Source organism: Microchirus variegatus (genome assembly GCF_963457635.1).
Source record: "Microchirus variegatus genome assembly, chromosome: 19".
In the NCBI taxonomy this organism is placed as follows: domain Eukaryota; kingdom Metazoa; phylum Chordata; class Actinopteri; order Pleuronectiformes; family Soleidae; genus Microchirus; species Microchirus variegatus.
The window spans coordinates 6596178-6738126 of NC_139820.1; the positions used below are offsets into that span (position 1 = coordinate 6596178).

Here is a 141949-nt window from a genome sequence, read left to right on the forward strand (position 1 = left end):
AAATTCAGCTGAGGCAGCGCTCGAACATCAAACAACGTCCTCAGAAGACAAGTGTGACAAAGACAAAGAGGACGCTGTGCCACCTAAAGGCGAGACGAAGGCAAAATCACTGAGCCTCCAACAGTACAGACAGCTTCGCCAGAAGAGGCAGCCCCTGGTGGAGGAAAAAGGGAACAACGCAACCAAGTGGCCCTCTGTACCCGAGCCCCCCACGGAGTTGACCCCCATCCTCTGTTTCGTGGGACAAAAGACAGCACAGCAATATCTGGACTCATCTAGCACTCATCAACAACAACATAAACCCGGAAACAAGACTCTTTCCCATCATGCCCCTCTGTCACTAAGGCCAAAACCATCAGCTCCTCTGAACTGCAGCACATTAAAGCGCCCAAGACCTGAATCCAAATCCCTCCCAACTGACAGTCCACTGCCAGACGCCACAGCTCACCCACAGGTGAAGATCCCCAAAGTCATCAAAAGTCCTGTAAAGAAACCGTCGTTGGTCAGTAGCGATCCTCCCAACCCTGTCCTCGTCCCCCTGCCGGTTTGTCAAACAGCATCACCCGTCACTGCCCTCATATCACCAGAGTCTGAAAGCTCCACACCCTCACAAAAACCCCAACAGGAATCCCCAGCATGTTCTCTTCAAAAACTGCTGCCGCCCTCAGAGCCAAAGCCTCAGCTGCTGCTAGCAAAGCAACACAGCCCCAACCTCCTGCAGGACAGTCCAAGCAAAATAGTCTCAGGTGTATCGTCTAAATGTCCTCCTGCCATGACACAAACACAAACCCAGCTGCAACCAAAGACTCCTCACTCACCAATTGCAGTCACAGTGAAGCAAATAAGGTGTTCCTCCTCCTCGCCAACTTCACCCACTGATGGTCCCATTCAGATGAAGAGGGCGGCGTCTTCTCCTGAGGAAACACAGGCCACTCTTCAGGTTGACTGTCCAGCACAGAGTGCAATATCTGACTCAGGTAAATCTGTTATGAGCCAGTTCACAGAATCATAGCAAACGATAAACCAATCATTAATCTAAGGGCCCACACTGGGAATTAGCTGACCTGACGGGATTTGAACCCCAGCCCAGTGTGGACTATACCACTGAGCTATACCAGCTGCTTATTTCTAAACCAGAGAAAAAGCAGTCTGTTGCCTTAGTCTGACTAAGACAAACTTGCTGAGTCGGAGTGTACATGCTCCGTCTCCGTCTCCATAGGTGGCGATGTATCGCTCTATAAGCTAGTGCGTATTGAATCAGCTTCCTGTACCTTTACATCACAGCAAAAGAAACTGCAAACGATGCACTCTGTAGCACTACGTCGTCTCCTACTACTTCCTGGTCAAAGATTGGTTATTGCAGTCCGACTAAGCACGTACATCCAGGAGTAATCGGACTATGAGTCGCATTATCCGGGTATGCTAGTCCAACTAAGACTAGCTCGAGCTTAGTCGGACTAATGTGTTTACATGACATTACGGGAACTGAATTATTGTCTTAGTCTTTTATAATGCATGTAAACGCACTAGAGCTGCACACATGATAGCGGCCACCAGTCACTGTCATTAATGATAATAGCTAATGATAACAATTGTCGTACTACAGTTAAAAAGACGCAGTGCTCTATCGGTACCTCTTGTCCGATCAAATGTTCACTAAATTGTTGCTGTTCTTTCACTACAGGGATTGTAGCTGCTGATCTGACCAGCCTGCTGGAGCAGTTTGAGGAAACGCAAGGTTAGCGATCACACCACTGGTTAATTGTTTGTTTAAATGTTGACATCTGGTTGTTGTATAATCGCTCCTTCTTCTTCCTGCTTCAGCTAAAGAGGAGAGAGTTTGTGAGAATGCGACTCCAGCTTCACACCGACATACAGACGGACACATGCAGCTGCAAGGAAATCCGTCTGTGGCTTCAAAAACGACCTCCGCAACCTCCTCAGTGGAGTCACTCGAACTAGAATCACTCAGGAATCCGCCACAACTCAAGCCACCGGAGCATGTGGACGTCCCCGAGCCCCTCGGCACTGAAATCATCCTCAGCACTCCCGCCAAACGCAAGACTTCCACATCCAAAGCCATTCAGATCATCGACCCACGACCTCTACCATCCAGGAAAACTCACATTAGCACTTCAGATCCTCCTCCTCCTCACGTGTATTTATCTATATGCGCTGATCACGATTACTGTGGCTCTGTGGATCAGTCGCTGACAGGTGCTGCACAGCGCAGCAGAACTAAGCCTTCTCCACTCAAGGATGTTTCTAAGATTACTCATGAATTTCAGGTAAATTCTCTGGTCTCAGGTACTGCTTCTGCTGCTGCTGAGTGGAAAACACAGACCTCAACTGGACACACAACGTGTGCATCACAACATCACTCTGAGCAACCCACGGCCAGATCAAAGACATTCACAGAAGAAGCTCTGCACTTTTCAGACTGTGCTGCTGCTGCTGCTGCTACAGGAGATAAAAGTGACGATAAGGCAGCTCTGTACACTCTTCCTACCCCTCCACCCAGCCCTCCTAACAGAGGGAGGGAGAGGACGACATATCAGAGAAGATCCCCTCGTTCTGACTCCAGCTCCAGCTCACATTGCTCCTCCTGCTCCTCCTCCTCATCGTCGTCTTCCTCCAGCACGTCTCGCTCTCCAAAAAGACGGAGGTAACCGTCTCCCATCCACCATTCGTACATCACACTGCTCTCCGATTGTCTTCCGTGACTCACTTCCACATTGTCAACATGCAGGCTCCATCACAGGCGCTCAGAGAGCAGCTCCTGTTCCTCGTCGCCCTGTCGCTCCATCTCCCGCTCACCGCCTCGACGATACAGGCTGGCCAGCTCCAGGTCGACATACAGCAGGTCCAGATCCAGGTCTTGGTCGCAGTCCAGGTCCCCATCCAGATCCCGATCACCGTCCCCGCAGGTTTGCCTCAGGCAGTGGAAAGATGTTTACAGGTTTGAAAAATATACACGTTCTACATTTTTGTACTGAAACTATATCAATATACCAATGAATGATCACATAAATAACCACAAATCATGATTATTTCAAACAATTTTTGAATATACCTTAAAATACAATGAATTATCTTATATTTTATATATCTTTACTCATGCTGGGTCTTTAACCGGGGAATTCCACTGAATGCATGTGTTTTTGCCAGATGACGAGTAGGACAGGAAGTAGGACATTAAAACATTAAAAGTGTTTGGTTTTTCAGGATAAAAGCCCCCATTTTGTCATAATAGTTTCAATTATTTTGTCTTTGTAATTGTTTGGGCCCATAGTATTGATAGAAAATAATTATGACTTCTATTTTGACTGTGACCTAAAAAAAATGTTGTGTTTACAAATGAACGTAAATGTATAATTTAAATGAGAGCAATAAAACATGAGACCTTATACTTTAAAATCATAATTGAACACAAAATGAAAAATGCTTAAATAACTAAGATTTTTTTTTTATAAGACTAGTCTGAGGCCCACCTGCAATACCTCCAGGATCCACTAGATGGCTGCAGCCCACACTTTAGGAAACACTGGTTTAGAGAAGTGATTAATGAACGGTTATTTATCTGATTAAACTAGATTTAAGTAAACACTGTGCACATGATGAACAGTGGTATCATATTTTGTCATTACAAAACTGTGGCCACTGGAGGGCGCCATTGGGTAAACCTTTTTCTCCTTTAATTTTTTTTTTTCCTACTATATTATTAAAATGTATTATTAATCAACCGTTTTATCCACATTTATTAGTACTTGCATACATTTGATCTATGCTGTAATAAACCAGTATTAACTCTGTTTTTCCCTCATCACAGCAGCAAAGAGTCCAGGAGGCTCAGGAGAGAACACGAGATGAGGATTCAAAAACTTAAAGCCATAGTGAGTAAAAGGATTGCATTGCAAGATTGTCTTAAAGACAAAAAGTAATGAGCTGCGAGTGACTCTAAAAAAAACAATCCCCTGAAACAGGACGAGCGCAGGGTGGTGTACGTGGGTCGCATCGGCAGGTCGATGACACACGACGAACTGAGAGAACGCTTCTCTCAGTTTGGAGAGGTGGAGTGTGTGTCGCTTCACTTCAGAGACAGAGGGTACGCAGAAGCGATTCAAAACTGTGCTTTTGTTTTCTTTGTGGCGACTTTGTTATATTGAATATTGTGCACCTCCTTGTTCCCACAGCGACCACTACGGCTTTGTCACGTTCTACAACATGGACGATGCCTTCGCTGCCATCGATAATGGCTACAAATTGAGGAAGCCCGATGAGCTGCCGTTTGACCTTTGCTTTGGCGGCAGGCGACAGTTCTGCAACTCCAACTACGCAGATCTCGGTGAGACTCCAAAAGACTTGCTACAGATGCATTGGATTTATAAGCATATCCAGTAGGGGTGGGAATCTTTTTTTGGGCTATGGTTTGATTCAAAACTATTTGATTCATAATGATTTCCAAGTTTTAAACATTTATCCATGCTTGCATGGAATTGTTGTGACTGTTGAACGTCGCTAAAGGAGCTAACAGTGGTAAACGGTGCCTGGACTGTCAGTCGGAACAGGGTTAAGAACTGAATGAGCACCTTTACTAAATAGCTGTCAGTGTAAATCCACGTCAGCTAAAACACACTTATAGTACCATTACTTTGAAAAGCCTCAGAGACAGTGCCAACACAACCTCAATGTTTTAATAACGGGAATGTCCACTGTACATAAACGTCTCTCTCTCTCTTGTCCTCAGACGCTTCCAGAGACGCTGAATCGTCTGCTGCCATGAACAGGTTTAAGGACGTGGACTTTGATTCGTTGTTGAAACAAGCCCAGAGAGGATTAAACACGTAGCACAACCGCGAAGCGGATGAGCGAGGATGAAACGATGAACTTCAGAGGGTTTTTTTTGTCGCTCGTGCTTATGTAGCAAATGTTTGTACGTCAATGTTGTTGTTCTTTTTTCATGTTTTGATTCTTAATATGCATGCAGTTTTCATGTCTGCAGTAAATATAAACTTACGTAGCACTCTTTATTTGAACTCATGGTATTAATGGAACCAGTTGATTATTATTATTATATGATGTTTTTTTTTTACATTCCATAACAGTAGTAAAGAATTACGTTATTTTAAAAAGAAAATAAAGACTGTTGTGTTTACCGATTTAACTGTTTACTCAATACATCACTTGTTTAATGTGGTTACAGTGAGCCACAGGTGAACATGTGCGTTATTGTTGTGGAATTAAACTGTCGCAACATTAAACCACTTTGTTCTGCAGCCAAAAGTCTTAATGTTACTCTCTCATATTATCATTTAATATAATAACAAATAATTTAATATTATTTGTTCTAAAGACAGCAGATCAAACTCTTTGTAGCCAGGTGTTATTGGTCCTTAGCAAACGCTGTAGTTTAATGAAGGTGAAACGCAAACATCAGAGCTGTGACAAGGAAGTTACACCCTGGAAATTTACAACCTATGCCTTTTCTCTGCGACTAATTGCATACTGGAAATTTTACTTTATGATATTTAAAGAAATTTCAAGTAAAACATCCCATATTCACACTTTTTAAATTGGAAGAATTATAATAAAAACTTCCTAATCACTACTTTATCCGGTAATAAAAGTGCCAATAAACTTCACACTCTTTCTTGTGTTCAATAACGTGCATCAATTACATGCGCACACCCTTTCAAAATAAACTTCCGGTTAAACGGGAAGTGGCGGCAAACACTAAAATACACGACAAATTACAATTGCCAACGTTACACAGGCCAACAAGTTTTTTACATTTAGAAACATCACATTTCACCCAAAAGCGTACTTTATAAAGTCACATTATATAAAATATGAGCATAAGCATGAGTGTGTTTCAGTAACTCACCAAAAGAATGTATTTTGACGCAGTTGAAGAGAAAATAATCTTCTTTCACGCCAGAGACACTGTTCTTTCTTTCAAAGTGTCTGTCTTCTGTCATGACTCAGGACTTCCGTCACGCCACAGACCTGACAAGACACTCTCAGGAGCACCAGGTGCTTTTCTCCGAGGATTCATAAACTTCACATTCGCGTGAACACGTGGGTACCGCCGCGGCGCAGGGCTGTTAAGACGCGACTGATGTACGCATGCGCAAGAAATAAAACCAAGCGAAACAAAACAAGAGCTCCGTCAGAGACTGATGTGACTGTTCTGTTACAAACAGAAGCCACTGGAGCTGCTGCTGCTACTGCTGCTGCTGCTGCTGCTGCTGCTGCTGTGTGACCAGAGTCAGGCTGAGTGGAAGAAGACATTACACTGTACTATATTAGAAACACCATGTCGACACCGAGCAGGACCAAGACCCGGACTGGGAGTGAGCCAGGGAGTGGGAGTGGGAAAGCCCGGTTCATCTCTGGAGTGGTGGAAGGTGAGCAGACTGACTCCCTGATCCCAGACTCAGGTGTCAGTGTGTCACTGTGAATGAGCATCTCCTTTATTGTCATGTTTTCACTTCTCATAAACTCGACCTTTGCTTGCACCAGGATTTTATGGGCGACCATGGACTATGGAGCAAAGAACAGAGCTCTTCAAAAGGTACTGTATGGGTACTTGACTTTGCCATGTGAACTATTTGATTAAGGCTGACTGGATGTGTTCAGCAGGTAATACAAGTTAATAATGTTGACAATCACTGGGTACACAGGGAGGGCACAGAATAAAGTGTTGACACCTGCTGAGGTCCTCTGCTGCTGCTGTCATCCACCTGCATCACCTGTTGTTTGCTAAGAAATCAGCCACCAGAGGAAGCTGACGTACCACTGGTGGTGCACGTACCACGGTTTGAGAAGCGTGGCCCTAGATGGTATCATATCGGCTAAAAATCACTTGAATGAACTGTGTTCGTCTTGAACACGTCTGAACATGTCGAAATGCATTGGTTTGCCGACATGTTACTGACACTTGGTGTACCTAATAAAGTGGCTGCTCCTGTCACTTGTTAGATGTTGGATCTATGGGACAACATAGAGTAGAACAAACCTTTATTCGTTCTTTATCCACTGCGTACGTTCTTGATATTTGGAGACTGGAGCTGACATTAGGTGAAGGGGGCGGGGCACATCCTGGCTCAGGCTGCCATTCCATCACAGGGAAAACATTCAGACAGTCACACACACACACACACACACACACACACACATACATATATATCATGTATTAAACATCTACTTAGGATTGGTACTTATATGCAGTGTTTCTCTAACTGTCTGGATTAACAGGGAGCAGAAGTGGGGACTGAACTCGTACCTTTACGCCCCCAAAGATGACTACAAGCACAGGATGTACTGGAGAGACCTGTACTCTGCTGAGGAGGCTGGTGAGTTTTTCTACACACATATATATATATATATATATATATATACATACATACATATGTACCTACACATACATATATATGTACATACATATATATATATATATATATATATACATTTACATACATATATATATACATACATACATGCATACATGTACATATATATATATATACATACATACATGTACATATATATATATATACATACACACATACATGTACATATATATATATATACATACATACATACATGTACATATATATAAATATACATACATACATACATGTACATATATATATATACATACATACATACATGTACATATATATATACATACATACATACATGTACATATATATAAACATGCATACATAAATGTACATATATATATATACATGCATATATACATACATACACACGTGTATATATATACATGCATACATACATACACATACATATATGTATACATATATAAAAACATCTCATTTGCTGTTTTCAATCTAGTCAAATCATCTGTATATCTAGAGAAAAAAACAAACAAGTTAAAGGCACCGCAACATAAAAGATATAAGACATAAAATCACTACAATAGAAGTAAAACAATAAAATAGTGACATAATAAAGTAGTAAAGTGGTTAAAAACTACATCGAAGTGTCCAGGTTGTCTTTTCAGTCAGGGTCGAGGATCGCAACGAATGATTATTTTCTCAGGTAACACTGTAGGTAGTTGTGTTTGTCACAGAATGCCAGAAAATGAACAGGACAAAACGAAACTCAAGCAAAATGAAAAAGTGAAGCCGGTTCATCGGCTTTCAGGAAGGTCAGGGATGGAGCTGCATGTTGTGGTTAAAAACAATATTAGGATGAATGAATGGACAGGAGTCTCTGCTTAGAGACTAGATTTAATTACACAAGTCTGTTATCACTGCTGTTACACACTGAAGGGCATTGATGATGATTTAAAGTCTGACCTGCTTTAAACTACCATGTCTCTGGTGTCAGGTGTCTCTTTAGTGCACGTCCATCGCTGGACTTTGCACCGTCAGCGATTCTGAGAACAAAACATCTGGCTTTAATTTATTGTGCTGCTGTTATTTCATTAGACTCATCATCAGGCGTGAAGCTAAAGCGTCCTCCAGAGAAACAGTTTACTACTCATCAGTGCAAACTTTTAATTCACCTCCTCATCAGCATCTTGTGTTGTTTTTTTTTTTCTGTTGTTTTTCCCCCCAGAACAACTCGTGGCCTTGATTTCAGCAGCGAAACGGCACAACGTCGACTTCATCTACGCCCTCTCCCCTGGCCTGGATATGACTTTTTCCAGCCCTAAAGAGGTCGCCGCCCTGAAGAGGAAATTAGAACAGGTAGGACTTTGTGTGCAGGGATAAAGAAGGGTGGAGCTCAAGAGATCTTTCCATCTCGGTCGTGTTTAGTTTTATGGCTCTCTGCAGCTTTGTTTTCACACGACTGTACACTACTTTATAAGAAGTACGGAGTCCTGGAGGTGACATAAGTGTTTTGGTGTTTTGACACCAACACATATATACATATATGTCATTTTTGTTGCGCGCCCGGCACACTACGGCGACCATAAACCTAGCTTAGCCGGTTAAAGATGAGATTATACTCGCCGTAGTGTGATATATTACCGTAATTACACGACGGTTTGTGCCATCGGTTTCTGCCAGAGGTGGAATAAGTACTAAAATATTGTACTCAAGTAAAAGTACCAATACTTTGATGAAATATTACTCAAGTAGAAGTTAAAAGTAGTTCATTTGAGATGTACTTTAAGTAAAAGTTAGTTAGTTACTTTGCGTGGTGGGGTGTGAGGGTATAGAAATATGACAAGGGGTCAGAAATCCAAAACTATTTTGGAGCTCACGCGCCCGGCGCGACACAGGATTTTACATCAATTTTGTGCCGGTGCTAATCACATCATCATTCGTCTGGTTCTGGTGTATATTTTCCCCCTGTAGGTCTTCATTGTACAGTATTTTTACTCGGTAAAGGATAGGATTTATAAAGTAACTAGTAAGTACAATACTTGAGTCAATACGTACTCAAGTAAAATACAAAATCGTTACTTACCGCCGCCGTTTCCTGCAAGCTGAGAAGTTGCACGTCAGAGCCAACACGTGGTTATTACGGTAATGTCACTCATGTTGTCGCAGGAAGCCGGTGAATAACTAACAGCCAGATATTGGCGGTTATTGTGGAAAAAATTGGCACAATCACTTACTTACAGTGTATTTTCTGCCCCTTTTATTGTTAAAATAAGCAACAACAAAAAAAGTCCAGACGGACATTTTGAGGTGTTAAAGGGTTAAAGCGTTAAAGCGGACTACAACGCAGGGCATTGTGGGTAAACGCAACCAAAACTTTCGCACATGTAGAACGATAGCTCGATTTGAATCAATAGATGAGAGCGTTTTCTTACTTTGGGGGACAGGTGAGGGAGTTTGGCTGCAGATCCTTCTCTCTGCTCTTTGACGACATCAAGTCAGAGATGTGTCCGGCTGATAAACAGGTGTTCAGCTCCTTCGCCCACGCTCAGGTGGCCGTCACCAACGAGGTGTACCAGCACCTGGGAGAACCTGACGTCTTCCTTTTCTGTCCCACAGGTGAGACTATCTGTCTTTCCCCCCCCCCCTTTTTTTTTTATTAATCTCATGTTGAAATTCCATTATTCTGTTTTAAATCTCTTAGATTACTGTGCTAAATTATGCACTCCCAACGTGCCTCAGTCGTCTTACCTGCTGACTGTGGGAGAGAAGCTGCTGCCTGTTATCGACATACTGTGGACAGGTGAAGTCAAAACCCAACACGTGCAATTACTTTTATCATTTATTTCCTTATTCTCACCTTCTTTTGATGATTCAGGTCCTAAAGTGGTGTCCAACAAAATCTCCGTCGAGTCCATAGAAGAGGTTTCCTCTGTCCTGAGAAGGGCGCCAGTCATTTGGGACAATATCCACGCAAACGATTACGACCCTCAGCGACTTTTCCTCGGACCCTACAAGGTCAGTACGAGCACGAGTTCCATCACTGAGGATCTGCGACAACAAATAAGAATCATGTGTCTCATTCGTCTTTTGTGACACAGGATCGACCCACCGAGCTGATTCCCAAACTGAGAGGAGTGCTCACCAACCCCAACTGTGAGTTTCACCCCAACTTTGTGGCCATCCACACTTTGGCGACATGGTGCAAGGCTGCGACACGTGGAGGAGCGAGGGACGTGGAAATGGGTGAGTGACGAGTCGGATCATGTGTTAAATGGAGTCCAGGTACTTTAAGATGAAGTCCTGTAGGTGTATGCTACCGTTCAAAAGTTTGGGGTCACTTAGAAATGTCCTTATTTTTGAAGGAAAATCACCTTTTTTCAATGAATATAACATTAAATGAATCAGAAATACACTCTACACATTGTTAATGTGGTAAACGACTATTCTAGCTGCAAATGTCTGGTTTTTAATGGAATATGTACATAGGTGTATAGAGGCCCATTTCCAGTGTTCTAATGGTACATTGTGTCTTCTAATCGCGTTTGAAGGCTATTGGATGATTAGAAAACCCTTGAAAACCCTTGTGCGATTATGTTAGCACACTTGAAATCTTATTATTTTGAATAAAAATCATTATTTCTAATCTTGCCAATGTCTCGACTATATTTTCTATAAATTTTTTTACTCTTTTGATGAATAAAAGTGTGACTTTTAATGGAAAACACCAAAAAATTGTATAGGTGACCCCAAACTTTTGAACGGTAGTGTATGTTTAAGTGTCTTAACAAATCCTGACCTTCATCACCAGGCGAAGAAGACGACGACCCGTGCTACAGCCCTCAGAAAGCTCTGACCCTGGCCCTCAGCGAGTGGCTGCAGGAGTTCCTGAGCACGGATCAACCTGGAGGTAGAATCTCACGAGAGAACACTTCTCGCTCAAAGTTGCACTTTTAAGTGTGTTGTTTCAAAGCAAAGTGTGTTGGACTCGTCGTCAGATGAGGAGCCCATGCAGACAGACATGGGAGAAAGCTGCTATGTTCCCGGGCCTGGTGAGAAACCGCTGTTCACAGCTGAGCCTCTGACCCTGGACGACCTGAAGCTGCTGTCGGACCTCTTCTACCTGCCTTACGAGCACGGGGCCACAGCCAGGACCATGCTGCAGGAGCTGGACTGGCTCAAGAACAACGGCAGCTGCTGCTGCGCCACCGCTGCAGAAACAGACAAGGTGATGTCGTGCAGCTGCTGGAAATAATAATAATAATACACGCGTTGTGTTCCGTCGAATGACGTGAGGTTTGTTTTCCAGGCGGCAGAGTGGCGCTCGAGAGCGCAGCAGTTTCACGACCTGTGTGAATCGGTGACGAGGATGTTCGACCGTCTGTCAAACGCGCCGAGCCGCGGCGTCCTCTACGACCTCTACAACTACATCGGCGACATCAAGATGAGTGTGGGTATGGCTCGTGCCTATGTCAAAACACTGGGTGAGGACATTTAAAATCCTTTTAATCTGATTACATGCATGTCAGAGAACTGCTCCTCACCAAATCTGACCTAAATTCTGGATAACTTTTAGTCATTTAGAACTATTATTGTTATTCTAGTGACTAATATGCAAAATAGTAGAGTTAAAGGCATACTTCATACATACATCAACTTTTTCTATAAGAAAACTGACGTCTGTGCCACTTTGTAACCCATTTTCTCCCCACACCAAAGTCAATTTTTCTGACTTTTCTAATTGTTTTTTTCCGATTTACTCAAATTACACACATTTACCAACAAGGCAGTAGCAGTATACGAGCAGCTCCTGTGTCCACGCAACTAAAAAAACACTGGTTTTCTCGATGGACTTTGGTGCTTGAGAGCAAGCGAGTTTACAAAGAACCACAGTTTTCAGCTAAAAGGGTTCTGTTCTGGCTTAGATTTATGAGGAGAACCTTTTTGTTAAGTCAGATTTAATGAAACAGGTCATCTCTCTAGCTAACCAAAGTCTGTCTGTTGTCGAAACTGGTCACTGACCAGCGTGATCACACTCTACTGTAGCCTCAAATGTCACGATGTCTTTGTTCCCCACAGGAGAGCAGGGTCAACCCTCTGCCCACCTCATGAACGATGACCCTGAACCCTGGAGAACGAGGGGAGGACTCTCAGGGGAGTTCCAGGTAATGAGTGATGGTTAAAACTGCCCATTTTATAATCAATAATTACAGGTTTGAGTGCGACTGATAACCAAAAAAGCACCCGAGAGAGTTTCCGACCATGAAAAAGGCAGTTTAATGGGACATACACTTCTTTTTCCTTCTATTCCACCTCTGAGCTGCTACTGTACACGACATTTTGTGTCAGAGAATTGACCACACGCAGAGTTATTACCTTGTCCGGTGTCTGCAGAAGTGAAGTGAGAATAGTGGTCAGTGATGAATTATCGATATAAGAATATACTGAACGTTTACTTTTGTGCTAACAGAGAATGGTGCCCGGACATGGAATCGGGGACTTATTCAGATATCCACCCATGACGTCGGTGTACTGCATACGGCCGCACTGCCCCGAGGATAAGGTAAAGATGGCAGGTCCTGAGGCGCCATGGTGCGTTTTGGTTTAAGTGCAGTCCTGTTCCCTTTCATAGACGGCGGTGCAGAGGATTTTCACGGAGATGCGGAGAGCAGGAGAGGGCCAAGTCCCTCAGGTGACTCAGTCTGCGCTTATGTGCGACAGGTCAGAAATAAGCACTTACTTCTAATTCTTATGATTCTTGCCTTCACACCACGTTAACGTCCCGCGTGGTGCACCGCAGTCTGTCAGCAGGTGACCTGTGCCCTTCCCCGGACTGTGCTCTTGTCCTGGAGGACGAGATTGGGGTGTGTGGTTACGCGCTGGCTCTCATTGATGCCCAACCAGCTGCAGCAAAGATTCAGGTGATTTAAAGCAAAGATTCCTTTTTTACCAAAACATTACATGCAATATTCTTTCACTGTATGTGAACTCTCACCTCTAGAGGGCAACAAGTGACTCTGTGTTCGAGGACTTCCCCTCCTTGATTACTATTCAAGTGCTTCCCCGGGTCAGCGATCCTTCTCCAGCCAAGCGCCTGATTGGTCAGCTGTTGTCCTGCGTCAGGAGCAGCGGTGAGACCTCGTAGAACTGTCCTGTAACAGCTAGAATTGACAATAGCTGGGTTTTAATGGGCTGAATATTCTATTCAACTTAATCCAACTCGGCCTTCGTTTCTCCTCACAGGTTCCAGAGGAGCGTTCTGCGAGTTGAGGGAGAACGATCGTCGCATGATCCAATTTTACACTCACCTGGGCTCCTTCAAACTCGTCAAAGTGGCCGGTTCGCCTCGGGAAGTCCTCGCCATGGCAACGAGCCTGTGAAACGCATTATCTCGCGCAAACGCTTCCCTGCCGAGGTCGAAAACACGCCGCGCATGGATGAATAATTCTTTATGATTTAAGGTGGAAAACTGGATTTTTATTTGATTTATATGCATATAATGTTAACACAGTGGAAATCTCACATGGGTAATAACTGTTAACAGACTATTAAAACCTAATCTTATTTTCCTTTTCTTCATTTATTACCATTGACTTTATATTTATATGAAAACCTATATGACACTTACCCCAGCTAGCATCTGGACGTAGCTTTCATCGCTTTTATCTGGTCCAGACAAAATGGACGTGAGTCTAAAGTGGGTCCACGTGACGCGAATATCCTTATGAACACACATTTTCTATCTGGGGCATGCACACAAAAACACAACATTTGATTTATATTGGATGGTCACGCTTAAATTGAAAATTTAACGTTTTAACTGCTATATTTCTATAGCAGTGAGTCTCAGGTTTTTTTGATATAAGCAGTGCACTCAAAGACATTTTAAAGTTCCAATTTTAATCTTTTTTTTTTTTTTTTTTACAAAGAGGTTACAAAAGGAATATATTAAGTTTATCTTACCATGGAATCGCTGGTGTCTTGAAAAGCTGACGACGTTCAGTCGATTCGCATAATGTGCGTTAAGGGTGACCCAGTAATAGACAGATATACAGTACACTTAATAGAACAAACTTCAGTGTGTCTAAAATAAATCAAAAACATCTTCCAGTAAGATCAATATTTCAAGTCATTGATGGACATTCATTTGTGTTGCCCTGAGTGTGTGTATGTGTGAGCAGCAGAGTGACTGCAGTGAAGGACGTCCTTAACTTTGGAGCCAGGACATTTAGACTTTCGCTGCACCCGTGGATGTCTTAAAAACGAGGTGTGGTCAGGCACGTTGCGTTACTGTTTTTAGGCAGCAGTAAGCCACTGCACCGTTCACCAACAAGAACCTGGTCTTAAGTCAACATTGCAGTATTTTCCTGCTTATTTAAATGGCGCTATTAGATGTGCTTATATAGGAGGGGTCACGATGCAAGTGCTTCCTCATCAACTATATGCAAGCTGAACGTGGGTGCATTTCCTGATCCTGTACAGTCTAATGGGCTTGTTAAAGTAATAACAAACAGGGGAGGTACAGGGTCTAAACCATCATTTAAAACAGGGTCCAAGATAGTTAAAAAAAAAAAATCCCTCACAGGTCTGCAGTTGTCTTCTGAATGTGCAGCTTTTTCCCTGCTCTTGCACTTGTCCATCATCATGTAATATAATCATAAAATATATAACTTTGTTATAAAGGTATTATTGCACAGTAAAATAAATCAGATAAGAAATTTCATACATAAAACTATAGGCACCACCAGTGTTGCATATAACTCCTTTGAGACACCTTCAGTCCTTCTGTTGTTGTTTTTTTAAATAAACTCAAGCCCCTCATATTTCACATCCCCAATCTTCGTCTCAGGCATCAGCACCTGGCCGTCGAGTGTAAACGCGATGATGTACGTGGCGATCCTGCCTGCGTCCTCCTCTGACTTTAAGGCCAGAACGATCTGGTCGTCCGTGTCCGGCACAAATTTGAAAGAGGAAAACCCGTGTGTGGGGTGGAGCGGTCCGACCTGCCGCATGGATATGAAGCTGAAGTCGGCGGGGCACGTCAGGAGGAGGTTGGTGGCGCGCCGCTCGTCGGCGGTCTCTTCGTATCGCTCGTGACTGGCTCGGCGAGGCAGGAAGAACCAGCGCTGGAGACGTTCACTCCACGCAGCTGATTCGTGTATAAGGTAGCCTGTGACAGTGAGAGGGAGCAGGGTGAGTAAGGGCTAAGAGTGAGACTCTTGGGTGTTGCAAAATTTTATCCCTCACCAAACATGGATCAGAAGAGTGATGTAATCTAATGAGTCTATTCTTCCACGAGCTGGGTAAAGCGATAAGCGCCATGTACATTATCTAAAATGGTGCATCTTTTGGAAGAACTAAAGACACACTTTTCTTAGTCGCAAAGTTAAATCTGCGATCAACATATTATGAAATTATCTGGATAGTTAATTAATTGGTTAACTAATCTCTATATGATGGGCTGTAGAGAGGAAGCGAAATCAAACTGAAAAAAAGAAAATCATGTGTGCACACCTGGAGGTTTGATCCCTGCTGCATTCCTCAGGGCATTGTAGTGCGGTACCCAGTTCTCGTGCTCCACGTCCCCATGGTAGCCAACCACTTTCACCCACTCCGGGTTGTTGTTGACGACTTCCCCTGAGGTCGTGGTCCACTCCTTCCCCAGGCCGCCAACGTATAGCTGCTCCTCCTTCACCGCCAACCACTCTGCCTTGAACCCTGCACACACAGATGAGTCAAAAAAAAAGCATGTTCATTGTCCCAGAAATAACACTCAAAAAGTCTAAGCCACACTCTTAAACATGGATAAACACACATAAAACTGTAGCTGGCATTAATGCAAGGAGATTGACTATAGCATGGTAATGGTAATTTAAGAAAAAATAAATAAAAATAGGGAGAGCTAATTATGAGAGAGGTCTCAGGGAAAATACCTTATATACCTCATATTTAACTGTTGTGGCTTTCTCAAAAAAGGGGTTTATAGAATTTATAACACATATTCTCGAAGAGGAACAAAACCCCCCCACCTGAGTTAGACAGTTCAATGCCAGTAAAGAGCAAAAAGCCAGTACGTTCAGTTTTGTTTTCAGCAAAAGTGCAAAACATTGGTTGTTTTTGAGCTGCTTTAATTCGTGTGTTGCTGTTTAAGTTGAAGTTGAGTTTGGGGTCACTTAGAAATGCCGGGAAAAGCACTTTTTTTTTTTCAATGAATATAAATGAATCAGAAATACACTCTATACATTGTTAATGTGGTAAATGTATAGGTGTATAGAGGCCCATTTGCAGCAACCATCTCTCCAGTGTTCTAATGGTACATTGTGTTTGCTAATAGCGTTAGAAGGCTATTGGATGATTAGAAAACCCTTGAAAACCCTTGTGCAATGATGTTAGCACAGCTGAAAACAGTTTAGCTGGTTCTTTGACGAAAGCAAAGTTTATTATTTGGAATAAAACAATGTCTTGTCAATGTCTTGATTGTATTTTCTATTCATTTTGCAACTCTTTTGATGAATAAAAGTGTGACTTTTAATGGAAAACACAAAAAAATTGTATAGGTGACCCCACACCTTTGAACAGTAGTGTAAGTTCAGAATCAGATTAATTCACCAAGTACGTAGACAAGTACTTCACAGCACAGTCTTAACATCTCTTCCTATCACCTTTAGAACCATCGACTGAAAACTAACCTTTGGAGACAGACCCATCACCGTCTGTTAATATAACCCAGGGGATGGCCCGGTTGCCCTCGATCCTGTACACCACTCCTGTCCGGTCGTCGACGCTGTACAGGTGACCGTTGAATGCCACAAGCTCTGATAGCTCCATACCTGCAAAAATAATTAATATATTTAAAAATAAATAAATAAATAAGCCACACATAGATTAAAACAAAGTATATATCCTTGTAAGTACTATATACCTCGTCCTTTCTCAGCCAGGTGACTCTCCAGGGTGATGGTCTCAGCATCCCAGTGCACTTGCAGTCTGTCAGCGCTCTGCGAGACAGTCAGGTAACCTGTTTTCATGTAGCTGAACCACGTCTGATCTCTAGAGCTGCGCGATGCTGTGTCCAGGTCTGCAATCACGCCTATACGGTAGCGGACGCCGTTCGTTGTTCTCTGTGGTGGACTTAGTGGGTAAGTGTCATTGTAAGACTTTTTCCTTTTCTCGCGTTGGACGACATTATGTACAGTTTGTTTGTTAGAGTCCCTGAGGACGTCGTCGTCCTCTCCCTCACCATACAGGTCCAAGCTGTGAGCACCGCTGCGGAAGTAACCTCTCGCAGGAGTGTGGTGCAGGTATAATACGAACACCAGAGCCAGCAGGGACACCACGGCAATGGCCCGCCATTTTGGGTAAAAGCGCGAGTCTGAGGTGGAAACGTGTGTCATGGACGCCAACGCCAGGGGGAGGCCTCGGGCGGTAACACCGAGGGAGGTCATGGAGGCGTCGTCTTCATTCTCATCATCGGACGTCGACTGGGGCTGATGGTTATCACGACCTTGGATGGAGAAAAGCACAGTTGACGACGTTGTTTAACACTTCCAACTGACAAACGCAATGTTGATTCAATAAAACTAAGAACGTTTTTACAGGTCAATTGTTTTATTCATTTCAAAGATGAGACGATGAAATCCAATTCCAATCCAATTTTATTTATAAAACACTATATTGAACGAGCTGGAGGTGAGTAATCATTGCTTGATATGCTCCCATATAAAGGGCATCGCAGTAATGTAGGCGAGTGGAAATAAAAGCATGAATGATCACGTGATAAAATAGATCTGACTGATTACTAAATTAATCTATTTTAAACTATAAACTATTTTGATAATTGATTTGAAGCTTTTTTCATTATTAAAACAATATTTCTGATTGTTTTAGCTTCTTAAATGTGAATATTTTCTTATTTGCTCCACATAACAAATCATTAAAACTGAATCATTTTGGTTTGTGGACAAAATAAGACATTGGAGAACATTGTTATTTCCAGGTTTGACAAACACTGATCAATGTTTAAAAAAACAACAACAACATTTTATGACATTTTATGGAGCAAGGGATTCGTCGAGCAGCTGTAAAAACTACTTTTAGTTACTGCACTGGTCTGACTTGTCTATCAAATTTGAGGTTACGGTCGAGTTTGACTCCCAGGTTTTGTGGTCTTCTTCTCATTAAAACTAAGCAAGTTTATTGCCATCCATGATTTTTATTTCATTGAGACAATCCAGAAGTGTTTGGACTGAAAATGTGGTGTTTTTCACTGAAAAAGGCAGTGTCCCTGAGCGCTTATAAATATTTGCAGGGATCTATCGTCATACTGCCACTAGGCTCCAATTATTTATTTGTTTACTCTTTAGATCTGTGCCTGACTTCCTACAGGCAACAAACGTTACCTGCGGGGCGCCTCCGCCAGTTTGCTTCCAGTGCAAACTCTGATCTCAGATCAAAAAAGGCTTTTTGTTCTCTTTGTTTTCTGCAAACAAAGGAGCTTTGTTTTGTTGTTCGGGCCGAACTTCTTAATATGCAAGCTGTGTAGGAACCCGAACCCTAACCAAAAATGGAATAATTTTAGTTGGTGGACCAAAAAAAAGGACAATTGAGGAAATCATCGACCACAAAAGTACTTGATTAATCCAGAAAATAGTCGACGGATGAATAGATCTGTGTGTAAACTGAAACTGTATATCGTCAAGTTTGAAGGGAGGGAACAATTTATGTGAACCTTTCCTAATCTCAACGTAAACCCGGTGATTACAATATGTCACACGAGTTCCAAGCATGGGGTTTATTCAAAACACTTGAGTTTTCAGGTGTTCGAGCAGGGCACACATTCACATGCACCGTCTGCTGAAATGTGACACGTGTGCTTGTTTTGAGAGAACACCGAACACCAAGGTAACCATCAACCATTCTGACACCAAGGTCAACCTACTGGAACTGACAGGGTTAATATCTACCTGTACTTGAGTGCAGCGGCTTCCAGTTCAATCTTTTTTTTTTACAGAACTGACCAATATTATCAGTTTTAAAATGTAATGAATTTCTTTTATATAATTGTAAAACTAAAGACAACATGTAGCATTGGGCTAGGTAAGAGTGCAATAACGGAGGCTGGACTTTCAGGACATCATTTCTAGGAGACTAGTTTTTCATGACATTGCCAGTAGTAAGTTGCTTTATCAATGTATTTATATCATCTTTGATCAAAATAAAGTTGGTAGTTGCTGAAAAAGTGGAAACACAAGTTGGTTTTGATTTTCTACGATGATTACAGTGCAGTACGGCTGTTTTTGGTTTGGTGAGGGCGACACTGGGGGTCTGGTTTGGCATTTTACTTCCCCAGTTGTTCATTTCGACTAATTCTCTCTTTTTCAACAGGCAGACAAGCGTGTTACAACACTTTCTGTAGCTCAGTTTCTACGCAACACAACTTCATGGATGAAGTGCAGGTCATTGTTGACTGATTTTCTAATTAGCTTTTCTCGTCGACATATCTACAAGAGGAAAGAAAATCCCAATGGCATGGACATGTGTATCCATTATTGTACATATTATGGTTATTACATAAAAGAAGCACATCCTTTGTCCTCGCTTTCACCTCTATTCATAAATCAGTTTGAAATCTAGTAACCCCCGTCGCTCTCTTACATAATAATGAGCTGAATTGTGCCACATGCAAATCTTAGCATACACAGCGTCTGCAGGACAAAAAGAGCTGTTTGAGAACAATCCAACTTTACCACTATAAGCAGTTTGGCAGGTGGAATAACGCCTGAAAACTATTGGTCAAATATTTGGGTGGAATCACGCTCTGAGGGTATTAGGCCTCTGGTTATTCACAAAAACCTGTAGTCCTATAAATTCTGAAAGTCCAGCATGGTTTATACTAGGGAATATTAAAAAATATGCAGCAACTATTTAGCCCAATACAAGTTTTGATATCAGACAATGTCAACAACAATCCAAATAAATGTCTAATTAGAATGTCTTTATAATGCAAACACTGAAAAAGGTTATGTTTTCGGTCTTTTATCTGTCTTTGAGCAGCATAACTCAAAATGTAAAGGGAGGATTAAGTTGGGTTAACTGCTAATCTTTTGAGATGGGGAGTGTACTGACATAGTGGGAAAGGAGTGGCCTTGGCAGATATCTGAGATCTTTTTGTGCTTTTCCTTACTTTATAATGGTTTTGAGGGAAAAAACAAATAGTGCGCAGTGACTATTGCAGGACAAAAGGCCCGAGAACCTTTTTGTGTCATTTATAAAGCACTTACAAAGGATTGCTGTAGGCCGAGACATTACAACTGTCTCTGTTTGTGTCACAGCTTTTACAGCGAATGGGCTCTTGAACCGTGATGGTTAACGGCAAATAACAAATTAGTGGTTGAGCTGAAGCAATACTTAAGGTGGGTCTAATTTGGCAGCACACTCACTGTTTGCAATTTCAACGATCAATCGGCCGTTTAGCAACTCAAAATAGATGTCACAACAGAATCAAAAAGCAAACAGCCTCTGCAATTGAGCGAAACAGCAAACACAAGTCACTTTGTACTGTAGAAAGGCGAAACTATTAACTATGTGACTATACTAATGCAATGATTAATCTATAAAGCGATAACTTTCAGCTGCTTAAAATGTGCTTTGCTCCAGATAAAAAATGATCACTAGTTGCGGCTCTAATAACAACACAAGTAAATGCAAAAGTATTACATTACCCCTTTCACCAACACACACACAATCATAATGCCCTTATTGTCACTATTGTATGCATTGCCTCCATAACATGTCTGTGCAGCACAAAGCCAAACACAGCTGCTGCTGTATGAACAGTTGAATTATTCACCCTTTCTTCGCCTCCTCTCCGCTGGATAAGCTGCCACCATCTCGCCGGTCTCCTTTGCACGCAGCTCATTAAGGAACTTCCCGTCCCTCGAGCTACAAGCCCTCTGTCCCACATAAATAAATGATTCTATCTCGCTCAGTCCCCTCCTTCTCTCTGGTCCAGCCTTCAGTCGCAAACATGAGCCAGTCAGGACAGCCGGACAAACAGGTAGTCGACTAACTGACACACCTTCAGGCTTGAGCAACGACACTACGGCGTCTTTAAAAATGCCACCGAGTGTGTGAGAGTCGAGTGAACAAACCAAACAAGCTGAGCGACCCTCTTCTCCTCCCACTAGACTCAATCTACATCTCACCTGCATCTCTCACTCTCCCACATGAATACCTAATCTACTGTACATCTCTCGCGAAAGTCCCTCCCTTGAATATCTCTTAGCTCAAGTTTCTCTTTATTATTCTAGAGAGCCTACAAAGAACCAGACTTAGAGGAACTTGATGTTTTGGGGGTGTTGTTAGATTAATGAATTAAATGGAAAGATCGCTAATAACTAAGTAAAATGATGCCAGAAATCATTAAATGGTGGACTGTAGTCCAGATCTGGACCTTATTAATAACACGTTTGGACAAAATCTGGATTTCAGCTTTTCTCGGCTTTACGGCACTAAGGGTTTTAGACTAATGTATTGTAAAAAACATCACTGACGAAACTCAGCCATTCACGGCAGTTGGACTGTGAGTGAGACAAGAGAAAAGAAAACGAGAAAAGTACAGAAAAGAAAAAAGAACAACTAGTAAGTACATATGGCAGGTTCTGACATGCCAAACATTTTAATCTCCACAGACTCTTGAACAGATTTTCCCTTTGTTGTTTATAGGGCTGCAACTAACATAATATGCATCATTAATGGCTCTGTCAGTTGCAATCTGGATTGATCAAATTAAATTCGCCAAATAAACTCCTCAAAAAGTTTGGACACGTTATTTCAGTTAATTATCCCCCCAATAATACCACTTTGCATTGTATTTGATAGAGATGGGACAATGCACGTTTTGTGTCCGATGCCAATATCTAAAACTTGAGTATCTACCGATACCGATCTATACCATTATATTAATTGTTTTATACCATTTATGAAGCGGTGAACAACACATTTGTGCTCAGTCATTCCGAAGACATAGTTCTCCAACTGTGTAACAAATAAACACAAACATGACTCAGCTAAAATGCTGTTGTCGATTTGTATTTACATTTTTACGGTCTGTGCAAAGTGAAGCATGCGTTATATAGGATTGTTATGGATTCTACATTTAATTTATTTTATTTTTTTTGACAGCTGTCCGACATCCGACCCAGTGATTTTGACCGGTATCGGACCGATACTAATAGCCATTTTAGTCGTATTTACAATAACGTACATTCACAGGTGGATGATGACGCACCTGATTGGCACATAATTGACAGCAGGAGCGAGTGGAACAAATTGCATCTTTTCCTGGGTTTTTTTTTATGACACAACACTTATGACCTTTTTGCATCTTGCACCTGGCAAATACGCCATATTACCAAAAGAACAAAAACAAATAAACTAATAATAAACTAAACTAAAACTAAACTAAAACTAAGCATTTACAAAAATATAAATTAGCATAACCGCTCTTAAAACTAATTTAGACTAAGTCGTTTTAAAACCAAGAAGTGAAAACCAAATAAAAACTAATGAAAAACTAAAAACGATTCGAACCTCGGTGAGCCCCCACAGGCAGCCAGTCAGCCACAGCCACGCAGGCAGAGGCGAGCCATGGAAGCCCCGGCAACACTTGTAAACTTTAGCCGGCTTCCTGCTACTCAAACATGTCAACAATAGAAGCCTGGACACGCCGTGCTATAATGGGAGCATTTAAACGCTGACGCACTTTTGAATGAAACAGCTGTCACAACTGCGTCACAACAGTTTAATACAAGTTATAAAAGAGTGAAGGAAAATGACGTTGGCTGTGTGGCTAACAGAGGCTAGCGCGACTCTGCTTGCTAGCATCAAGCGTTGACGTAGTGATGCGAACTTTCACAGCTAACGGCTAATAACAGCCTCGAAAGTGAAGCACGTCGATTTCTCGGCGTGACTCCGTGGCTGGTGGAGGTTTTTGTGCTCACCTGGTCCAGCAGAGGCTCAGCGTGTACCGTCTGCTCGGTGTTCCCCAGCTTCTCGGCGGTTGTAACGCTTCTGCTGCTCAGAGATGCTGCTGTCGCACTCTGGAACACGGCACAGTGGGGGGGGTGATGATGTGGTGACAGACACGGAACGTGTGTGTGTGTGTGTGTGTGCTGACTTGAAAGCAGCAAACTCACAAAGTAGTATGATTCGATATTATCGACTACCACGTTTTTTAGCTGAATTAAACAATGTTGTGTACGACAGAACACACCAAATACAAGGCTAGTTTATGCAAAACAAGTTCATCAAGCTCATCTAAAGCACACTCACACAAATAAGAGTCAACAAAGACGTCTCAAATATTTATTGTGATTATATAACTGCTTCACTTCATCTAATTCATCCATATATTACTTTTACAATTGTTTCGCTCACAAACAGACAGAACAACATGACAAACAACTTAATAATGACAGATAAATCAGGGAAACTGTTGTTTCGGTCAATTCATCCTACTTTTCCTGAGTCAAAAAAGGAACAAAACGCCTTTGGGCAGATGTCTTTCAGTACAGAATGTGATGTCTTAGCTCAAATTGTGTGTCCGTACAGGAACAAATAACAATCACGACTTTATATCTCAAAATTAAAGTGACCTGTGGTGAAGAAGTGCATTGTTTGGACTCAACAATGAGTCAAGATGAGAGCAGTATTCTGTTTCACTATCAGTATTCTGAAACTATATCACGATTTAAAAAAAAGTGCAGCTATATCAGCATTACAGATTGTAACCGTTTGTAACAGGTTGTAACCTACAGTACAGATTGTTGTTGTGAGCAGGTTTATCACTGGAATAATGTGCTACTGTAACACCATCCACTTTCAGGCACACAATGTTTTTTACACGTGAATGTGGTTGGAACATATTACTTAGGACAAGAGAACAGTGAACACAGATCAAATTAAATGACGACACGGCAAACTAGGTGTTCAACGCAATCCGTGCCATAATGTGCGCGTTGACTTGAGGTGAGACGACGAAGCAGACTCCTCAGCTCTTCCCCATCATCTTCAAGAGAAGCTAGAAAAAATTCAAATATTCATTTCAGAGAGAAATAGCTTGAGGCAAATTCACACATTCACACTGTTTAAAGGTGCATTATGTAATAAATCTAAAGCAACTGGCCGTAAAATCCTCCTAATATGTCACAGAGACTCAGGAATAATGTTCATATAACAAACTGAACTCACCAACAACAACAGTACAGCCAATATATTCGCATTAAAAAAATATTTTGCAGACTGCAAATCATGTTTATGTTTTGAAATCATATTTTGCCGTGTGGCGCCACCTACCGCCATCTAACAATCATTGCAGTCAGTAGAGTCTCAGCTGCCGAGCAACCACGGGTTGCCAGTTACATCTGAGCTACAATGGCGGAGAAAACGATTCGGTATTTTGAATTTGAGTGTAGTAACCGTTTTTGGCCACATTCTTACATATGGCGCCTTTAACATTTAAACTAGTGCTGGGCATGTTAACACATTAACGGCAGTTAACTGCATTAATGGCATCAACGTTAACGCAGGTTAACGCATGGCGCATTTCCATGACGACTGACTGGAAAAAGACGCACGGGACGTCATGTTTGCATGACTCCCGATTGTTAAAATGAGTCTCTAAAGTAGCGCTAAACTTTAAAAACAGAGGCACACATACGCAGTGCACAGGTACACTGCTTATTTGTAGTGCTGCTCTTTTCGTTTAATGAACAGACCGCTCCAGTTCGACTGTATGCGCGCTAACAGCGCTAAAAGGAGCTAACAGAGCTAACTGGTAAATATATAATATATCAATATATCTAGAACCTTTGTTATATAGAGATTATCAAAACATTCTATCACACTCTATATTGTTATTGAATTAATGCCACCCAATTAATGCCATTTTGAGTGCATGTGTACCTTTGTTAGGTGATAATCTTCGTCAACCAGCTGCTCGATGATGTTGAAGTGGTCCGTGTTCGGCACGTCCTCCATCGTCACGTTCAGTCCAGACGCCTCTAAAGCCTTGAAAGACAGAGATTTGTTGGCAAAAAGCTGAGGAAACCACACATATAAACACATTATATAATAGATTATCTATCTATAAAGGAAGTTGCATCTGTCTGTCTGTGACAGGCGTATCTCGCTGACTGTTTGTCGGATTGCCCTAAGACATTGGATGTGGGTTGAGCATGGCAGTGGCTCATCAGCGGCAGCTGCGCTGTCTGGGGCAGGGAGGTGGGAGTGAGCAAGCACATATTCATTTTGCATTAGCATGCTACTACTTTGCGGCTAACTTGGCGAACCTGTTTCCAAAGGTAAGCTAGCGAGGCTACGATTAGCATTAGCGTAACTTAATACAAACAGTGCGCGACCTCATTAGGCACAACACAAATGTTTTCATTTTCGATTAGCATTAGCGTAGCTAGATGTTGTGACTGTCAGACACGGCAAAACATTTGCGTTGTGCCTAATGAGGTTGCACAGTGTTTGTATTATGTTAGCCTTTACGTTCCTTATCATGCATTACCATAACTGAAAAATCTATAGGAATACATACTTCCTACGGGCACTGCACTAGTAATTATATAAACAAAATGTATGTTCTAAAAATAACATATCCAAATGAATAGTGAACATATTAATATCAGTGGTTCTCCGTTTGCAGCACTGACTTTGTAGTACTCTTGCGACTGCTTGCGAAACTCTGGCGAGTCGTTCTCGGCGACGGCGACAACAATGTGGCAGCCGGACGAGGAGAGCTTGAGCTGAGGGACCAGCGTGATAGGGCTGTTCCTGATCGCCACCTCTCTGCAAAAACATGGGACAAGGGGTGAGACACCTGAAAACATTCGCATTTCAGAAGCTGAAATTCGAAACACGACTTTAAAATGGCACTTAATTACATACTCGGTCATCTTCAGAGACTCGTTGACATACGTGGACAGGAGCGGCAGCAGGTCATATATGCCACTGACCAGGAAAGCCCCTGGAAGATAATATTGTTGAACAAAAAGCAGCATTTTCACACATGAATACATGAAACTATGCAGTATTTGTCTGAGGCCCAGTCTTTATGTAGTATTATTGCCTTCCCATTTGAGGCTGGTTTGAACAGATTATCTAGATTACAAAATCCACCTGCAGTTAGTGCAACGTCAGGTCCTGCACCTACACATGGCATCTGGTAATTATGAGCATCGTTTTCCTCCGACCCTCCTCACCTTTGATCTGTGGAGTGATGCTGTACTGCGACCAGTCAGTGGAGAGGACCATTGCAGTCAGGTGAGCCCCGGCAGAGTGTCCACACAGGTACAGACCACTGAGGGAGCGAGAGCAGGGAGAATTGATCAAACACAAACTGAGATGCAGTGGATTTAGGACGGATACGGTGATATTTTAACTCTCTGTGAATGAGAGAGAGAAAATGTCATTATAATACAATGTATAAAGATGACTCAAACTGGGTGATGATACGGTAGGAAACAAGAAAAGGCACCTGATGTGAGAATACTGCTGAACAACAGACACAACGCTCCTGCGTACTTGAGACACCATCAAGTCCATGTTACCTAAAAAAAGGCAGTGTAAGGTCACAGACAGCCTGGCAAACTGTCCCGACACGATCCGTCTTTGTCAGAAACAGACAGACTAGACTGTACCTTTGGGGGCGGTGTCGTAGCCGACAGCAACCACCACCACGCCTTTATCCACGAGCGGAACGGCCATGAATCCCGACTCCTCCTTGCTGTTTGTGCACAAAACATCCGCTTGGATTGAAAGAGCTCTGTGTGCACCATGTATGATAGAGTTCAGAGGCGTCTGAGTGTGTGTAGAGCAGTGTGCTATACCTGAGATGCTGCCAGTATCCACCGTGTATGTAAATCACAAGTGGGACATCTGAAACAGAGGAAACACAGGGTGTAAATGGTCATTGCTTGAAACCAGCTTCTGAATACTTAAAGCGTGACACTGAGGCGACACACATGTCCGTCCGTACCCAAAGAGTCGGTCCTGGGTATGTAGACGTCCAGTTTCTCTCCATCTCCTTCCCCGTATGGCACGTTGAGTAAAGTTTGAGCCAGAGCACGGGCTCGCTCCGTACCTGAGCAACACACGGTGGCAAAGAATGACATTATCTATAATAATATATATGTACTGTAAATACATACGTATATATAATTATATATATATATATATGTACTGTATATTCATACATATATATGAATATATACATATATATGTATGTACTGTATATACATACATATGTATGTATGCTCCGTACCTGTGCAACACACGGTGGCAAAGAATGACATTATCTATAATTAAATATATATTTAAATATATACATATATATGAATCTATACATATATATGTATGTACTGTATAAACATACATATATGAATATGTATGTATGTATATATATATATATATATATAAAACTGTAAATACATATACATATATATGTATATTTAAATATATATACACACATATGTATACATACGTATATATATATACACACACATAAATTTACATATGTATCCATATACATATGTATATATATATATACACACATAAATTCACATATGTATCCATATACATACATATATGTATATATATATAAACATACATACATACATATATACAGTAACAATGTACTGTTTGTCTGCTAACCCTTAAAAATAACCTTTAGAGAACGTTCTTTTAAGGTCCCCATAACGTTCCCCTAACGTAACTTTGTCACAGCCGCCATACAACCTTTAGAGAACGTTCTTTAAAGGTTCCCCAGAATGTTCCCCTCACGTTAACTTGTAACAACCGTCATACATTAACATGACAGCATTCATCATGCAGAACTAATATTATGTGAAACTGTGCACATTAGCAGAGATAAACACACATTTTGACACGTACACCTGCGGTGCTCCTCCACCGCCGCCGGGGCAGCAGCGTGTTTGCTTCCTGGGTGCAGAACTACCGTCTAACGTACACACATACCGACCTTCTTTGAGCGCCTTATAGTGGGCGTCGAGGACGTCGTCTGCGGACATCCTGTGCGACCACAGACTCGGCGACAGCTGCCGCTCCAGCTCCTGTCAGAAGCGGAGAGAGACTTCAGTGAGCCGGGCGGCCATGAAAGCCCACAACACCAGTGTGTGTGTGCGTGTGTGTGTGTGTGTAAATCACGGTCAACAGCGCCCTCTCCTGGTCTTGTTGGGTAAGGCTGCCTGCCATTGTTTTTACAGCAACACCACAACAGAGTATTAGGGCCACACTGAGAAAAAAAAATAATCTTCAAGATTCAAGACTTCAAGAATAAAGTCTTAATATAAGAGAATAAAATCGTAAATGTACAACTTTATTCTTGTACATTTACGACATTATTCTTGAAATCTGCGAGATTAAAGTTGGAATTGTATGACTTTATTCTTGTAAATTTACAATATTAAAGTTGTAAATGTACGACTTTATTCTTGTAAATTTACAACTTTCTTCTTGAAGTCTGCAAGATTAAAGTTGTAAATTTACAACTTTAATTTCGTAAATTTACAAGAATAAAGTCATAAATTACCAACTGTATTCTAATAAATTTCCAACTTTATTCTCGTAAATTTACAACTTTATTTTTGTAAATTTACAACTTTCTTCTTGAAGTCTGCTAGATTAAAGTTGTACATTTTACAACTTAGTAAGACTATACTGACTAACCAGGGAGAAACTAGTCAAAATAATGCAGTTTGAATGGAAGACTATGAATGATCAGACGAAGTAATACATGCATACACTCACATCTTTATCCATTTCAGTCCAGTGCATTGTTGTTGTTTTGGTTTTTTGCATTTGAAGTGACTGGATCCAGCTGAAGTTCACAAACAGATATAACCAACTCATTCTAACCAGCTCACTTAAGCTCAGCTCTGGTGCAGCTGAAGGACTGGCCTTTGGACTTTATGACCAACCCCGACGTTTAAACTGTAAACCAATCAGAATCAAACAGAGCAAAGACACAGAGGTTGCCACAGAAACCTGCACCTTTGTCTTGTTTTTTAACTTCAAAACACTTGGCAGGTGGTGATTGGTGGATTTGTTCAAGGCTGTTTGTTGTATGGAGTTTACTGTGTGATAAGTACACATATGAAGCTTAAGCAAGGACCTGCTTATTGTCAGATAGTAAGGAGGGAGCGAGACGCAAAGGACAAAAAACGTTTCCTGCAATATATAGGTTAGTTTATCCATTCTTTATCTACCGGAGCCCCGAAAGCATTGGTCCTCAAAGTGCGGCCCGGGGGCCAATGGCGGCCCACAGAAACATTTCTGGTGGCCCGCAATGAAAAACAGTTGATAGTTTAAATCCAGGAGCTACTAAGCTTGTTAAATGTTTATTGGACATTACTGGATACAGACCAATCAGTGTAAACTGTAGAACTGCAATCTGGTCATTGAAATTATTACAAATGGGATTTATTTCTGTTTTTTTTCCCTTTTTTTTTTCCTTTGGCGGCCCTCAGTCAAACGTTGGGTTCCTAAATTGGCCCTAAGGTATCAAAACTTTGAGAACCCCTGCCCTAAAGGGACATGAAGAAAAAAAACAAAAAACATTTGCGTTATCTCGCAGTTTTGCCTCCCACAAAATGCTGTTTCTGCCACGGTCTGCACTCCGCTCCTTCTTCTCTCTCTCCACACATCCATACCCACAATTTTATAATTCTTTCAATACCATAAATAAATCAGTATCTATACAATATATAATATATGTATTATCTATATATATATATATATATATATAATTGTAGTACTTGTGGGGCTGTTACAGTGTTAGGAGATTTGACAGCCATAACTCTTTAGGGCTGCGGTGAGGAGGCATTTCGTGTGCGGCAAAACTTTGCGAGATAACGCAATATTTGCGAGATAATGCAAACATTTATTTTTTCCCTCCATGTCCCTTTAGAGTCTCCGTATTTATCAACGTATAAGTGGATTCCCATGAAAACAACACACAGGGGAAAAAAACATGTCTGTGGGGATGAGGGAACTTTTAGTCAGATAACAAATACTCTTATGTAAAACAGAATCTTGTCTTTCATTTACTTTTCTCTGTTTCAAAACAAACATAACATTAATTCATTATATTCCGAAGTTGCATTGTGCTGTTGTTTTTTTGCAGTATGTGTTACATGCTGTATATTTTTTAACTTTATTCAAATATTCAAACAATATCTCTTTGTCCAAGCTTTTAAAGCAATGGTAAAAAACCCTGTTGTTGTTTTATGTGCTACATAAATACACTTGACAGAAAAATCCCCAAATAAATAAATAGCATAAAAGAAAAAATAATGATTATAACACAAACTACTTCCTCTTCTTCGATTTTAAGGATCTAATATGAAATATGTCACATATAAATATCAGATAAATTAATCAGTTTGATGTTTTAAAAAGCTGAACCCCAAACCTTCATTTAAAACATGCTTTTCCTTCAGTCCAGTGTTGTTTTACTATGAAAAAAAAAAAGGAACTCGTTACCGGAAACCCCATATCTTCTGCAAACTTGCACACGCAGTGCGCATGCCCAGAACGGTACTTGAGAGGTCCCGCCCCCTCCATAGACCTCTGTCTGGTCCCTTCCTGCGTCTAACCCAATCAAAGGCAGCACTACTACGTCACAACTGTTTACTCCACGATCATTGGTCCAAACCATTTCCGGTATAAAAAGAGCCGCCGAGCGCACACAGCGCGCGCCACATTCGACTTCGAGAGCCACGACTGCTTCAGAGTGGACATATTTATATAATATATAACACTATTTTACTCTTTTAACCTCTTTTTTAAAACACTTTATAATAAATATGGACTGCGTAGATTTCCCTAGAGTTCTTCCAAACTCACCGAGGAAAGCGCGAGGACAAATTCAGGTTCGTATCTCATTATTAACGTGTTTACTGATATCATTCAATTCCAAATAACTTTATTTATTTAATTTGAGGTAAAGCTGAGGGTTGTTGTTTAGCTGTGGGCGTTTATTTCATTAGTGTCTGACTGAGCTCATGAGGTGTCCGTGTTTGTTTTCGTCCTGCAGGTCATCTTTGGACCCATGTTTTCAGGAAAAAGGTGAGTTTTTTTTTAGTATCTAAGCTCTTTTACTGTAAGGATTGACTGTTCGTTTTAAATTGAATCCACTGTGTAAAGTGGTGTAGGAACAAAAACAATGAGCGCACACACTGCACCATCCCGCCAAATCTCCTCCTGCACTGTTTACACCCCCCCCAGTATGACATATATATGCGTTTAGTACATGTTATAAACAGCTGATATATATCCAATCTTAGTCACATCAATGATATCATAACAGTTTATTTACAAAAATCACATCACAAAGTGCTTAAATCTCCTCTATCTATCTAGTCATATACATATATATTCAAAACGTAGAATATATATGTATGTACTGTATATACATATGTGTGTATATACACATATGTATATGTATATATACGTGTGATATATGTACGTATATATACATATATATGTATATATACATATTGTCCATCCAGGTTTTGTGTGTTTTGTGGGGACAAAATATATATGTATATGTGTATATATATGTGTGTACATATATGTATATATTGTGTCCCCACAAAACACACAAAACCTACCCATAAATAAAAAAAATGTGTTGGTATTTTATGGTAAACAAATAATCTTCATTTTAAAGCTTCATTAAATATTCATAAATTGATATTTTCAAAGATTTATGTATTGTATATGTATATGTATACCTGTAAAATATGGCAAAAATGGCCCTCGGTTACATTTCGTCTATTGTTGCAATCGCTTTAAGAGGGGATACAAATCAAATTATCTAAAAACATATTTTAAGTTATGAAAAGCCTCATTTGTTCGTTAAAATATTTTACTCTTAAATGTGCATCAGTGTGTCCACAGCTGGGACTGCGAATAGAGCAAATGTGTGTATTCTTATTTGTTTTTACTACCCACTGAATATCATTTTGAGTACACAAACCAACAGTACTTCATTTTATGCATGTTATTTTAACTGCATGCACATAAATATCAGTAAAAATGCTGGGAAACAAATAATTTTGTTGATTTATTGGGTCAAAATATAAACAACCTTATTATTATTATTATTATTATTATTATTATTATCTGTTGTTGTTGCCTGTATTTTCTGCATGCTCATCAACACACTGGTTTCACTGACCTCGACTTGAATTGTTTGTTTGTGTTGCAGCACTGAGCTGATGAGGAGAGTGCGCCGTTTCCAGATCGCCCAGTACAACTGCCTGGTGATTAAATATGCCAAGGACACGCGCTACTCTGATAAGGGCATGGCTACACACGACAAGTACGTGCTGTTTTTTTAGAGATGCTCAACGACGCCAAAGCCTGACGGATACACTGTGAAACAAATTTTATTAAAGGCACGTGTTAATTGTTGTTCTTATATCCTGTCTTGTCTTTTTTAGAAACACAATGGACGCTGTACCTGCAAACTGTCTGGCAGATGTGAGGTCTCTGGCGCTACAAGTCTGCGTCATCGGAGTTGATGAAGGACAGTTTGTAAGTTAAAATAACATTTAAAAAGTACAATATATTTTCTTTTTTAATATAAACTTTTAACTAGAGCTGAAACGATTCATCAGTTTGAAGCTTTTTTTCATGATTAAAACAAGATTTCAGATTTTTTTTTAGCTTCTTAAATGTGCTCCACATAACAAATAAATCATTAAAAGTGAATAATTTTGGTTTGTGGACAAAACAAGACATTGAAGAACATCGTCATTTCCAGGTTTTTTAACATTTTCTGACACTTTATGGACCAAGCGATTCATCGAGATTAATCGATCATGTAAAGAATTGTTAGTTGCAGTTCTACGTTTAACCTCCAGGGGGACCATGTGGTGTTTGAATGTCTGCTGTTAATTTACAGGAACTCTTACCTTAACTTTTCTGATCCAGGATTTTCATTAGACGGAGATACAGTAAGATCTTGCCCACTAAATCTGTGCTTCTCCTTTTGTTCCCTCAGTTTCCAGACACGGTGGAGTTTTGTGAGGAGATGGCCAATCTGGGAAAGACGGTCATTGTCGCTGCCTTGGATGGAACTTTCCAGAGAAAAGTAGGTGTCAGTTTGAATATATTAGTAGTATTTTGTGTGTGTGTATATATGTATGTATGTACATACGTACGCATCAACGCATAAAACGACGAAAAAAATGCATTCTGTAAAGCCTGAAGATGTGGCCTATAAACACACACCCATAGGATGTCCATATAAGGAGTTGTGCATTATTCCCACAACAAGGAGCACATTTCAGGCCTGTGCATCAGCATTTAAACAGATAATGTGCTCATTATTCCACACTATAGTGCGTCCATTCTCTTCTTGTAATGCAATAACACCTGATTGATTTTTTTTTTTGTTCATTCCTACAGCCATTTGGAAACATCCTGAATCTCGTGCCTCTCGCCGAGAGCGTAGTGAAGCTCCACGCTGTCTGCATGCAGTGTTACAAAGAAGCTGCCTACACTAAGAGGATAGGAGCAGAGACAGAGGTGAGGGCACAAGCATGCGTTAACAAGTAACAAACTGAAAGATAACATCATAATATAATGAGAAAAAAGTCGTAATTTAAGTCATTCAAGCAAAATCTCAGATGATCAGCTGTGGCCTGCAACAAGATGAGGAATGCTTTACATTATTTATATATATATATATACTATATTCTCGTAATATTATGACAATTCTTGTAATATGACTTTTTTAATATTACATTATTCTCGTAAATAGACTTCATTCTCTTAATATTACAACTTTTTTTTAATATTATGACTTTATTCTTGTAATATTATGACTTTTTTCATAAAATCACAACCGTATTCTTGTAATTTTATGACTTTTTTAATATTATGACTTTATTCTTATATTATGACTTTTTTTAATATAACAACTTGATTCTCATATTACAACTTTTTTTTAACATTACGACTTTTTTCTTGTAATATGACTTTTTGTAAAAATTCTCGTTATATTACAACCTTTTTTAATATTACGACTTTATTCTTGTAATATTATGACTATATTTTCGTAAAATTACAACTTTATTCTTGTAATATTGTGACTTTTTAACATTACGACTTCATTCTCGTAATATTACAACCTTTTTTAAATATTACGACTTCATTCTCTTAATATTGCTACTTTATTCTTGTAATATTAAGACTGTATTCTTGTAATATTATGACTTTTCTCTTCAGTTTGGCCCTAATACTCTGTTGTACTTTACAACTCCAGTGGTGGTGACCATTTTACTCCTGATTCAGTATTTGTTCCAGCTGTTTAAATTAAGAATCCTTGTTATTTAATTTACAGACTGTATTAAATAGAAAATGTGTTTTTGCTCTGTGCCACAGGTGGAAGTGATTGGTGGAGCGGACAAATATCAGGCAGTGTGTCGAAAGTGTTATGGGGGTCTATGCGAGGACAAAGAAAACAGCGCCCCCTTCAGGAACGAGACGCCACATCATGCCCTCGTGGGGAAACATGTAGACTGCGGAGTTCCCAGGAAACTTTTCTCCTCTCTGCACCTCTGAATGAAAAATAAGACATGTTACAGAAGCCGAGAAATTATTTTTTTGTATTTATGTGGTTTAAGAGAATTGAATGGAACATGTTTTTTTTATGTGGTGTCATATTCTCTAGGTTTTTAACAGCTCAGTAGTCTTTTTATATTTGTGACCTGTTTTAATTGTTTGAACTTAATCAACTTAATGTCAAACCCCGAACTCCAACTTAACTAAAGATTTCTCCTGTCTAATATAAGGTTTGACTTATTTATTTCATTATATACAAATGTATTTTCCTGCATAAATTCTAAATGAAGTCATATTTCACTTTGTATGGAAAGTCAGACGTGGTCCTGAAGTAAAACATTTATGATTTCAAAGCCTTTTCGGTGTCATTCATGGAGACTGCTGCTGCGAAATGCAACTTTACTTACACAACACAAGTATATGTTGGTTGATATGTAATCCAGTTCCCCCCTCACATGCCACAGTGGACTAAAATAACCAGTTTAAGAGCCTGGCATGGTGGAATGGAAAACTATCCTCTCTTTCATCATGAGTGATTTTTTTTAATTTATTTTATTTTAACAAACAAAATGTCTCAAGTAAATTGCTATAAAGCTGCGAACACCCCAATATGGAAATCAAATCAAGCTGCATGAGAGTTTTTATCTAAAGGATGCATCATAAATCATTCTAGAATCAAACATAAAATGTGGCCTCATTACAACAACATTTTAGAAATGCAGTCGGTCTGTCATAAATACACATTCCAAGTGTTAATTACAAAAAAGATGAACTGATTTCTGAGAGCCATAATATAACATCACTCCATATACACAGCTACACACCCTTTAAGTTCACCTTCTCTCCTGAAGGCACACATTATCAACAATGTTCTCCATATATTTTGGTTTCAGTAATTACGCACATTTATTTATTTCCCCGCACGGCTAAACCACATAATTAATATTACAAATGTATCCAGTGTAGTACCACTAATAGCACCATGGTTAATTACTATAATAATTATTTTCTACTATTTCATTTACAGATGCGAAGTCAGTCTAAATCCTCCCTGAAACAATAGAAAAACTGATCTACAGAAGCCAGAAGGCGGCAGAAAATGTTAAACTATGACTATCAGGCACAATAAAGCAACAACCTTAACCAGGACAGGTGTTAGATTATCATCCCCATCGCTGGCTGAGGTGTTAATCTGGCATCTGTAAAGACACACACACACAGGCTGCTGTTCGCCTTCAAAAACAGGAAATCATATCGCCAGGACTTTGGAGGAAGTGTGAGGTGTTAACTACTCACCGCCTGAAGGAGCAGAATTGTTGCTGTTGGGAGTTAATAAGTTACTCGTGAGAGTGGATAAACCTGTAGTAAGTGCATCTTGAAGCATTCCCCTCCTATCTGCATGTTAGCCATGCGTTTAAAGGGCAACGCTGACTATATACGTATGTACATACAACAAGATTTCAACACAAGTCTGTTTCTGATTGAAATGTCCTTTGGCTGGTTGGGATGGTGAGACAAGAAGTCTTTACCACCGCTGCACCTAATACTTGTATTTAATACCTACATCCTAAACCACTTGTAGCTCCTGAAGGCACCTAAACGGCACAGAAGGGGAACAATTCACTCGACTAAATAAAATAAATCAGGCACGTACAGCCATAAAAATGTACAAATGCACATTCTTATTCTTTCAGCAGAGACGGAAGAGATTACACAGTGTCATCCTCCTCCCACTATGACTGGAGCTTTGTTGAGTCACACAATAATGCGACTGTTGACCTCCTGGATACACTTTTTTTTTTTATCAACCTCTCTCCTTCAGGATCAGCCCATTTGAGGTAAAAGAGGTCTAAGGTCAGATTACCTAATAGCCTGCACTAATCTTAGCCTGATGTCTTCTAATCTGACCATAGAGCCTTTGAAGTAAACTGTTGTGTCCCCTATCTGGTTCTTAAAAATCTGACAACACTTATGGAAAATAAGGCTGAAACTAGATGTAAAAAGCTCTGGATTACTGCATGACCGAGGACACACCGCCGCCATCATCATCAGCGTGAGCTCCCTTTGTCTCAGTAGCTGGGCGGCTGGTAGCTAAAGTCTCCTTGTGGCTGGGGGTTTGTGATGAAGTGCGGCTGTTGTTGCGTGTCGGGCGCATTGCTGGGATACGACGTGTAAGTGGTGGGAGTGTAGGTGGTGGGGTTGTAGGAGGTGGGCGCATAGGTCGGAGGGTAGGTGGCGTGGGGATCCGCTGGCGGCTCCGTGTAGGTCGGGATGGTGACTTCGTTTACACCGCGGCGGAAACGACCCAAGGCGTAGTAGGAAAGGATTCCCTGCACAGTGGGGTTAAAATGTCACGGTCAGTCCAGGTACTTTTCCCACCAGTATTTAATCACCGATTTAACGCTGCTAAAAATATTCAAATGTACAGTACATGGGTTTAAAGTTCTTGGCTCTTGACGCATTAGTAGCTTCCAAATGTGCATACATAACACATAGGTGCAAATGTGAGAGTGAACGGGACCCCGCCTATGTAACAAGCAATTTCCAGGAAGCCGCTGAAGAGGTCAGGACAGGAGAAACGCAGTTACATCCCCACTATGACTATGGTATACTACATCGAGTATATATGTATATGTATATGTATATGTATATGTACACATACATACATACACACACACACACATATGTATTCACATGTATACATTTATATACTTATATATATGTGTATGTATATATATATATATATATATACACACACACACATATAACGTGTGTATATATATATATATACACACATAAATATATGTATATGTTTATATATGTATGTACAGTACATACATACATATATAGTGCTTTAATCACACACATACACGCACGCACGCACGCACGCACGAGACAAGACATTTCCACCAGCGCTTGAACGCACCGGCCTACAAATCTAGATCTATGACTTCAGCTGTACAACCAGGCAAAGGTTGGACAATAAACAGGTGGCTCAATGCTGTAAAATATCTGACACAGCTTTCAAACAAGTCTTTTCCAACTCTCTTTGAACTGAATTCTATATCAATCAATAAGCAAAAAGCTATTACATTAATTCAGAATAAAACAATAAGGGATGGTTCTGATGCTATGTGTCACCTAACCCTAATAATGTTTTATGTTTGTCTGGTCAACAAATGGTGTATATCATTAGACTATTGCTCCAACAACTCACCCAGGTGGCGATAGAGAAGAAGGAGAAGGCCACGGTGGCTCGTGCGGCGTCCTCTGGGATGCCTCTGACATCTTGAGTGCGACTCCACTGATTGGCCAACAGACAGAAACACACGAACCACAGGAAGGTCCACAGCCCTAAAAAAAAATTATAGAAATGATTAATTTTCCACACTGTTGGAAGGAAAGGGGAAAATAACAAAAAAAACGTCAAACGGAATGAAAACGTCTCTCTTGTCGCCATCTGCCCAAATGACCACAAGCTGTTTGTCAAACGACTACTTCTTTGTCCGCGTAAAGAATGGCAGACTGAATGAATGTTTAATTTTAGCAGAACCCGTGAGGTCATCATCCTACACCCCGCTGCTCGCTCCTCCACTGTATGCAGCGAGGAATAATAGGTGTTGTGTTTATGTCAGGAAAGCAGGCCGGGGCGTCTGTCACGTATTAACACCGAGTAACCAAAGCTCTCTGTATGAGGAAAGTTGAAATAAAGGGTGATTTATGAGGAGGAATAATCGCTTTAGGGGATGAGTACAATTAATGATGCTCTCCTCATATAAATCATGCTTTAGAGGCTTCTCCAATGTACAGTATATATTATTCTGTAAAAGTGCCAATAGTAGATCATATTTAACCCGCCAAACAACTTAATAATACCGATCCAATCAAGACATTTACACTGGTTGCTAAGTTCAGATATTTATTCATGAAATACTCAACTCACAGCTGATAGAAAGCTCCATCATGAATGAGTTTAAGACGGGGTTAAAAGGCGACCAAAGCAGTGCGCTTTTGTTTATTGTGACCAAACGCATCGAAATCAGTCGTGACGTCTAAAAGCACAAGACTTAACCAGATTCACTGCTGAGATGTAGGTCTTTAAAAGGCTCTAAATCCACACAGACTGCTGTCGAGATGGTGATCTCTTGCCAGAATGTTGGTCTAAATGTCCAACATTGGTTTGATTGGTCATTTTGGCTTTGGGGAAAAACGAAAACTCTCACTTGTGAGGTTTATGGCATCAAAATGGGCCATTTTTTTCCACCTAAACTTGTTCCAGTTGATAGCGAATCTGACACAAGGTCATGTAGTCACTAACTTTGTTTGTCCATTGTTTAGCACAGAGCTGGCAGTGCACAGTTGGCTCTCTTTGTCTAGACACAAGACTGGTGGGAAGAGTAAAGACTGAACCAATTCATCAGAGCTGTAAAAATCATAACAACGAGCTAAGACGCTAAAAACGCTGCAGAGCTGACAAGAGAACCAGGGTTCTTTTTTACTACAGCTGCTCTCAGACATGAACTCAAGTCCAGAGATTGTCTGTATGTATGAAAACAAAATGTCACATAGCAAGTGTCCTGCACTCACCCGCGGCATTTGTCACATGTGAACAGCAAACTCCTGAAGATTACTCGCGCGCAACGCCATGATTCCTGTTTAGACTCTATAGATCTGTCCAAGTGTGGAACCTTGCTGCCCTCAAGCGAACCGGGCCACATTCACACCAGTCAAGCGGAACCACCACACGTCATCGACGGTGGGCGTCGCTAAATCACAACTCGAGTGTAAGCTAGCTCAATAGAGGCAACACGGCGGATCATATCTTTTGTCCACTTCATGTTCTTCTTCTTCTTGCTCTTGTCTCCAGCATACATTGACACGCCCACTGATGATGTATTGGTACTCCCTGGAAACCAAGTTTTTCGGGTTCAAAACTAATTAAATTTTGGCGTGAAAGCACTCGCTGGTTAAATGTTTTTGTTTGGAAGGGCCAAGACAATTTTGAGATTCGAGGGTTTAGAGCAAAACAAAAAAAGAAATTCTGAATCCATATCCATATCTGGATCACAAATAAAATCTTTCTTCCTTTTGAGGAAAGGAAATGATAACCCTAAACCCTAATCTTTCTTCCTTTTGAGGACCATAACGTCAACACAACGCTCACCTGAGAAAACCAGATCAGCCATGACGGCATATTTCCTTTCCTGTGCGTTGCTCATGAACGGCACGTAAACGTCCAACACCAGCAGAGCGATGCATGCCAGGAAGGCGATCACCCCGATGGCGACGGCATAGTGACACGCCGAGTCGCTCTGGTTGAAGATGCACTTTGCCTCCGCACTGTTTGGACTGTTGATGTATCCCTCTGTTGTGATGCAGGCAAACACCACCAAGGCAAATAACTGCAATCAAACAGAGAACGGAGGAAGGTTAAAGAGTAGTTCATGAACATAGGATGTTCTTTTTAATAAGTGTAGCAGCTTAAAACATTAGCATAATTGATACACTACCATTCAAAAGTTTGGGGTCACTTAGAAATGTCCTTATTTTGGAAGGAAAAAACTTTAAATGAATCAGAAATACACTCTATACATTGTTAATGTGGTAAATGACTATTCTAGCTGCAAAACGTCTGGTTTTTAATGGAATATGTACGTAGGTGTATAGTGGTCTATTCCCAGCAACCATCTCTCCTGTGTTCTAATGGCGTTCTCTAATCGAAAACAAAAAACTATCTTGATTTTGAAGCGATTAAACCGTCTTGAAAAAGACACAACAGTGAGCTTGGCTGTCACTAAACGAGCCCCAGGATAAACAATGTGATGAAAACAACATGTGAATTCAGCTGCCTTTGCACTATAGAGGGTACAGATATCGCAAATATTGATTCAGTTTCTCAAACGAGAAAGGTTGATTCAAATAGTCACTGCTTATAAGTAAATGTACGACAAAACCAGAAGGCATAGTTTGCATCCATTTAAAGAACCTCCATGTCCTTGTGTCCGTGGCGTGCTTTATGAAGCAGAAACTATTAACTGTTGCCAGGACCGACCTGTGGTCTGCTACTCTCTGCTCTGGTTACTCACCTAACCATGTGACCTCATTCTGACTGCAGCTGCCTGCCATGTGACTCCAGAGATGCCACCAGCTCTCTAACTGCACTCGTAATGAGATTTCGGAGGGAGGATAGAGGGGGACTGTTTGGCGCGTGGGAAGAAGGAGGGGCCACGATCCCACCGGACAAAAAAAAGGTAGAAGAAGATGAGCAGGAGGCGTTTAGAGAAGTAGAACGTGGGGGCCTTCCAAAGAGACAGATTTGAAACAATGCCAAAATGTCCCATATGTACGGTGGCCCTGAAGTGCAAATCACAAACAATAGGAAAACCGTTAATGTTGTTGTGTTCCACTTCTGGGCCACCCTACATTATGTACAAAAAGTAAGTGGATATTATGAAGGTCTGTCGATGCAGAGTTGTGACATCTGTCACCAAGATGTATTGTTCCATTATTCAACTTGCTGCATGTCATTTGTTATTCGTTTTTCTAGTGCATTGTATTATTACTTACACTGAATATAATTTGTTTAATGTTAATGTGACGAGTCAATTTGTGCACGATGTAACATTACAACAATGTTTTACTGATATTTCTGTGACATCTAATATTATTTTGAAAAGATAAAGCAGACATTTGCAAAACCTTATAACTTGCATAAATTAATCGCAACTTTCTTGTATGTATATTATTTAAAATTTTAACGCATAAACAGCCAGGGAAAAAATCTGCTAATTTATTTGGTGACCCAAAAATATATATTTTGCAACCCATCTGTGATTCCTGACCTGGTCTAAGGGAGCTAAACTGTATGCGATTCATCTCCATTTATTGTTTTGTCTTTATTGTTGCACAGTTGTTGAATTACTATATTGTCGCTTGTGTTGTAACATCAGGAGTCTTTCAATTTGAATGTCATGTCAATAGATTCTTCTTTTTTTTTTTTACACAGAACTGCATAAATACCACACATTCAAGACACAATCGGCTCAGTCATTGAACAAGACCTTTCCTTGTTTTCAGAACAGGTGTGGTGCATTATGGGACATGTAGGCAGGGTTACACAGCAAACAATATTTTCCTTGTATCTTGTATCCGGCTCACTGAAGCAGGGGTGATGTGATGTGTGTACCACGATTATAATAGTTTGTGATTTTTCATTAGTTTTAGATTTTATTTAGTTTTCACTTTGGGCCTTGAAAAAAATTAAAGTTAGTTTTAATTCGTTTTTAAAAGCGGGTTTGCTAGTTTTTCCTTTCTTGTAAATGCTTGGTTTAGTTTTTTTCGTAACATATGGATTGAAAAATCAAAAATAGTAAAGCGAGAGAGAGAGAGAGAGAGAGAGAGAGAGACGCACACAAATCCCCCTGAAGTAATATTGGTTCAGCCAGGCAAGAGTATCACCTTACCAGCCTGTGTTTACCAATGACACAACTACAGTATATATGTATATATTCGGTGTCACACACACACAAATGTTTCTTCTTAAGACACTGCACACTTCATTTGGACAGCCTAAACAAAGCCTTATCCCAACCTCAACAGCAACTCGTTCACATCTAACTTCTAACTCTAACCTGAACCTAACCACAATTTAAATCTTGGGCCTAAACTTGGTCCATTTCCGCAGAAAAAGGAGGTTCTGCCTCATTATTGGGACCAGGTGTTGATCTCCATGAGGACGACTGGTCCTGACAAGGTCAGTGTTGATGCCAGAGAAGGTCCTATAAAGCGCAAACAAATACAACACACATACACACACATACAGTGTCCTTATCCACCACACATTGTTCAGGTTTGAGTTGTGTGTTTTCCGGCTGCTGTGTGTTTACAGAACATTAGCCAGAAGCAAACCAACGCCTCCTGAAACCAGCACATAAAAACAACAACAATCTTAAAATTTTGATCCATATCAAGAGATCATATATATATATATATATATATGTATATATATGTATGTAAATGTATATATATATATATATATATATATATATATGTATATATATGTACATATATATGTACATGTATGTACATATATATGTATGTGTATGTACATATATATATATATATATACACACACACACACACACAAACACACATACATACATATATATATACACACATATATATGTATATGTATATATATATATATATATATACACATACATACACATATATATATACACATACAAACATACACACACACATACACCTGTCTGGTTGGGATTCATTTGGCATTTTGCATACCAGTGTCCGTGTCATTATTTGCCTAGCAACAGGTGATCAGCAGTGTGCAACCACTTTCCCTTTCCCTTGGTATGAATTCCCCTTTCTACGCAAATACCACGTCCTGCATGCACAACTTCTCCATTATAGGGACTTATAACACGGTTCTGGTCCAACCTAGACTTTTATCACAGTTGACCAAAATCGACTGATGCAGTTATTTTTAAAATCATATTTTACTGTATTTTAAACTGTTTTTTATCATGTGTGTGTTGCATTTCCTCTTACTGTACAGAGATGAGGTTAAGGTGAGGGGTTATTGTTATTATTAGCTGGTTATGGTTCAGTAGGACAAAAAAAAACGTTTATACCTAAGGAAGTGAGGACATTTTGGCTGGTGCTCACATTCTAGACATATCTAAAATGGCTTTTTCAGGGTTAAGGTAAAGGCACTTAGTTGTGACGGTTAAGTAATGTATTATGTCTATGAATGTCGTCACTGTGAATGATACACAAACGTGTGTGTGTGTGTGTGAAAGTTTCCTGTCTTTCGTCCTCTGACTATAGAGCAGTGTTGACCTGAGCTGTCACCATGTTGCTGCTGTCATACACCAGCTGCCTGAAACATGACGCTCTCTCTATAGTAGCTAGCCTGTAGTTATTCTGGCCAAAATAACAAACAAAAATACACATGTGCGTCACATAACACTCTCTCCACTACGGCGGTGTGCCACACGCACCTGTTCTCAGTGTCCTTTATTTCTCATTTAAACAAACACAGACGGAGCACTCACACACTCACCCAGCTGAGGAGCCGCACAACAGTTTGCGGTTGTCGGATAAACTTGTAGAAGTCGAAACCTCGTCCGGCGAGCGAAGCTCCGTACGCGCTAACACCGCCCGCGTCTTCCATGTCTCCTTCCGTCCTTTCTTCCTTCCTTCCTTCCGTCCTCTGCAGATAAACGAGTGGTTTGAGCTGACCCGTCAGCACTTCACTACCAGCGAAACTCGACTAACTGACAACCTAACAACCGCCTCCCGCCTCCTCCTCCCGGCAGCGCCTCGGCGTCTTGTTCTCAACCAGCGTCGACGACGCGCGAGGAGGAGGAGCCTCGCGCGAGCGTCTGCCTGTACGTCAGAGGGACGAACCACATCCGCCGCTCACGCCACGCCCACTCACGCTCGCGGTTGTACAGGAGGCGTGGCGTGAGTAGCAGGAGGCGTGGCGTGAGATGCAGGTGTAAGTGATGGGAAGTCCGGATGTTTTCAAAGATTCTGATCTTTTGGCTCTGCTCCCGGCTCTTTATGGCTCACAAACTTTCTATGTTAGCCTCATTTAGCACTAAAAAATCAAAAGCCTTATTATTTTAATTACAAAAAAAATACAGTTACAAACATATAACATATGAAACATTTTAACATATAACATATAAAACATTTTAATCAAACCAAGAAATGTAATGTTTTATGAGCAGTTACAACAGTCGTATATGGTGTTTATATGGAGCAAACTATTTGAATCCTAAAGGCACGTCAATCGGTTCATCCTCAATCGTCTTCTTGCGCTCTGATATTTGGGGCCATTCATCTGTAGAGGCTTCAGACGCCTGAAGAGGAGAGCACAGACAGGGGCAGTTAACAGTGTTTACATGTTTTTTGCAGCTGACCGTTGAACTTTAATGTTTCACCTGATCAAACCCATCGCCCTCGACTGTCCTCAGGGCATCAGCGCCGTCACTGTACTCCGACAGATCCTGCCAAGAAAAGAAAAACAGAAGAGAGCAATGATGTCGTGGGACTGTTGTGTCAGACTGAATATTTGAAGGATGCAGATGCAGAAATACTGACTGACCAGCTCGCCCTCATAGGCCACTCCCATTCTCTCCATCCCCAACCTGAGAGAAGAACAGACAGGTGTCAGGTAGGTAGGTAGGTAGGTATAGAGATTAGGTAGATTTGTTATTGCAGTGGCATCCTTTGACAAAACATCTGACAAACAGCGCAGACTTAAAAATATAATAGTTGTAAGATTCTGAAATCGGACATACATTGTTTGTCACGCGATTCTCCTCCCTCCCCGAGTTTCCTGTTAACCTTGTCCGAGTGTCAACAACGATTATTTAGCAACAATTTATTTAGCATTAGCATGCTACTATTTTGCAGCTAACTTGGCGAACCTGTTTCCAAAGGTAAGCTAGCGAGGCTACGATTAGCATTAGCGTAGGACTAACATAATACAAACACTGTGCAACCTCATTAGGCACAACGCAATTTTTTTTCAAATTTCGATTAGCATTAGCGTAGCTAGCTGTTTTGTGACTTTCAGCCACTGTTTGGACACAAAAAAGGACATTTTTTGGCCATTTTTATGGTTAAAATTAGCAAAGTCCAGACAGGCATTTTGAGGCTTAGGTGTTAAATAAAAAATGATTAATTGATTCATCACAATTGAACAAAGAAATAACTTACAAAGCCTTTCCTCCATACTCCACTCGGCCTTAAAAGAAAAGTAATGTGTCAAAAGTGAGGAAGAATAACATAAGAAAAAATCAGGACACAGGAATTTTACCCAAAGGTATGATCTTACTATAAAACACTCCAAATCCACAACAAATGACGACCAGGAGAATCAGGAATATGAAACATCCAAAAACAACGGCCACCACCAAGACGGGGAGACGGTTCAGCACTGGGGAAGAAACAGGAAGAAGAATGGGTATAAGGTATCTGCACGTAGAGAAGTGCTGATTCGAACACTTTCCTTTTCACAAGATCATTTGTTGCTTTCTGTTCCGTTAGCCTGTACTGAACTGGGTAAAAGGTCTTTGGTCCATTCTGCACCTTTTGCATATGGAATATGTCACTTGGAAACTAGTTTAATTGAACGCTTTCACTTGTTTTCCATCATGTGCTCGTACATTTGATCTGGATTCTTGTTATTTGTTTTCTTGTAGTGTTTTGCTCCTGCCTATCTTGGTCAGGAGGTTCTTAATCTTCTGGTTAACCCTTGGTAAATCACAGTGGGAATAATACACAACGCCTTATATGGACATCCTGGGGGTGTGCGTTTATTTCTTATGTGTTGTTGAATCACAGTTATGATTCATTTTATATCGCATCTTTTGGCATCAAAAAAACGAGCCAAGTGGACTTTGAACTGTGACGGTTCAATTAAAACAATCGGCATTACCTTCTTTATCCAAGTATCGCCCCCTGCTGCTGATAGTCGTGGTGTTGTCAAAGCTGTCAGAAACGGCACAGTGGTATGTCCCGGCACTGCTCCTCCCCACAGACAGAAGGAGTATGGATTGTTCCGGCAGCTGGTCGAACACATAGTAGAAGCTGCCGCGGTCTTGTAGAAGGGTTTTGTTGAGGAACCACTGATACCGTGGATAAGAACCCGCTGCCACCTTGCAGTACAAGCGCACGCCGACCACGGCGAAGTTTTCGGCGGTGTCGTAGTCGTAGCTAAGGGACACGGGCCCTGTGACTTTCTCTGGAGAAAGATTCAGTTTCAATTAGTTATCGTTAACTATAATAACCTTGGTTAGCTTCATCGGTCACTGAGGCAATTTCAAAACAATGTACATACCAATTTTAATGGGCAGCCACCGACTGGACGCCGTCTTTGCTCCATTGTTTGCCAGGCACCGGAAATTTCCCAAGTGTTCGCCGAAGACCATGGGCACCCTGAACACGGCACGTCTGTCTGCGCTCGTCACGTTGGCGACCGACTGTGTCCCGTTGTAGAGCGAAAACGCAACGGGTGGCGTCCCGGCTGCTGACTGACACGTGACCACAGCAGAAAAGTTATGGGAATCCTCCTTTAACACGGCGAAGGAGATGTCAGGGTCTGACACCACGGCTGGAAGGAGGGGAAGAGGATGTTACTTTGTGGAAGGAGATTTTATTCGCCAAAGATAAAAAACAAAACAAAAACAGTTAACCTTTGACTGTGATGTTGACTTTCAAGCTTCTGGAGGTGAGGACTGTTCCGTTGACGCTGTTTGAAGCCGCACATACGTAGGCGCCGATGTCTGCTGGAGTGGCTCTGAAGATGACAAAACACCATCATACCAGAAAATAACTTTGGTAGAAGCTGAAGTCACTTTTTTTTATAATATTACTTAAGTAAAAGTGTTAAAGTATATGACATTTAGTGTACTTCAGTATACCACTCTTTCCTCAAAAGAGCGTTTTTTGTTTGTTAGCGTTACTCGAATTAGTGGTTTTTGTTTGTTAGCTTTCCTCGAAAGAATGATTTTGTTTCTTAGCTTGCCTCCAACGAGTGGTTTTGTTTGTTAGCTTTCGTCGTAAGAGTAGTTTTTGTTTCTTAGTTTTCCTCAAAAGAGTAATTTTGTGTGTTAGCTTTCCTCGAAAGAGTGATTTTGTGTTAGCTTTCCTCGAAAGAGTGATTATGTTTGTTAGCTTTCCTTGAAATAGTGTTTTTTGTTTGTAAGCTTTAGCCCTGTTTTTGTTAGTAGTTGTTCCCTCTTAGGAATTTAGCCTTACAATTAGGTCCAAATCCTTGTCCCTGTGTGACAATCAACATGTAAACTCGCTTAGCCGGGAATCAAACCCATAACCTTTGAGTTGACAGACAACTCTCTCTACCACTGAGCTACCGTGGCTGTTTTTAAGGACATTTTACACCAGAAACTGTCTTTTGATACTTAAATACAGTAAACTGCTGCTCCCAACACCGTGGTCCAAGTAGTGTGTGAGTCTGGTTGAATGAGATTCCACTGACCTGTCAATCAAGAGACGATTGGTAAACGCAACATGAGTGGAGGAGACGGGCCGATCATTCAGCAGCCACTCGTAGGACACGTGGTTTCCAGCACTAACTTTGCAGAGAAGCTCCAGTTCTTTCCCCTCAAAGAACTGATCTGAAAAGGCGATGACCCTCGCGCCTCGCACTGGCTCTGCAGGACAAACACGGCAATTAATCCAGGTCTCGTGTCATATGACTAAAAAGGAGCTTTGTCGTCATAAATTTAATGATTTCATGGTCAACAAATAATATGAATTCTCTTTGCCAAGAGGATGCAACTTTGTTTTTGGTAACACTTTACTGCCAATAATTCTAATAGTGAGGTAATCTAATGACCAAAGGTATGTTTGTGAATCAAAATTGATTATCATGACAATATAAAGTGGGAATTCATCTTTCCTTTATGACCTAAACACACATTTTCCATTCCTTCACTCAGCGATGACTAGAACTATAAACACACCCCAAGTGCCACGTGAGACTCCAGGGGTTAATGCAACATTACGAATGCTATGAAACAACAACACCACAGATTCATACAGCCATCTACATCGCTGCTAACAAAGAGACTCACCAATAACCCTCAGGTAGTGCGTGTTGCTGACGGTTGGATTTATGTTGGAGTTGTTCTGCGCTCGGGCCTCACACACCAGATGTCCCTCATGAGACGTTTTAACTATCAAGATAATGGATGCAGCATTCGAATCCGGTAAGGTGGTCTCACCCAACGAAGTCTTATTGCTGCCCGTCCTGTAAAAGGCAAACAATTACAATCATTATTACTAAATAAAATGTTTTAAATGTAATACAGCGGGTACATCTGATGTATCGGTACTCACTTGAATAACGTCATGAGAACAGTTACACCCTGTGGGCGGGGTGTAAGGTCACATGTAAAAACACGGAACTTTCCCACCAAAGCCTCCGAGGGGCCGGAGATTTCTGGAGTCCCCAGGATTGTTCCATCTATGGCAAGAGAGAAAAAGGGGAAAGAAAAACAAACAAGTGTATAGACGGTATAGACATTCTGAACTGCTAAAATGAACCCTTTAACGCCTTCTGCATATTTTACCTGTAAAAGAGCCAGAAAATGTGTTTTTTGTCCAATATCTCGCAGTTATTTACAGTGTTGTGTTGTGTTGTGTTGTAACAATAAGTACAAATACTTCCGTTACTGTACTCAAGTACAAAATCCATGTATCGGTACTTTACTTTGTTGAATATATTTCTAGCAACTTTTACTTTACTTACATTTCCTCTATTACATAGTATCTTTGTTACTCGTTACTACCAAATAAAATCAGAAGAAGAAGAGTTGGTATTATGGTCACATGCTGCAACATGGGGTTAAGTGTCTTGCTCAAGGACACATATAGACTAGCAGAGCCGGGAATTGAACCCACAACCTTCCAGTTGAAAGATATTTTATATCAGAAAATAACATTTGATACTTAAGTACAGTAAATGTCATATACTTTAAAGACTTTTACTTCAGTCATATTATAAAAAAGTAACTTCAACTTCTACCAAAGTCATTGTCTGGTAAAGATACTTGTACTTTTACTCAAGTATCCCTTTAAGATACTTTATACAAGACTGCTTATTTAAGATTTACTGCATGTATCAACCGCTTAAAGTGAAGAAAACCAAAAAAACGGAATTGGATTTTAATAGTTTTACTTTAAAAAATAAATCTGCAATATAAAATGACCTATAAATGTGAAATATAAATATACTCTAGGATGCCCATATAAGGAGTTGTGTATTATTCCCACTGCAATTTACCAAGGGTAAACCTGTGGCACAGATCCGTGCCATGTGAGCACAAAGGGTGAAAGTAGTATTGAGCCATTAGTGGACCTAACATTGACTAACACACACACACACACACACACACACACACATAGACTTACTGTGGTTGCTACAGTGGCACACGCCTGTAAAAAAGGAAGAAGACATTAAAGAGGTTTAAAACATGTGTCAAACATCACAGCGATGGAAAGTGTGGCGCGTTTGTGTTGATGAGCTCACCCAGCATGGCCACAAAAACAGAAGCAAACATTCTCCAAGGAGAAACGGTGACTTTATTCCCATGAACGACAAACATGACTTCGCTCAACTGTGGCGGCGGATCGAGTGTTGACAGTTACAAACAGAGCTGAAGCATCTCACACACACACACACACACACACACACATTCTTGTAGTTGCTGCATACTGAGGACCGGGTATAAGTGCTGACAAATTGAGGACCAGCATTTCCACTTTATAAATCAACACACAATTACAAATATCTACTTCATGAATGACATCTATAAAGAACTACTGGGCGCAGTACCATAAAATGTCTGCAGGTGGAGCTCCAGAGCAAAAAAGTGTGTGAAACACCAGGACTGGAAAACAGATTTTTGGACCTCTGTTAAAAACAGAGTATAGCATGTTTACAACCTAAGGAAGTGATTTCAATGAAAACAAAGTGAGGACCGGTTTAAAATGTCCTCACTTTGGAAAAATTACCTCACTCTGTTGGTTAAAAACCCTCACTGGTCCTCAGTATGCCACAAGTACAAGAACACCCACACACACACACACACACGTGCAAATAACTGATAGCATTACATTACACCTCCCTGCTGTACCCTCCCTCTCTGTAAACACCAAAGGATGAAAAGTCAGACATATGATTCAAATTTAAAACATTTTATTTTGAAAAAAAAAAAAAGACAGTATGAAGTAGTTTTCCCGTAAAATAACTGCTTCTTGCACCCTGTTATAAATTGGCACAGGAAGTAATACATGCAACTATAAGTGGTGATGGTTCGTCCTGTCTCACCATATTCAGATCTCTTGGTCTCTTGGACAGAGCTGTGTTTGTCATATGTGGAGAGAAAAATATATACATTTGTAATAAAAGTAGATCAGCAAAAGTAAAAAAAACAAAAACGCAGAAAGGTCAAAATGTGCGCTTCATAAATATCTCTGTAAATGTTTTTGATTTCTTTTTTCAATCATGAGGCCGGATCATTCGTTTCGAGAAGCACTTCCCCTCCGAGGAAGTTCCTATTTTATCTATAGTTTTCTTGTAAATGAGTAAGAAATCATTGTCCTGTAAAAACATCTATAACTGGATGATTAGAAGTTTAACATAGTGTCCAATTTCTATATATGACTAGAACCAAACTGACCCCTGGATCTTGACCCCTGGGTTACTCTATGTTGGAAAAAAAGTTTCTATTTTCTTCAACTTGTGAATTTCAGTTCTTATTTATGGGTTCCTCTGATTTTCCCTTGTGTCATCTTTTAGTTTTCCTATTTAGTTTGTAGTTCTTGCGAGTGTGTGCCATAGTTTTACTTCCTGTATTTGTTTTTCCTGATTTCCCTCCTTTGTCGATTGTCTGACGCGATTCATCTGTGTCTTTCACTTCTTTGGAGTCTTAGGAGGACCTGACCTGGGCGGCTCACGCTTCTGAGCTAGTAACGAAGGCCCAAAAAGAGACTCTACTCTCTGAGGGCTCTTTGGAAGCACTACATCCTTCAGAGACTGTTGCCTTGAGGCAGATACTTTAAAGGGGACATATTATGCAAAATCAACTTTTTAATCATTCAATTCAGGGGTTCTCAAAGTTCTGATACCTGAGGGCCAATTTAGGAACCCAAAATTGGACTGAGGGCTGCCAAACAAAAAAAAAACGGAAAAAAACCCAGAAAGAAATCCCATTTGTAATAATTTTAATGACCAGATTGCAGTTCTACAGTTTACACTGATCGGTCTGTATCCAGTAATGTCCAATAAACATTTAACAAACTTAGTAGCTCCTGGATTAAAACTATCAACTGTAATTCATTGCGGGTCACCAGAAATGTTTCTGCGGGCTGCCATTGGCCCACGGGCCGCACTTTGAGAACCAATTATTTAAATCCTTTTATTTGAGTCTCTGGAGGTCCTATCCGTCTTCAAAGTGTGAAAAAAGCCAAATACTAACTGCTGTTAGCTCCCAGTAGCCTCTGTGGTGATGTAATTTCCTGTCCTTTAAGTTTCGTTTGAGTTTTTTTAAGGTGGACCTTTAAGGTGGACTTAAAAAGATACTACTAAACCAAGCGATCTGAACAGGGCTGTTTTGGCAGGGTGATTGAACTGCTATGATGCTTCATCCTTAAGGTATTTTGACCAAAGCATGTCACAGACATGTTCATTAGGACACCAGGGAACTAGGATAACTAGGTGAAATAGGGTATAATATGTATAATATTTGGCTCCTATAGTTGGCGTGTGGTTGGTTTACCTGACACTAGACGTCATAGTCTGCAGAGAAATTCTCAGCCTGCTGTTCTCCTGACCCGGACCAGCAGGGCTCAGACAGAGGAATTGCTTGAGGACTGGACATGAGAAGGTAAAGAAGTCAACTGGTTTTGCTTCAGTTACAGAGACGGCCATCTTTAAGATGCACTGACTTCAAAGCTTACTTTGTCATATCGATGTGTGGCTGAGCTGAAAAAGAAGAGACACGGGAACATTCATTATCGAATTTCTGTCTCACGTTTCCTGTGAATTTCACCTGTGAACACACACCTTGTTTTGGGTCGAACATCCTGTAAATGCAAGCGACGCCGACGGCCATCATCAGAAGAAGGAAGCAGCAGAACGCAATGGCGATAGTCTCTGTCGTGCTCTCGAACGCCTCTGTTTAAGAGAGAGAGAGACGATGATGAGGCAGGTGAGGCGTGACCTATTGTACAGTTAGTACATGTACTGCAAGTTTTTCTTTTTTACTTGGTGGTGTTTCAGTGGAAGGAGTTGCTTGAGGCATGGAGATAAGGCTCCTGTCTGATTGAGAGTGAAAAAATACAAAATATGAGGTCGTGAAGAGTGCAAATCATGTATTTATGATATACACATATATATATGTGTGTGTGTGTGTCTATATATGTATATATATGTGTGTGTGTCTATATATGTATGTATACACATATATGTAAATATGTATGTATATACATATATATGCGTATGTTTATATATACGTATACATGCATATGTACATGTATATATGTATATATACATATATAAATATATATACACATATATACATACATATATATATACATATGGATATACATATTGGAGTCTGTTCTTTTGCCTTCTTGCCAGGATGTAGATCATAGACTGTATATAAAAATGGTGGAAGTGATGTTTTGCGCTGCTCTATGCCATACCATGTTTGAAATAAAGAAAATAATTTCCATTTTTCCATTTTCCTGAGGAGTAAATGATCAAAATCACTAGTTCCCAGTCTCCGTCATGAAATATTCCCATTCGGGGGCCACACGTTTTAATGGAAAACACACAAAAATTGTATAGGTGACCCCAAACCTTTGAACCGTAGTGTATGTCATTATCATTATGTCTTTTTACCTGCATAACGGACCAGCACAGCTCCACTCCCCACCCAAGGCCCCGAGTCCTCGTAGTCGTCCCTGACCCTGCAGCGGTAATACTCAGACTCCTCTGAGTCCAGCTTGGTGAGGACAAGGGTTCGTCTATTGTCGGCGAAGGCAAAGTGAAACTGCGTGGACTGACTGTGGGCGTCCACGTGTGTCTCAGCGGAAGGAAGGGCGGTGTCATTCAAGAGCCAGGAGATGTGAGGGAAAGTCCCTCTGCCGACCAGGCACCTCAGTCTGGCTGCAGCCAGTTTGGAGTCGGCTCTGTAGAGATATTCAACCTCCACGTTTACGTCACCGCCAACTGGGACTGGACGACCAGAGAGGAGAGAGAGAGGATGATGAATGAAGACGTTGTAGGGGGGTGGGGGAATTATCACGTATTACATTTACTCTTCTATGTGTCTTGTGTAGCTCATACCCACTTCCAGAGTCACGGGCTCACTCATCAATTCCTGCATTTCGGTTTTAACTCGGCATCGTGCCACGCCCATGTCCAGGCCGGGCACCATGGCAACGGGGAACCAGGCAGCGAGAGATTCCGTCGCCGTGACAGATCCCACTTCTTTGTCATCTACGGAAAGAGAGAGGTTGACAGGATAGCTCCCCCTCGTTGACCAGCAGGTGACGTTGCCGCGGTAACTGTCCCCCTCTTTGTAGATGGAGAAGGAGATCTTTGGCTTTGACACGTACACTGAGGAGATGAGGAATGAGGAAGGCAGGTGCATGAATCATAATTATATGGCCAAAATACAGCATATAATTCAAAAGTTTGGGGTTGCTTGCAAAATGTGCACTTTTTTTCAGTGAATATAACATTGAATGAATCAGAAATACACTCTATACATTGTTAATGTGGTAATTTAAAAATAAACCACTATTCTAGCTGCAAACGTCTGGTTTTTATGATTTCCCCACTCTCTCTCTATCTCTATATATATCTACCTTTGACTGTCACCTGGACCTCGGTGCTGGCTGCAAACCTACTGGTGTCATGGACCATGGACCAGGCTGTGCAAGAGTAGAAGCCAGCATGCTCTGGAGTCAGCCTCTCCACCACCAGCGTGTTCCCGGCGAGGAGGAAAAGCGAAGAAGTCGAAGATGTCACTTCCTTCCTGTTGAAAAACCACGTGTAGGAGAGGTGCGAGCCCCTGGCGACGGTGCATTTGAGGATGAGGCGCGAGCTCTCGTATGCGACCGGGGGGAAGGGTTCAGAGGTCACTCTGGTGTTTGATGGTGGAGCTGGATGTGAAAGAAGAAAGGTAAGGGTTAATTAACCCTCAGAACACATTTCAACACATTACTACACTACTGTTCAAAAGGTTTGGGGTCACGTAGAAATTGCGACTTTATATCACTACTAAAAATGCCAGAAAAATGAATCATAATTTTGACTCAACAACAAGTTTTAAAGCATGAATATGTGACCTATAAAAGCACACCCCAGGATGTCCATATAAGGTGTTGTGGATAATCCCAACAGCGATTTACCATGGGTGCACCTGAGTTAAGTGAGTGATTTCTGTTACTCACTGACTACGCTCAGGTTGATAACGTTGCTGACTTCTGTGCTTCCTCCAGTCGACGCCCTGCAGTGGTACGACCCCGCTGATGCTGTCGTGACCTTGAGAAAGAATGGCGCGCGTTGGTTTCCTTGGAGATCGGTGCCAGTGGCGAGGAGGAACGCACCATCCCGCATCAGCTCATAGGTGACCGGTGGAGGAGCGTCGGGTGCGATACACCGGAAGGCCACCCTTGAGCCAAGATAGGCCATGTGGGGACCAGTCAGGACTGGATGAAGAGACACTGATCCAGCTAAGGAAAGAAATAAGACATGTTTTTTAAATTAAGAATTAAGAAGGAAAAGCACTTTTTTTTTCAATCAATATAACATTAAATGAATCAGAAATACACTCTATACATTGTTAATATGGTAAACGACTATTCTAGCTGCAAACGTCTGGTTTTTAATGGAATATGTACATAGGTGTATAGAGGCCCATTTCCAGCAACCATCTCTCCAGTGTTCTAATGGTACATTGTGTTTGCTAATCGCGTTATAAGGCTATTGGATGATTAGAAAACCCTTGAAAACCCTTGTGCAATTATGTTAGCACAGCTGGAAACAGATTTGCTGGTTCTTTGACAAAAGGGCAAAATTATTCTTTTGAATAAGAATCATTATTTCTAATCTTGTCAATGTCTTGACTATATTTTCTATGCATTTTGCAACTCTTTTGATGAATAAAAGTGTGACTTTTAATGAAAAACACAAAAATATTGTATGGGTGACCCCCTTTAGGTGTACAAAGATATTTATGGGTGGTGTATTCATATGTTTGGCTGCCAATAAACCCTCCTAAATGTCCCACACTGAACCTTTAAATAGAGTAAAGATCATCTTTAGCTTATACACAGTTATGAGTAACAAACAAAAAAAAGACGTCAATATCTCAAGCACCACTTTGACAAACGTACTTATCTCGATGATCAAACTCGCCAGTGCTGGAAAGAGAAATCGACAACACATTGCAGTTAAAAGTTATAATACGAGTCCATTTAAATACTTTACATTTATGTTGTCGTTTCAAATAAAAGTCAAGTTACTCACCCAAAATTGGCAACAAATCAAGGGTCTGTAGATTCCTCATAACACTGCTATGTATTTATGATGGACATGGTTTCTCTGGCTGTGTGTGTGTGTATGTGTCAGGACTCAGGGTGTTGCACATGTGTTGAACATAGATAACACACTGAGCTGCGGGTCTGGCTTTAGTTTAATGATCTAAGTAAACACAAACGAGTGAAAAAAACAACATGGAAGGATGGAAGATACCTATAAATATTACGTTATCTTTGAAAAGGACATGAGAAATACCAATTATAACGCTTCCATAGATGTGAGATTTACACAAAACATATTGTTGACTGTTTTTACCCGACAGGCAGTGGAGCATTGGTTTTAGTCCCACATTCTGCCTTTCTTGCACATCTGGAGTCAGATATCATTATAATAACATAAGGGGTGAATGCATGAATCTGTCATGTCATGGCTGGGTTGCCAACCTGGGACCAGGCCATAAATAATACATTATATGTGCAAAAATGGGCCGGACTTAAGCATAACAACTACACTCTTTGTATCACTGTCCATCATATAACTGTGAAAGTGAGTGTTTTAATGTTATTTATTTACAGGCAGCTCATGCTGCGGTCAGGAGGAAGTCAGCGAACTGTGATTTTCTGTCACTTTTCAGCCACTGACGGCGTCTCCGTCCTCTCCGACGGCCGCAGCTCGCGCTCTGCGGTTGTCCTTGTGACGCCTGAGCAGCGTCGTGTGCTGTTTCACCAGGAAACGCTTGTCTGAACTACTCTGCAAGATAAACACGTACAATAAAAGACATCTAAGCATAAATTATTGTCTCTCTTCGATTGATTTTTTTTGAAGGTAGGTAGGAGCTGTTTGAGGTGTCTCTCTCACCATCACCAGCATGTCTTTGAGTCTCTCGATGGCCTTCTGATTGGCTCGTCCCCGTGACACATAGGAGGTTAAGATTATTCTGAAGGAACAAAGTGCCGTGTTGTAACGTAACTGTACTTCAGTAGAAAATCCACATTTCCTCTAACTATCTTTGTCCGACAAACACAGAGAGAGTTGTCTGAAGCCGAAAGTCTTCAGAGTTACACACTACAGCTTTAAAGACAGATGGCTCGTATTGATAGATCATCATCACATTATTTGTTCTTATTTTATTTTCACCTGTAAAAAAGATCATAAGTCATTATTTTTACTTTCTTACTCTGAACTTACATTTCAGCGAGGATGAGCGGCAGGGCAAAGGCCTCGGAGGCCAGGTAGCGGAGGGTGCTCCTTGCAAGGCTGGGTAGACTTTCGACACACACTCCGCCCAAGTTAAACACCGCGTCTCCATTTCCAAACGGACCACAGGACGACCTGGACATGGAATATGAAGGGAACGTGCAACAGAGTAAAACGAGGTGCTTTGGAAATTCAAATGTATATGGCTGCAGTGATGTTTGCTCTACAGCAGTAACTGTCACAGACGTGTTCAGTGTTGAGTCTTGCTGATAGAGGTCGACGCCCACGGTGGTCGCAGCCATGATGAGACCGAGCAGCAGCATGAAGTGGAACAACACCGACGTGGACGCTCGAAACATTCTGTCCTCAGCGACACAGCATCGCAGGACAGTGAACTGAAAACAGTGTGAGAGACGCGGACATTACCGGAATGAATGATGAGGATAGGTGAATGATGGGGACATGTTAATGAAGTGGACAGGTGAATGATGAGGACAGGTGAATGGTGAGGACAGGTGAATGATGAGGACAGGTGAATGATGGGGACAGATGAATGATGAGGACAGATGAATGATGAGGACAGAAGAATGATGAGGACAGGTGAATGATGGGGACAGGTGAATGAATGATGAGGACGTCAATGAATTATGAGGACAGGTGAATGGTGAGGACAGGTGAATGGTGAGGACAGGTGAATGGTGAGGACAGGTGAATGATGAGGACAGGTGAATGATAAGGACAGATGAATGAGGAGGACAGGTGAATGGTGAGGACAGGTGAATGATGAGGATATGTTTATGAAGTGGACAAGTGAATGATGAGGACAGGTGAATGATGAGGACAGGTGAATGATAAGGACAGATGAATGAGGAGGACAGGTGAATGATGAGGACAGGAATAAAAGCTGTTCTGTAACTACTCCAAAAAAACATCACCTTTTTGATGTAGAATGTGGCCACCAGTGTGACAGTTCCTATGAAAGGCAGCAGAGGGCAGTAGTAGATTCCCACCCAGGACACAGTCTGACTGTACACCAGATCCAACACGTTGAAAGGGATCAGAAAGTGTTGTTTCCCAGACAACCGGGACAGCAAGGACGTGGGGTACTTCTCCTGCATCAGCCTGTCAAAGAGAGTTAAGGCATGAACTGTGTGGAATCTGCTCGAGAAAGCCGCCGCACAGTCACATTTACAGGACAGTATGTTTCCATTCAAACCACAAGACAGAAAGACTGTTGATTTTCGAGTGAACCCACTTCCTGGGGTAGTTGAGAAGAAAGGCGGTGCAGAAAGTGGCAAGGAAGTTGAAAACGCACAGCTTGTACACCTCTCTGCCAAACTGGTTCTCCCTGCAGTGATGCTGTAAAGCATCAAACACATGACGGAAATTGTAAATCAGTCAATATAGTAGATATAATACTGGTCGGTGTTTACTGTTTAGGTCACTGAAAATCTCTCAACTCACCTGCTGATTTTCTTTTATGGTTTTGAAAAGGAAAAACAAGTAGATTCCCAGTGAGGCCAGCTTCAAGAAGATGCTCCTGATGAAAAGACAGCGTGTGTGTGTTAATACAAATGAAAATAATGACTCGATCAGTCATTCCCGTATCCCTGTGCACTTCACTCACCTCACAAGCGTGATGTTCACCTGCATGGTGGAAGAGTAGTCTTCAAAGGACGAGATCTTGCGAAAGACGTGAGGGAGGAGCAGATTGACGAAGGCGATGGTGATGGGAGGAAGATACTGGAGGAACAGACTGACCAACCAGTTGGGACCACTCTGAGAAACACACATTTTTATTATTGTTTTATTATTCATTAGCCCTCTTATTGTTGATTAAAAGGTGCTTTATAAAATAAATTGGACTGGACTGGAAAACTAGATGTAGTCGGCATCAACTTCACCTCGTTCAGTGATGTCCATGTGGCAAAGACGATGAGGTAGAAGACTCCACCCAGCAGAGACACAACAAGTATGTTGAGGATGAACCTGAGCAGGTAGAGGCGCACCTTCTGTCCAAGTGTCCTCTGAGCTTCTCGCAAGGAGAAACTCTGCTCCTCCAAAAAAAGCTGCAGAAATGGTAAGAAAGAGCATCAAAAATAACTGCAGTTACTGCACAATATATCCTTTATTTTATTTTTCAAACAGAAAGTTTCATGTGAAAAGTATTGTTGTACTTTTACATTTTCATTATTATTGCTATTTTCCACGTATGTATCTATGTATCTATGTATCTATCTATCTATGTATCTATCTATCTATCTATCTATCTATCTATCTATCTATCTATCTATCTATCTATCTATCTATCTATCTATCTATCTATCTATCTATCTATCTATCTATCTATCTATCTATCTATCTATCTATCTATCTATCTATCTATCTATCTATCTGTCTATCTATCTGTCTATCTATGTACACGTGTTTCTTAAACTCCAAATTGGGGGACATTGAGACATGCTCCGTAAAGAAAAGGTTGCGTGTAAAGTGAAACTTGAGAGAATATATTAACCCTGAGCATCAAATTAAACTGCAGAATATGGGCTACCAATGTTCCAGTTGTCAAAAACACACTCCCTGTAGTTCAAATGAAAGCTGAGCCTCATTTCGGAGATAAAATCCAAAGAATAAAGAGAATAGAAATCGGTTCGCCTTAATCTTACCTTTGAAGTTTATCCGTGAAAAGTAATTTTCTTTCCAGTCTAAACAAAACTACACTCAAAACATTCCGGGCGTTACTAGCTGACATAGGGGAAGTAGTGTTCTGCTGCTTGTCATTGGCTAACAAAGCTGTCAATCAAAATGTCATTATTATTGAGGTAGAAGGCTCCACTTCTCAACGTAGTGAGTGAGTTACTCTATAATGAGACATTATTTTGTGACATCTTGTTCGAGATGGAGGCATCGTACCTTGAGGTCGTTCCTGATGAAGCTGTGTTTGAGAGTCGCGGCGGCCGGGTCCAGGACGGTGAAATCCCAGCCGCAGAAGATCTTGTAGCTCACATTCATGCTGTAACGCTTCCCGAGCATCCATCTGTGTTTGAAGCCAACTGTGGTTCTGTCACAGACAATTACACATCACATACTACAGTATGTCATCCAAAAGTTGACAAAAAAGTCATAGTATAGTATGTCGTCCAAATTTTGACAAAAAAGTCATAATATAGTATGTCGTCCACATTTTGACAAAAATGTAATATTATAGTATGTTGTCCACATTTTGACAAAAATGTAATATTATAGTATGTTGTCCACAATTTGACAAAAAAGTCATATTAAAGCATGTCGTATACATTTTGACAAAAAAGTCATACTTTAGTATGTCATCCAAAAACTTTGATGTCAGCAAAGACTGCTGAATATTTGATACGGCTGTCTGCTCTCAGACTACACTGACCTTCGAACCACCATGATGAGACTGAGGATGAGGATGGTGAGGATTCCAGTGAGGTACAGCAGGGGTGTGTTTAAACACGACAGATTCAGAGAGCCGCGTGTATAAAAACCATAGAAGACTGGAGAACGATCCACATAGCCCTGTAAAGAGGAAAATCCAATTCTAAACCTAGCCTTAAAAAAATATATTTAATGTTCTGAGGATGTCAAAGACAAAGACACATACTTACCGATCCATTGAAGAAATCTAAGATGGAATCGTTGCCTCCAAATCGCAGCGGTTCTGTAAAACACCAGAGATTTTTAGCAATCTCTATGGAGTTCTCTTAGTTTTCTTTTTTTCATTCATCTGTCATTAAGCGGGACTCACCACTGACATTGCTCCTGCCATAAAATGTTGTCGGCCCCAGAATGAAACCCCAGACGAATGCACAGTGCAGGAGGTTTAAGTAAATCAGATATCTCAGGAAAACAAAATAGGCCTTCACGCCAACGCCAAACCTGCCTGGAAATCAAATCAAACTCCACATTGTAAGACTTTAGAATGTTAAGTTGAGCAGTCTAAATGTCCAGTGTGTAACGTGTATGCATTGTCTTAAAGTTCTCAAGTTAAAGTAAAAAAGTCTCATTGTTTTTAATTAAAGCCTTGATCCTGCCTGTCTTACCTTCAACGGCATGGAGCGTGTGCTGCCATGGCAATACAGCTGACAAAGCTCCTCCCATCTGCTCCCACACCCTCCTCCTGCTTATGCTCTGGCTCCGCCTCCAGGACTCCCAAAATCCAATATTGCTAATTTGCATCTTCCTCTGAATCCTAATCAACAGCACAGACATGACAGTTCATGAGTTCAGCTGAACGTCTCTCTTTTTGAAATCTGTAATTGGGTCTGGTGAAAAGTTCTCGGAGTGTATAGTAAATTCTCCTACCTGGCACGTCGCTTCGCCTGAAGACACAAGGCCAGGTTCCTGAGTGGCTGCATAGGCTCCTTGTCTCTGGATCCTCTGGACCGGTGGCCATGATTGCGGAGCGTCTCCCCCGGCTCTGTGCTGTCCCGCTTGGCCTCGCAGACTTCCAAAAAGCCCTGTCTGCTCTGGCCAGGCCGGCATGCCTGGATGCTGGGCAGCTGATCGAATATCTCCGTCTGATAGTACTCACAGGAGTCTTCGGACACGGTGGAGTGAGTGCTATCGTCTGTGGTGACAGTGACAGACGTGATTTCCTTTACATGAATTTACATGCGAGGTGTTTACAATTACAATTACCATTGATTACTTGGACATGAATATCATGATGAGCATGTTAGAAAAACAACCAAAAAACGTACTGTTGTGGAAATTCTCTGCGAAGAATGAAATAGAGAACTTCTGCCGGCTGACAAGGTTTTATTTTCTTTGCAAAGATAACCCATCTACACATCTACACACAAGTGATCCTAGCTGGAGAAAAACCCAGAGCATAGTGAGCCCTCCACATTTATACCTGAGCAACTCCCCTTTCGCATTCCTCCAATAGAGAAAGCAGTCTGCCTTTCCAGGCTATGTTTTCACACCTCTTTGTCTACTGTAGGTATCGGGGAGCCGACAACCTAATTACACAATATACAAAAGGACCTTGTATTCTGTGCACATTTAAAAAAACAACAACCAAATTTTGAGTAGATGCAGATTTGTGTCGTTTCTGTTACCTGATAAGAGTCTCATGAAGTTGACAGTACGGCGATCTTCCATTTTCCTCCCTCCTTGAACTTCCTCTTTAACGACACCCAGTCGTCTCTCTTCACACAAGTTGTCGCCCATCTCCACTCAAGGCACGACCTGTGACTGAAGAGACTTCCGCTATTTGCACCAAAGTAATATCTTGTTTTCTGAGGCCCCCTGAGCAGCCGATCTGTGGTTTGTTTTGTTCCTTTACGCCTCTCTCTGACATGTGCGGCACATGTTAGATCTGTCCACACATTGACTGACTGACTGACTGACTGTGGCTAAATTTGACAGCTCACAGGAAATCACATGGCAGGATGTTGACACAGGCAAATGCAGGGTGTAGCAGAAAATATCCAAAAAATATTTCACACTATATACACATCTGTCTATCAATCTACTAAATCTATTTAACTAGATTAGCATAACAGGGTCTAATGTTTCATCATTCTGGGTAATGCTCTGTCATTTAGAGCCTGTGTTTGAAACTAATGCACAGGATGAGAAAGCAAACAACAAAAGGCTCTTTCCACACACTTACTACACCACAAGGACATTTGAGGTTTCTCGCCAGTGTGCCATTTACTAAGAAGCATGAGTGGCTTTTCGTATATGACATCATTCTAACATACTTGGTTTCTACTCTTCTTAGACATTTTGTTTTTCTGATTATCAAAAATAGTGAATAAAAACACCAGGGGATCAGTAATGTGACAAGGTTCAAGTCAAAAACTGATCACCTGAATAGCAAGCTAACTAACTAACTAGCTAGCAGTGTGTGTGTGTGTGGGTTTGTGTGTGTGTGTGTGTTTGTTGACCTTATTTTGTTGACTGCCCTTTGACTTGAAGCTGGTGACATAACAAACAGCATGACAGTGTATTTATTAGCCATAGTCAGGGTGTGACCAGGTAAGTACAGGTGAGTCAGGACGACGGACAGGAAGTCATTGTTCGGACTTGTTTTTTTCAGAATGTACCATATTACTTACCTATTAGTAACATTTTTTAAAAACCTGTATTTTCTTCTTTGTGTAACACACACCGTATGCCTTGCTCCTTCAATATATCGCGTGTTACATGGTATTATTGCGTTGTTCCAATGGCTCACGTCAAGCTAAGTAGGACTGCACCATGAGTACCAACTTTGTAGGGGCCACACTTAATATCAAAGCAGCATAACATGAATAGGATGATTAATTGCTTTGATTCAGAGTGTGGCAGATAGTTATAATGCAATTGTGTTTCTTTTGTGGACAAATACACGATTCTCTGCTCGGCTTTTTTTGTTTTATAAAAACAAAAACAGAAACCTCACGCCCCTCTTTGACGAATGGTTTGTCCCCCGCTGTCCGGTAGAGCGTGCACTCACCACTGTGATTGACAATCGCTACAGCGGAGTATGGCAGAGCTCGCGGTGCGTTTGAACGGGTGAGTTATCCTCGACTGTCCGACAAGTTTGTACGTTCGTGTCAAGCATTTTAATTTTTACTTTACTATATTCGTATCGATTAATAAAAAAACCCACACAGTTTCTGTGACCTCTTTTGGCTGTTACCCGAACCTGAAACTGGTTGGACAGCCCGCAGCAGCCTGCCGCTTTTCTCCCATGACTGGTCTGTTAAAGTTAGTTTGTTAGTCGACGACAACAACAACACAAATGAGTCAGAGTCTTTCTAAATACATATATTGAGTCCGTTTTGACCATTGTCGCTTGCTTTGTATAAACGAGTCACTACATGTTCGTGTGAGTGAACTGTACAAGTCTATTGTGCAACGGTAGCAGCGGGGTTTGTTGAAGTAAGTGTCTTATCTGTGTTCATGGAAAATAATGTTCTGTGTATGTTTTGTTTTTTTCCATATCTTTGTTTCCTGTCTGTGGTTTTGCTACCAGTTAACTTATGCTAGTATGTATGTATTGTTGGCTGAATGACGATCATGATTAGTTTCATTATCGATTATTCAGTCTTGATTGATTAATCTGTTGTTTGGTCCAAAAATGTTATCATTTTCACTGCAGTTAATATTGATAATTATGATGATAAAAGACAATTTTATCATCATAATTATTTGGTAAATAGGGATGCAACTACTAGGGTTGGGGGAAAAATCGATTCGCATAGGAATCACAATTCTGAATTCATAAACTTCCAAAATCGATTTTTTTTTTTAAAGTTTCTATTTTGAAAAACCACACAAAACACCAGTTTGTCTTATTTGTGTACAGTTTATTTTTGTAACTTCTGGTCTAGTCTAAGCTTTTATTTATGCCAAGTTATTTTTTACAGTACAGTACGTAAGTTTTTATTTTTTTTGAATGAATAAATGTTAACTTTTGTCTTAAGTTTGCCTTTGTGTGATCACATTATCACATTATGAATCGAGAATTGTATGAATCGAATCAGTTGATTCGAAAATCGATTTTGAATCGAATCGTGACCCTAACAATCATAATCGTGAGCCACCCAAAGATTCACATCCCTAGCAACTACCCAGCTAACAATTTTTGGTTTTGGTAACGTTACCTTTTGGTTGCGGGAACGTTCCCTAAAGGTCTCCCCCCTAGGTCCTCCTGTGGTTGATATGGAAAGTTTTCCTAACGTTCCCCCGACGTTACAAAAACATGTCAATACCAGTACAAACAATACCTAATAAGCATTATATGAAATATGCTTTTTAGCATCCGTCTGCTGACCTCTGCACTGTGCTTCCTTTGTACCAAAACAGTTCCACGTCACCGTCTTCTTTCTCCATTGTCTTCATTTTCATCCTCTGTTTCCCAGGCCAAAGTACGATGCTTATCTGAAAAGATCATGGTTTGGAAAGACAAGTCTCTCTGCTGCCATGTTTACTGTGGCTTTGTGCCCCCCTCCTGATCCGTCTGTTGTCCTCCTGTGGTTGATATGGAAAGTTTTCCTAATGTTCCCCCGACGTTAGTTTTTGGTTTGCACATTTGGTTCCCATAACCACGTTTGTCACAACCTTTAGAGAACGTTCTCTAAAGGTTCCCAAAATGTTCCCCTAACGTTACATTTCTACAACCTTCATACAACCTATAGATAATGTTCTCTAAAACAATTCAGTTTTAATGATTACGTTGTTATATGGAGCAAAGAAACCAGAAAAGCTGAAAAAGTTTTCATTTTGGGGAAAAAAGACGCATCAAACTGATGACTCAATTATCAAAATAGTTGACGATTTAATTGGTACAAAAACATGTCAATACCAGTACAAACAATACCTAATACGCATTATATGAAATATGCTTTTTAGCATCCGTCAGCTAACCACTGCACTGTGCTTCCTTTGTACCAAAACAGTTCCACGTCACCGTCTTCTTTCTCCATTGTCTCCATTTTCATCCTCCGTTTCCCAGGCCAAAGTACGATGCTTATCTGAAAAGATCATGGTTTGGAAAGACGAGTCTCTCTGCTGCCATGTTTACTGTGGCTTTGTGCCCCCCTCCTGACCCGCGTCCGTTGGCTTTTGTCAGTGCTGTGGGAACTGTTTGCCGTGCAGTTGCTAAGAGCTGTCGGGGTGGACAAATTCCTTTACACTCAAACGCTTTGACCTTGTGTCCACTGATAACTCGCCTCTGTTTCATCCTTTGTTCTGCAGTGTTTTCATTTGTGGAGGAATTGTCGCTGTGACTAAATCCGTACTGCTCCTCTTCACATCTTGGAGCCCTGTTAAGAATTATAGTGTTCATATAGCTTGACACTACAGTTTTGCCATTCACACTCATTCACACTTTCATATATCACTCATCAAATTCATACCCAATCACAGCCTTCAGGTGCAACGTAGGGTTAAGTATCTTGCCCAAGGACACATCAACTTCCGAGTTGAAAGAAGTCTCACTCACTCACTCTGGTGCATTCACACCAGCTCCTTCTTAATTGAACCCTAGCTCGTTTGTTTGGAAAGTCTAGTTCGTTTGAATGCGCAACCAAACTCTGGTCCACCTCTAGCACCCATTCGTTTCACTAAAGTGCAGCGTGAACGCAAACTCGGACCGGCTGAACCGAGTCGACGATCGTACCGAGTCTGGCGGACGATTAGGTGTTGAACCGACCTCAAACTCATGCTGAAACACTCTATATTGTGTTATCTGCTACTTTTGTTTTCCCAGCATATTTTCTTTGGCAGTCGAGCAACTTCATGCTGACCACCCCCCTGTCAAGCTCTGCTGTGCGCTTGATTGTTCCCCTCCCCTGCACAGTCCCAGAGCACAGCTTCACCCTTAGTATACTCATTCAAATAAGACACACAGCGAAGCTAAACACTGTCATATTAAGAGTTTGGACTCTCGGAATACAGTTTTCCATGAAAGTAATGAAATTTGCAGACAAAAAAAGAATAGGAAACTGGAATGAAACTGTAATATGACCACGGAGGCCTCAGGTAATGACACAAGTGTGTGTGTGTGTTAGAGAGAGAGCAGATGTGTGCAGCTGATTTCCCAGGCCTGAAAAGAATGAGCTTAGGAGCAGGATTAAGTCTTATAGTGGCCGAATGACATTTCTGAGCCATTCAGTCAGTGTTCTGGCTGATACTCAGAGCTGCACCCTGCTCCATGTATGCTCCTGCTATCATCACCAGAACTATAAAACACTTTTTAAACAATGTGATCTGTTGAAATCCTCAGATACCGACTGATACATAAAGCTGTTTTACTTTGACGAGATTCAAGTAAAGATAAAAGGCTAATTATAAGGCTGTGCAAACCAATGTTACATACGGGACCTTTAAGTTCTTTATAGTAAATCTGAGTGAATAGTGAACTGTGGGAAACTGGTTATATGAGTCTCCTCCTGGAAAAAATTAACCTTCTTAGTAGTTAAACAACAGCCCAGATTCTGCATACATAAAGCCAGAATGAAAACAACCCTTGAATGTGCAGTTTGGTGTTCATTGAATGGTCAACTTAGCACGGTTGATCTTAATTACTGGTTGCTCTTGGGATCAAATAGCAGCTCTGAAGGCTCAGAGGTTTCGTACTGGAGAAACTGGAAGTACCGTCTGTGATCCTGATCTGAAAAATACAAAAGTTTGGACTCGGTAATCATTAACAAGCCCAACAGATGTTTTTCATCCCGGGAGTCGCATGCACGTCAGTCGTGCCTGTGTTCTTTTGTGGGTGCATGTAAACAGGAAGTGAATATGGTTTACTGTAAAGGGAGCAGGCATTACAACCATGCTGCGTAGTCGGAACAGTTGTGAAAAATCTTAGTTGTTACTCAACTAAGATCTGATGAGCCAGACTAATCTACCAATTACATATATAGTGTTAGAGGTAATACATAATTAGGTATTATTTGTTATCTGTCTTGAGAACATGTTGTAGCTTGTCATGAAACCTAAGTATTTAAATTGAAGTCAGTTCAGTCATGCTTTTTACAATGCCATTTAATATTATTTCATTTGAGTTGTAGCACATATTGTGGTATTTCTACCACCATCGCCTGCCCCCTTGTTGATTATAAATATTGTATTAATTGGTTTGTTTTGGATTATCTGAGGCAAATAACTGTTTGAGAATAATCCCATTTTTTACCCATTAACCACAATGGCCCACAATTGTGTATTTAACCACGGTAGAAAATTTATTTCAGTACTAGTACTAGTACTAAGGAGTACTAGTAAAGTTAATTATAATGAACCCTAGCAATAGGGTATAATAGGTATTAATGGCATTATATCTCTTATTGTCTGTGATGTTTTGTTAGAGATAACTATGATAACTGTTGATTTTTTTATTTATCCAATTTCATGTGTGTCTCGGTTGGTATTGGATCAATCTGGCAAATGGTTTTTATTACCATCTGGATTAGATTGCCTTGGATGCCCAAAACTCCACTAATGACTCCTGTGTTAATGTCTTAAAACGTCAGTGGGAGATGTTCTCTCTGGGTTTTTGATGTTTCTTATGCAGTTGTTGCACAAATCGGAGGTCGATTTATTTATTATTTGGACGAATTAAGCAGAATTTCTGTCCACACAAATATACAGGAATCAACAATGTGGCTTCCTGGAAATCATCCATGTGATTTACTGACTGTGACCCACACACAATGCATGACTTTGTGTCCGTCCATTAATATTCATATCACTGGTGAGTGACACTGCGTCATCTGACTCTGACCACACAGTCCTGTGTCATAAGCAGTGCCACAGAGGAACTCTCACGCTTCAAAATATGATGTAATCCCACTAGTCAGCTTTCCAAGAGAGAGATTGACACCTCGACCTTACCCAAAAGGTCATGGAATGTTGACGTTAGTTGCAGTAATATTTTTTGGATGGTTTACTCTGTATTTCATATATCATATAACCCATTTCTATTGGTAAAAAAGAAGAAGCATTGGTTGTAAATTCACCATTCACTCCCATACACATTTATCCAATAAAAATTTATTTGTATTGTGCCAAATCACCACAGACATTATCTTAAGACATTTTACATAGTATATAAAAAAAAACCTTTTAACAGAACCAAACTTGTGCAGCCATCTGCCTAGGCCGGTTGGGGTGAATTGAAAAGTGGGGGACAGAGCAGAGGAGTCCCCTAAATGACTGATTTAAAGAGAGAAAAGATGGAAGATGGTAACTGTCGTAAGATTATCACAGATTTTTAGCAGTGCTGGGCACTAGATTAACGCACCACGTGTTTCCATGACGACTGATTGGAAAAAGACTTGACGTCATGTTTACGTGTCGCGACATCGGAGTCCAGGCACCGTTTACCAGTTAGCTCCGTTAGCTGCATTAGCTTAGCGCCGCTAGCGTGCCTACAGTCTAACTGGAGTGGTCTGTTTTTTTAGTGTAGCGTTACTTTAGAGGCTAATTTTAACAATCTGGAGTCACGTAAACATGACGTCACGCTTTAACGTGCGTTAACGTTGATGCCGTTATTCTAATTTTAACATAACATTGTAATTTAGCGTGAAAGAATCTGTAGTAGAATGTTATGTATATGTAACTGGATTATTGTAAATGCTACATATGTCTGGATAAATAAGGTCATTTAAATTTGAACTGAATTGAATGAGTCGCAACAGAAGATCATATAATTACAGCTGGATTGTGTTGTAAATAGCTGTCATGCCTACAGTCCTTGAGGGTTGTTTCCTCACAATGCCGTCCTTAATGCGTGCAGGACAAGCAGCGACATGACAAACGAGTGTTCAAATTCCAATATGGTTTTTTTCCCCCACTCCACACCTCTCATTGGCTCATTGTGTCTCCGTTTCCCCGCCTCTCTCAGGTGAGCTGAAGAACAAACATCATGGAGGGAGTGGAGTGCAGTTCTGAGCAGATGAGGGTGTGATCCCTCTGGTGACTGGTCCACACAGAGAGAGCCAGACAGGCCGAGAGAGAAGAATGGCTCGAAATGTAAACTTTGCTCTGAACTACCCTCTCATGGAAGCTGGACTAGAGTAAGTTTATGTTGTTCCTGTTTTTCCTGTTACCTGTTTAGTTGTGTTGTGCGCTTACTTAGTGCTGTTCAACATGAAGGCTGTGAGGAAACTCTTTGATGATCTCACTCTAAGGTAGAAGGCAGAGCAGAGAGTGCACTGACAGCAGGGCCTTCATGTGTTTTGTTGTTTCACAACATGTCACCGACTTCTTACTTCTGTTTGTTCAGTTGAACACACATTTGAATATGTCTTTGTGTCATTTACATACAGTGTGAGTGTGATTGTTTGAGGTATTCGACCAATTTTTTTCCATTAAACGAGGACGCAAAACGCAAAATTATTATTTTTTAAATGTATTTATTTTAATCCGATTACTCGATTAATCAAGGAATACTCAATTACAAAAAAATTTGTTAGCTGCAGCCCTAGTGAGCTACTTTAAATCAGCTAACATCAATGTTTACGTTAGCGTGTGCCGGAAGCGTTAACAACTGGATGCTATCGGCTCAGATGCTGAATCATTGAGGACGTGCTGTTGTGGTGACACCAGTTGCCTTTTGCAGTGATTACACTGCCCCTTGTTGGCTTCTTGTTTAAGCGTCAAATGGTCTCACACTTTGGACATTTTCTGCCTTTTACGTTCTGTTTCACACGCAGGACGTACGGTGTGGAACAATGATCCCTGCGCTCAACATAGGAATAAAACGAATACTTGAGGCAGAGTTTTTGCCTTGAGGAATTTTTGTAATCAGGTTACTCGACTCACTCGAGTAATCGTTGCATCCTTAGATTGTTGTACATTTGGAAACAGGACTGGTTGACCGGTTCCTGTGCTATCTTTGTAAAAGTGCTAAGTCAAAAGGAACAGGACTGTGTGTTTTCTCTTCTTGCTGTAAGCTGTGTTTTACAGTACATTTAGATAACACAGGAAGTCGCCCACCAGGCAGGCAGTCTTTGTTGCGCTGTTAACAACTGAATGAAAATGACGTCATGCTCTCTTCTTGGGTTGTTCGTTTGTGGGTTCCTCCCACGTTCCGTTGTGTTTGATCAGTGGCCAACAATCCTCAGAATCTAGCCTGCTCGGTCACCCTCTTTCCCTGTCCTGGTATCAGTCCTCATGTCCACGTGTGTCCCTTCTGTCAGGAGCCCAGCGGACGAGGACGGCGTCCATGACTCGTTCAACCAGCTGATCGCAGAGCAGAGTGAGAATGGAGGACTGTCCGAAGCCTATGAGCTACAGCAGCTGCAGAGAGACCTGGAGGAGGAGGAGGAGGAGGAGGATCGAGGTACTGAGCTATTTTAATAGTACATAATGTGAAACATGTGGAGGGCCGGATTTATAGAGGAGCTACAGTATGTATTATGTGGTTCTAGTGGTTATACAACAAGATTCGTGAAGCTCAGCTCCAATGCTGATGAATCTTATTAAAGCTTGTCATCTGTCTATTCTAATATACCGAGAACATTAATTGGGCTGAGCACAGGTGTGTTTTTGCCCCATTAACCAACAAAGGATCAAAATACTTCAGTGTGTTCTAAAGTAACACTTCATATTTGACTGCACAGATCATGTGACCTACCTGTCCGGCCCTGGACAAGATTTACGAGAGAGAAGGCGGAGGCAAGGAGAAGCTGAGCGGCGCGATGATAACACGACGGACTCTCTCGTGAGTGAACGCTGGTCCTCGGCAACCATGAAGATCCTGTCGTCAATGCCCAGTCGCACCATCGGTGAGTCCTAGAGAAGTGGAAACACTGATACACAAACAGACATTTTTTTTTTAAATATTTCTTCTCCCTGAAACAAAATTGGGTACAAAATGTATTCATTTTCCAGATGACAAAAGGTGAATGTGGCTAATTAAAAATGTTTCTGTTGTGAAAGCTGCTGGAGATAGTTAGCACACGCTTGAGTGGAACCTTGACATTTAACCCAGTTGCTGATGCCACACTGCCACACAAAGAGATTGTGTTGAGTGAGAGTTTCAGGAGGAAGTTATTTCTCTCTCTCTCTCTTCCTGTGGCAGGGTCAGATGCTGAAGATGACTCGATAGCTGCTGTCACAGTGTCTTATTCCGATCTCAGTCGCGCCGTCATTTATATCTACATGTTTCAGTGCACACCACAGCGTCTTTCTCTGTCCTTCAATCTGATTTTAGTGGTCACATTTGTCTCTTTTTAGATTTAGATGAAATGTACTGGGGATTGTAGGTAAAGAAGACGGTATTAGCTTTTGGTCATAGTCTGGATTCAGGCAGATAGGGATTGTTTTGATGCTGTTTTAACTGTTTGAGTTAGCTAGTTCTATCATCAGATATTTATTTCATTCCAATTTATTAAAGGATAACGGATAGTTACGACAAATCCGGAAGCCATGTTTGCAGATGTGTATCAAACTTTGGGAGTTTACACTACCGTTCAAAAGTTTGGGGTCACCTATACACTCTTAGAAATAAGGGTTCCAAAAGTGTTCTTCTACGAATAGTCGTTTACCACATTAACAATGTATAGCGTGTATTTCCGATTTATTTATTTATGTTATATTCATTGGAAAAAAGTGTTTTTCCTTCAAAAATAAGGACATTTCTAAGTGACCCCAATTTTTGAACGGTAGTGTAGGTGTTGTAAGAGACCAAATAAATGGTGCTGGACCTGTTTGCTTCTGTCTGTCAGGCCGCAGTCGTGGAGCCATCATCTCGCAGTACTACAACAAGACCATGAAGCTTCGCAGACGCAGGCAGAGCAGACCCTCCATTAAGGACCTCTCCCGCTCGGCAAGGCCGAGCATACGAGGCTACGGCATGGAGACGGATAGCAACGACGTGGAGGGTGCAGAGGGTGAGAAAAAAACACTTTGGATTAATAACACAATTTACACAGTGCTTTATAAGCCAGTTATGTGTGTTACAGTGACTAAGACGGAGTATTTGGTGAACAACCTGCAGAACCTCTCGGTGAGTGATCGAATCAGGATGCTGCGAGCAATGCCTCTCAGTGTGGCTGCAAAGAGTGAGCTCAGGTTTGTTTGATTATTAAGATTTTAATATATATAAATATATTGTATCTGTCAGTCTTGTTGTCAAGTTCTTGTTGTCGTTCCTCTGTCCACAGGAGGTTAGCATTACAAAAAGAGAAACGCGCACATCCAGGAAGTCAAATCCCCTGTTGCAGTCGACTCAAGTATTACATCATAATCGTAAGTGACCATCAGAAATGTGTATGTGCCTTCTTCTTCCTGTATTATATTCTCACACCAAACCTCTCAGTATCTGGATTCTATTTCTGTTTTTGCAGGAATTAAACAGATACAAAGTTCATTCAGAGGTTCTTTCCTTATTGTGTTTACAGTTTATCCTTTTAATTTAAAAAGCCTCATATCCTCTTGTTTGTTTTGTTTTGTTTGTTTTTGCCGCTGGTTTGCTCGCCAGCTGAGCCGTCTTTGTCCTGCAAACGTGACTTCCCTCGATGCAAAGTGGAGGTTAGCAACACAAGTTCCTGGAATAATATACTATGTCCATCTCCTCTCCTCCCAGGCCTTTAGACAAAGCTGGTACAGCTGGCTGTCCTTTCTGCACTCCCTCCATCTGTGGCAGGTGGCGCTCAAGAGAGTAAGCGGTCGTTTTGGCACCGGAGTCCTGTCATACTTCCTGTTCCTCAAGACCCTGCTCTTCTTCAACGCCTTCTTGTTCCTGGTGACCGGAGCGTTCTTGGTGCTGCCTCAAGCCGTGCACCCTCCGGCGCTGTCCTCTGAGAGAAGCCCCTTCTCTGGACTGGAGCTGCTCACCGGGGGAGTAAGTTGTGGCGCTGTCATATTCAGCTTGTTAGTTTTTTTTTGTTTTTTTTAATCCTAATATACGTCTGTGCATCTCATTCTTGTCTTAGGGATATTTTGCAGACACAGTGATGTACTACGGCTACTACAGTAACTACAAACTGCGTCGGACGCTCTCCGTGTCCAACGGAACCATGTCGAGCCACCTGTCTTACAACATGCCGCTGGCATACTTCTTCACCATCGGATTTGCCTTCTTCATCACATGTATCATCCTTGTGTACAGGTACGGAGCGTTGACTGCATATAAAAATGGACGTAGTCTTCTGAAGTGTAACGATTATTGATTACTATTTAATCTGTGCAGACTTTTGCTTCAACCCACAAATCAATGTATTCTAATGCATATTGATGTGTGATATGTTCCAACAGCATGTCCAAATCCTTTGGCCAGAGTTTCCGAATCGACAAATCTCACAGCATTCTTGCCATGAAGGTTTTCTGCTCCTGGGACTTTAAAGTCATCAAAAAGACGTCTGTCAAGCTCATGTCTGAGAATATCTGCACGCAGCTGAAGGTACGCACACGTCCTCCTCCCTCTCTTTGCTCTTGTAATATCTCCTAATATATATTTTTTCCTCCGTCACATCATCACCTCGTTCTCTCCGTCCGTCTCTGGTTCCTCCTCCCTCTGCAGGAGCTGTTGGCCGAGGTGAACCATAAACACGTCAAGATGACGTCGTGTCAGAAGTTGTTGAAAGTCATGGTCTACGGCCTAGCATGGGCTATCTGCATCGCAGGCACCACTGCGTGCGCGCTGAGCATTTATTTCTTCTCTCAGTATATGCACCAGGTGAGTAGATGGAGAGGAGGGCCTAGATGTTTGGTGTCATTTATTCTTTGGCTTTGTCTGCCTTGTCTCCCTTTGTGTGGGAAGACGCTTTCTCTGGGACTGAGGTCCTTGATCCGAGGACTAACTTTTTAACCAGGCATTGTGAGAACAAGAACATCTAGAGAACATCGTCTTGCTTCAAACTGATCCTTCTCTCTTTGTCTTTCCCGCAGAACCTCCAGCAAAGTCTACTCCAAGCCCAGAACCCCTTGCTGATTGAGGCCAGACTGCTGGCTTTGCCCGTGCTGGTGTCGGTCATCAACCTGCTGCTACCTGGCTTGTTCAACCTTGCAGCCTGGATGGAGGACTACCAGTCGCCTTCTGTGTGCACATACGTCGCCATCGGCAGGTGAGCAGAGGAACTGCACGTTGGCAGTTTTCTGTGTGGGTGTAAGAAGGCGCAGAGCTGTTGGTTTTAGTTGTGAACTCTTTTTTTGTTCTTTAGGAACTTGATGTTAAAAGTCAGCATTCTCGGCGTCCTCTGTTACCACTGGCTGGGTCGGGTGGCTGCAGACTTTAACGGCATCATGGTAATATTAACGATATTTCTCAAACCTTGACCGTTTTTGTTTATTATTTAAATGCCTGACTTTGTTATTCTTACTGTGTTTTGATGCTTTAGTGCTGGGAGAGTTTCATTGGCCAAGAGCTTTATCGCTTCTTACTGATGGACTTCATCTTCACTCTGCTGGACACCTTGTTAGGCGAGCTTCTTTGGAGGTGAGGTAACATCTTGAAATAAACAAACGTCTGTTGCATTCAAACCAGTGTCAAATGAGTTCACGCAGACCTTCGACATTCCCGTGCTGCACACAGGAAGTGATAAGTTTTATGTAAAGACAGACAGAAGCAACAGCACCGTTGCGCTATTAATGAATTCTTCTGCTCAAAAAACCCAGTCGTGCAACAGTTTGACAGGATAGATCTTTTTGTTCCCGCCCGCCCCTGCGCTGCTGCTATATACACACAAACGCTCCCTCTCTCAGGTCTGATAGTATTGTTTGACAGTATTGTGTTTGACCAAACAGAAGCAGAATAATAGCAACAAAAACAACAGTTATTCACTTGTAATGCCTTCCCTTGCTTTCTGCAGGTTGTTTTCTCAGAAGGTGCTGAAGAGGAGGAGGAAACCAGTTTTTGACATTGCCAGGAATGTCCTTGACCTCATCTATGGACAGACGTTAGCTTGGTACAGCACTTGATCGTTACAGTGTCTTGCTGAGTGAGGTCAAACTTGTCTCTTGGTCATAACAGTAGATTTTTTTATTTTGCAGGTTGGGTGTACTCTTCACTCCTCTACTGCCTGCAGTGCAGATTCTCAAACTCCTGTTGCTCTTCTACATTAAAAAGGTAATCATTCAAATATTTTAACTTCATACAGAATGTGTACTATACACAGACCAATGTGTAATGTGTTTCCTGGTTGTATAGTATGGAATAGTTTGCTAAATCCTTCTTTTCTTAATCTTAAAGCCTAAAAGACATTTTTAAAGTTGGAAACATTACTTTGATGACAAAATCTTATCATTTCTGTCTCATTTCTCCCACTTAACCCTGTTTTTTGTTTGTTTCCCTTTACAGAGCAGTGTGATGATGAACTGCCAGTCTCCCAGGAAGCCATACAGAGTCAGCCAGATGACCACCATCTTCATCACCCTCCTCTGCTTCCCCTCCTTCATCGGCGCCTCTGTGTGCGTCACATACACCATGTGGAGGTATGTCACAGTTTAAATTTTTGTTTTTTGATCTGAACCACGTTTCAGTATAACATAATCTGACATCACTGTGTTCCTACCATGTAGGTGGTTGTCACTGTGTCACTGATTTGACTTGGCGTGGCACTTTTTTTTTGTTCTCAGCATCACGCCGTCCTCGATGTGCGGTCCTTTCCGTGAACTCGGAACTATGTTCCAGGCAGGAAAAGTCTGGGTGCAACAACTGGAAAGAGATAATCCCAACCTGTCCGTTTTAGCCAGGGCTCACGCTTACCTGGTGGAAAACCCGTTCTTCCTCTTTGTGGGAGCGGGAATCTTCTTGTAAGTGCACGCAAACACGCACTGTGGCTCCCTATAGCTTTGAAATATGTATATGTATGTGTATATATATGTTTATATGTGTATATGTGTATATATATATATACACATATATATATATATATATATATATATATATATATATATATATATATATATATATATATATATATATACATATATATGTATTTCTTATCTAAATGTGTACACACACACACCCCTCTGATCCTCTTTGACTTTTGTTTCCACCAGGATTGTCATCTACTTCCACAGTCAGGTGGTCGACGGCCAAAGGAAGATCATCGGTTTGCTACAGGAGCAGATAGAAAACGTAAGACGGCAGCGACGCACGACTCACCACTGTGTTTATCAGTTCTTACAAACGGGTAGAATCATTTGTGTAATCCTCTTTTTTTATCTCCTCGCTCAGGAGGGAGACGATAAAAAGTTCCTCATCACCCGCCTCCAGTCCATCCATGAGCGAAAACGAACGCCCGCTCGTAGACTCACAAGTCAGGTCAGTCTGTGATGTGACAAATGCTGCTTTTCCACTACATGGTCCCGCCTCATTTTCCATTACAATGTAGTACCTCCTCAACATGGGCAGAGTCTAACTAATAAAGCAGTTTTTGATGTATTGGATCATTAGAATCAGTTGAAATTAAAATTAAAAAGATAAGTTCAGTACTTCCTGCGTGACCGGAGCGCAGACTCCTCTGTTAAATATCAGCATTTTAGATATTTCTGTGCTAATTGTTGGAGATTAACACACATTTTCAGGATTTTTAAGTCGATCTACAGTCCAGCATTGTTCGGTTTGATTATTGTGTCGCAATTATGCCTCTTCCTGTGGCAACACTCTGACCAATCAGTGGCCGGCACTCTGACGACGTCAAGCGCAGTTTCGAATCAGCTCGCTTGGAATTCGTCTGAGCAGGTACTAAAAAAGCACTCATGCAAAATAACCATGCCGAGGTGAGTCCATGTTGTGGAAAAGCACCAAAAGCTGTAAACTCAGGTGTGTTTGTTTTATTGTTTTTTTCTAGTGCTGCTTTTCTAGATGCGCGTGACGTCACTAAACTTTAAAAACATTATGGTTATTTGTTAGCACTGCTATTTTCGTTTAATAAACAGACCACGCCAGTTTCGACTCTAGGCGCACTAATGGTGCTAAAGGAGCTAACGCAGCTAACTGGTAAACGGTGTCTGGCACGTAAACATGACGCCACGTGTGTCTTTTTCCCCGTCAGTCGTCATGGAAACATGTCATGTGTTAATATCCGTTAACACTGACGCCGTTAACCGCCCAGCATGTCTTTCTCTTTCAGGACTCTTCTTGTTGAGACAGCTTTGCTCGCAGCGGACGAGCACCGTCGGTGACCCCTAGTGGTGGGAGTCTCTCAGCACTGAAATGAAGTTCTTGGGAAATTAGAAAACTGTGGGGATCATAACTGGAAGTGAAGAAGATCACCAATACACAGGACCAAAATCATGTACTACATGATCCTTTTGTTGGAATACACATTTTTTAAAAAACATTATTTTTTTAATGACTGCAAGAACAAAAGAACTTGAAGATACCAGGAGGGTATCTGGGAGTTTTCTTATTCTGCCGTGACTGCACAAGAGGAAGTGAGAGAAGACGGAAGCATGCACCACAGAGTAAGAGAAATTAACACCTGTGTTTGCAGGGTTTTAACTAAGCAGATCAACAGAGGAGTAAAAAAAAAACCACACGAAACTGATGTCATCTCATGTCGAAGCACTTTTATACCAACTGTGAACATGTTTTTATTCTTCTGATTTTATCAAATGTATCTTTTAATCCGTTTTTAGTTAAACTCTGGTTGTTGTGGGTGTGATACGTGTAAATAATGCCTTTTATTTAGGGTGAGAACTGTTTTTTGTTTTTTTTATCATACTTTTGTATTAAATTATGTTTTGTCGTATCACTGTGTGTTTGTATTTATTAGTACACGTGATGTGTGTGAGCACTGCTATGATACAGGAACATATTACAATCTCAACAGCCTGGAATATAAACATAATATGCACTGTAAACATACAGGGATTACAAACATGCAAATTAAAAGTGAATTCTTGTGACTTAACTGTGACTATAACAATATATATTCAGTAGAAAAATAAATACACAAGCACTTTCTAAGTGGCCTGAAGAACAGGAAATATTAGTGTAATCTTTGTACCTTTTTATTTGTAAATATTACCCATTAAATTATAATTCCAGAAATGAAAAAAGCAGCATATTTGGTGGAGGGTAGAAACAGCAGCACCAGAGGTTGATTTCTGAATGTGATACTTGGAGACGACAGAAGAGGGCACCAAATTAAATTTTTCAGTCCTGTGCTTCCCCATCTTCTCTCAAGACCTTATTTTAGACGAATCTTAGCTTCATTTTGTATACACATGTATGTATTAACATTATACGCACTCGCACACACACTGTGCCGCACAATAATAGCATATCTATGTCTTTAAATGGCTCAAACGTTCTGTTTTTTGATCATATTTGTCTCTTTCATGACGGTTTCCATCGTTCTATATAGCGTTGAGGTGTAACTCAGTTCCCGTTGTTGAGTATTCCCAGCAGCTTCCTGGGGTCCATGCCCTGCTGCTGAGCCATCTTCTGCACATCGAAGCCCATGTGCTTCAGGAACTGGATCACGCTCATCTCCTGCCCCGTGAGCTGGTCGCGTACCGTCGGGCAGGAGGGGTTGCAGTGAGGCCACGGGCAGCTGTCGATCAAATGTCGGGGGCAGCCTCTCGCCGCCGGGGCCTTGTGCTTCAGGTGGCTGTGGTTGCCGCGGCTACCGTTGATGTGGAGGCTGTCCTGGAGGCTGCGGTCCCAGCAGTGGAGGGCTCTGGGCAGGGAGGTGCCTTTCACCTGAATGTCCATCCAGTAACTGTAGATGCAGCAGAGTACACACAGGAATGAAGTCAATGTTACTTTACGATCTGTTATTTTAAAGTACACATATTATACCCTATTTCTACACGTTAAACTAGTTCCCTGGTGTCCTCATGAACAAGTCTGTGCAAAATACATTAAGGATGAAGCACAACAGCAGTTCAATCTCCCTTGAGGTTGTGTTTGTTCATTTGCGTTTGTGTTTTTTGATTTGCGTTTTGCATTTATGTTTTGTGATTTGCGAGCTGCGTTTTGTGATTTGCGTTTGTGTTTTGTGATTTGTGTTTGTTTTGTGATTTGTGCTTTGCTTTTGTGGTTTTTTGATTTGCGTTTGTGTTTTTTGTTTTGCGTTTTTTTGTTTTTTGATTTGCGTTTCTGTTTTTTGATTTGCGTTAGTTTTGTGATTTGCGATCTGCATTCTGTGATTTGCGTTTGTTTTGTGATTTGTGTTTTGCGTTTGTGTTTTACGTTTGTGTTTTGCGTTTGTTTTTTGTGTTGTGCGATTTGCAATTTGCGTTTTGTGATTTGTGTTTTTTGTTTTGCGTTTGTGTTTTTTGATTTGCGATTGTGTTTTGCGTTTGTGTTTTTTGTTTTGCATTTGTGTTTTTCGATATGCGTTTGTGATTGTGTTTTGCGTTTGTGGTTTTGCATTGATGTTTTTCGATTTGCGTTTGTGTTTTGCAATTGTGTTATGCACCTCAGGGCCACCGTAGTTACTTGATACTGAGAGTTTTATTCTCTTACCTTCTGGTTATGAGCTCATGAGACAGGCAGGCTGGAGCAAACATGGCCCTGCCAATCACAACACAGAGCCACACATTACACCACGTGGTATCTTTCAATTTTATCTTGTCTTATCTTGTGTTTGTGTGTGACAGAGAGAAAGAGTCACTCTTACGGGACTTCACGGAGTGTGGCCCTCAGCTCCTGCCCCAGGTTCTGTATATATCGCCACTGGCCCTCGTGGACAGGCTGTCCCGTCAGGTGGACGTTGTCGACCGTCAGCTGAGCCTCGTCAAACAGCCACTGAACCACAAACACCGGGCCTGGAAGAGGAAGGAAACCCCCGCAGGTGAGACCCAACATCATTGTCTTAATTGTCTGCATGTTGTCTTTCAGCTTCAAAGAGAAGGCTCAGGACGTTTTTTGCTGCTTACTTTTTAAAGTGGGGTAGACTTTATATCCAAAGAAGCATTTCCACTCCTCTCCGACATGAGCCTGTCTGCAGTTTTCAGGCACCAGTCCACCCCAGTACCTGCACAACCACCATCAAAACCTTTAACAACAGCTTCTCTTAAAGCGTGGTCGTCCAGATCTCCTGCTCTTCCCACCACCATCTCCACCTTACCTGATGCCTCTCTTTATGGCCTCGGTGGGGGCACAGCTGATGGTGTCGAGGCAGTCGGTGAATTTGTACTGCTTGTTGTCCAGGAACCAACCGGAGTCGGCCAGGCCTCGCACCTGCACCCCCGCGTGGCCCTGTGACTCTAGCTGCTCGGCGACGTTGTCCACGTTCAGCAGGACTCCCGTGCCGCCGGCGCTAACGACAGAATCGGCAAGAGGTCATTATATTTATTCATTATTAAAGCCCTAATACACACAGCAGTCTGTCAGAGACTGACCTGCTTCCTGCGAGAAGAAGAACCTTGGCGTTGTCCAGACCTTTGGTCAGCAGCTCGTCCACCACCTCCCTGATGATCAGCGATCCCATGAACGCGTAGTCGCCTGTCGACACCAAACACTTCATCATCATCATCGATATAATCAAACAATTGTAATTTCATGTTTTCATGTGTCGTTTTATACACATACTGTGATCTGTCTTGGCAGTGGCTCCGCTCCACACGTCACTGGAACAGTACGGGATGAACCTGCAGGAGACACACGGCGACACTGAGCGAGTGGACTCCACTTTAAAGGTGCTTTCATTCGACCGTCGATGCCAAAGACGGTTGTACATATAGATTAAAGTGATGATGTAACGAAGTAGTGTATGCACTTACACCATGTTGGCGTTCCACCAGTGCGGGTTTTCCTCCGGCAGAGGAGACAGGATTCCTGTTCCTGTGACATTCAGACGGAGAGACAAGTCAAAACGTTAACATAAGGACGCTTAAAATACTTTAGCCTACTTGGTAAAATATACATACAATTGTGTTATCTCTTTAGGACCTTTTCTGGCATAAACAGACCAGAGGTCCTCACAGAGACCTAATGATGCCGGATCGGTTAAGGTTGAGATTAAGCATTAACGGTTATGAATACATTTAGGGATTAAGCTTTCCTTAACTCCTCATGGAGATTAAAACCTGGTCCTAATGAGGCAGAACCTCATTTCTGAAGGACTAGAATATAATGATAAATATATTTGCCAGCAATATTTGTATAATAGTACTATAACAATAACATATTTTGTTGTAATTATCACATTAGTAACATTAAATGTATACATACATATATACACACACACATATATATATATATATGTATATATATATATGTGTGTGTGTATATGTAGTTGCCGGCAATATTATAAGAACATATTTGGATGTAATTATCACATCATTAACATTAAATATATATATTTATATATATAAAAGCTTGTTTGGTTTCTTAATTCCACAGTAGTTCTTACTTAGTTTTCAATTTAGTTCTTATTAGATTTATTTAGCATCGTTCCATTTCAAAACAAACAAGAGCTTTTATTTTGAAATTCTGCAATCAATGTCTTTACTGGCACTAAAGAAAGTAGGCAGAATATAATGATATATATATATAATTTCTGACAGGAAATTGCTAGCAATATTTTTTAAGAATAGTACTATAATAATATAAACATATTTGGTTGTAATTATCACATTATCAACATTAAATATATACATATATATTATATATATATATATATATATATATATATATATATATATATATATATATATATATATATATATATATATATATATATATATATATAAAAGCTTGTTTGGTTTCTTAATTCCGCAGTAGTTCTTATTTTACGTTCTCTGTTTTTGCTGTTAGTAGATTTTTTTTAGCATCATATATATATGTTATTATTGTGAAATATGCGTCGTTCCAGTGCAATACAAGCACTTTTATTTTGAAATTCTGCAGAATATGATCATGAATATCTTTACTGATATGATATCTGACAATATTGTGTTAATATTATTGTTTTTTTTTGTTACATTTTCTTTAGACTAGACGCTCGTTGGGCCCCCGGGTCATTTGAGTTTGACACCCCTGATTGAGGCCGTCCAAATGAATGGAAGTCAATGCAGAGTCCTAACGAGGATAGCTGTGCAAACCGCCGTGTGTCTGTGTGTGTTTCCCCTATGGTAAGCGAGTCATTAAGTTTCTTTGCTTTGGTCAGCGATTACATGCAGGCATTGAAGAGCTCTGCGGCTAATGTACACACACGGAGACGGAGCCACGGGCCAAGAGTCATAATCAAAACAAGGGCTTCCCTGATGGCCACAGGAAAGAAGCAGAGCGCTCAATCATTTCAAGATTAACGCAAACTCGGCCCTGAAGAGGAAACACAAATAGGGCCATGAATCTCGTCCATTCAGGGGGTTAGAAGTGTTTTTGCTGAAGAGGAAAGGAAAGGAAAAGGTCGGCGGTGGAAGCGGTGAGGAGATTTTTTCTCACAATTCAAAGGTTTAAGTGTGTGAAAATGACAGTAACTGACAGAGGAAACTGCAGTCAGGGAGCGTCCATGGCCTTCTTTGTTTCTAAAACGTAAAAAAAACACGCTTTTGTTTAAAGTACAGTATGTGATTTCTGCTGCTCGTCAAAAGGCCCAGTTTGATGACGTCAGGAGTCTTATTGTCTTTACGGGGGGAGAGCTTTAGCGCTAAATGAGCAGACACACACACACAAAAATGACAAAAAAGACGACAAACTAGTAGTAGTGAATATTTACTTCCTCACGCTGATGTTTCAGAGAAAGTTTGCCTCCAAAAGAGAGGGTGATATCATTCAAATGACCTTGAATTTAAATATTGGGATTTGTACGGATTTACATAGTGTCTGGATAATGTATGTGCTGTTGTTATAGATAGTTTTAATGCACAATATCTTTAAAGCAATTATGTTTATGTGTATATTATACTGACTTTTCTTCTTTCTACTCTCTTAGAAATAAGGGTTCTTCTACAAGGGCTTTCAAAAGGGTTCCAGGTGGAACCTTTATAAAAAGGTTCTACCTGGAGCCAAAAAGGGTTCTCCTATGAGGACAAGCCAAAGAACCTTATATGGTTCTACTTAGCACTTTTATTTCTAAGAGTGTACTTAATGCAGAGGTGGAAAGAGTACACTGAAATATTCTACTCAAGTAAAAGTACCACTATTTTTACTCAGAGTAAGTTACTCAGTTACTTTTTGAACAAGTTTGGGCTTCTTTTTTGTGTCGGGGCAAAAATTCAAGTCAAAATGGGTCAAATGTGCTTCAACTTGCTCACCTTACTTTTAAAAGTACGCAAAAAACCTACTCAAGTACAGTAACGCGAGTACATGTAGTTTATTCCTTTGCCTAAATGTTACACACTGAACCTTTAACGCACCTTTTGTGTGTGTGAGTGCGCGAGAGGATGTGACTGTGATGTGAAGTGATCGTGTTTACCTGTTCTGGTTTGTGGCCACTCTGTGGAGCTCATCAGTCTCCTCATGGTCTGATACCTGCTGTCGCAGGTCTGCCTGTTGAAACAGTACCATCCACCTGAACCACACACACACACACAAGCATGTTAACAGGATATAGTGGCAGTTATCTTTCACTGTGTTGAGCACGGCATATGTGTGAGTTCATCCTTTCTCTCTCACCCTCTAAGAACAGCAGCCACCTCTTGCTGCCTTTAGACTCCTTGATGTAGTACCTGCACGAAAGCACAAAAACGAGTCAGAATGTGATCTTTTTTTGTTCAATTGTTCAATCGAGGTGCTTTTATCCCCAAAGCATTTCTTACAAACGTTGCAAACATTGGGTTATTCTGTGCCGTTTCAATTACGAGATGAGTTGAAAATGCTTTCCACACGTTTCACAAGAATATGGCTTCTCACGTGGGCCACCTAAGGCGAAAGCACTTTCCACACGTTTCACAAGAAAACGGCTTCTCACCTGTGTGAATTCTTACTTGTGTTTGTTCTTGTATGGGTGTCTTTGTGAGGACCCTCAATTTTTGGGAACGTCACCCCTTAACCCTTTAACACCGAGCGTTAATCACCAGCGACACTGCCCAAACATGCAAAATCTCTTGTTTGTGTAAAACTGCACTGTTTTCTTCAAGAAAAACTCTAAAATCCAATTCCATTTTTTTGGTTTTTCGTCATTGTAAACTGTCGATTCACTTGTTTAATGTGCAGTAAATTGCATATATTGAAAGTTATACAAGTACACACTAAAAAATCAAAGTACGAGACTGTACCTACAAAGGTACAAATGCTTTGTCGCTCCAGTGGTAACCTGTACCTGCTTGTTTGTACCTCTAAAGAAATATTTCTGCACCCCTAGTGACAAAAATTTACCTTTATGTCCTGGTACAAAAATGTACTGATTGGTACACACTGAGAAAGGTACAGTGCTTGTACCCTGATAGGGTAACAAAGCATTTGTACCTTTTTAGGTACAATCTCATACTTTCTTAGTGTGTAGTCTAGGAAAATTGGTAAAAAGCACATGACATTTTCTAGCCGAAGCGGACATTTTTAAGGCTGTTAAAGGGTTAAAGAGGCTTTTTGAGGGTTAAGACTTGGGTTTTTCGGGGTTAGGGTAAGGCGTTTAAGGATAGGGAATGCATTCGTGTCTCTGCCAGGGGGATGCTACCTTTGATGCTGGAAACATGAAAGATGTGGGCACTGATCACACCACTAACAATCCCAGCAGGAGCCCCTTTAACCTGACCTTCAGAGTTCTAATGGCTTATTAAAAAAAGAAACACACTCGCAGGGAACTAATGATGCTGTTGGCAGGACACACACTCACACACACACACACACACACACACACACACACACACACACACACACACACACACACACACACACACACACACACACACACACACACACACACACACACACACACAGCAATGACGGCAGGGTTTCACATTGTCAGTATTGTATGAAATGATTATACTTCAATGTATGAGAGTTAGATCTGTATTTCTTTTTTAGGTTTAGTCTCTTTATTTGTGACCCCTCTAATGAGCAGATACACACACACTGAATTCCCAGATGAAAAACTACTTCACTGTCACACAGCTTATAAATGGTGATTCAAGCACAATTTTGAATTTGTTAATCTCTAACTGGGAAATGGGGAAAATGTTGAGCAAAAAAAAACAACAACACTGTATAAAATGGTTTGTTTGTGATCTATTTTTGCACATTTATGTGAATATTAGACCCAGAAGCTTTGGTTCACCCAATTGAAGTGACCTGCAGGAGTGTGTGTGTGCGTGTGTGCGCGCGTGTGTGTGTGTGTGTGTGTGTGTCTGTGTCTCACGCGGCACTGCAATCTCTCTGATCTGGGCCTTTGATCCATTTTGGTCACACCCGCAGTGACACGAGAGAGAAGCGCAAAGAGGGGGGGAACCAAGTTGCCCTGGTGGAGACACACGCGTGTGGGATGTTTTGTTGCTTTTAATCACACAAAACAAACTTACCCCGCAGGCGAGCCGTCATTACAAGTCACGGACGCGTTCCTCAAAAAGTGCAACTTCATGTCGTGGTCCAGTTTCTGCGCAGAGCACGGGTACAGCGACTGCGCCAAGTTCTTTATCTGCACCATGAAGTTGTCCATGTTTCCCTCCACAGCTGTGAAGTCCAGAGGGAAGCTCTCTGGTCCTTCCACGGGAGCCTGCTGCTGCTGCTGCGGCTGCTGCTGCTGCTGCTGCTGCTGCACACGCCGGGTCTGCGCCCGACCGCCGCGCACTCTCCTCGCCTCCAGCGGTGCGCTCATGTGGAGGAAGAGCAGCAGCAGACAGGAGCGCACTGCGCACAGGCTGACCGAGCGTCTCGCCGCACAACGAACCTGCATCTCTGATCTCTGTTACTGGAAAGCGTCCGCGGAGTGTGTGCGATGAATCAAACACGGCATGTCCTATAAGAGGCGATGGAGAGGCGCGCGGCGCAGTGGAAACAAACGCAAGGCGAAAAGCTGAAAGAGCGCGTGTTAAAGTTGTCCATGTCGCCTCATCGGAGGACAAACTAACGCACGTGACGATGCCTCATCATTTCAGGTCCCAAAAGTTGTCCGCAGATCATCCACTGTACAGATGCGTAATTACGCGCGTGAGAATCCGCCGATCAGCGCACATGCGTCGACCTGTTGACTCTGGCTGCTTGTCCTCGCGAGCAGAGGACGGAGACGGGTTTTATTTGAAGTACCCCCATCCTCCCCTCCCTGTGCCTCTCATTCCCGCGGGCCAATCGTTATTATCTTTGGCTGATGCTCCTTGCGGGACGTCGCTCTCTCTCTCTCTCACTATACGCGCGCGTACGGTTGTGGCACGCCTCCCCCCTCCTCCTCCTCCTCCTCCTCCTCCTCCTCCTCCTCCAGTCGGTTCACTCGCGCGCTCCACTCGGTCCTTTTGATGTCGGCTCGTCACGTGACCGCGGCGCCTTTGAAGTGATGAGTGAATGTGGTGCGAGAGAGGGGAAAAAGTCGCTGCTGTTGGGACACAGGCCGATCTGCTGCAGACACCACGGGCCAACACATCAACACATGCGCATGTAAGGGTGTTGTTTTTTTAAACCGCATATCCACTGTGTTTATGTTTGTGAAGATAAGATTATATATTTATCTATACTTCAACATTAGTTGCTCTCTTCCTATGTTTGTCATTCCATCCCTCTCTCTTTTTGACACACACTAGGTTAGTGTCTCCATTACACAACCTCTGGAAATCATCTGCAATATGGTTTTGTTGTGCCATTAAAGGTGCATTATGTAATCAATCTAAATCAACTGGCCATAAAATCCTCCTAATATGTCACAGAGACTCAGGAATAATGTTCATATAACAAACTGAACTCACCAACAACAACAACAGTACAGCCGAAATATTTGCATTAAAAAAAATCTTTTGCAGACTGCAAATCATGTTTATTGTTTTGAAATCATGTTTTGGCATGTGGCGCCACCTACCGCCGTCTACCAATCATTGCAGTCAGTAGAGTCTCAGCTACCGAGCAACCACGGGTTGCCAGGTACGTCAGAAAACGAAACCTAAAAGACCCTTGAATTTGAATGTCGTAACCGGTTTTGGCCACATTCTTACATATGGCGCCTTTAATAATAAATCATCATAAAATCATTTTTAACCTCGCATTTGAACTGGGAGAGTCACCGGCACCGTTGCGACCTTTCGCTCCATGCACTTGTATTCTTCCTCTTCCCTTACAGTAGGGTTTTCCAAACCTTGGGTCGATGACCAGTATTGGGCCAGTTCGGGCTGAACAAGCCACAGGAAACAAGCTAACTGCGTTATGCTTTGTGGTTTTTAACCCTTTAAGGTACTACTACCTTCTGCCAGCCATTGACCCTACTTTCATTGGCTCAAACCCTCCGGTCTGTCCATGTGCCATGTCCATGAACGGCACCGACTTCTGCTACGTCTTTTCAAAGTTAATTTGCCTCGTCCTTGTTGAATGGCTTTACGTCCCCGCGACCAACGAGAGGCAAATGAGACTTTGAACGTCGATGATCGAAGCCGTAAAAGAGCCTAACTACTTTCAGCATTCACTTTTAAGCCTGACACTCAGCAACGCGCCGCCATTAAATGTTGTTTTCCAACTTTGATAGGGTTTACAAGTGAGTAAACCCTGTGTTTATTAGGCATATCTGTTTGCCATTCATGTGAAAATGTGAAGGACGTTACAGACTCCCTGCACAGATGTCTTCATGTTCCTCATTCCAGCATAGTTTTGAAGTTTCTACCCTGCTGAGCGAGGAAGGAAACTGTTTATTTATTTGTTTGTTTGTTTATTCAGATGGCAGCAATTTCCCCTCAGAACTGAGAGCTGTATTCACCTCTGTTTCTTTTCTCTCTGTCTCAGTCCCATGGTGGACCCATATATCTGAGGTGGTCAGATATGTGGAGCTCTGGCCTCACACCTCTCCATCTGTTGGCACCATGTGTCCCATTCTCTGTCCAGTCTGATTGGAGCTTTGATCCAAAGGGGATCCTCGCTGAGACAGAAAATGGCCTCGATTCTCTATGTTTCTCGAAAGATCGCATGTCAAGCGGCATATGGTACATGTATGAAGTCGTCCATATGGGGAACAGATTGGAGATGTTGTTGCCAGTTTGCAGACGAGATCTATCATCTTGTCTTGTGAGGGTCACTGTGCTTGAAGTAGGAAGGCGTGCTTGGGGCAGATTAGTCTGTGTAGATGTGAAATGGTTGTTCTGTGTTGTAATAAATATGTCACCTTTTGACACTGTATTGGATTGTGTGTATGGATTACACAAAGCCATTTTCAATATTTTTGTGACATTTTGAGTTGTTACAGCAGTGTTTTATTGATTTTTATTATATTTACTGTGCATACATTGTTACATGTCAAATATATCAACTTGTTTTCCTCCATATATCTATTCAGATTAAAATAAAACAAGAGAAGATCAGATGTATAGAAGACTGATAGAATAGGTCATTGTTTACCATATGTTTTACACGTTGACCCACAAAAAAACAGATGATATGGTCATACTATTTGTCACTTTGTGTGATTGTTTTTTAATATTTGGAATACCCGAATACCCATAACACTTTTTGTGACTGGGTCTGTTTTGTCATGAGCCCTTATAAAAAACAAGTGGATTTCTGGTCTGGGTTTCACAAAATAAATGTCACATAGCACCACAAATTAAATGTAACATCTGCATTCCCCCCCTCCAGGTATTTTGGATGAACTGGCCCTTTAAACCGCGATGCCGCTGTCCAACCAATAAAGCCTTTTTTTTTTTTTTCACTGTGACGTCACGACACACAATGGCCGCCAGTGGTACAGCAGTGACTGTTCTCACTCCAAATGGGAGAAGACAAGCCGTCAAAGTGTCTCCAAACACCCCGCTGTTACAGGTAAATGTGTTAAAGGCATTTCGCGACATTATTCTGGGGGTCAGAGTTGGTTGTTGTGTGTTGTTTCGTTCTCAAACGAGCGCAAACTGTTAGCTGGTGTTAGCTTGTTTGGCTAACAGCAGTTAGCCAGTGACAGATCAGTTTCTGATAAAACAACATTGTTGTGGTCGCTATATTGTGTTCCAAGTTGCTTTGGGACAATTGGCTGATATTTGTCATCTTCAGGTGCTGGAGGACGTCTGCAAAAGGCACGGATTTAACCCGGACGATCATGCTTTAAAGTGAGTATACTATGACACAATATTAGCTTCCTCAGTTAGCACTAACTCTATTAAATTAGATTTTACTGTATTCATCCCACCCTGGGGAATTGACTTGTTTCATCAGCAAAAACAACATGTGACAGATGTAAGAAAGTAATAAGAATAAGATATAAAGTTAGATGATATACATTTTTACAAATGCATAATAGAATAAGAATATGTAACATATAATGTAAAGGTAATGTGTGAACTGACATGGCAGCTAGCTGAAGGTTTAATAAGTGAAAATTTTATTTTATTGTTGCAATGAGAAAATAATCGTATTTTAATTCAATGTTTACTTAAATAATAGAGTGATAGAGTGCTACCCTTTGCCACCCTTTACTTTAATCCCTTAATAAACGGTGTCTGCCTTTCCTGTCCTTTTGTAGAATCTCTAAATTGTAATGAACTGATTTAAATGACTCTCAATGACTAGGTCGATTTCTCGGCAACAAGATATACTTCAACAAACATAATGGTTTCCTTTTAGTTGTTATGACTATATAGAGATGCTCACTCATTTTCCCCGTCTGTTTCATCTCATGCCAGGTTTCAGAGGACTGTTATTGACCTCACAGTGCCATGGAGGTTCGCCAACCTGCCCAACAACGCTAAACTGGAAATGGTGATGAGCACAAGGAAACAAGCGGTAGCTGACAGCCAGGTTTGCTCAAATACAATTCATAAAAATAACTTCAGAGGAGCTGAGATGCTTCAGGTGACAACATTGGGAATTAGTGTTGACCAGGAAACCAGCAAAGAGTTATAATTAAAGGTTTGCCAGGTTTCTAAACTGTACCGATGGGACATTTTTAAAAAGATAGTTGTTAATATAGTCCAGCAATTGTCCTCCGATAGAGAGGTCCTCTATCGGAGTCCATAGTGGTCCTCTTACAGTAACACTTTCACAACCATTTCCGTGACTAATTGATTCTTAAATGAGCCAAATAAATGATTTGGGTTCTATTCTAAACATTATTTTATTGGGCAAACATGATGTTATAAAAGGCTTATTTAATACTAAAGGTTTTTTTTCCAACATTGGCGTATTCCTCAAAAATGATGGCGTCCGCCTCTGAGAGACTGCTATTTGACTTTACTGCTATATCGCAATGAGTGTGATTATAGTATGAGTTAAAAAATTAACCATTGGGAATGTTCGCACAGTTTACTGTTAAACCAATACATATTTCATCCCTGTCATTGATGTGTGCCGTATTTCATATCAGTCAAACTCACCTATAGGTTGTTAAAAAGCTGATTTTCATCATATCCTGATCAAACCTCAGACCATATATGGAAGTATCTGAATTTTCATGATTTCTCCACTTATTTTTTAAGTAATTAAAATATAAGAAACAAGGCAAATAGGCCTATAAAATTTGATTGACAGTATCTACGGGAAAGGAAAATTCTTGGTGCTTTAGTATCGCATATCTTGCCTATAATTAACTCTGGGAGAATAAATCCTAAACGATACTCAGCCAAATATAAAAACAAAATCAATATTATTTCAATTATCAGTACCTGAAAATGCATAAATTCCACGTGTGCTCTCTTGCCAATTTTTATCTGAAAAAATACTTTTTTGTAGGTGAGCTGTAGTTTCCTATGACATCATGGCATCATAATCTAAGCAGTAAAATCCCAGCTGAGTTTGATCTCTTGTGCTTATTCATTTGATGATGACGATGATGGTTTACTGTTAAAGCCACACAAATTTTATGCTCTCGGACTCACTCAATTTCGTACCACACGGACGGAAACACAAACAGGTTTGTGCAGCTGTTCTTCTTAGGACCCTGCATTAACTTCCACTCATGTGGACTGGACACCCTAAATTAGTAGTTCCTCAGAAATGAGGTCCAGGACCAGGTTTTGATCGCAATGAGGTCTACTGGTCCTGACAAGTTCAGCCTTTATGCCAGAAAAGGTCCTAAAGATGTAACAAATGCAAACACACTCGCAAACACACTCACACACATATTTAACATTCATGTTGGCCAAGCTGGTGTGTGAGTGTTTTGTGTTTGGCCGTTGACAGCCAAACTGCTCTTTTCATCTCTCCTGGTGTGCCGACATGCAGCAGACATTCTGTGCGAGACAACATGGTTGTTGAGTAAACATAAACAGCTTGTAGAATTGCTCAGAGACAGAAAGAAAGAAAAAAAAAAAGGAGAAACACCAGGCACCAGACTCACTCTGATGCCTGGTGTTACTCTTGTAGCCCAGATGTGGTTTAATCAGGTTTGATTTTCAAAGAATTCTCTCCCTGCAAAATTACTCAAGACTGTCGAGCCAAGAGTTTACAAATGACCACCTACGGAGCTCAAACTTGATGTAGTGTTTCCTTTTTTGTCACACATTCTTACAGAGTGAAAGGCTTTGAAGTGCGCTTTTTGCATCCACACATTTTAATTCACACATTTTTGGGGGAAACAAGGGGACTTAAGTCATAGTATGTAAGAAAACATTTTTATCATGAGGATTTCCATCTTGTTGTTTTTTCAATGAATATAACATTAAATTAATCATAAATACACTCTATACATTGTTAGTGGGACTATTCTAGCTGCAAACGTCTGTTTTTTTACGGAATATGTACATAGGTGTATAGAGGCCCATTTCCAGTGGTAAAACGTGTTTGCTAATTGCGTTAGAAGGCTATTAGATGATTAGAAAAGCCTTGTGCACAGTTGAAAACAGTTTTAAAAATCATTGTTTCTAATCTTGTCAATGTCTTGACTATATTTTCTATTAATTTAGCAACTCTTTTGATGAATTAAAGTGGGACTTTTAATGGAATACACCAACAAATTGTATAGGTGACCCCAAACGTTTGAACGGTAGTGTAGTTTTGGATCAAATCCATCTTCCTTAGTAATTGTTTTCACTTGCAAATCATACACATTGAATGTACTATGAGTTTAAAAGTGTAGATGAACTAATTGTTTGCTCCAAACCTACACCAGTGTAACTGTGGCTTCTTGTTTCGTCAGGTGCGGATTGCGCTTCAGATGGAGGACGGCTCTCGGCTCCAGGGTTCCTTCTCTTGCGGACAGAGTCTGTGGGACCTGCTCACGCATTTCCCTCAGATTAGGTGTGTGTTGTCGGTATGAATGTTGAGAATACATATTGAATTAAAGGGTTAATTTTAGGACGGGGCACTGTTGAAATTCCAAACTTGCAGAAGCAGCAGGTTCAAACCTGCAGATTGTCAAATAAGTTAAATCAATCAACTCGATCAAAGCCAAAAAAAAATCCATCCTCCTGCTTGTTGTTGACTGTGTGACTCTGCTTCTTATAATTCTTCAAATTTGTCCATTTTAATCAAATAATGTGTCTCTGTTATTCCTTAGCAAGATGTGAATGATATTCAGCTCTAATACAGGCCAGTGTAATTCAGTTAAAACATCTACGGCCACATTCACACGACTCCAGATTATTGGAAGTTGATTTAAAACATCCTGTGAGACCAGCTCTTTGAGATTCTGCTGATTTTGTAAATCGTTCCAAGCTGATGGGGCAACACATTTGACCGCCGGTTTTTCCCAATGCAAAGCCGAATGAAACTATGTTCTGTAAGCGAAGATCACAATTTTTCAAAATAGTTGACGATTAATTTAGTAATCAATTAATATTCGATGAATAGTTTCAGCTCTTGTGGAAAGAGAAAAAAACAACCTTTTAACAGGACGAAAATGTCTGGCAGAATCAGACTCGAAGATGTGCCATGGCTGGTTGTGGTGAAAGGAAAAACGTATAGATGGCTGATGTGTTTAGCTTTTACCTTCAGTCAGGTAAAAGGTCACTGTGTAAGAAATAATTGCAGGCGAACACTGTGTCACATGAGAATTCTTTCCTCTCATCGCTCCTCTACTGAAGTTTGAACTTTCCCACACATCACCAGCACTCAATTACACACACACACGCAGCTGTTACTCAGTAGTTCCAGCTGTGAGGTCCCAGGTGCTCATGTGTCCGTCCAGCCCTCATTTCATCTCTATTAAATGACATCACTCCGTATTTTGATCCTTTTCCAAGGAAGTCTTGCTTCCATGAAATTAATATTAGCCCCACATCAGCGTAAAAAGCTCTGGGAATGTTGTGAAGCGGAGGGGTAAGCTTTGATTTTCAGAGTTGAGGAGAACAATAGTAAAACATTTATGGTTCGGTTAGTTTCTACACGGGATTGTGCACACATGGTTTACACATGCTGACGGCATGCCACTGCAGCGAATGAGGTTTTATTGTAAAATCACAGAGGCTGATTTCCACAACAAGAGAGTCACTTGTGGGTTTTGTTTGGTGACAGCTTAAGCAAATAAAAATCAATCACCCTTGATTTTCACATCTCTTCTTCTCCCCGTCAGTTTGTCAGACGAGCCCGAGTCAGGATCCACTCCTGTGTGTGTCTACATGAGAGATGAGGTATGAAATGTTGCTTTAACTTGACCTTTTTCAAGACAAGTAAGTGGATTTAACACAACTCTGTGTGTGTGTGTTCGGTGTAGGTGAGTGGGGAAGAAGCACTAAAGAAGGCCACTCTGAAGTCGCTAGGTCTAACGGGAGGAAGTGCCATCGTCAGGTGGGCTCTGTCTGTGTGATATCTGTCAACTGTCCAATGATGGAAATCACATTTACAGTTTATTTCTTTATTTCTGTTAAAGGTTTTTACTCAAAAATAACAAATCTCCTGGAGAGGACGATGGCACCAGTGTCACTGAAACAGCTGCTATACCAGAGGAAACCACACATGGCTCCTCAGCTTCTCAGCCCGAGCCTGCTCCATCACATCCAGAGTCACCATCAACAAACGTGCCAGCTAGAAATTCAAGCCCTGACCGGCCAAAGGAAGCCCTCCCCAAGCCAGCTCCTGTATCTGTCACCATCGCGCCTTCTGTTCAACAGGAAGCGGTTGTGAATCCCCAGGATGCAGTACGGCCAAAGGTTGCACCTGTCCAGAGAGGTGTGCAAGAGGACGATGGCGAGGAAGCTGGACCATCGGGACTAAACTCGCGTTCGCCTTCTTCCTCCCCCAACGTTCCCTCAGCCCCTTTCATTCCCTTCTCTGGAGGCGGTCAGCGTCTTGGGGGCCCTGGAGCGGTGGGCCGCTTGCCTTCATCCTCCGCTCTGTCCTCTGTGAGTGCTGCAGTCGAATCGCCGAAAGCTAAGAAAGCCAAATCCAGCCACAGCTCCAGTTCTAAGGTGAGCCTCATCACTGTTAATCAAGAAATGATTTGATCTTGTTATGGGGAAATTAAATTGCCCAGTATTTTCGAGACTATTTTGTTCTCTAAATACAAATTTCAGGTGTACAGGAGTACAGTTAAAAACAACTTTTAGTGATCCATCTATCCTGAGTGATCTGATCACATGGAGATCATGCTAAGCCTAGAATGTGTCCTCGGATCCAATCACAAGAACCGCATTTGGAGGTTGGTTTGAGGATTGATGTGGTCACATTCCTGGGCGTGCATGAATGTAATCCATCCTCAGGTCAGATTAGAGACCACCTCCTCTCGTCAGCGCTCATACTTTGATTTATTTGTGACCGCCACCAAAATAGTAACACGTAACACCGCATGATTTCTTTTGTTCTCACGGTTAAAATTGTATTTAATTTTAAGTCACAGCAGCGGGAATAGAGCTTCTATTCTTAAGTTTGGGGTCACTTAGAAATGTCCTTATTTTTGAAGGAAACACTTTTTTTTTTCAATTAATAAATGAATCAGAAATACACTCTATACATTGTTAATGTGGTAAACGACTATTCTAGCTGCAAGCGACTGGTTTTTAATGGAATATGTACATAGGTGTATAGAGGCACATTTCCAGCAACCATCTCTCCAGTGTTCTAATGGTACATGGTGTTTGCTAATCACGTTAGAAGGCTATTGGATGATTAGAAAACCCTTGTACAATTATGTTAGCACAGCTGAAAACAGCTTTGCTGGTTCTTTGACGATTATTTCTAATCTTGTCAATGTCTTGACTATATTTTCTATTCTTTTGCAACTCTTTTGATTAATAAAAGTCTGACTTTTAATGGAAAACACCCCAAAAAATTGTGTAGGTGACCCCAAACTTTTGAACGGTAGTGTACTGCTTGAAAATGAGTAATAGAGTATATTATTTGTTGCATGTTCTGTTCCTTACACAGTCCCACGTCACGGCCAAACCACCAGTGGAGGACATGGATCATGGAGACGGGGTCTTTGAGGTAGCGCCTTTGTTTCTGTTTTCCCGAAATTCTCCCGAAACTGAAGATGTAAAATGTCTTCAGCTTAACTCGAGGAAATCCAGTTGCCTACAGCTAACTACTGAATATGTCCTCATTTCGGTGCCTGATTCCCATTCAGGCCACTTGTTGCTAATTGCAGGCATAAAAGCCCTCATGTTTCATTGGCGATGCTTGTATTAATATTGTATTAATTGTATTAATTAATGTCCTTCTCTCTCTCTCTAGAGGGAGCCTCTCATCTACCACTTGGACTCAAAGTTTCGTCATTCTGAGGGCCACCAGGATTTGCCGGACGAGTTCTTTGAAATAACGATGGATGACGTGCGGAAGCGCTTCTCCCAGCTAAAGAGCGAGAGGTGAGACGAGGAAGAAAAAGGGATGGAGGTGGTTGTGTTTGCCTCTTGGCTGCGTTGTATGGCTGCAGAAACCCATCCAGATAAGTCGTGTTCTTGGCTGTTGGCAGCAGACAATTATTCAGTTTGGCATTCGGCCCCGTGCTTGTTCTATCAATGTATGATCCTTAATTGCTGAATACCATTGCAGTGATAAGATGCCATAGAGCGCTGGACATCACTGCGTGTGTTTTGAAGTTCTTTATTTATTGTGAGTTTTGATGTTTTTATTTATTTACGAGTGCCTCTTCAAAACAGATGCGGGGAAGTTTACTCTGCGCTCTTTCGCATGTGGCTGCAGCGGACCACAGCTGCTGTGACATAGTGTGTGTGTTTTCGAACGTGTTCTCATTTATGAGACACCACGCACACTACAAAAGCTTCTAAATATGGTATGCGGAGAGCAATTAGTAAACCTGCTGTGTGCGGAGACGTTTATCTTCCAGCCATCGACCAAACACCGTCAGGTTGAGACCTCGCCGTGAACATCCTTTAATCTTTGTCTGTATTGACTTAGCTGGCTGCCTCATGGCTACGCTACTACAGTTTCAATGACTGCAATTACCAGGGGTGGAATTAAGCCGACCACAGCAATTCAACTCAACCTCCAACACGCGAACACGCATACATGGCCACACATGAGTGAAGGCAGAGGATGGTTTCACCTTTATTCACTGTTATTGATACCAAAGGTGTGCTTTTATTTCGTGGTGCATTTTATTGTAACTCAGTCTTTTTTTGGTTCTTCGTCTAGGAAGTTGTTGGAGGAAGCTCCACTGATGACTAAATCTCTGAGGGAATCCCAGATGAAGGAGAAGATGGGCAGATATCCCAAAGTGAGTAGAAGAGACAAACAAATAATCCAAATCCTGTTAATTGTCTTTTTACTTGTTTGAAAATGTACAGATTTAACATAGCCTACTTTTCCCATGTGTGTGTGTGTGTCTCCAGGTGGTCCTGAGGGTCCAGTTTCCAGACAGACATGTTCTACAAGGCTTCTTCAGGCCCCTGGAGACAGGTGTGTGTGTGTGTGTGTGCGTGCGCTTATGTGTGTGTTTCGTGTGTTTGCGTGTCTGAGAGTGTTCATTTCAGCTGGCTCGCCACAGGTATGGCTGCAATGTTAAAGCTACTTGTGGCTCCCCCACCACATTTATGGCTGTAGCCACACCAGAGTGACAGAGAGACAGAAAGAATGAGACAGGTCTGTAATTCCGGGGATTAGATCTACCTCAGCCCCAACAGTAACATGACAAGAAGCAGAACAACAAATTGGAGGGAAATTCCATATTTTTCTTACTCCACACGGCGACTGACGTAGCTGAATATTAATTTTCTTTGTGTCCAGTGTGGGCTGTGAGGGACTTTGTGAAGAGTCACCTGGAGAATCCTCAGCTCAATTTCTACCTGTGTAAGTGTCATTTCATTTCCCACTTATCAATGGAAAAATGTTGCTCAGTGTTTGTCAAACCTGGAAATGACGATGTTCTCGAATGTCTTGTTTTTGTCCACAAACCAAAATGATTCGGTTTTATTGATTTCTTTGTTATGTGGAGCAAAGAAACAAAGCAAATATTCACGTTTGAGAAGCTAAAACAATCAGAAATCTTGTTTTAATCATGAATAAAGCTTCAAACTGATTAATCGGTTATCAAAATAGTTGACCACTAATAATATAATTACTACTAATAATAATTGTCTGATTAAAAAATGTATCCTGTTTCATAGGCAGTAGATTTGATTTACACTTGTACAAGGAACATAATAATAATTAAGCAACTTCAGAAATCGTTTCTTTTAGACGTAAACCGAAGTTTTAAGGAAGTTTGAAAAATATTGTCGGGACGGGTTCGCACAAAGCTCATTAAGCTCCAAGTTACTATCTGCGTCTGTAAAGCGGTGTTTGAATCTTCTGACTCCTGGTGACATTGACACTACCGTTCAAAAGTTTGGGGTCACCTATACACATCTTCTTTTGTGTTTTCCGTTAAAAGTCACACTTGTATTCATCAAAAGAGTTGCAAAATGAATAGAAAATATAGTCAAGACATTGACAAGATTAGAAATAATGCTTTTTATTCTAAATAATATTTGTCGTAGAACCTGCAAAACTGTTTTCAGCTTTGCTAACATAATTGCACAAGGGTTTTCAAGGGTTTTCTAATCATCCAATAGCCTTCTAACGCGATTAGCAAACACAATGTACCATTAGAACACTGGAGAGATGGTTTCTGGCAATGGGCCTCTATACACCTATGTACATATTCCATTAAAAAACAGACGTTTGCAGCTAGAATAGTCATTTACCACATTAACAATGTATAGAGTGTATTTCTGATTCATTTAATGTTATATTCATTAAAAAAAAGAGCTTTTCCTCCAAAACTAAGGACATTTTTAAGTGACCCCAAACCTTTGAATGGTAGTGTAAGTGCTAGTAAAGACACGCTAACCCCTTCTGATTCTGGATTAAAGAATGGATCATATAAATTATGTAAAATAAAATAATGTTTCTGTTCACAGATAGTAAGCAGTGGCAGAATAATAACGCTCTGCAGCTTTAAACAAATTGTATATCTGCAGCCAAGTGTTCTGTCCAAGTTTTATTCACTTTTTCAAATCAAACATTCCATTGGTTCCAGTGTAAGTACTGTTCTATATCCGAGTGAAAAGACTTTCCTCCCCGTCTCTAATCTCACCCTGTTGGCCTCACGTCTTTATTACAGTCATCACCCCCCCAAAGACCATTCTGGACGACCTCTCGGCAACACTTTTCCAGGTAAGAATCCTTGCACAGTGTAGTTTTAGGTGTGTGCGGGGCAACGCTTTAATGCAATACCTAATAACAAACAGAACAATTTGACTCAAGCAAACCACATCAACCTCGAACTCCAGAAAACAAAGACTGCAAAACATGCACGTACCATTTTTTTTTTTTTCAAACTTGGTTCCCACAAACCTCTTGGACCTCACAAATATAATAGGCTACTAGTTTTTCAGACCCCGTGGATACCAGTCCATGCACGCACACACACACACACACACACACACACACACAGATTAACTGTAAAATGTATCTGCTGGTCCCTCTCTCCTCTTCAAAGACTCACCACATTCCCATTCTCCCCCTCTTCTCTCGCTCCTACACACCCTCACACTTGTTCCCCCCCTCGCTCCACTGTCCTTGACCCCAGCTGGGCTTGATTTTTCCCAGGCTGGCACATGGGGTTAATACAGGCCTCGCTTTGATCTCCACACAGACACACACACATGCACACAGAGCAATGGGCAGCCTTGATGTTTTGTTGCCTTTAAGTTTTGAGCTATCCGTGAAACAGTTGAGCAAAGAGATGCAATGAAAAACAAGGGGGGGGGGGAGATGTTCTCTGTTACAGACACGCAATGAAACTCTTCGTCCTCACAGTAGCTCGGTTTGGAACGTCATGTCAACTTTGCACAAATGACGAAAGACGGATGTATTTAATGTCAAACTGAAGGATAAAAAAAAGTGCCCAGGTCTAACCTTATTATATCATTAAACCTGAAAATGTGGAGAAATGAAGGGGAGGAAGAGAAAGTTGTTTGAAGTGATGTGTTGTATCTGATGAACAAGATTCAGCTCCTTAGAGGGAACTGCTACAAAAGATAACCATCCTCAAACACACTCCCGTGTCCCCATGGTGCCACTATTTTTGAATCCCATCTGATGAGGTCGCGGAAATCATCCTTCCCTCGTTGTTTTTCCAAACATTTTTGTCCTTTTCTGAACTCTCCCTGTCTGTTTTTTTCACCACATGTCCCTCTCCTGTACCCCAACTCCACCAGCACCACCATCACTCCTCCATCCCTTTCTTGTGCCTCAGCCCCCTCCCTCACCCATGCCTCTATCCATTAGGGACTTAAAAGCATGACAGTGCTTAAACGAAAATCTTTAATCCACTTGATGTCATGTCCTTGGCTCTCCCTCTTTCACACACACTTACACAGGTTCATGCAGCTATCGTTTAAAGGACTCTTCCTTTCGTTCAGATAACCTAAACAAATCATTATTCCAAACCACAATTCAAATTCAAACTTAACCAGTTCCTCAGAAATGAGGTTCTGCTTCATTAAGACTAGGTTTTCGTCTTCATGAGGACTACTGGTCCTGACAAGGTCAGTGTTTATGCCTAAAGAGGTAATAAAAAGTACACCCACACACTTACATTCTTGTACAGCTATCTTAGTGAGGACACTTTTGGACATAATACTTCTCCGAGCCTCTTAACCTTAACCATTGTCACTAAAATAATAAGCCCAATCCTAAAATCAAGTCAAACAGCCATCGGGACATATTATGCAAAATCAACTTTTTAATCTTTTTAATACTTATATTTGGGACTTTGGAGGCCCTATGAGTAGGCAAAGTGTGAAAAAGATGACTCACTCATGTTTTTGTGGTCCGCCTCAGTCTAAATACAGGCGATAAAACACGCAATGTTGACTTCTGCACTGTTGTGATGATTCCTGGAATTGTTGTCTCGCGGAGCTCCGCTTTGTCCCTAAAAAAGAAAACCCGTGAGTGCAGGCGAGGGCAATTTACGTGTCCAGTGGATTCATTTTATATATGATGGCAATGTGCTGGCTCGAGTTGGCAAATTCCAAATGCTAACTGCTGTTAGCTGCCGGAGCCTCAAGCCTTGTTTATACTACATACAAGTATGTACGGAGGCGTTTATGCTGCAGCGGCAGGGGGCGCTGCATTGACTTCCTTTCATTTGGACGGCCTGAACAAGTGTTATCCTTAACCACTTACAGCCATATATATATATACAGCCATTTAAGGTGTGATTTATCAATCAAAATTGTCCTCACAATGGTGCACATCATCGTTCACTATAATATCTGGTTCTTTTTCCCTGTCTATACAACACACATGCATGTGTACACGCACACAGACTAAGAATCTTTTAATCTTTTTTTTTTTTTGTCACGTCACATAGACGTAAGGGCACACGCATATGTCTCTCTTTCCCTCTTTTTCACACACACTCAGGCACGCACACACTCTCTCTAATCACTTTGTGTCATGTCAAGAAAGGAATGTTTCCCAACCCAGAAGCCCTTTGATACCGGGCATCCCTCCCCTTATCCGTCTCGCCCTCTGTCTTCCATCAGAATCTGCTCTGCCTCTTTATTTTTCTTTTTAGATTTTCATACCCTCTCAGACACTGGTCTCGTACCGTTGCCCTGTCTTAACCTGTCTTAGTGGAAGTGCGGCTGCAAGAGGGAGCAGCAGCATCGCAGGAATGTCTGTTGTTTCACTGTAACGCATTGTTTCCTGCTCACAGGCCTGAGATGACAGCAATTAGGCCAGCAGCGTGGCCCAATTTAGCAACCGGTTACTGAGGAAGAGGGTGAGGATGAGGTTGAGGGCCAGAGAGAGAGAGAAAGGACATTGTGTGGGTAAACCTGCCTAATCCCAGCTACGGTCGTCGCTTCTCTTTTTACACTGCCACTTTGAAGCAGTGCAATGCTGGAGATGGAATAGATGGAAAATGTTCCACCAATGACAAATATTGCTGCAGCTCACCTTCATCGTAGCGCACTAGTATTAAGTACTTATGCTAACAATAGATCCAGGGGATGGATGAGAGCGGATGTTAATACTTCGCGATAACTCATTTTGAAATGTGAAAGTCGTCCTTTAATCAGCCTTTAAAGGCTCCCATAGACCGGAAGTTCCAGTTAACGAAGTTTTTTTGGGTGTGTTTCTGCGCGATTACCTCGTTTATGAAGCCATAAAGTTTCGAAACAAACAGTTCAGCCACTGCTGAGAACGCTGGGTTTTATTGTATTCTCAGGCTCTGCAAGCGCTCTGAAAAAGCCTGGAATCGTGATGTAAGGATCCTGAACAGCAGATCCTCCTGCTCCGGTTGTGTACATTGAACCACAGAAGAAGAACGTCCATTGTGGAGGTGTTTCACTTGCGACAGTGTCTTCTGACTCTGGGTCCGACTCCAGGTCAAAGTCGTGAAAGGGACTGCGGCGGGGAGTCGTGATGGAGACGTTTTTTAAACATTGTTAAAACAATGTTTTGATAATTAGTAGCAGTGCATCCATCGTTCCAGAGGGGGAGCTGCGCTTCTGAGAGCTGACGTGCTAATTACGTCACTTCCAGGTACCTGGCCAATCACAAGACCGTTGGGAAAGCTCTCGTTGGCTGGCCAATCACAACACAGTCCGTCTGGGGGGGGTGAGATTTCGGTCTGAAACAGCTGACGAGAGCTTCAGTGAGGAGAGATTTCGATTGGCTCGTTTGCTGCAAATAGAAGGTTTTTTACCATAAAAACAAGTTAATGTATGCAAGTAGACCTCCTTAACTCATATATGCGATTAATAAGCTCATAGGTGATGCTGCGTGTCAGAAGCAGGGATCAATAAATGACAGAATAATCCAAATAATGATCAAGTATTCATCAGGCGTTGAAACTATTTCTAACAAAATATTTCATATGAGGTTAGTCATGACTACAATGGCAAGAAAGTAGCTTATGAAAGCCTTTGTCAACTTGTGTGCTCAACCAAAATTCAGAATAGAATATAGAGAATATATTTACTTTTGCGTCAACAGTGGTTTTTGACCTCAGGAGACCAACTCTTTCACCGCTTCATTTTTTAATACAGTTCATCTTAATACTTCTGTTTTCCTACAAATGAGTACATGAGTCGAGGGAGAGATTCCATTTTTCTTAAACTCCTTGTTGTTTTGTTTCTTTCTATTTGAGTCAGACGTGTGCCCTGCTTTTCTGTCTGTCTGTGGCTCTACCTCATAATTGTACGCTTGATAATATCTGCCTGCGACTGGTCCATTATAACCATTAAGACTATCACTGGAGAGGAGGAGTGTTGTGCTTGAGGGGTGAAAGTGTTTTCACTAACCATTTGATTGGCGCTCATTTTGTGGTCTGCTTCAAAGAGCCACGGTTACTGGTTCAGATCCGCGAGCAATGAATCATCCTCAAAAATGAACTTGACTTGGATGTGGTGGCAGCGCTCGGTTTGCGTGTAGCGGGAGCCACTTTTGTTTGCATTTTTCTGTGTTTTGCAGAAACGGATTTGTGTGCCAAATATTTTTGAAGGCTTCTGTTCATTTCTCCCCCTCTCCTCTCTCTGTGTCCTTCTCTGTCTGCAGGCCAACTTGTTTCCTGGTGCGCTGGTGTACTTCGGCTCTGACGATAAGACAGGTTTTGTCCTTTTGGGTTCTTGTCTTTCATAATAAGCGTGTTTGAATTAGAAGCTGGTGCAATTACTGAAGAATGTAAAAGAACAACAGCTCATGTGCGTGTTTCCTCCACAGATTTTTACATGAAGAGGGAACTCCTCGATTCATCCGTCTCAGCCGTGCAAGCGAATGAGTCCATTGCAAGGTACGCAAATGCTTGTCTAAACAAGTGCATACACAACCGTTCTAAAGTTTGGTTACTTAGAAATGTCCTTATTTTTGAAGGAAAAGCACTTTTTTTCCAATAAATCTAAAATGAAATGAATCAGAAATACACTCTGTACATTGTTAATGTGGTAAACGACTATTCTAGCTGCATACGTCTGGTTTTTAATGGAATATCTACATGTATAGAGGCCCATTCTTAGCAACCATCTCTCCAGTATGCTAATCGCAGTTATTGTTAATGATTAATTAATGATTATTTTGTGTATATATGTGTATGTATATGTATTTGTGTATATGTATATGTGCGTGTGTATGTATATATTTGTATAAATGTGTATGTATGTGTATATTTATATATATATATGTGTCTATAAATATAAATATATATATATATATATATATATGTATATATGCACTTGTATCTTGTGGCAACCAGCCTATTTTCCTGTCACAAAGCTGTCATCGTTGGAATCCCTTTGAGGTTTTGCCCTGAACAGCAGGTGCCCCTATACGCCCTCATTTCCGACACGCGCATACAGGATTCGTACACGCACACACACACACACACACAGTTTTCCACTCTTTCTAAAGATAGAGCCCTTTTCCCTGAAGTGACCCCCCCTCCCCACCTGTTGCCCTGTTGCATCTTTAACAAGGTCATCACTCCACTTGTGTTTTTGATCTTTATCTCGCTCGTACTCATTTAGGTTTTACCGCAGCTCCTCCTGCCAAAAACAACAGCAACGCCGCTTTAAGTAGAAACACACATTCTGCAGGAAAACAAAAAAGCATCTTCCTTATTTTCTTGTGGCATATTTAAAATAATCTCCATTTTCTTTATCCCTTCTTTCTACCTCAGCTACATGATCCGTGCCCCGACACCTCCCTCCAGCTCTGTGGCCTCAGAGGAGCCCTCTCTCCCTATTGAACACACATCAGAACCACAGGAAGCGAGAGACCCATCTACACACAGCCAGGCTGCTAAGACGACCAGATGTGACCCAGGAAAGGTGCCCAAGTGGCTCAAGCTTCCAGGTGAGGACAGGTCATGGCTCCAGTCTTGCCTTCTGGTTCTACTACAGCTCCAACACAACACATTTTTTTACACAACACGTTATGAGGCATAAACATGAAGTCATTTTCCGTGACTGTCCTGCTGCGTCATCGACGTTTCATGTGCCCATGTGGTGAGTTCAAATCGTGTATTCGCTGGTGAGCAGACCATGTGTTCATCCTTTTTCTGGTGTCAACAAGAAAAAGTGACTATGAACACACATGCCATAAATGATGAAAAGATGAAGGGCAGATTGAGGTTTTTACCCCTGTTGTTGCTATGTTCCATTCACTACGAGAAACAAAACACTTGCAGTCTTGTTTGAAAAGGTTTACAGAGATATTATTAGATTGTACAACAACATCAACAAAAAACATGACACTCTCATGGCAGACTCCTTTGGCTATTATCCTGTTGTAATTCTCAACTGAATTGATAGCTCATTTAATTTAATATTCAAAATAACTGCAGGTCAAGTAGGTATGGGCCAGATAACTGCTTTGAAGATATATTGCGGTATTAAAAAGTTAATCAATTAACTTCTTCTGTCGTACCTTGCCAAATGCTGCTTTTGATTACTCGTCAAAAACGGTGCAGGTTTGCGTGTGTTGTTTAGTAACACAACTCCTCTACCTCTGTGTTGGTGGGAGCGGTCAATTCAGCTGTGTTTTTTTTAATTATTTTTATGGTATGATGTCTCAACGAAGTGACATTTGAGCTGAAACGATGATGTTTCTGCCTATATTTATCAATGTCAAGAATTTTATGCAGGGCTCTTCTGGGAATAGGTTTGTTATACAGTACCGTTCAAAAGTTTGGGGTCACCTGTACATATAATTACATTACATTATAATCATTAATCATCTAACGCAATTAGCAAACACAATGTACCATTAGAACACTGGAGAGATGGTTTCTGGAAATGGGCCTCGATACACCTATGTACATATTCCATTAAAAAACCAGACGTTTGCAGCTAGAATAGTTGTTTACCACATTAACAATGTATAGAGTGATTCATTTAATGTTATATTCATTGGGGGAAGAAAGTGCTTTTCCTTCAAAAATAAGGACTTTTTCTAAGTGACCCCAAACTTTCGAACGGTAGTGTAACACCTTGATCGTCTGAAACCTTAATTTCCGTCATGGATCCAGCCGTGATGTTTTCGGCTCATTTCACTCCGTTTATGGTATGTGTTGCTCTTATAAAACACACCATATGGACAAATTAACAAGATCAAAAACTTGATTTTCTCCAGAGATGGGGGGGGGGGGGTCTCTTTTAATAGCAGCTCAGCTGGTTTGTTGCTTTGTAGAGGACTCACCTGCTCAGGTCATCACAGTCCACATACACACACACGCACGTGCACACCACAGTCCCACTGGCTGCTTTTCCACCAGACCAGAACAGGTTAGGTATGAAAACACTTGTAAACACTCAAAACAGAAACAAATAGTTTACCCCTGGAGCTGTCCCGCTCACGCATCACTTCCCTTTTTTTTTCCCCTGATGAGAAAGAACAGAGCGCTTTTAAACCACACAGTTCTTGTCATGGTAAAAAAAAAAAAACACAATAACCCCCAAAAACCACAGTTAATTGGAAATAGCCTTCTGAAAGCAGCATTCTTTATGACTCAGAAGATAAGGATGCGTGTTAGGATGAACCAATTAGTCGAGGATTGTACCTCCCCCCCTCCGGCCCAGGACACCACTACAGACGCTCAGAGCCCAGGGACGCAGAGATCACTGCTGGGCCACATCACACGGCACCATGTCCTCTGTGGTCAGTCCAGGCACGGTGCTTCTTCTATTGTCCTATTGTGGTTTTTGCTGGTGGTCGCCGTTTTTGATGTTTTTTTGTGGAAAGAACATTGCTCCATTTTCTCTCATGTTGTTTATGTTTTTTTTTCGTGCGCCTTTTTTTAAAATTCCCTGGCCTGATCTCTGCGTGCGTCCATGTGTGTCTCTTAAGAAAGTTGCGGCTGCTTTTTTTTCTTTCATGAGGAAAGTTGAAAGAAAAAAAGGCAGAGGGGAGGGAGGGACGGTGCGCACACACACACACACACACACACACACACACACACACACACACACACACACACACACACACACACACACACACACACACACACACACACACACACACACACACACACACACACACACACACACACACACACACACACACACACACACACACACACACAGGGTCCGGTGTCTGAGACTGTCATTCACTGAACATGTCCTATCGTTTAACCTGGTTTTCATGATAACTCGGAGCGTGCTGACATGTAGTGAAAGAATCGCGATTAGACCTGACATACTTCCAGTCTTTAACCATCTGGTGACCTTCTGTTGCATCAAAAAAGCTTTTACTCTTTAAAAAAAAAAAAGAATAAAGGTTTTTCTGATGGTCACTATTGCCATCTAAGCCGCGTTGACAGGATTTACTGGACATCACATCCCATGCTGCCCAAGGTTTTCCAGCCCTCTCTCGATGACACTTAGTTTTTTTTGTGTGACTGATTTTCAACGCATATCCAGTTTCTGTTTCATATTCAGTATGGATTATAAAGCCACATGCTTTTTTTCTGAAGGCTTTATATAAATGTGGTGCCAAAGTGATGCATGTGTTTTTATTTTGAGGCACGTCTGTCAAAAATAGCAATTTGTTTTGAGGTTATGCAACGAAATTAGATGTCGGAAAAGCACGTTGGCTCGAAGCAGAAACGCAGAGAGAGAAGTTGGCTGGATGTGGCAGTAAACAGTTCTTAAAGGAGAACAGAAATCGCAGAGTTGATTACAGCGCAAAACACTTGGTCGTTGTCCACGTGCAGACCTCTGGTTTCCTTGTTGTCTCTTGATGTTATGCAACAAAGCTAAAGTGGAAAGAACTTGCAGCCATGTTATGGTCATATTGATTTGTCGCGTTTGTGGATTGGCCTGTAAAATATAAAATTCAGGTGTTTTAGTCGGGCTTTGGTCCAGGTCCCTTATCTACAGTGAACAATGTTAAAGCTGCCATAGACCAGAAGTTCCAATTCACACTGTTCTTTTGGTGTGTATTGGCGCCATAAGTTTCGAAACAAGCAGTTCAGCCACTGCTGAGAACGCTGGGTTGTATTCTCGAGCTCTGGAAGCGCTCTGAATAAGCCTGGATTTGTGACGTAAGGATCCCGTCTCCTGAACAGCAGATCCTACTGCTCTGGGAACTAGTCCGGGCACATATGGTTGAGTACATTGTACCGCAGAAGAAGAAGAACGTCCGTTGTTGAGGTCTTTCATTGGTCTTCTGACTCTGGGTCCAACTCCGGGTCAAAGATCTTAAAAGGGACTGCGGCGAGGAGGCGTGACAAAGCCATTTTTAAACATTGTTAAAAGAGTGTTTTGATAATGAGTAGCAGTACATCCACCGTTCCAGAGGGGGAGCTGCGCTTCTCAGAGCTGAAGTTGCTAATTACGTAACTTCCAGGTACCTGGCCAATCACAAGACAGTTGGTAAAGCTCACGTTGGCTGACCAATCACAACACGGTCTGTCTTCTGGGGGTGAGATTTCAGTCTGAAACACAGCGGCTGAGGAGAGCTTCAGTGAGGAGAGATTTCCACCGGCTCGTTTGCAGCAACTCTGAGGTTTTTGACCATACAAACAAGTTAATGTATGTAAGTAGACCTCCATAACTCACATTATGTGCGATAGGACCACTCTATGGGAGCTTTAACGCTTCAGCACACCAAGACTTTTTGGACGATGCAATGCTTCCAACTTTGTGGAAACAGTTTGAGGACTCTATATTAAAGTACCTGAATATGTATTTGAATACATCATTACAGTCCTTGCAGGTGTAATGGTCAGACCAGGGACAACTTTTTTGGCCACCATTTTGAAATCCAACTGCCATAGTGGCTTTTTTTTTTGTAAACGAAGGTGAACGACACAAAAAATGCATAAGCATGTTTCTCGATCCTTGACCACAACTGTCTCCTCTGGGACAGCCATCCTCCTGACTGTCAGTGGCTTTTTGAGGACTTGTGGTGCTGCTCTCTGTCTCCCCCTGTCTCTGTCAGTGGAACCTGCAGGAGTCTGCTCTTCTTTCTGTTCTTCATCTCCTCATCAGGAATTTTAAATAGAGGCCGAGCTTTTCTGCATGTTTTTTTTTACATCGAATTAAGAACAAACAATAAACAAAAAGCTAGAGAAACTGTTTTCACACGTGTTTTCCACATTCAAACAAGACGGGTCTTTAATTGAAATGCTGTTCCTTGTTTACCACGCAGGTAAGAAATGAGACCTACAAGGACATGGACCGCAGTAGAAGACTGACGATCGCTGCCTCGAGTGACTGAGCTGAGCACTTACATAAAAACCTGTTGCTGCCATTTCCTTCGACTTTGTTACTGCAGTGGACTTGATGCAGACGCCTGCACTAAACTAGATTTTTCTCCCCCCAAAATAAGGATAATAAATAGTGACTATTTCATTTCCACGCAACATGTTTCATTCCAGTTGATCTCTGGGATGAAGAGGCTGCTTTTATTCAGTTGGTGAAAACATTTACAGAGTGAATAAAGATTGTTGTACAAATACTTGAATTGTAGCTGTTGTAAAGGTCTTCTGATGTTTGTTTTCTGGGTATTTTGGTGGGGGAAACTTGGCTCCATGTTTAAGTTTGTTAATAGGTGACTTGTAGACGGCTTTGTTCGACATCACAGAAGCGCTGGAGTTGCAATACACGGTACAATGACGTTCAGAACAACATTATTTCCCAACACCTGCATAGTGGAGTTACTAATTGTTCTTCTGCTTGTTTGTTTTTTACGAAGGTGAGTCAGTCTTGTACTTCAATGCTCAAGCAGCTGGTGATGCCTGTAACCATGGTAAATCAACACAAAGATGGAGACAGCTGTAGCCTCGAAATGCATGACACGAGAAGAAAATGATCATATAAAAAGGTAGTTTTACACACAAATCACTGACATTTTTACATCTAAGCTACATTTTGGGACCTTCAAGATATCCTGAAAAATAGGAACACGAGTGGGTAACACTATAATAAGTACACTCTATTAGTTAAGCATGAATAAATATTTAATGAATAATTTATAACACATGAATACTCGATACTATGTTGTTTATGAACACAGTTATAAATGTTTTACTCCTCCCATCAGTTGAGGAACAGTGTCTAAATAGCTGCTGTACTCAAGCAGCCAATCAGCATCCACCTCCAACAAACAACCTCTCTGTGTCCAACAGTCACTCAGTACATGCCAACACTTCAGCACACGAGTAAAACATTTCTAACTGTGTTTATAAACTACATACTAATGAGTATTCATGGACTTATTTTGACTTAAATATAGGAAATTGTAATTATTTCTCTGACAAATGTCGTTTCCAGCAGTGTCTGCTGTTGGACATGCCTCACTGTCCTCCTTTAGCTGCAGTGCTGCTGCTGCTTTGGTACAATGGCGCCCTCTTGTGACAGTTGTAGCAATAGCACCTGTAGAACTATGTCACCTGTTTAAGCTCCACAGAATATCCATACAACTCATTAAAATAGGCAGTTGGACACACAATTTGGACACAATTATCCAACCAATAAACCTCATTTTGCCTCATTAGGACCAGGTTTTGGTCTTCATGAGGACTTACTGGTCCTGACGAGGTCGGTGTTGATGTCAAACGTTCTGAAGAATTATCAAATACACACATTCGCATGTTTATGCAGTGTTCATAGTGAGGACACTCGTGGACATAATGCATTCCCAAGCATTAACCATCACAACTAAAGCTAACCATAAAACCAGGTCTTAACCCTCAAAAAGACCCCTAACAGAACGTGAGAAGCAAGGTTGTTATGGTTTTGGATTTTTCATTAGATTAAGTTTTGACATTTTGTTTTTAAAATGAGTGTTTTTTCATGTTTTAGGGTAGGTTTGCTTGATTTTATTAGTTTTTTTTTTGTAAAATTTACAAAAAAACCTAACCATTTAATGCTTAGTTTTAGTGGGGGGTTTTGTAATATGGAGTATTTGTACGATTCAAAAAGGTCATAATAAGTCATAAAAACTCAATAAAAGGCAATTTAAAAATGTATTAGTACAAATGGGCAACTATCTCCGATACAAATATACACTACCATTCAAAAGTTTGGGGTCACCTTTTTGGTGTTTTCCATTAAAAGTCACACTTTTATTCATCAAAAGAGTTGCAAAATGAATAGAAAATATAGTCAAGACATTGACAAGATTAGAAATAATGATATTTATTCAAAATAATAATTTTGCCCTTCAAACGTTTCTTTCGTCAAAGAACCAGCAAAACTTGAGATGGTTACTGGAAATAGGCCATTATAAACCAGATGTTTGCAGCTAGAATAGTAGTTTACCACATTAACAATGTATGGAGAGTATTTCTGATTCATTTAATGTTATATTCATTGAAAAAAAAAAAAAAGTGCTTTTCCTTCAAAAATAAGGACATTTCTTAGTGACCCCCAACTTTTGAACGTTAGTGTAGCAGTCTTCAAGAAATTAGCCTGAAGTGCTCACTTCCTATGGTCCTGAATGGTCAGGGTTTGTCTCCTTGAAAGCATGTGGACAGTCATCTGTCCTCATTCCACAGGGTCTGTAATGTGTCTGCGTGCCCCGACTCCACACCCAACCACATGCACATGGCACAACCCCAAATAACTTCCATTCTGGTCTGACTGACTGAAGGCAGCACCCCCCACTCTTCACAGCACCGCGAGGGACAGTGTGTGTGTAACAGAGAGAGAAAGTAAGAGTGTGTGAGCTGATATCCGAGTAGAGCTGGTGGTGTCTTGAGCTCACACACAACCACACGTGTGAGTCTGGCAAACAAACGTAGGTGGATAAATAATCGATGAAGAGTGTGGACCATTATTTTAGTTAGATATTTGGATGGTTGACATCCAGGACATCGTGGAGGATCTTTTTTCTTTTTCATGGCTTCATCATGAGACTAATGGGTCAGTGTGATCTTCCAGCTCACAGGTGAGTGCATGTGTCGGCCTGTAGAGCTCGATGCTTTTTTCCCCCCTTGTCTTGTGGCTCAAAAATACTTTGCCGTGATTCAACAACACAGAAATAGAGGAACAGAAAGTCCCGGGACAGCAGGGAGGAGCGGAGGGTGACTGTGCCGGAGCAACCCGAGCAAAACATCAACAAGAACCAGAGCATCCAGATTGTTCTTCAGTGAGAAGACGCCGAGAGGATTGATTTATTTGGAGATGACTTCATGTGCGAGGAAGTGAGGTTAAAGTAAACATCACACTTGACCATCATCATCCTTCACTGAGGAACTTCCAACGCCAACACTCACCAGAAGCCCCCAAAAGACTCCACTTCTCAAAGATCTCCTACACCAACCCAGTCATGGATCTCCAAGGAGGTCCATACCTCAACATGAAGGCCCTCTGTTCGCCTCTGGGCGCTGCCCGCCTCTGCCAGTTAGCCACGGGCTGCGCCGTGATCGCCATGGTCACGCACAGCGCCGGCTTCAGCGGCTCTCACGGCGTGTTCTGCATGGCGGCATGGTGCTTCTGCTTCGCCATGTCGGTGGTGGTGTTCTTCCTGGACGCCACGCGCCTCCACAGCTGCCTCCCCATATCCTGGGACAACCTGACGGTCACGTGCGCCGCCTTCGCCACGCTCATGTAAGTGTGTGACGTTTAAAGTTTTTGCGTCTTTGAGGTCATGGCAGTCATGACCAAAAAATTGTATTGGTGAGCCCAAACTTTTGAACGATAGTGTATACAACTACATTTTTCTTAGGTGCTCACTTTCATAGACTATTGTTGTTCTGTCTTTGTGTGGTCTCATGATGACATCATGGTCGCTGGTCTTCTCCTGCAGGTACGTCACAGCCTCTGTGGTCTACCCACTGTTCTTCGTCCGAATCGAGTGCCCGTACGCCGGTTGTCATGTCAGAGACTTCCGCATCGCCGTCACCGTCTGCTCCATCCTGTGCACTCTGGCCTACGGGGCTGAAGTGGCCTTGTGCCGAGCCAGGCCGGGCCAGGCTGTTGTGGGCTACATGGCCACCGTCTCTGGCCTCCTCAAAGTGGTTCAGGGCTTCGTCGCCTGCATCATCTTCGGAGCTCTGGCCAACGGGAGCGAGTACTACCGCCACGCCGGCACAATCTACTGCGTTGCCGTCTACGTTCTGTGCTTCGTTCTGACCGCGCTGATGGTCATCATGACTGTGTGCGGGAGGACCAAAGCTGTGCGCTGCATGTCCTTCGACCGCTTCGCTGTGGTGTGCACGCTCCTGGAAGTTCTGCTCTACCTGAGCGCGTCAGTGGTGTGGCCAGTCATCTGCTTTGACGCCAAGTATGGCTCGCCCTGGAGACCGTCGTCATGTCCACAAGGGAGGTGTCCCTGGGACAGCAAGCTTGTGGTGGCCGTGTTCTCTTTCATCAACTTTGGACTGTACGTGGTGGACCTGATCTACTCCCAGAGGATAAGATTTGTCTCCTCAAATACTCGCGCCAACCCGCGGGTGTAGCACTCGTCTTAAACCCTAACCTATCGTCGCTGGCTTGACAGATTTAAGTCAGTAATTGACTTTACACTTTTGTGATTTTGTGCGTGCATTTATTTGATATTTAAAGTAGACATATTATACCCTATTTCTCCAAGTTAACCTAGTTCCCTGGTGTCCTAATGAACATGCCTGTGACATGCTTTGGCCAAAATACCTTAAGGATGAAGCACCATAGCAGTTCAATCACCCTGCCGAAAAACAGCCCTGTTCAGAACGCTCGGTTTTGAGTGCCTGTCTCTTTAAATGCAAATGAGACACAGGAAACTACATCAGCCTCACCGAGGCTCCGGCAGCTAACAGCAGTTAGCATTTGGAAAAGCCATCATTTGCTGACTCTAGCCGGCACATTGCCGTCATATATAAAATGTAAATCCTCTGAGGCTGGAAGTTTGTGTAGAACTCTGTGCTGCACTGTGCAGCCAAGAATAGAACACTTAGCGGACTTCCGCTCTTCCGGATACTATTGCCCTCGACTGCACTCTCGCGTTTTTAGGGACAAAGCTGAGCTCCGTGAGACAACAATTCCAAGAATCGTCAGAATGAGTGCGGAAGTCAACATCTCGTGTTTTATCTCTTGTACTTAGACTGAGGCGGACCACAAAAACATGACCGAGTCATCTTTTTTCTCACTTTGCCTACTCATAGGGCCTCCAGAGTCCCAAATATAAGTATTAAAAGGATTACAAAGTTGATTTTGCATAATATGTCTCCTTTAAAAGTGGCTGAGGGGCAGAAATGGATACCAGGCCGAGGACATGGTGCTGATGCTGCACATCTATTGAGGCACTCGGATCCCCCAAATTAAATCTGGAAGTTCTGAGGAATGTGAACAATGAGTTTCACCCCCCACTCTTGTGCCACACCCCAATGAAGTGACACCTCATCCTTCTGATGAACCCTCCTGCCCTCTGAGAGCGCTCTCATCATCCAAACAGCCAGGACTCACTGTCATGTCGTGCCAGATCCATATAAAACAAGACGTTTCATAAACACACACACACATTATTTACTATTCATCATGTATTTGTATTCAAATAATACGTTAAAGTCGCAACTATAAATAGCAAACTGTGATATTGGAATGTGTGGCATCCCTGTCATCTGAAAACCCCACAGCAGTGATCCACAGACGTTCACCCGGCTGCCAGAAATACACATGAGCTGCCGGCGCTCATACTGAAGCTGTGAGACAACGCTCAGAAAAGGCCGCTGCCTTTAGAAACTCTCCAAGAAATAAACAAAAAAACCTATTTCACACGCATCTGATGAGGAGAATGTTTGGAATGTTTGCCTATTCTCACATATTAAGATGACCTGGATCATCATATTTTCATTTCTGCTGGACGGTTGGATGTTTTTTGTGTTATCTCCTCTCAAATAAACAATATTATTTATATTTTCCACATTATCAACAGCTAACGTTGTTTGTGATGTGAAATCTGTCTCTCGGGTCATGTTAGAGAATTATATTAAAGGTCTAGTGTGTAATGGTTATAGGAAAAATGCTAGGTCCAGAAAATGTCCTGTGAGTAAGTGCTTTTGCGCATTTTTCCAGATTAACTTTCAATTTGTATGTTAAATTTGAAATTTTAACAGTAGAAAACATTTCAATCGTGACATTTGTTTTTGTGGACATTTTGTTTTTGTCATGTACAGGCGTTTTTACAACTCACTCCTCTCTGGCGACAAAGATGCCGATTCGCCGGCTTCCTGCAACAGCGCGGGTGAAATTACCGTAATAACCGCACCTGGGATTTGACGTGCAACTTCTTAGCTTTCGGAAACCGTGGGAATTTTTCCGATAGCACGAACCGTTGCGTAATTCAGCGATGCTAACGCGTCGTCGCGCGATACGATCGCGTTTAACGGGTATAATATACTACTGATGGGTTTGTTTGCTCATAATTTTAACATTTACATCATTTCTGATACACACACACACTATTATAATAATATATATTATTTTTTTAAGCTGTGCAGAGAAACTTTACTCCTTTTTTTTTTTACTCGTCTCACTGCTCGCATCAGTCTCCGCTCCAACAGAGACACAATTAGGGAGCTGCAATAGAAATTCTTTAAATTATGAACTCTTATCCTCCGAGTTTAACACAAAAAAATTAATTGTTTTTTTTATTGTGGGGACCTCTTGATCCCAGAGTTGTTCAGGTGGTTTTATGCATCTAGGTGGGGGGTTCAGATACATAATTCATGGTCGATTTCATCGCTGTGCAAATTAATGAAAGTTATTTTACATACAAGACGAGAATAGTTAATCGAAAACTTTATATGAAGACAAAAGCGACAGTTTTGTCATCATTTGCACGCACTTTAGTTTGATCTTCATCAGAACCTAATTGTCAAATTGTCGCGGGAATAATTCACATCTCCTTATATGGACATCCTGCTGTTATAGGTCACATGTTCAGGCTAAGGGTGATCCACTCTCAGTCTGTCTTTGTTTATTCCCCCTTTTTATATTTATTTAATTCCTGTACTCTGCCAAACCACCTCTCCATCCTTCACTCCTCTCTCCCTCAGCTTTGATCTTTGGTCATCGCTCTAATCCAGGATCAATGTCTTATATTAAGTCCATCGGGACACGGCAGCAACTCTGTCTCAGAGCTCAACGACAAATCCAACACCAGTTGGTTCCTCTCGTATCCAAATCCGTTTTAAGACCACAGAAAGCATCATTGCGTGATTTCAACCAATTTTTAGTAAATGTGATGCATGCACAGATGAAGATTTTGTTCTTGCACACTGTTTTTGACAGGATAAATCCTGCAGAAAGCTACCATGGGAGAGTGGGGCGGATAGTGTTGCCACAGAGCGATCTGTAGCCCCATTACGGCCCGCATGTCCTCCCCTCTGTTTCTTTGCTCATCCACATTTAGCAGCTGTTCCATATCCGCACTCATTTTTCCTTCTAACGCCCCGTGGGCCTCTGTCTTAAACATAGCTGAGTATCCACATATATGAACTCCGTCATGACAGAGATGAGCTGCGACAGGTGTCCATCATAATCCTCTTCTGACTCTGTGACGTGGACACGTAGGGACGGGGACAGGAGACTGCCGGCTCTCTGTCTAATCTCTGACAGCACATGTTGCTGATGTCAGCGTTCCCTCGCAGCTCTTGACTCTCTGCTTTGCCAAATGTTGTGCGGAACATCTTGGTTCCCAGAGGATCTGAACCCATGCCAGCTCTGCTGCAAAGCTATTACGTACGAATGAGAGAAAGAGTATTTACGCTCATTTTCGAAGCTGCTGTAATCTCCCTTTTGTGCTTTTGTGAGTGTTTTTTGCTGTAAGCCTGTAGTAAATACTGGAGTTTTTGGCCTGCTTTTATGAGTATAAAGAACATTAAAGGTCCAGGGTTAGGGCAGGAAGTCAGGTTTAGTTGTGTCATTAAAACTGGGTCGTATTGCTGACTTGAATTCATTAATTATTAGTGCTAGGCATGTTAACGGCGTCAACGTTAACGCATGTTGCGTTTCCACGATGACTGACCGGAAAAAGACGCACGTGGCGTCATGTTTACGTGACTCCCGATTGTTAAAATGAGTCTGTAACGCTAAACTTTAAAAACAGAGGCACACATACGCAGCACACAGGTACGCTGGTTATTCATAGCGCTGCTCTTTTCGTTTAATAAATGGACCGCTCCAGTTCGACTGTTGGCGCGCTAAAGGAGCTAACGCACCTAACGGAGCTAACTGGTAAACGGTGCATGGACTCTGGTGCCGCGGCACGTAAACACGACGCCACGCGCGTCTTTTTCCGGTCAGTCGTCATGGAAGCGTGTCAAGCGCTAACGTGTGTTAGCGTTGACTCTGTTGACTGCCGTTAGCGCGTTAACGCGCCCAGTACTATTCATTATTTAATTGAATTCCTTCATTTAACCGACAGCGCAAAATAATTTTTAATACCGTATAATATGTTATATGAGGGCACTTCCTCATGTTGTTCTGGAACCTGAAGTACCACACGTTAGCTAAAGTTGGACTTACCCATGACTACTGCATATACATTATAAATTCAGTTCAGGTTCAAATCTGGCCCACAGGATTAATTTGTGAGATATTATATTTTTCACTTCCAGATACCTGTGACTAAATGTTTGTGCCTTTTATAGATTCACTGTGATCTATAGGTTGTGTAAATGGTAAATTTAGCCATAATATTCCTGAAATTGTTTTTCACACTAAAACACATGTTACAAAGGGGTGAAGTTGTGTTTACTGTAGCGCACAACTCCTCTGACAACTACAGCTTCATTTGGCTTTGAGATGCTGTGGGAAATCCTTTTATTAGCTTTGGGATTGACATAACACCGAGACACGATTTTCTTTTTCCTTTGTCAGACTGCAGGAGGGAGACATATGAGAGATACTCTGCCTGACTGATATTATTGGAAATATGCATCGTCTCCTCTCACTTTCTGTCTCTCCTTCCTTTTGAATATTGTCCGTACACACTGAGACACAAAAATACACACCAGCAGCAACAAATGATTATTTTTTTTGTGAACACTTCACCAAGATCTACCCGTCACTGTGCGCCCTAGAAAAAAAAAAAAAAAAAAAAAAAGATTTACAAGGTCTGGTATTTTTAATAAACCTTGTGGAGTTCTGTCAAAAAATGACAGAGGTAAAGAGTGTTGTCACGCATCAGCACACATGCTGAATCTGACTCATACAAGAGAGGCAGGCAGTGGTAAATTGACTCTCTCTGAGTGTGTGTGTGTGTGTCGCAGTCGAGTACCAGTGAATTTTTCTTCTAGTAGGAGATTAGGTCTGGAGAACATTTTTTGTGGGTAATTGCTCCGCGAGCTGAAGAGGGAAGAGTACAATGTGACTTTTTATACAGGCTTGGAAATGTTAGACTTCACACACACACACACACACGACATTAACTAGTGCTGGGCACGTTAATGCCGTCAACGTAAACGTGCAACGCGGTTCAATGACGACTGACCAGAAAAAGACACGCGTGACATCCAGGCACCGTACATGTAAAAGTACTGGTCGTAAAATGTACTCAGGTTAAAGTAAAAAAAAAGCAGTTTGTTAAAAATTACATTTTTTTAAAGCCTGAAGATGTGACCTATAAACACACACCCCTAGGATGTCCATATAAGGACATTCTATTCTACTCTACTAAGTAAAAGTACTACTTTTTTGATACAATTTTACTTCAGTACATGTAAAAGTACTGGTCTACAAATATACTTAGGTTAAAGTTAAAAAAAAAGAAGCTAGTTAAAAATGTACGTAAAATAAAAATATGTACGATAATGACACCAGTAGGATGTCCATATATGGAGTTGTGTATTATTCCCAATGCAATTAAAAGAGAGTGCACCTGTGGCACAGATCCGTGGGGTTAAAGCCCCCCCAAAAATGTTGGATGTTAAATTCCCTTGTCACTTTTGGAATCTAGACTTTCTGTAAAATCTGAAACTGGAATAACACAGTAGATTATTAAGTAGATTACATCACTGTTGTATCACAAGCTTAGAGTCAAGTGTTTATCTGTGTATGTGTCATATATGTGTTTTAAAATGACCTGACGATGTATATCACCGTCTCCAGCTGACTTAAGAGGAACTGATTCTTGCAGCTGGTTCTGCTGAAGCTCAAAGTCGGGCTATATATGCATTCTGCTCTATATATAGAGCATATAGACAGGAGCATATGCATATGTCAGTCCGTCCAGGGGCTCTGTGGGAAAATAAATGGAATGTGGTCCCCTCAGAAAGGACATACAGTTTTTTTTTCCCTCGCAGAGTGTAAATTTAGCCTGGCGTGGCAGCGAAACACGGACGAGAAGAGGCAAAGACAGTCAGGCAAGAGGAGGGTCGGTCCTATTAAAATGTGCAGAGGGAAGATTTAGCATCACTATGACAGAAGCAGGACAAGTTCAGGGCTAATTTTGAGAATACGCATCGGCGAAGTGCTAAGGGATAGGAGGCTAAACTGTATTCAAATGTCACGGCTCATTAGCGTGCGCGCCATCCACCTCTGCTTTATTTTGGATTCTGTCAAATCTAAGGGGGACAGAGAGAGAGAGAGGGAGAAGAGCTCTCTGGCAGTCACCGTTTTAGAATAACAATTCTTCATTCAAATTCAGGTCGCTCAAATATCACCAGCTACTTCTTCTGGAGCCCATACATGAAGCGCTGCAGTTTGCATTTGCATTCCAATCGCTCAACATGGACCAAGGACATTCCTGGGGACCATTTATTTTGTAGGGAATGTGGAATTGTAATACATAATGTGATGGAAACATAAAGATAAAAATAACTTTTTTACACCACATACACAGAGGTGGAAAGAATACTGAAAATATGAGTTAAAATGTACTTGCGTTAAAGGTTGGGGTGCAAAAAGGACACAAATCTCACATTAATAGTTTTTTAATTAAATGCAAACCTTATTAAATTAAGGTCAGTCAGCATGGGTCAAAGGTCACAAATGCTTTAACTTTCTCACTCACTCTGGGGCCTTAATGAGAACCAATTCACCTGTCCTCATTATTCACCTGTTCATTCATCTTCTCATTTTAGAACATTGTCCTTTAAGAAGTTTTATTACTTTTAAATTAACTTTAAATAAGTATGTGTTTTTCTGTTGCCTCTGTTTTAATGATCTCTTACATCAGGACTTCCTGTAAAAACTGAACATCCAGTAGGGAGCACATGATACTAACTTTTAAAGATGAGAGTAAATCAAATCAAGGAAAACTTGACTCATTTGGGAGGGGAAAAAATCCTGAGTTTACTTTTTAACTTCTGACATATTTGCCTTGTGAGCATAGTAAATAGCTGCATGTGTACATGTAGACACAGGCCTGCTCTCTTTATGTACTTTATGTAGCCTTTGTTTGAACAAACGCTCTATAAATAGCCCTGTCGAGGTCGTGAAATGAACAGATTCAGTTGAATCTAGCTTAGTCCGTGTCAACATGACCTACATCATGACCCGCACTTCTTTTTATGTGACCTACATTTCTCTGGGCTGGGGTGAGATTATTAAACCTGTTGAACTGATGCAACCGGGCTGACGGCCTTCAAGTCCCGCCCTGATTCCCGAAATCTCGCATCTCATTGGTCAAGCGCTCGGGTTCTCGCTGCTGTGATTGGCCAGCATCGCTGCCCGTTACACTTTCTGGACTCCCAGCTGCTGAGGCAAAGAGGAAGCCACGTTGACACAGAGCGTGGTACTTCTTCACTCGGGAAGCTGACTGTCTGTCGCCTCGGGGACGTAACGGTTATCTCTTCATCTCACAGACTAAACTCCAACACCAGAGGAGAGGGTAATATGATATAATACTCTAATATAAATGAGTTGTAATTCTCGTCCGTTTGTGGTTGTGAATCCTTGCTAGCAGAGGAGCTAGCCGACGACAGGTGGGCATTACTTAGCTAAGAAATGCTATCCAGCTCAGGCTAGTTAGCAAACAATAGAAAAGCAGCATGTCCGTTTAAACAGTAAAACTCTATTGAAATAGTAAAAAATCTGATAGCATCAATTTGAGTGACGCTATCAGCAAATATTGGGCAGCCCATGGCAAAGTGGAAATGGAACTTGGCTTGTAACCGGAGATTTGCCGGTTCCAGTGCCTACCAGGTCAAACAAGGTCTGGGGTACCCCTGAGCAAGGTACATAGTAGGGTTCTCGTAGAGGATGGGTTAAATGCAGAGAAGGAACTTCTCGTGTTAGACTGGTAAAGGACTCATTTATTTATAGCTCTCTAAATTATTTTGTTTTTAATGTAAAGTTACAAGGCACATAATGTATTTCCCAAGAGTGTCAGAGGACCTTTTACTGTGTGTGTACCTTTTCCACACCCCCCACCTCAGTTACATCATCACCACCAAAGTCTGTCTTTTCTTTTTTTTCCCATAAGTTGGTATCATGCTATTACAGTGGGTCTTTAACATCATTTTCCGTTTCTTCCAGGCCAGTGAAGCCACCTTATCAGACAGGATGAGTGTCGGATTTATTGGAGCAGGCCAGTTGGCTCATGCGCTGGTGAAAGGCTTTACAGCTGCAGGTGAGGCCACGTTGTCATACAGTGAACCCTTACCTAACCATAAACCCACATCAGCTGTGTTTGACAAAGGAAAAATGCATTCACGTCCACTTTTTGCCATTTCAAATAATCAACACAAGCCAATTATTATTTGATTTAGTTGCCTGATTATTGCTTATTTTGTAAATTCACTCATTTTTGGTCTCAGGAGCTTGACAAAAACACAGAGTGAGTTTCTATGGTACATTGGTAAGCTATGTGTTTTAAATCTGTCTTCTGACATGGCGCTGCTTGTCCAGACTGCATCCAGGACTCTTAATTGGAGCTGTGTGGTGAAGGAAACAGTAGCAGCTGTGATTGACACATGCAGACCTGTAATCAGGCAGCTGCTCAGGGAGCATTTCATTGCTTTCTCTTCTTCTTCTCCCGTACCTCCAATTTTTTGAAATGTATTTATTTTATTTCCTTGTTCCTAACTAAAGACTGTTTCCAGTTCTGCACTGACATGTGACATAACCATGCTTGGCATCAACAAGGTTTGGTTTGATGTAATTTCCTACGTCTGTCTTCATCCTCATATCACGCTCTCCACTACAGGTGTGATTGCTGCACACAGGATTACAGCCAGCTCCCCAGACACAGACCTGCCGACTGTGTCAGGACTGAGGGTGAGAAACTATACTCCCTGCATTTCTTTAGAGGAGGACTACTGAGATGGAAGTGGTGATGTGTGATAGCGGTGCTTGTCTATTTACTGTGTCTAATTCTTTGTGATTATTCGTCCGCAGAAAATGGGGGTGAACCTGACGACGAGCAACAAAGAGACCGTGAATAAGAGCGACGTGCTCTTCCTTGCCGTAAAACCCCACATCATCCCCTTCGTTCTGGATGAGATTGGGCCGGACATCGAGGACCGTCATCTCATAGTGTCGTGTGCTGCAGGTGTGACCATCAGCTCCATTGAGAAGGTCTGCTTCTTTCATCGATCTTTCTGTGTATTTGTTTTTTTTTTTTAACTTATGTTGTTGAAGTATTTGCCTTCTTTTCACTACGTACTAGAAACTACTAAATCACCGTGCAGCCCCTAAAGTCATGAGGTGTATGACAAATACTCCTGTAGTGGTGAAGGAGGGAGCAACGGTGTACGCCACCGGGACACATGCAGAGGTAAAGAAAGATGGACGAATGGGTATGAATACAAGATAAATAGATTCTAATGGAAGGGAATTATGTATGTTTTAAGCCTTAACTTTTTTGCTCCTATAGCTACTAGATGCCATACTGTGTTTTCACATTACATCATTTTCTTTTCTTCTTTAATCCCGATAATAAGGTGGAAGATGGCAAGTTGCTGGAGCAGCTGATGGCCAGTGTAGGATATTGCATTGAGGTGGAGGAGGACCTCATCGACGCCGTCACCGGGCTGAGTGGAAGTGGACCAGCTTATGTAAGTGACTGATGGCTGTGTTTGTGAAAACGGATCAAATTTCATTCCGGGTTAAATGTGTTAGAGTGAGGTTCTGGTTGCACTGTTGTTCTGACGGGTCTGTGTAATGCTTAAATATATTTGTGCTAATGCAGAAAATACATGCATGCTTCATAGCATATAATCTCAGATAAGGATTCATTGTTTTTAGATATTGAGTCCTTAATGCCAAGGAACATCTGCATTAGGACATGTCTTTTGCTTTATTTTCTAAAGAAACCCATAAGGTAGCTCAGCTGTGGTAATAGTTTTGTTTTGCCATGCATGTATTTTTAAACCTTAATCTGAATTGCTTTATAAAATAGTCACGTCAAACGTACTGTGTAGCAGACGGAGGTCTGCGGTGGCTGCTGAAATTAAAAATAATTGTGTCTGTCGGGTTTTATCTTGCTTTCTGCCTTGAGTTTGATATTTGCATAGTTTCATTTTCGCCTCTCTCCTCAAGTGGATGTCAAATTATTCTACTCTTATGTAGCGTGATGGGTAAGAAATCAGGAAATTAGGAGCTTGAATACAGTGGAATAACTTTGAATGAGAACATGTTGATTTGACATTCAGATGTTGATGTGATGTTCAGTTGATTGCTATAAGTTTTGTGAAGATGCTTTTAAAGAGAGAAAATGTGGTGTTTTTTTTTTTACAGGCGTTCACTGCAGTGGATGCTCTTGCAGATGGAGGAGTGAAAATGGGTCTGCCCAGGAGACTCGCTGTCAGACTTGGAGCTCAGGCTCTGCTGGTGAGATACTTTTGTGAATGTGTGTGTATGTATTCTTGTATTTGTTACCTCTTTAGTTTTCTGGCATAAACGCTGACCAATATCTGGTCTGGAAACTAATTTTTCTGAGATCAGTACTTGGATGTCAATAAGGTTAATGTTAGGCTTAGACATTGACTGGTTATTGTTAAATTTAGGGCAAAGGCTTTGTTTAGGCTGTTCAAATGAATGGAAGTCATTGCCTGAGATGAATAGCTGTGTAAACCTGTGTGTGTTTTGCCATCTTTGAGTCTCCTTGATTCACTGGTCTGTGTTATTTAGACCTAGTTGCTGTTTTCAGTGCGCCCACCATTTCCATTCCCAGATCCAAATGATACGCAAAATTGCTGAAGCAAACATGAAGACGTCTTCCATAAAAATCCTCACCTGCCATTCCTTCAATCTCTTCCTGTTTTGTTTTGTTTTCAGGGAGCAGCTAAGATGCTGCTGGAGTCGGAGCAGCACCCGGGCCAGCTGAAGGACCACGTCTGCTCACCGGGGGGCGCCACCATTCACGCGCTGCACGTCATGGAGAGCGGCGGCTTCCGCAGCCTCCTGATCAACGCGGTGGAGGCTTCGTGCATCAGGACACGGTGAGACTGTTTTTCATGATTAAAACAAAATTTCGGATCGTTTTATTGTCTAAAATGTGAGTGTTTTCTTCGTTTCTTTGCTCCATAAAACAAAGAGAATCAGTAAAACTGAATAATTTTGGTTTGTGGACAAAACAAGACATTGGAGAATATCGTCATTTCCAGGTTTGACAAACACTGATCAACGTATTTTAACATTTTCTGATATTTTATGGACCGATGAATCGATTACAAGTTGTACTGGTCAGGGTTTATGACGACAACTTCTGCAGACACTGGTTGTAGAGCATCTCTGCATCGTCGGCTGACAGCTTACTGGAAATAGTCAGGCTGGCTTATACAAAAACAAGGAAGTGACTGTGCATGTCATCATTTGAAGGAAACAAAACAAGCACTTGGCCACATACCTTTTTTTTTTTTATTATCTGTGCTGTACACCTGACGCTGCTCTTCCTCTCACAGGGAACTGCAGTTCCTGGCAGACCAGGAGCGCATTTCTCCAGCAGCCATCAAGAAAACCACGCTGGACCAGGTTCTCCAGCAACCTGGAGTGGCAGTCAGCGGAGAGACGAATGGGAACAACAGGTCGGGGATCAGCCTGTTCAACAATCGTGGTCCAGGGGTGAAGAAGAAAAACTGAGTGGACAGATGAGCACACACACACACACACACACACACACACACACACACACACACACACACACAAACATGTTACAGGTTTATGTAAAAATACACACGCTTTATAGCTTTATACCGTTCAGCCATAAAATCTGGAGACTCAGGACTGATCTCATGTCACATTTGAAATTACTTTGCCAAATGATTTAGTCATTCTCGATGAGGACCTGATGGTGTCACCTCCAGCTTACACATGCACAGGTGTATTCTGGGTGCATCGATCTCCGTTATAGCCTTATGCTGGGATGCACAATTGCTTTCTACAAGCACACATCCAGATACACAGTGACAAGCAAAAGTGCGTTGATAAAATGTTTATCTGTCTGTTAGGGCTCTAGACTGTCTAGAGCTGTTGCATTAATGACCCAGTGCCCCATCATGGGATCCAGCAGATGGCTTCTGGGAATCATCAAGCTGTTAATGTATGTCTTTAGAGTTTTTTTTTTCTGCCTTCTAAACGATGTTATTCAACGTTTACCCTTCTTTAGCCAACAGTGTTATGCTGTTAAAGACAATTTTTAATATCTTAGTTGTTTTTTTATAGTCGTTTACAAAAACACTACAGTCGGCATGATTAAAAATACCTCCCTGTATGTAATATTTGGGGTTTAGCACATTAAGAACAATGTGCCTTCAACCCCTTATTTTCTCACACATAAAAGTAATTCCTAGCTGTTGACAGTTTTCTTCAGATCTCTCTGTCTGCACTTTTTGTTTTCTTTTTATAAGATGTCATTAGTAGGGGTGTCGCGTATCTCGATTGTAAATCAAATATCGATCGAAACGATAACACAATCTCAGCCTTTTGAAAGCAAAGGTGGAATTGAGGATTTAAAGTCCTCTAAAGTGGTGCTAAAACTGCATGTTACCTCCTGCCGCTAACCTGAAGCTGCTGCCTGCTAACAGGAACCAGAGCGACACACCGACAGAACTGGGTGTTTGAGAGATGTTATGCACGTGAAGCGTACTCCAGGATATCTCTGCAGGAATCATAAGGACCTAGACATACACTACCGTTCAAAAGTTTGGGGTCACCTATCCAATTTTTTTGCGTTTTCCATTAAAAGTCACACATTTATTCATCAAAAGAGTTGCAAAATGTATAGAAAATATAGTCGACATTGACAAGATTAGAAATAATGATTTTTAGAACCGAAAAAACTGTTTTCAGCTGTGCTAACATGATTGCACAAGGGTTTTCAAGGGTTTCTAATCATCCAATAGCCTTCTAACACGATTAGCAAACACAATGTACCATTAGAACACTGGAGAGATGGTTGCTAAAAATGGGCCTCTATACACCTATGTACATATTCCATTAAAAACAGATGTTTGCAGCTCGAATAGTCGTTTACCACATATAATGTTGTTTCCTTCAAAAATAAGGACTTTTATAAGTGACCCCAAACTTTTGAACGGTAGCGTAACTATGAAAACAACTAAAACGAGTTATCGTGACATAAAACCAATGATCATAGATGAAACTAGACAAGTCTAAAGATGAAAAACCCTTCTGAAAGGTTGAGATATCAAGGATTTAGAGAGTCGTGACACCCCTAGTCATTACCTCAAAGTGCTGTAAGATGGCTTCAATCATTGAAACCGCTCGCTGAACACTATTTAATCACCGTTAATGAAGCATAAATGAAGCATCTGCCACCAATCCGTCCAAATTGTTTTTTTTTTATTGTTATGTATTCTGTATAGTTTTATCCCCACATTGTAATAGATGTTATCTCTGCTTATGTTGAGCATATCGACCATTGAACTGGGTGTACCAGTCAAAAACGGACAATATTAAAGAAGCTGAATCAAAACACATCGTTTCTAAGCTAAGTTTGTCCAGCACTGTGGGTTTTGCTTTGTACAGTCATTTATTGAGGTTTGTGTCGTCATTGAGATGCACCCTGGCCTGCAGATGGCGCTGTATGATCAGTGTCACCCATCTGCACGTGGAAGATCGAGTTACACTTCACACAGCTGCCATTCAAGCGACTTAAGTTTGACTGTGGTCTATCTATAACACTACAGTGACATGGTTTCACCTGCTGCTATTCATCCGAATTTGCTCGCCCACTGTTACTTTGTCGAGATGAATACGGTACATACTGTAAAAACACCCCTCACTGGTCTATAAATGCATGGTGAGGAAACGCTGTTCAATTTTAGAAACACGATGTCAGTGGGACATGTGACTTGTGTGTGATCCAGGACCTCTTCTTCCCTAGAGGTTTTCATGTCCTCTGAAACGATAGTTTTCATGATTAAAACGATATTTCTTATTGTTTTAGCTTCTTAAATGTGTATATTTTCTTCGTTTCGTTGATTAGAACTGAATCATTTTGGTTTGCGGTCAAAACAAGACATTGGAGAACATCGTCATTTCCAGTGATCAACGTTTTTGAACGTTTTCTGACATTGTCTTATTAGACTAACGATTGCTGTTTTCTTTCATGTAAAAACCACGATGATCACATCTTAATCAGGAGAATCACGGAAAGTGCAAAGCGGAGAAAGTTGTATAAAAGTAAAATACAGGTACTTTAAAACTGCTTTTAAGCTTAGGAGCTTAGCATTAATGAGTTTTAAGTTAGTGCGGTAGTTGAGGCCTGAAACGCGGTTACATTTGTGTAAATTAACGCCGCGTTGCTCCGGCAGACTTCGTATAAGTGTGTTAAACACATATTCCTGAGCTCTGGGTGGGGGTGGGGGGGGGGGGGGGTGGGCTGCTACATTTTGGATTAGCAGATGCCGCTTTGTGCTGGAGCGAGATAGGCGCGTGGATCTATTCAGGCAACGCGCAGGTGCACAATGGCACAGAGAAAGTGGCGGAAGGAACGCGACGAAAGCCGTGTCCTCGTTATAATTGAACAATTATTACAGTAGCTGTTGTAGGATTATTTTACCTCAACTTACACACACACACACCACTCTCCCGTGATTAAATTGCATCCTGCATGCTCTTGGTGATCTCGGGCTGTTTATTTGTGCGTGCAGTGGATTTTCCTCCAGCACAGAAGTGTCTTGATAATCCCTCTTTTATGCCAAGTTATTCTCCACATGCTCCTGCCTCACTCCTGTTAAGATTAGCCACTCTTGGAGAGGGCCTCCATTTGCCTCTCATTATTACGACTTCTGTTGCCTTTTGTTGATGGAGCAGCTTTCGGTGCCTCTCTTCTTACCCTAAGGTGAGGAGGCTGTGTCGATCGTCTTTGAAATCTGCAGAGGTTCTGGGATTGCAGGTCAGTGGGAGATAATCCTACAGTTGGAAAGTTCAGAGAGCGTATGTGTGTGTGTGTGTGTGTGTGTGTGTGTGTGTGTGAGTGAACACAGCATGGGTTCTCTGTCCACAGGTACGCCAGATGCTACCTGTCATCCCCGTTCAATCAATGTAATCACTGACCTTTGCAGTAACATGGTTGTTTGCATATCGCGTCAAGGCCCCGGAGAGAAAGAGAGGAGAGCCAGAAACCAAGATGAGTGAATGAAGGAACAGGTTTTTCCGTCTGTACTTCAGTGGTTTGAAAACAAAAAACAAAAAAAAACTGAGGTGTTTGTTTGCGGGCAGTCGTCCATGTTCCTGTTTTTTTTAACTGTGTTGTCCGACCTGTGTGCAACTGTGATCTCTGGTCTGATTAGAGTATCGACTCGATGCAGCTGTCCTGGTGAAACAGTTGCAGAAAAGAGGAAGCTCTGATGGTGATAGTTACCACACACACACACACACACACACAGTCGGTGAATGCTGCAGTACAGTTCTGCAGGGTTGTCCTGTGTCTGGACCTCCTTTTGCATTCTGTGGGGACTAATTTGATTTGAAATCAGTATAATCAACGGTTTTGGTCATCATCTGAAGTGAAATATAGAAGCTTGCCATTGACAGGGTTCCCTGTAAAAAGGTAATATGTATTAAGAAACTATCCTGAATGCTCTAGTACAGGTGTCTAACCGGGGGCCCGCGGGCCACATGTGGCCCCACAATCGATTACATGTGGCCCATCACTTAATATCATGTTACTATGAAAACATGGCCCACAACTTTCCTATATGTATGTATATATGTGTATATATATGTTTGTATATATATGTGCATACATATACATGCATATATGTGCATATATATGTATACATAGACATGCATAAGTCTATATGTGTATATATATATATATACACATTTGTGTGTACAGTATATCTATTTATATATGTATGTATATATATATATATGTATGTATGTATGTATGTATATATATATATATATATATATATATATACATATACATATGTGTGTATTTATGTATGTATATTAAGCAAAATATAATTTATTGTGATATTATGATGGAATACTAGTGAACATTTGTTATTTTTACCCCCAGTTTTTTCCTCTAAACTGGCCCTGTCTTGTTTAGACTTGACGCTCATTGGCCCCTATAGGTCATTTGAGGTTGACACCCCTGCTCTAGCATGTACACACTATATTGTAAGCATCTTTCTCTCTCTCTATATATATACATGCTAAGTAATAAAGATCTAAGTCTAAATGTAGCCGGTGTGGTGTTGCGGTCCACGTTTGCCATACCTTCTACCTTTATTTCTGACGTGAGCTAAATAAAGGAAACTCTCATGACAACTTATATTGTCATAAATTGCAATAATTTATCTATCTAATTATATGTGACAAACATTGAACATTTTCAAGTGCAGATGTTCAGTAAACCTGACAGCATCACTGCTTCAGCATGTGTTTATTTTTCCACAATGTGTGTGTGTGTGTGTGCTATTGTTGGATCAGTGAGTGGCTCATATCTAAGTTTAGAAGCGCGCGCACACACACACACACACACACACACACACACACACACACACACACACACAGAGAGATAGAGAGAGAGAGCCCTGCCTTGTCACACTCTCTCTCTCACTGTTGTTGCCTGTTGTTGTTACAATCGTCCATCACACAGTAGTAAGAGTCTCGTGTCTCTTTAAACGCGCGCTGCGTAGATCCTTCATGAATGAAACCATGTGATCCAAACATCATTTTGACGTCTCGCGCTTCCGACCATAAAGGAGTGGAAATATCTCAAGACCTGCGAGAAGAGGAGGAGGCGTGAGCGGAAAAACGCACGCACACGCACACACATACACGCACACATTTCTCCAACAGTCGCTCCACCACACCGGCTCCACCAAACTACCAGAAAACCACAACCGTCGAGGGTGCGTCGGGCGAAAAGGTGCCGGTTTGACTTCTGGTGAGTGGAAAAAAAAGAAAAATCAAAAGTGAACCTTTAAAAACTGCTCGGCGCTGCTTTTTTGCTGAGTGTGCACGGACGCCGACGCCGAGTGCGTTGCCGCTTGTGTCCCGGTGTGCGCCGCTGCCGCCGCCGCCGCTCTGCGTTCAACTCACCGCGCACAATTATGCTGAATCACCACGGTCCGGTTCTCAACTCAAAAATGAGCCGATGACTTCATAAGAGCGCAGCAGACAAAAGCGGGCGTTGGACGCGCTAATACGAACGTGTTTGTTAACCTTTTAAACAGAAGCCATGTGTCGGCTATGATTGAGAGGACCGGACCGGGCGGGCGGACCGTGCGGAAGGGGGGGGGGGGGAGTTCGACAGCGAGTCCGCCCTCTCTGCCGCGCTGGTACGCGCGGGGATTCCCTTGTTTACGGACCACAACACGGTTGAATTGACGTGAATGAAACACGAGTTTTGGAAGAGGAACAAACCCCGGGTGTAGAGTAACACGGAATTCAAAGGAATGAAACCCCCCTCTCGAAAACAAGGCATTATTTGAACCAGCGTTAGCTTCTCGGGTCGCTGAAGCGAAGGTGAAGCGACCCGCTGTTGTGTGTGCGCGTGCTGGTGCTGCTCAGGTACGATGTTCGCCAGGTACGTAGAAGGTTCCGCCGAGAGAACTGACCGCTTCCCCGCTTTTTTACAACAGCTGTACTAAAAAAAAAGTAAAGAGTGTTGTTTTCGTTTACAACTGTCATTGTGCTGTAGCTACAGCCAGAGGAGCAGCGGTGACTCCTCCGTGTTTTGACATTTTTGCTTTGTGTCACACACGCTTGCTTGTTTGCTCTTCCGTCAGGCCTCTCTGACGGACGGACACGGTTTTCACGGTGACACGGGGAGCCGAGGTTGTTGTCGTCGTCGCCGCTCACTCCGTCCGTCCGTCCCGTCTTATTTTTTTGTGGCTGCGCTCGCGTCAGAGATGCTGATTCATCACAACGTTATTTGTCAACGTTTGCGCGAGCGGAGCGGAGGCATGAGAAGGGGAGCCATGGCAACATGGCAGGCACCGGCGGCGGGCGCGCGGACAAAGGTCTGAAGGGAGAGCTCGGTTTGTAAGGGAATTTTTAAATTAAATAACAAGACACACACACAAAAACAAGGCCGAACCATTGTGTTGCAGCGGATGTTGACGTATGTGTGTCATATTGATCAATATTACAGCTCGCGACGGCTGAGGAGTGTAAAAGTGTTCACGTGTTAATTGTACAGTGGGGTTTGGTTCTTCTTCTTCTTCTTCAGAGTGGATTTAAAGCAAAGCACACGTGGTCAAAGTGCAGCACAAGCAACATAAATATTACGAGCTTCATTATTTAGCAGCTTATATATGCTTTTTACTACTTTTACTATTATTATGTATTATAATAATGTGTTGGAATATTTATACAGCAAAAGTTTTCCGCAGAATTCACCACTCATTTGGTTGTCTGCACTATGACAATAATTCTAATAATAATTCTAATCAATTTGACTGATTTTAGGTTTTATACCTTTTATGTTGCTGTGCGTTTAACCCTGTAAAGCACCCTGAGTGTCATATATGTAAAGCAGTGTCACATCTGTCTGTTTGTTTGTGAGTTGCATAAATCAAAAAGGCATTTGGTCGAAACAAAATGTCGAAATGATCAGATTTTGGTGGTGATTTGGATGGGACCTGGACCGAACCATTGTTAACCTTTTTATTATTAATGATTAATAATTAAGGTTTTTGCGCTTGAGCTAGTTGGCAACAAAAAAAACTGACTGAAAGATCCTTCCACACTTCTCTGTACTGGCTGTTGCATTCATGTAGAGACCACAACTTTAACTTTTAACAATTATTAGAATAATGAGGCAGAAATGAAATTACATGCTGCGTTCATGACATCATCACTGTTATGCCTTGTTATCCTGCTGTGGTGACTTGTGATCATTTGGACACCTACTTCGTAAACTAAGTCCAGTATTTCGCTGTGCAGCAAACACAGATGCAGTCATCGCACGTTTGCTTTTGTCAAATCCTGGGAATGTTGGTTTCAAATCTGGACCATGGCGTTGTTGGAAACGAAGGTTCGTGCTCTCTGAGTGCTTTCTCTAAATGTATAAGTCCACAAATCAAAAAGTGGCCTTCTGTGTTTAAGTACATTTTTTGTAATCGCCGGTGTGTTGCAGAGTTTTTGATTATCAGGTGAAACGACCAAAGATTGAGTTTCTGGAGTCAGTGGTGAGATAGGTTGAAAAGACAGATGAGACGATGACTGACATCTGAACAGTGAGGCATCATTGCATTTAGGGTTAGGGATACATAAAGGTCCCATTTCTTGCCCTTAAAAGTTCCACTTGGTTTGGAGTGCCCTCAACTGTAAATTCCCCTCGTTAAAGGAAGTGGCTTCTCTATGGAATTTGGACACCAAATAGCACTGTGAACGTAACGAACGTGCTAACGTACGTCATATGTTGACAATTCTACTGGTGGAGCGAGCTAGTTAGCTAGCTGCGAAAAAATATACTTGCAACAAAATTGTTCCTCTGCAGATGTGGCCGGCATCTTTGTTTTTTTTTTTAAATCAGCCGGCTCGCTGAATTCGCAAAGCATCATGGGAAATTTCATCTTCCACTTCGTTTTAAGCCCGATTTTGCTCTTATAACCAACCCTCAAAATGTATTGAGCTCTGATGCGGGCTTAAAACGGAGAGCCCGAAGATGAAATTACCCATGATGCTTTGCGAATTCAGCCAGCCAGCTGGGTTTTTTTTTCAACAAATATGGCGGCCACAACTGCCAAGGAACAATTTTTTTTTTGTAATATATTTTCGCAAATAAGCACGTTACAATGTCGAAGTTTGTTGGAATATGTTGGTATGATATACATCCAAAGGACGATTTATGAAGCTAAATAGCTAACTAGCTAGCGACTATTTGCCTGAGTGCCTCGAGAGCTTTTGAGAAAAACAAACACGCAACAGGCAACACAACAGCTGGATCCGCCGGCATTTTTCCTGAATGAAAATAGTAGCACGCTCCACCACTAGAATTGTCAACATGTGACAAAGTTTGCTGAAGATCATCTTCATAGCACTCTCTGCTCATGAACCCTCACATGGGAACTAGCCATGGTGCTTAAAAGAAAAGAAAAGAGGAAAGCACCTCTACTCAGATTGATCTCCTGTATGGATGAGCCATTATCTGCTGCCCGCTGGTAACCGACGAGCGCTGCAACTCTTCAACGCTGAAGACTAATGGCGGAGGCTCGGCGGGCACGAGGAAAAACAGAAACTTCACCCCCCTAATGACTCCGTATCAGTGGGTTTAGTTGGAGTCAGCACTCTGCGGAGTGTATCAAAAGTATGTAGTAAGCAAGTTGGCAAGTACTGTAATAGAGGGTCATAATGATGAAACAGTTGTATCAGTATTGGAGAGACACACACTTGCACTGGCAGACTCACACACACACACACACACACAACCTACAGGCTAAGCTTTTTTTTATACTTGGTATCAGTATTTAATCAGTGCTTGAAGTGCATTTCTCTGTCAAGTACCCCCCCCCCCCCCACTTCCCTGGTGTTCATGGTAATTGAACGCTGACCAATGCTTATGCGTGCAACTTTGCTGATGGCGGCGAAGCGGCAAAGCTGCACAGAGCAAACGGGGATGAAGGCAGAGAGAGAGAGAGAGGGGAAGAATGAGAGATGGGATTTGCGGAGAGATTGAGAACAAGGACCCTTTTTGTCTTCAAGGCATTCCCCCCGCCGAAAATGCTGAGGCGAAGCAAATGCGCTCTCTCGCCTTGACAGATGGCGTTTTCACTTGTTACTTACCACAGCGAGTTTCTTTGCCTTGTCGCGAGCGCGAGAGAGAGAGTGAGGGAGAGGAGTGTGTGAGATATGAAACACCTTTAAAGGTCTGGTTCCTGTAGGGATTGCATGTGTGAGAGTGAAGTCAGCGTCGAGGATTTGAGTGAGATGTTGTAGCATTGGGAAGTGTTTTTTTTTTCTATCAGTTTGCCATTACACCATTTGTCACCTTCGAGCTGTGAGGACAGGTGTGTATTCGGGAAGAAAGAGACGTATTTGCATGTTTATACTTGATATCTTTTACTGAGTAATTAGCTGTTTACATGATCGACCAACTACACACAGGTTTATTGCCGCGTACGCTAGAATTAATCAAGGAACTTTGCTGTGGTGCCAAAATCCAATAAAAAAAGAAAACACACTATATTAACTAAATTAAACAATAAATCAATTTAAAATACAATATTAGATTATATGAAATAATGTACAGTACACCGTACAGTTGCAGTCAAACAGGACAAGCTGTTGGCACCTTTTAAAAGTCATTTTGATGATGAGGTCCCTGAGAGAGTGAGGAATTTGAAGCATTTGTGACCTTTGACCCATTTCGACTCACACATCATGCGTTTACGTATTTTTATTTTTTATCAGCACTTTATTTTGTAAAGTTTTGCCTTTTTTTATTGAAAGCAAATTCATGTGAGGTTTCTGTCCTTTTTGTACGACACAAGAAAGAAACTACATTTTTTTTAAGTAACTTTTTACAAAATAAAAGTAATAATTATTATATATAATTATGTAATGATTTTAAACTACTTTTTTTACTTTAACTTTTACTGAGTAGAATATTCAGTCCTCTTTTTACCTCTGCCTGAATACTGAGTACTTTTTTTTTTTTTTTTTAAATAAATAATACAAAAAATTAAAAGAAAAATAATAATAAATAAATAAGAAAATAATAATAAAAAAATATATCGTATTCTGTTCTGGAGTTGCTAAATATGGTTAAAAATTTTTTTTTTACTTTTACTTAGTAGTATATTTCAGTCCTCTTTCCACATCTGCCTGAAGGAATACTTTTTTTAAGGTAAACAAAACAAAAAATGAAAAGAAATAATAATAATAATACAACATAAAATAATTATAAATAAATAAGAAAATAATAATAACAAAAATATTAGGTTGTATTCTGTTCTGGAGTTGCACCATATGGTTTAAAAAAAAAAGTATTTTATTTTTTAAAATTTTTGACAGATATTGCTTTTGTGCTATGATTTATAATTTGAATGACATCACTTTTGCATTGAAACTGTCATTTTCACTCCCAAAAAAGGGTCAAAATCATCCATCAATATATTTTTTTCCCTCATTTTTGAGCCAAACAAAAGCACATTTTCTTCACTGAAGAGAAAATGTACGTTTTATTGGGTTCGTTGAATTCTTGTAGCTGTGCAGAATTTCATCATCGTTGTTTTCTTATGTATTTTTAATGCTGAGTGCCCTTCGATTTGAATATCTCTGTGCGATTATTGCGATACTTCGGTTGTTTTGTGCGATGGCGCTCGACACGGCCAATGTTTTGTTGCAGGTCGGCAGCACTGGATTGCATTAGATTACACAGGTGTTCACCTCCTGTGTGTGTGTGTGTGTGTGTGTGTGTGTGTGCCTACAAGAGTCTGCATTGGGAGATCATTTTTAAGTGGCTTCTCTTCTGTGTGTGTGTGTTTATAATCTTGTTTATCCATTTCAGAAAAAAAAAAAGTCTTGTTATGTTTGCAAATTTCTGCAAGTGAGGAAGAAGTAAAAATAGAGAAGTAAAAAGATGGCATCAGAGAGAGAGAGAGAGAGAGAGAAGGAAGCAGTGGGGCAGATCAATAGTGGAGTGTTTTTTCTCCACAGTAATGATGAAATATGGTGTAAGCAGATCTAGTGCATAATCGTTGCTGTGCTCCACTGTTTTTTTTTCTACTTCTGTGCTGCTTGTCCCTATGTTATTTGGAGCGTGTGTATGTGTGTGTGTGTGTGTGTTAGTTAAACGTAGCCTCCCTCTACAAGTGTCTTGACTCCTTATTTACATAACCTCCCCGAGAACCAGAAAACTTATGAAATAAAGATTAACCCCCGCTGCAACACACTCCAGAAGTCAAAAGTAGGATTTAGAAAACACACCAATTACTCGTCTGACCTTGTGTCCTGTGAAGGTCAAGTACCAAGTTCTGTATCAATACTCGCCGTACTTCTATCGCGCCGTAGCGATCGTTTAGTTTTACGTGTGTGTGTGGTGTCGAGATAGCGGGGGCCGTGGAAACGGGAGCATCCATAACCGGTGGTTGTCTACCAGTTGCATCATCCATATGCGCAAAACTTGCCGCATTTTTTAGCTGCAGTGTGACGATTTCCCCAGAATGGTGGTATGAGTTTCTGAAGCTTTTTAGATAAAACACACTCACACCGACACACACACAAATGGAGGCAATGTGTGGCACCAAAGGGGTAAAGAGTGGGGGGGGAGAGGGGCCTCAAATGCATCACCAGCTCTTTGTCTTCACCTGTGAAATTAAATTATTTCCAGGCGATGAGAGTTTTTTTTCCGCTGAGTTTCTGTGTTCACAGTGAAGTCTGTTGTCAGCAGGGGCAGACATTTATCTGGAAGGGCAGGGGGCGAGAATTTAAAAGGGCACCTAATGCAAAGCGGTGGGGCAGGCGTGTCCAAAAAGTGTGAGTTGCGTTTCGTTTGTCACCCTTTGAAGTGACGTGTCTATAAAGATGTCATCGATTATTGATATTAGAGCTGCAACTAGAGATTATTTTCTCGATGAATAGTTTGGTCCAAAAAAAATGTTAGAAAATGTGAAACAACGTTAATCGGTGTTCTCGAATGTCTCGTTTTGTCCACAAAACCAAAATGATTCAGTTTTTAATGATTTCTTTGTTATGCGGAGAAAAAGAAACAAAGAAAATATTCACATTTAAGAAGCTAAAACAATCCGAAAATTTTGTTTTAATAGTTGACAATACATTTTTGGTAATCGATTAATAATTAAGCTCTAATTGATATCCTTATGAACTGTTGATTTTTATGGTCAAATACGTCCCTGAAAATAAAGCTGCAGCTCTATTGTAGGTCAGTGAAGCAGCTGCCCCCCCCCCCTACATATTTTTACATGACCCAATTTGGCCTCCATTCAAAAACCCTGCCTTGTGACTCATGAGGGCACTTTAAGTGCACCGTGTGTTTGTCAATGAGGTGATTTAGATTCTCTGTTTTCATCGTCCTTGGTGAGACCAGCCTGAACACTTCCTCGTTCCACACCACTCCCAACATTCCCGATGACATTTGTTTGCTCATCATAACTTTATTTCGGTTACATTCATATAGACCTGAAACAGCTCGGTCAACTCGGTTTGAAGCTTTTTTTCCACGATTAAAACAAGATTTCTGATTGTTTTAGCTTCTTAAATGTGAATATTTTCTTCGTTTCTTTGCTCCACATAACAAAGAAATCATTAAAACTGAATCATTTTGGTTTGTGGACAAAAACAAGACATTTGAGAACATCGACATTTCCAGGTTTGACAAACACCGATCTACGTTTTTTAACTAGTGCTGGGCGTGACTCCGGATTGTTAAAATGAGTCTCTAAAGTAACGCTAAACTTTCAAAACAGAGGCACACATACGCAGTACAGAAGTCCGCTGGTTATTCGTAGCGATGCTCTTTTCATTTAATACACAGACCATACCAGTTCGACTGTAGGCGCTAAAGGAGCTAATGCAGCTAACGGAGCTAACTGGTAAACGGTAACTGGACTCACATGACGTCACACGCGTCTTTTTCCGGTCAGTCGTCATGGAAACGCATCATATGCGTTCAAACATTATCAAAATAGTTGACGATTAATTTAGTAATCGACTAATAGTAATCGATTCATTGTTCCAGCTCTACCCAATCATGGCAGACATCACCATCACCATCACTGTAGCTACGTCCAGTTATCAAGTGTCAGACCTGCCCACCATCAAGCTTTAATGCGACTTGTATGTGGGAATCTAGAGTTTCAGGGCAGTGTTGTAATGTAGGTGGGGAAGAACCAAAGGTTTGTCACCAATCCCTCTGCAGTTGGGTTTAGATTCTCTGCCCGACCCCGACCCGGGCCCCCGATCTAAGCTATACACTGCAGACGGTTCTGCAGAACCATCTGTAATTGTATAACTAATTACTATTATTTTGACTGACATTGAGATGGAGTTATGGATTTCCGATTTGAGTGGGAATGGTCATGTGGACCATGTGTGCTTTCGGAGTTTCCTGTGGTGTTACTAGAAATAAGAGTTCCTAAAGTGTTCTTCTACAAGGAACGAGGTTCTTCCTGGAACCATTTGCTTCTGGAAAAACCCTTTCCCCAAAGAAAGGGTTTTTCAAGTGGTGGTAACACAACCAGAGAACCCTTTAAAACCCCTTACATGAATAAAGGGTTTTAAAAGGGTTCTTGGTAACACTAAGAGTTCCAGGTTGAACCTTCATAAAAAGGTTCTACCTGGAACCAAAAAGGGTTCTCCCATGAGGACAAGCCGAAGAACCTTATATGGTTCTACTTAGCACTTTTAAGTGTACACTCTTAGAAATAAGGGGTCCTTCTACAAGGGCTGAGGTTCTACCTGGAACCATTTGCTTTTAATTGGGTTTTAAAAGGGTTCTTGGTGGAACCCTCCATGAAATGATCTTATTGGGAATAAATCTGCCTCCTGTGAAAAGTCTGTAGCTGACTTAGCTCAGAGTCCCGTGTTTGAAACTCAGCAGTGACTCCAGATGTGATAGAAAAGCTGAGATTTGGTTCCATTGCCACTGAAAAATGCTAATTGGGACAATGACAATAAAATGATGATACAACAGTTTATTTGTATGTAACTTTTAGTGTTAAAAAAATTATCAAATCTGCACACCCCTGTGTTACCAATGATGAAAGTCATATGACGCTTTTACCGCACTGAAACTTTGGCTCAAGTTCTGCCCTCTGTTTGTTATTCACACACACACACACACACACACACACACACACACACACACACCGACACACACACACACACACACACACACACACAAAGACCAGAGCCAACTTAAAAGCTACGCTACATGTTTTCACTCCTCCTTTTTTTTTTAAAAGAAAAGAAAGCTCTGAAGTAGCCAGAGCTCAATCGCCTGACAGTGCAGTTTTTCTTGCTTGTGTTGGGAAATTTGTCATCACACTCCGACTTACTACCTGGAATGGAACGTGACGACGGCAGGACTTTTTTTTCTCGCCTTTAATAATAATAACGCACATGCACAAACACTGGGTTGCGCACACTTGAACAGAGTGTGATCACAATGGCCTTTGTGAACTCGAAGTATAATATATGTACACTACTGTTCAAAAGAAATGTCCTTATTTTTTCAATGAATATAACATGAAATTAATCAGAAATACACTATATACATTGTTAATGTGGTAAATGACTATTCTAGCTGCAAACGTCTGTTTTTTAATGGACTATGTACATAGGTGTATAGAGGCCCATTTCCAGTGTTCTAATGGTACATTGCTAATCGCGTGAGAAGGCTATCGGATGACTAGAAAACCCTTGAAAAAGTTGTGCGATGATGTTAGCACGGTTGTTAACAGTGTTGCTGGTTCTTTGACGAAAGGCAAAAATCATTATTTCTAATCTTGTCAATGTCTTGACTGTATTTTCTATTCGTTTTGCAAATGATTTCATGAATAAAAGTGTGACTTTTACTGGAAAACACCCCAAAAAATTGTATAGGTGACTCCAAACTTTTGAACGGTAGTGTATATGGGGCAACACATTTGTTGTAGTGGTTTGCACTCTTGGTGTTGCGTCCCTGTGTTGCGTGGGTTCTCTGGTTCAAAAACATGCAATAAGGCGATTACATTAGTCTAAATTGACTGGCGATCTGTCCAGGGTGAACCCCGCCTATGACAGCCCCACCGTGACCCTCATGTGGAGGATAAAGCGGTAGAAGATGGATGGATGGATGGATGGATTGGCCTCCTCCTTGTGTTCCTCTCCTCTCTGTTTGTGTTATCATGCTTATTTCACGCTCTGCATGGCGCTCGGTTAATAGCTTCCTGCTCCTCCTCACAAACGCACACCCACATGTGCGCACACACAGCTCAGACTGGTGTGTGTGTGTGTTTCTCCCCCTCACTCTTCACTTACTCACCCTCTCCGCGGCCCTGTATCTCTGCTGTGAGCTCCTCTTCCCCCTCTTGTCTCCACACACACACAGGTTGCTTTTTTTATCGCCGATCTGATTCCTAATTCTCAATAAGCCTCCGCGCGGTGTGTTCATCGTTAATTATTTACCGACTCCCACCCACAGCACCCTGGGCCCACAGAAGATCAATGAGTTTTTTTTTTTTAAACAAAGCCAAGGTGGTGGCCTGCAGCCAGGAGCTGAGTTTTGCGGCTCTTTTAATTCATCGCTCCTCACGTTTTGTTCTCTTTTAGCGTTTCCATCATGTCAGCTCCGCGTCCTGCTGTGTGTGTGTGTGTGTGTGTGTCTTCGCCCTCCGCTGCCATCCTTTCTGTGTTATTGCTCAGAGAGTTGCCTGAGGGGAGGAGGCGCAGTTAAGTCAGTTGTTATGGTTGGATTATCCAATAAACACAGACTTGCATCACAAATGACGACTGACTCTTAAAAAAAAAAAATCTATCCGCGATCGTTCTCTCTGCGCACTGGCTGTTTTACGCTCGCGTACACCCACACACACACACACACACACACAAACCCCCCCAGGTCATGTTTGAAGTGCCTAATCTGGCTATTTATTTTCCTGTGTGTGTGTGTACTTATATTTCATACCACCTGAGGACCTCTTCTGGCATAAACGCTGACCTTGTCCCACTGAGGCAGAACCTTAAGTTTAGGGTTAAGATTTTAACAGTGGCGAGGTTACGGTTAGTGTCGGGTATTAAATGGTTATGTTTAACCCTTAGAACACGGAGCATTTATGTTGCTATTTACTCCATTACTATGTTAAAACGTACATACAGAGGCTATAAGAATGTGCAATATATAGTGACACGATAAAAACGGTATAAACACACCTGAGCAAAAAGTATTATTTGGAAATATATCACATTTAAAAGTTCGCTTGGCTCGTTTGTTATGAACAAAAATAGGAGAAAAATTGTCTATTTTTGTCACTTCTGCACAATTATCACATCTCTAAACGCTAAAGTGAATCATAACTTTGACTCAACAACACATAAGAAGAGGAAAAATTAGTTCTTTTAAAGCCTGAAGATGTGACCTATAAACACACACGGCCATATAAGGACGCCCATATAAGGAGTTGTCTATTATTCCTGCTGCAATTGACCGAGGGTGCACCTGTGGCACAGATCCGTGCCATGTGAGCACTAAGGGTTAAGGTTATAGGGATAACACTTTGTTTGATGTTGTCCAAATGAATGGAAGTCCTTAAAAGGATAGCTGCATCAACGTGTGTGTGTGTGTGTGTGTGTGTGTGTGTGTGTGTGTGTGTGTGTGTGTGTGTGTGTGTGTGTGTGTGTGTGTGTGTGTGTGTGTGTGTGTGTGTGTGTGTGTGTGTGTGTGTGTGTGTGTGTGTGTGTGTGTGTGTGTGTGTGTGTGTGTGTCTTTAGTAGGCTGTGGGGTCCCATTACCAAAACCTATGTTTTTTTTCAGGGCTAAGACTTGGTTTTAGGGTTATGTTTAGAATCAGGTTCG

General features: G+C 41.5%; 12 protein-coding genes across 13 annotated transcripts; 6 read left to right on the forward strand and 6 right to left on the reverse strand.

Moving 5' to 3' along the window:
• Nucleotides 1–6246: 6246 nt before the first annotated feature.
• ogal (O-GlcNAcase like) lies at nt 6247–13927 on the forward strand. The gene is made up of 17 exons (XM_083906006.1): nt 6247–6407; nt 6523–6574; nt 7258–7355; nt 8590–8720; nt 9809–9980; nt 10066–10164; nt 10240–10379; nt 10463–10607; nt 11173–11271; nt 11360–11589; nt 11671–11845; nt 12441–12526; nt 12832–12924; nt 12994–13082; nt 13162–13282; nt 13363–13492; nt 13605–13927. The coding sequence occupies exons 1-17, from the start codon at nt 6317–6319 to the stop codon at nt 13739–13741; spliced, it is 2088 nt and encodes a 695-aa protein (XP_083762132.1). The 5' UTR covers nt 6247–6316; the 3' UTR covers nt 13742–13927.
• A 1233-nt stretch (nt 13928–15160) lies between these two features.
• cant1b (calcium activated nucleotidase 1b) lies at nt 15161–23415 on the reverse strand (the record flags this gene model as incomplete). Its single annotated transcript, XM_083905818.1, has 5 exons — nt 23363–23415; nt 17284–17865; nt 17051–17191; nt 15876–16079; nt 15161–15531 (listed from the first exon to the last, which is right to left on the reverse strand). The coding sequence occupies exons 2-5, from the start codon at nt 17804–17806 to the stop codon at nt 15161–15163; spliced, it is 1239 nt and encodes a 412-aa protein (XP_083761944.1). The 5' UTR covers nt 17807–17865; nt 23363–23415.
• A 309-nt stretch (nt 23416–23724) lies between these two features.
• Nucleotides 23725–29226, reverse strand: afmid (arylformamidase). 2 transcript variants are annotated; one of them, XM_083905846.1, is made up of 12 exons: nt 29196–29224; nt 28593–28680; nt 28408–28498; nt 27406–27510; nt 27257–27305; nt 27068–27153; nt 26905–26977; nt 26630–26727; nt 26316–26394; nt 26081–26216; nt 25326–25430; nt 23725–24441 (listed from the first exon to the last, which is right to left on the reverse strand). In XM_083905846.1, the coding sequence occupies exons 2-12, from the start codon at nt 28638–28640 to the stop codon at nt 24412–24414; spliced, it is 900 nt and encodes a 299-aa protein (XP_083761972.1). In that variant the 5' UTR covers nt 28641–28680; nt 29196–29224; the 3' UTR covers nt 23725–24411. The 2 variants fall into 2 exon arrangements, with proteins under 2 accessions (XP_083761972.1, XP_083761971.1); XM_083905845.1 differs by having other exon boundaries at nt 26081–26394; nt 29196–29226.
• Nucleotides 29227–31252: 2026 nt separating this feature from the next.
• tk1 (thymidine kinase 1, soluble) lies at nt 31253–35021 on the forward strand (the record flags this gene model as incomplete). Its single annotated transcript, XM_083906266.1, has 7 exons — nt 31253–31318; nt 31483–31514; nt 32659–32772; nt 32894–32987; nt 33457–33546; nt 33864–33983; nt 34842–35021. The coding sequence occupies 7 exons, from the start codon at nt 31253–31255 to the stop codon at nt 35019–35021; spliced, it is 696 nt and encodes a 231-aa protein (XP_083762392.1).
• Nucleotides 35022–35539: 518 nt separating this feature from the next.
• syngr2b (synaptogyrin 2b) lies at nt 35540–44371 on the reverse strand. The gene is made up of 4 exons (XM_083906162.1): nt 44104–44371; nt 40186–40423; nt 38239–38375; nt 35540–37351 (listed from the first exon to the last, which is right to left on the reverse strand). The coding sequence occupies exons 1-4, from the start codon at nt 44212–44214 to the stop codon at nt 37091–37093; spliced, it is 747 nt and encodes a 248-aa protein (XP_083762288.1). The 5' UTR covers nt 44215–44371; the 3' UTR covers nt 35540–37090.
• A 356-nt stretch (nt 44372–44727) lies between these two features.
• On the reverse strand, nt 44728–50113 carry LOC310940670 (Fc receptor-like protein 5; the record flags this gene model as incomplete). Its single annotated transcript, XM_083905659.1, has 13 exons — nt 44728–44908; nt 44990–45055; nt 45154–45196; nt 45771–45798; nt 45889–45990; nt 46492–46797; nt 46894–47166; nt 47249–47352; nt 48052–48226; nt 48650–48825; nt 48915–49041; nt 49989–50012; nt 50107–50113. The coding sequence occupies 13 exons, from the start codon at nt 50111–50113 to the stop codon at nt 44813–44815; spliced, it is 1527 nt and encodes a 508-aa protein (XP_083761785.1). The 3' UTR covers nt 44728–44812.
• A 2250-nt stretch (nt 50114–52363) lies between these two features.
• On the reverse strand, nt 52364–62526 carry tmc8 (transmembrane channel-like 8; the record flags this gene model as incomplete). The annotated part of the gene is made up of 25 exons (XM_083905660.1): nt 52364–52451; nt 52539–52563; nt 52645–52755; nt 52846–52899; nt 53485–53820; nt 53932–54204; nt 54456–54752; nt 55044–55325; nt 55989–56015; nt 56772–56883; nt 56992–57070; nt 57322–57465; nt 57577–57725; nt 58266–58452; nt 58586–58689; nt 58795–58870; nt 58958–59109; nt 59235–59399; nt 60244–60391; nt 60731–60870; nt 60960–61012; nt 61100–61234; nt 61395–61543; nt 61657–61921; nt 62415–62526. The coding sequence occupies 25 exons, from the start codon at nt 62524–62526 to the stop codon at nt 52364–52366; spliced, it is 3663 nt and encodes a 1220-aa protein (XP_083761786.1).
• Nucleotides 62527–69729: 7203 nt separating this feature from the next.
• Nucleotides 69730–78395, forward strand: tmc6b (transmembrane channel-like 6b). The gene is made up of 20 exons (XM_083906004.1): nt 69730–69866; nt 70992–71134; nt 71415–71579; nt 72522–72686; nt 72759–72867; nt 72960–73044; nt 73382–73639; nt 73731–73906; nt 74053–74197; nt 74318–74473; nt 74686–74861; nt 74958–75042; nt 75135–75232; nt 75606–75701; nt 75787–75862; nt 76094–76227; nt 76372–76548; nt 76798–76876; nt 76976–77062; nt 77874–78395. Exons 1-20 carry the CDS (start codon nt 69811–69813, stop codon nt 77886–77888), a joined length of 2481 nt encoding a protein of 826 aa, XP_083762130.1. The 5' UTR covers nt 69730–69810; the 3' UTR covers nt 77889–78395.
• Nucleotides 78396–79126: 731 nt separating this feature from the next.
• Nucleotides 79127–86531, reverse strand: notum1b (notum, palmitoleoyl-protein carboxylesterase b; the record flags this gene model as incomplete). Its single annotated transcript, XM_083906342.1, has 11 exons — nt 79127–79469; nt 80219–80266; nt 80373–80520; nt 80632–80729; nt 80823–81014; nt 81097–81199; nt 81287–81345; nt 81478–81538; nt 84117–84212; nt 84317–84369; nt 86158–86531. The coding sequence occupies 11 exons, from the start codon at nt 86529–86531 to the stop codon at nt 79127–79129; spliced, it is 1575 nt and encodes a 524-aa protein (XP_083762468.1).
• A 2952-nt stretch (nt 86532–89483) lies between these two features.
• aspscr1 (ASPSCR1 tether for SLC2A4, UBX domain containing) lies at nt 89484–109583 on the forward strand. The gene is made up of 17 exons (XM_083905504.1): nt 89484–89581; nt 89807–89862; nt 90436–90550; nt 92886–92986; nt 94260–94317; nt 94401–94474; nt 94557–95094; nt 96050–96109; nt 96356–96486; nt 97277–97358; nt 97474–97540; nt 97868–97930; nt 99246–99298; nt 103694–103745; nt 103859–103928; nt 104811–104986; nt 109283–109583. The coding sequence occupies exons 1-17, from the start codon at nt 89492–89494 to the stop codon at nt 109291–109293; spliced, it is 1797 nt and encodes a 598-aa protein (XP_083761630.1). The 5' UTR covers nt 89484–89491; the 3' UTR covers nt 109294–109583.
• A 2615-nt stretch (nt 109584–112198) lies between these two features.
• On the forward strand, nt 112199–114562 carry LOC310941195 (myeloid-associated differentiation marker-like protein 2). The gene is made up of 2 exons (XM_083906321.1): nt 112199–112686; nt 112886–114562. Exons 1-2 carry the CDS (start codon nt 112406–112408, stop codon nt 113535–113537), a joined length of 933 nt encoding a protein of 310 aa, XP_083762447.1. The 5' UTR covers nt 112199–112405; the 3' UTR covers nt 113538–114562.
• Nucleotides 114563–120769: 6207 nt separating this feature from the next.
• pycr1b (pyrroline-5-carboxylate reductase 1b) lies at nt 120770–126910 on the forward strand. Its single transcript, XM_083906381.1, has 9 exons — nt 120770–120892; nt 121540–121633; nt 122210–122280; nt 122401–122580; nt 122672–122779; nt 122946–123059; nt 123742–123834; nt 124282–124445; nt 124908–126910. The coding sequence occupies exons 2-9, from the start codon at nt 121567–121569 to the stop codon at nt 125083–125085; spliced, it is 975 nt and encodes a 324-aa protein (XP_083762507.1). The 5' UTR covers nt 120770–120892; nt 121540–121566; the 3' UTR covers nt 125086–126910.
• Nucleotides 126911–141949: the final 15039 nt, after the last annotated feature.

What these genes read in the sequence shown, in the direction of transcription:
- tmc6b (XM_083906004.1), top strand. Translation starts at nt 69,811, where the DNA reads ATGGCTCGAAATGTAAACTTTGCTCTGAACTACCCTCTCATGGAAGCT. An exon ending in TCTCTCAGTATATGCACCAG is followed by an intron (nt 74,474 to 74,685) that starts GTGAGTAGATGG and finishes TCTTTCCCGCAG; the next exon opens with AACCTCCAGCAAAGTCTACT. An exon ending in GTCACATACACCATGTGGAG is followed by an intron (nt 76,228 to 76,371) that starts GTATGTCACAGT and finishes TTTTGTTCTCAG; the next exon opens with CATCACGCCGTCCTCGATGT.
- LOC310941195 (XM_083906321.1), top strand. Translation starts at nt 112,406, where the DNA reads ATGGATCTCCAAGGAGGTCCATACCTCAACATGAAGGCCCTCTGTTCG. An exon ending in GCCGCCTTCGCCACGCTCAT is followed by an intron (nt 112,687 to 112,885) that starts GTAAGTGTGTGA and finishes CTTCTCCTGCAG; the next exon opens with GTACGTCACAGCCTCTGTGG.
- aspscr1 (XM_083905504.1), top strand. Translation starts at nt 89,492, where the DNA reads ATGGCCGCCAGTGGTACAGCAGTGACTGTTCTCACTCCAAATGGGAGA. An exon ending in CTTCAGGCCCCTGGAGACAG is followed by an intron (nt 97,541 to 97,867) that starts GTGTGTGTGTGT and finishes CTTTGTGTCCAG; the next exon opens with TGTGGGCTGTGAGGGACTTT. An exon ending in GCGAATGAGTCCATTGCAAG is followed by an intron (nt 103,929 to 104,810) that starts GTACGCAAATGC and finishes TTTCTACCTCAG; the next exon opens with CTACATGATCCGTGCCCCGA.
- pycr1b (XM_083906381.1), top strand. Translation starts at nt 121,567, where the DNA reads ATGAGTGTCGGATTTATTGGAGCAGGCCAGTTGGCTCATGCGCTGGTG. An exon ending in GAAAGGCTTTACAGCTGCAG is followed by an intron (nt 121,634 to 122,209) that starts GTGAGGCCACGT and finishes TCTCCACTACAG; the next exon opens with GTGTGATTGCTGCACACAGG. An exon ending in CCACCGGGACACATGCAGAG is followed by an intron (nt 122,780 to 122,945) that starts GTAAAGAAAGAT and finishes CCCGATAATAAG; the next exon opens with GTGGAAGATGGCAAGTTGCT.
- ogal (XM_083906006.1), top strand. Translation starts at nt 6,317, where the DNA reads ATGTCGACACCGAGCAGGACCAAGACCCGGACTGGGAGTGAGCCAGGG. An exon ending in CATCTCTGGAGTGGTGGAAG is followed by an intron (nt 6,408 to 6,522) that starts GTGAGCAGACTG and finishes TGCTTGCACCAG; the next exon opens with GATTTTATGGGCGACCATGG. An exon ending in TGAAGAGGAAATTAGAACAG is followed by an intron (nt 8,721 to 9,808) that starts GTAGGACTTTGT and finishes TTTGGGGGACAG; the next exon opens with GTGAGGGAGTTTGGCTGCAG.
- syngr2b (XM_083906162.1), bottom strand. Translation starts at nt 44,214, where the DNA reads ATGGAAGACGCGGGCGGTGTTAGCGCGTACGGAGCTTCGCTCGCCGGA. An exon ending in TTGTGCGGCTCCTCAGCTGG is followed by an intron (nt 40,424 to 44,103) that starts GTGAGTGTGTGA and finishes GTTTGATTGCAG; the next exon opens with TTATTTGCCTTGGTGGTGTT. An exon ending in TCTTCTCTATCGCCACCTGG is followed by an intron (nt 37,352 to 38,238) that starts GTGAGTTGTTGG and finishes CCCACTGTGCAG; the next exon opens with GGAATCCTTTCCTACTACGC.
- afmid (XM_083905845.1), bottom strand. Translation starts at nt 28,640, where the DNA reads ATGGCAGGCAGCCTTACCCAACAAGACCAGGAGAGGGCGCTGTTGACC. An exon ending in AGTCGCAAGAGTACTACAAA is followed by an intron (nt 25,431 to 26,080) that starts GTCAGTGCTGCA and finishes CTGTCTTTCAAG; the next exon opens with GCTTTAGAGGCGTCTGGACT. An exon ending in AAGATTATCACCTAACAAAG is followed by an intron (nt 24,442 to 25,325) that starts GTACACATGCAC and finishes AATTTTTTCTAG; the next exon opens with CTTCTCTTGAAGATGATGGG.